The sequence below is a fragment of the Elgaria multicarinata genome, chromosome 8 (assembly GCF_023053635.1).
Source record: "Elgaria multicarinata webbii isolate HBS135686 ecotype San Diego chromosome 8, rElgMul1.1.pri, whole genome shotgun sequence".
In the NCBI taxonomy this organism is placed as follows: Eukaryota; Metazoa; Chordata; class Lepidosauria; order Squamata; family Anguidae; genus Elgaria; species Elgaria multicarinata.
Window position 1 is genome coordinate 89503277 of NC_086178.1, and position 121896 is coordinate 89625172.

At 40.6% G+C, this 121896-nt stretch overlaps 5 protein-coding genes across 6 annotated transcripts; 3 read left to right on the forward strand and 2 right to left on the reverse strand.

Annotated features, from left to right (window-relative positions):
• Positions 1–17925: 17925 nt before the first annotated feature.
• On the reverse strand, positions 17926–41856 carry IPMK (inositol polyphosphate multikinase). The gene is made up of 6 exons (XM_063132955.1): positions 41627–41856; positions 32968–33053; positions 28732–28828; positions 27775–27947; positions 25681–25762; positions 17926–24520 (listed from the first exon to the last, which is right to left on the reverse strand). The coding sequence occupies exons 1-6, from the start codon at positions 41844–41846 to the stop codon at positions 23901–23903; spliced, it is 1278 nt and encodes a 425-aa protein (XP_062989025.1). The 5' UTR covers positions 41847–41856; the 3' UTR covers positions 17926–23900.
• Positions 41857–49071: 7215 nt separating this feature from the next.
• On the reverse strand, positions 49072–70552 carry CISD1 (CDGSH iron sulfur domain 1). 2 transcript variants are annotated; one of them, XM_063132959.1, is made up of 4 exons: positions 70335–70552; positions 63519–63620; positions 50663–50868; positions 49072–49480 (listed from the first exon to the last, which is right to left on the reverse strand). In XM_063132959.1, exons 2-4 carry the CDS (start codon positions 63535–63537, stop codon positions 49391–49393), a joined length of 315 nt encoding a protein of 104 aa, XP_062989029.1. In that variant the 5' UTR covers positions 63538–63620; positions 70335–70552; the 3' UTR covers positions 49072–49390. The 2 variants fall into 2 exon arrangements, with proteins under 2 accessions (XP_062989029.1, XP_062989028.1); XM_063132958.1 differs by lacking the exons at positions 63519–63620; positions 70335–70552 and adding an exon at positions 56093–56192.
• UBE2D1 (ubiquitin conjugating enzyme E2 D1) lies at positions 64397–100595 on the forward strand. The gene is made up of 7 exons (XM_063132957.1): positions 64397–64581; positions 87189–87252; positions 87345–87376; positions 92117–92194; positions 93153–93258; positions 95352–95445; positions 97765–100595. Exons 1-7 carry the CDS (start codon positions 64558–64560, stop codon positions 97808–97810), a joined length of 444 nt encoding a protein of 147 aa, XP_062989027.1. The 5' UTR covers positions 64397–64557; the 3' UTR covers positions 97811–100595.
• A 2230-nt stretch (positions 100596–102825) lies between these two features.
• Positions 102826–110484, forward strand: TFAM (transcription factor A, mitochondrial). Its single transcript, XM_063131627.1, has 7 exons — positions 102826–103019; positions 104543–104673; positions 105212–105282; positions 106439–106588; positions 106773–106868; positions 108670–108726; positions 109759–110484. The coding sequence occupies exons 1-7, from the start codon at positions 102958–102960 to the stop codon at positions 110014–110016; spliced, it is 825 nt and encodes a 274-aa protein (XP_062987697.1). The 5' UTR covers positions 102826–102957; the 3' UTR covers positions 110017–110484.
• Positions 110485–115094: 4610 nt separating this feature from the next.
• DNAJC9 (DnaJ heat shock protein family (Hsp40) member C9) lies at positions 115095–121340 on the forward strand. Its single transcript, XM_063131628.1, has 5 exons — positions 115095–115341; positions 117946–118086; positions 118572–118826; positions 119533–119619; positions 120796–121340. The coding sequence occupies exons 1-5, from the start codon at positions 115162–115164 to the stop codon at positions 120913–120915; spliced, it is 783 nt and encodes a 260-aa protein (XP_062987698.1). The 5' UTR covers positions 115095–115161; the 3' UTR covers positions 120916–121340.
• The last annotated feature ends 556 nt before the right edge of the window (positions 121341–121896 follow it).

A 121896-nucleotide genomic window follows, 5' to 3' on the forward strand; every position in this document is an offset into this window, starting at 1 on the left:
TGGAGGAAAGTGTCTGCGTCATTACTACTTAAATGGCTTCATCATAAATTATAGATGGACAGCAATAACAATACAGTTTTATTTATTTATTTATCATAAAAGCAGTCTTGCACAAACTTCTTTCCAGAATTGATTCCATAGTCCCAAAGCATGCATAAAAAGCCCACATTATAAAATTTCCACCCAGGTTTTGTTATCAACAACAAAAGCAATGGTGTATGTAGGAACATTGCTCAAGAACTGAATTGCATTTTATCGAGAACAGCTCCTCTTTTAGATGTGTGTGTGTGGAGGGAGGGAGGGGGGAATCTAATAATCTTTTTCGTATTATTCTTTGTGCAAGGCATTACCTCTTTAAAAGCTTATTTCAGCTGTAGGCAAAAGAAAGCGGAGCTGTGTTAGGGTTGCCATGTCTTACTTAAAGACTTTAATAGGCTTCACTCTCAGCAGAATCTCTATTCCTGGGGCTAAATAGAAAACCTTAATACAGAACAATAACCCAAGCAGTAAATACCTCTGTCAAGGCTTTCCCCCCAGTGATGAATAGCTTATAGGGAGCTGTAGTGATCAGCATTTCTATAATGGCCTTCCTTTAGGACAGCCTTCCCCAGCCTGCTGCCCTCCAGATGTGTTAGAGTACAACTCCCATAATTCCCAGCCAAGGCATCTGGAAGGCCCCAAGCTGGAGGAGGCTGCTTTAGGGTGCCTCTTGTCTTAAATCCTGCTCTTCTGAAGGCTTCATCCCACCAGCCTTACATTGTGCTGCTGCAGTGAATTCTATGCAATGGACTCAAATGACGCAGACTTTATAGTCTGCTTTCCCTGCAAAGGACTCCAGTGACGTCGACTATGTCCTGCTGTGATTGTGGTTCTTCTGCCCCTCATAGCGAAATATTTTGGTGCGCGGAAAGTCTGGTTCTTCCGGTCATGCGAAAGCACATCGCTCAAACTTTAACATGTATTTTCAAACATCATTTCATTGCGCTGTTTTGTGGGCATGGTTTCAAAGGGGGGCGTATTGCTGACGAAAGAGAGGGATGTGCCAATTGAAAACCTTTCCTTTTCCTGCTTCCAAAATCCCCCATTCTCTCCTTGCGGGGGAAACAGGACCGGCTAATTCCCAGTTTAACAAGCAAAAAGAAGCAGCAACAACCCTAACCCACATATATACAGGACTGTGAGGGAGGAAAGGAAGGTGTGGGGGGAGAGAGACTATTTAGATCTGTGTGTTTTTTTAATGGAGCCTTTGCTTCGAAGCATGTGGGAAATGCAAACTCCTTGCCATCAACACCCTCATTTTTAAAGATAAAGAGATCCAAATTGGCACAGTGGAAGGTCTTAAGGAGGGCTTTCAGTACACCAAATTTTAATCAGATTGGTTCATCCATTGATTATATATGATTTTTTTAAAAAAATCCTCCCTTAAACACTTACAGTTTATAGTTTTCTACTGGTCCATAGGTCCCTAAGAGCAGTATAAGCAATATAAGGCTGGTCGGTTTCACCCAAATGTCTTGTCAGTTTCAAGCGAAGTCCTTTGGCTGCTTCTGAATCTGTGTGTGTGTGTGTGTGTGTCCTTTTCCATCCTACTCTGCCCCATTCCCCTACCCCCTCCTTGCTCTCCATGGGGGTGGGGCTCCTCCCAACATCACAGACACAGGCTGTGTGTCTCTTCACTTATTGATTCATCTCCCTAAAAACATGTGTTGCTCTTGTTCTTATTTGAATGGGAGTTGGTGGGGGAAGGACACAGATCATACTTCCATTCCTTTGAGCATGTGAAGCTGAGTGGGGGATGGCAGGAGACACAAACAGGGGGAAGCAGAGATGGAAACATTCTCCATGGGGGGGGGATCCTGCATCTCCCCATCTTTTTCTTTTCTTTTTTTAACAATGCTCCCAGTTTTTATTGGGAGCCCCCACATGGGAAAGGATGGCTTCATCCTCTCACTAACTGTGATTTTCAATTTCTCTGTCATTGGAGGTCCTGGCACTGCATTTGAAATCTCCTCCTCTGTACGCTGGGAGTTGAGATGGCCACTTCCTACCTCTCTTCGCTCCCCCACCCCAGCCACCCACCCACCCACCCCATTTTTTTCCTTTTTAAAGTTGCAAAAATTAAGACTGCAATCCAAGGGGCTCTAATTTGGAAATGCATTCTGTTGAACTCAGTAGGATTTATTTACTGAGTAAGCATGCGAAAGAGTTGACTGCAGTCTTACGTAACGTTCTACTTTGGTGTTCAGTAACAAGAGAAGCAAATCCCAATCCCTGTTGTCAGAGGGAGAGTTGTCCCCACTTCAAACAACCAATGAACAGTAGGAGGAAGTACAAAGAAGATCTGGGGTGGGTGGGGATAACAACTTGTGTGAGTGAACCTCAATGGATCTCCGCAATGCGCTACAGCAGAGGTGTAAGTTTACAAGTTTTCATATACTATATAAGCACTATATAACTGAAATGGGATAATTTGAGGGTAAACCAGAACAAAAGTGTATGTGGGATGAACCTCTGAATGTGTTAATCTGGAAGGAGAACAAGCACCAGGGCCGCCCTCAAGACATTTTGCTCATTGAGGCCAAGGACAAAATGACATCCCATCCCATCCCCTACCCATTCTATGTACAGAAGATGACTAGACTGGCAGTTACATCTTACTTCAACACATTCAATGGACAGTATCTTAAACTCAGGGTCTGATCCACTCAGAACCCACAGATCAAAGGTACTAATAGGACTCAAGTCCACTTGTATGAAAGAAATGCTACCCTTTTTCAAGAAAGTACTAGAGAAGCAAGTGGGAGATTTTAGAGCAAAGATAGAGGAAGCCTCCCGAAATAGACCACAGCTTCAGCAGCTCCTTATGTTTTCTTAAGAAAAAAAAATCAAAGCACTCCACAGAAAAGCTACTTTTACATAGGACATAAGAAGAGCCATGCTGGATCAGACCCAGGGTCTATCTAGTCCAGCAGTCTGTTCACACAGTGGCCAACCAGCTGTTGCCCAGGAAACCACAACCAGGACAGCACCCTCCTGCCCACATTCCCCAGCAACTGCTGCATATAGGCTTATTGCCTCTGATACCGGAGGAAGCACATAGCCATCAGGACTAGTAGCCATTGATAGCTTTTTCCTCCAAGAATTGATACACACATACACACCTTATAAAGCCATCCAAGTTGGTGGCCAACACCAATTCCATCATTTCTCTAGGCACTGTGTGAAGAAGTACTTCCTTTTTCCTCCATCCGTAATTGTGTACAATTCTATTCTGTCTCCCCTTACACACCCTTTTTCCAAGCTAAACAATCCTAGCTTCCCTCATAAGGGAGATGCTCCAACCCCTTGATCATTTCAGTTGCCCTTTTCTGCACCTTTCCCAATTCTACAATATCATTTTTTAAGTATGGTGACCAAAACTGTACACAAGTATTTCAAGTGTGGTCGCACCATAGATTTCTATAAGGGGAGTATAAAATTGGCAGTTTTATTCTCAATTCCCGTCCTAATTATGCTTAATTCTCAATTCTCTTCCTAATTATGCCTCTCTCTCTCTCTCTTTTTACAGCAGCTGCACTTTTGAGGGAAACAAGCCCACTGCCTGAACTACACAGTATTTCCACTCCCCTTCTGTGGAGTGATCTGACTTTTATATCTTAGGCCTGATAGGAATGCTATCCAAAAATGTGTGAGAAATTTGCACATAGCAAATCTGCCACTTTAATTTTTTTTCACAGAGAGCATTGCTTTCACATTGTAGAGCAGCCTTCCCTAACCTGGTGCCCTCCAGAAATGTTGGACTACATCTCCCATCATCCCCCAGACAGCTATGAATTTGGGGGTGACAAAAGATAACATCATCTTGAAGTGCTGGCTGCCTCTCTGTCTGGTGTGGAGTTTGGCTATTGAATCATTTAAGCTATCCCTTGATCTATGCTCAACCTGTATTTTTGGAAATAAATCCAGGCATTACAAAACATTGTACACCTCCAGTGACCTCCTTCCAAATGAAAGTAAGCCTAGGTAAGCACTATGCCCCTGGAAGTTCTCACCACTTGGAGAAATGGGGTGAGCATAACAACATTAATTTCCATTTTTTTAAAAAAAAAAGAGAGAGAGAGAGAGAGAGAGAGAGAGAGTATTTTTTATATAATGTATTAGAATTGGAAAGTCCATGATTCAGTACATGCACATTCAGTTTGGGGAGCAATTTAAAACAATTAAGCGCTAGTATGGTTGATTACTTATATTTTGTGGTTTGGCTGGAATGAATTAGGTTAACTTCTGGTTCTTTGTCAGTTTGATGTGAGATTTTGCTTAAGAGCTCCATCAGACAAGCGTTTTATTGCAGACTCGTTGCTGGGCACTCACAGATTTTCACAGGTCCCTCTCACGATGTTGTCTGCCTCCCGTGCACCTCCCGCCCCTTATGGCCTTCCTTGCACCACAAAAAAAAAAACCAAGAAAGTCCAATATATTTTTTAAAACGGAAGTTGCTGCTATCTCCTGCTGAGTGCAGGAGAAGCAGCGGGATCAAAACGGCCCACTGAATGGACCATGTGTAAGTTGTTTACTCCCTCTTTGGAAAGAGGAAGTAATGAGGGACAAATGTGTGGGTGGCGAAGCGACGGTGGGGATTTCCCCCATCTGATGGAGCAGTAAGTCGTACATAAGGTGGTCATCGTCATCATCATCATCATCATCTCCTTTTTAGCCTCTGGGATAAATAACCATTTTTCTCTTTTAAACTTTTCACTACACACCTGTTGTCTTCACAGAGCCAATAAGAAGTGGCCATTATTATTATTATTATTATTATTTTAAAAAATACAGTGCAAGTCATAAATGCTATTTATAAGGGAGTTAATCAACAGCAGGAGTAGAGCACCAGTATTTTAAATATGAAAATGAAATCTCATTTCAGACGGAAAGAAATGTCAATTTGGGGAGGAGGGATTCACAGCATTGAAAATCAAGGAGGGTTTTACCATTAATGTCAACAGAAAGCAAGTAGAACTCTGTATTTAAAAGTCCTTTTCCTGTTGGGTCAGAAAAACAGAGCAGAGGCTTGTGGTTTTGATTATCTTATTAAGAACAGACGGCAGTATCATTCACTTCCTCTGTAACTCAGGTCAAGCTGACCTCTACTGCAGCTTGGCTCTTAACTGAGCCCCGAGAAGCTATTTGCACTGAATTCACCTAAATGAGTCATGGGTTCTGTTTCTAACAGTCCTCTCTTCTATTCTCTATCTAACAAACAACCTGGGTGTTTCACTTCAGGCTGGAGTCTGATCTGGGAACTGCTGGGTTTATCATTTAAAAATCCACCTTAAAGCATCCCTGACAGATGGCCTGAGAGCCCAGAGAGCCCTGGCTATGGGAGTGGTATATAAGTGTAATAAATAAATAAATAAGGCCTCTAGTGTGGGAGAGCCCATGACTTCCCTAGGACAGGAAGTTTTCTAACAGTCAGGAAGTTTTTCCTGATGTCCAGCTGGAATCTGGCTTCCTGTCACTTGAGCCCATTATTCCGTGTCCTGCACTCTGGGATGATCGAGAAGAGATCCTGGCCCTCCTCTGTGTGACAACCTTTCAAGTATTTGTGTTACACTTTCTCCTCAATCTTCTTTCCTCCAGGCTAAACATGCCCAGTTCTTTCAGTCTCTCCTCATAGGGCTTTGTTTCCAGACCCCTGATCACCTTGATGCCCTCCTCTGAATACGCTCCAGCTTGTCTGCTATGCTCGTTATCACAATCCACTCTGATAAAGGAGCTAAATTATTAAACTCTTTTATGATCGGTCCAGATCATACTTGTAAGCTCAGAGACTGCCTACAGCAATAAACTTACCTTGGGCAGGTTGAAAATGACATCTTATGTTTCCGAAGGGTGAATAACTCTTAATATGAAGTAAGAACTCAACCATTACACCAGAAAAACATGCTGGAAATGACACTTGAGTAGGCATTTGTGATGTTGAGCTGTTCCTTGGCATCTATTTCTCCTTAGTTGTGGACATATCCTGCAGCTGCCTCCCATTGGGTTTCTGGAACGTCTTAGAGATATTTCATGTGGTAGTGCCAGACAGGGTCATTGCCCTTTAAACGGCATCCTTCCAGTCTTATCTAAGGAGGATAATTGATGTCAACTGCTTTGCACCAGTTGGAAGAGTTAATTGGGTAGTCACCATGCCAACCCTTTGCCAGGGGGAATAAATGGGGGACGCACAGCTTCTGCATATGGGACATTGGGAGTTTAAAGTTCCATCACACCAGGGGTTAACAAGCTCCCTACCTTCACTTCTCCACCTGTGTTTTCATTCCTCAGTTACTTCCTCTTTTCAAAAGAGGAAGTACAGAACAAGCATGAGGCCCATTGAGTCCACTGCTCTAATGGTGCTGCTTCTCCTGCACACAGCAGGAGAAAGCAGCAATTCCGAGTTTAAAAAAACATCTGACTTATCGAGGGGTTTTTTTTTTTTTTTTGTCACACGAGGAAGGCCAGAAGGGGCAGGAGGCAGACAGCGTCATGTGAGGGACCTGAACAAACTCCGAGAGTACCCAGTAACAAGCATGCAATAAAACGCTCATCGGATGGAGCTTTTAGACTAGTCACTGCCGGCTAGAGAGGTTTGTATTTTGTTTTTGTGCCTGCTTCGTTTTCCTTCTCTTCTACTATCATAAACCTAGCTCTCTTCGTGGGTTGGGAGGGGAGTGATTTCAGACCAAACGCAAAGGGTGGGAGGTTGTTTCTTTCAGTGATGTGGCTTAGTTCAGTTTAGGCTCTGGACTTAATATTCTTGGGGTGGAGCGTACGTAGCCATGCACGTGACTTCATTTGTGAAGCACCCCACCAACATTTCTCTTCCACCACCCCCAATGCTATTCCATGCTTTAAAACAACTTCTACCTTCCTGGTGTTAGAACAGCAACAGAACTGCTTGCCCACCCTGATTAAAAAAATAGTAATACTTTTGAGTATGTGCAGGTTTGCATTTTAAACTCATTTAAATAATAGCCTAACGATGCCTACAGGAATAAAATGGGAGTTTGGTTCTCCACCTGCCACTGCCTGGGTGGTCATTTCACTTTCCATGCACTCTAGCTTATTTGGGTTACATTCCAACAAAGGTAGGGTGACCATATGAAAAGGAGGACAGGGCTCCTGTATCTTTAACAGTTGCGTAGAAAAGGGAATTTCAGCAGGTGTCATTTGTATATATGGAGAACCTGGTGAAATTCCGTCTTCATCACAACTGTTAAAGCTGCAGGAGCTATAATAGAGTGATAATATAATACAGCAGGGCTCCTACAGCTTTAACTGTTGTGATGAAGAAGGAATTTCACCAGGTGCTGCATGCCTACAAATGACACCTGCTGAAATTTTCTATGCAACTGTTAAAGATACAGGAGCCCAGTCCTCATTTTCATATGGTCACCCTAAACAAAGGAGATGAGGAGGGAGGTGGCTTTGACTGGTTGCCCATCTCCTTCCAAGGGGCACCCTTAAAATATCACAGAAACACATTTATACCGTGCACCCAAACTTTCCAGAATTAATCCCATTGTTAATAACAGAGCATTTCATGGTCTCAGCCTCGAGCAACCCAAGCAGCAAACTTTTGAGCACATCGCCATCTGGTGGCTGTTTGCTGCACTTAACTCAGCATCCTCCCCTACTCCAGAGAAACGGTTCACGGAAAATCTAAAGGCACATCTTGATATCACCGCTATGAGTCACAGTAGCAGAAATAAAGACCGCAAACAAAAAGTATCTCATTAAAAGACATATGTCCTGCTGCAGGAGTTTTGAACTGACATAATAACTGTGTTGTGTGCATGTGACAATAGCATTGGCACAATGAGGAATTCTTTTGGCCAATGTGGATTGTGCCCCTTTACCCATCTGAATGGGGGCATTAGCAGTTAATTACTTCTGGTCGCTACAATCTCTCTGGAAGAAGCTGGCATCTCCTTCCACCTCGGGGGTTTCTCTTGAGCGATCTGTGTACATGTGCAAATGTTAACTGAGGACAGAATGCAGAAGAGATCAATTTTAAAAGACAATCTGCTTTGTATCAAGTGTTGATGATACATTTCATTGGCAGGTGTAGGAAACATGAACATCCAATTTAGCATCACTGGAAAACATCCCACGTAGCGACTCCAAAGTAGTGCTGTGCTGAAAATTTCAACCATTACATTTTCAACATTTCGTAGGGGGAGGGGGGACAAAAACTCTGACGAAAAGACTGGGAGGGGTGAGAATATCAGAGAATTTTTCTCCTTTGGGAGGGGACAGGGTGTCCACATACCTTTTTTTTTTTATGTAACTGGCTGTCTCCCTTTTTATTTATTTTAAAACACCCCTGGCATTTTCAGGAGCCCAGGAGTTCTTCCTGAATGCTTATTGGAGAGGTCACATGGTCTCCAATAGGCATTCACTAAGAACTGCTGGAGTCTGCAAAATGGCAGGGGAAGGGTGTTTTGTTTTTGTTTTTTTGTGGAAAAACTAAAAAAATAAATAGGGAGGCCCCTCAGCCACCAGTTACATTTAATAAGGTATGTGGAAACCCTGTCCACCTCCCTGCAAGAGGTAGAAAAAACAATGCCTCTTTCACAGGGAGAAAGTTCCCAAAAATAGGGGGCAGAATCAGCCCAACACTACTCCAAAGTACCTTACCATCTGTGTTTCTCAAATATGCAGTGCTCAGTCACACCACATATTGATGGCTATATGCCCCCCACCACTCTTAAGAAATACTTCTCCATCCCAGAAACCATGCCTGGGACATGCCCTTTCCAGGGTGCCCAATGACCACACACACACCCCAAGTACTCAGGTGCACTGGAAAACTACATTGCCCATGTATGCGGATGGAGGCTGCAGAGAGGGTCTTATGGTAGTTGCTGCCAGGTAAGATACTGGTGAAGGAAAAGAAGCAAGGGTTCATGGGTGGGAGGTTTAAAAGGATTCCAAGAAAGACATGTGACGGCATCACACCAGCAGTTTATCACACACTCGCCATTCCTGGTATGTGGTTTTGCAGCATGGTACTCACATGACGTTATCCCTGTCCTGCACTCATCTCGCCCCTTCCCCTCCCCCCTTGTTGCATTTTATTTTGGTGTGGGGAAAGTCTGGATATTTTCCCCTCTTTTTCCTTTGTTGAGGGTGTGTGGTAATGGAATCTTGCTGACAAAAGGGGAGGGCAGGGTGGTTCTCTTCCAGCATGTCATTGTGCTCCAAACCCACCTCTGCCTGCAGAAAGGGAGCCCAGAAGAAACCTTAAAAGTAATTGCTAGAAAACAAAACCAGAGTGAGGAGGGGAAAGAGCCCACGCTCATCAGAGTACCACAACCCAACCCATGAACTGGAGAAGGAAGGAGAAGGGGCAGGGTGAAGTGAAGAGCAAACAAGCGAAAACCCACGTGAAAGGGGCTGTGTGTGATTGAGTCCTTGACACGCTTATGAAACTGAGGTAAAAAACGCGGAGTCAAACCAGAAAGAAAAAAATAGGTGTGATGAAGCCTATAGACAGTCCTGTTCCTGATGACGACAATGGAAGTTCCCAAAATGGACTTAGGGCATGGGCGGGCTACCCACGGCCCAAATCCAAAAGAGGAGAAGTGACACACAAGGGAATCCCGTTGAGAACTGTGACCACAGGTAGTCATTAAGGGGATTAGGGGAGCAACAGCTGTGCACTTCCCTAAGCCATGGGCAGGGAGACAGGATAGGAATACAAGTTTTTCCTGATGGCTTTTGGAAGATAACCCTGTTTGTTTGCTGAACCCAATTCTGAATCAAACCAAGCAGTGTGTGTGTTCATCTCTAACCCCAAGCACATCCACACCTTTTCACAGGAATCCTGAACTATCTATTAGCCAGATCACACAAGGCAACATCTTCCAGACTATAAAAGTATAGCCCTTACAAATCAAGTCCTAGAGAACTTAAAAAAAGCCAAACAAGACAGAAAAAATGCAGAGATGCTATGCCACTATCGTGTTTAGCACAGCATCTGGGACAGTGATGGGACTTTAAGCCCTGGGCTGTTATTCCATTTGTGCTTGTTAGAGACAGAGTAAACACATCCCAAAGATATTATCAAATAGCTACCTAATATTTCTGTACAATGGATGCCCATCCTCAGTCACTGGCTTGAGACCAAGAGGTCAGCTACCTTACCGGACAGCCTGAGAGCCAACTGGGACCTGCAAATGCCTAGTTAGCCCCTTACTCAACTACGCCTAGAAAAGGAGGTTTTTAGTTATACCCAACTTACAACTAGCTTCAGGACATAAAAACTGAGAGATGCATGTGGGTTGTGCCACCCACTCACATTTCTTGCCATGCATAACTTCCTCCAAGGACAAGGAATGGGTTTAAACTTTCAGTATCGCACAGCTACAACTACTCTGGGAGGTGGTATTTAAGGTTAGGAGAACTTGGTCCTTTACCCATAGATTTAGTTACCAATCCACTTCCGGAGGTACAGCATCAAACGAGATGGCCCCAGCCTGAGAATTGGGCTCAGCTTTCTGGCAACGTCTGGGAAGTTGACCGATTGTTTACAACAAACCTATTGTGATAGGTTACACAGATTAGCTTCCCAGTGTTTTGTGGTAGAGTTCAGTGTTTATAATCCCCAATAAAACAAATAGCTGATGACATTCAAGTGCAAAGGGCCATAGCTCAGTGTGAGTCCATGAGTTGCATGCAGAAGGTCCCAGGTTCAATCCCCAGGTAGGGCAAGGAAAGGTTCCTTACTGAAACCCTGCCAGTCAGTGTCAACAATACTGAGCTAGCATGACTCAGTAGAAGGTTATACCTATACCAAAGCCCTTAGCACATTGCTTTGGCCAAGGGACAGACCCAAGGCTAGAAGTCATATGAAGACATGATCCCAGCAATATTTGCAAGTCAGAGGCTTAGTGTTATAAAAGTCATGGTAGACAAGAGGTCAAGATTCATGATAAATCCAGGCAAGGAAGTATTCCAAGCACTAAAGACACTGGTCTCATTAAAGGCTCTTCAGCCTGTACAACATTAAGTACATGGGAGTTGCTGCTGAGGTCCCTCTTCTAAGTATATATCTTGACAAGGAAATCTGACCCATAAGCAGGCACTCCATTGAATACTACATTGTTCTTCCTTCTTTATTTGATATCTTAACCTGGGTGACACCCTTGAAGCTCCCTCCCTTGCAGAGTCTTCCTCCTCCTCAGTTCCCACAGCAGGTATCTCAAGTTGTACATCAGAGGTCTGATTCAAGGCCATCTCTTGCAGCTGTGGCTGATAAAAGAGTAACATCCTCCTGCAGCCTGCCATCAGGTGAGAAGTCAGGCAGAACCATACTCTCAGGCCCTGAGCTTCCCCCGACTGTACAGGATTCTAAACCATTCTTGTCAGATTCCAAATCGGACTCTGTTTCCAAAGTTGTCAGACCCACAGTGGCACTTGGGCCAGTCCCAGCACTGAGGCAGGCAGTGTCAGAGGCTATTATAAATTGAGAGATCAAGGGGTAAGAGGTTATAAGTAGATAGATACATTCTCCTTCCCACCCACAACCCAATCCATAGTTCCTTGCACAAATGTATCACAGCTGCATCTTCAAAAGCAAGGATTCACCACATTTTGGCTTAGGACATTCTGCTTCCTGACTCCTAGCTGAGCAGAGCAGAGCAGAGGAGCTGCCCCAGCTAAACTAGAAGCTACAAAAGGAATACAGCTCCCAGAAAGAATGTGAACAGGGAGGGCAAACAGGAGTTTGTCAGGCGGAGTTCAGCAGGGGAGGTCAAGGGAGAGATCCCTAAAAATATTATTATTATTATTATTATTATTATTATTATTATTATTATTATTATTATTCGAGCACAAGAAGCCCGTGTGGAAAAAGCGTAGGATACAAGCGAGTTAAGCAACTGGACAAGAAAAGGTAAGTGAACTTACTTATCTATTTAATTTAGATTATAAATGAGGTAATCATTTATAATCTAAAATTCATAAACAGCTTCTGAAGCCAAAACAAGGCCAAAGCAAAGGGAGCTAAATCGCAGAGGAGTAATCATGTACAAACTTACAGTAGAGAGCTAAATATCAGGGAAGGAATCCAGCAAGAACATACAGTTCTTGCTGTAAGATTACAGAGTAGTTGAAAAGAAAACCCATCTACATATTTTAACTAATCCCAAGTTATAAGGGAGGGGGAAGCAATTCGTAGCTCTATATTGATAGGAGCCACTGTACAGGACCAAGTTTTGGAGGTGTCTGCTTAGAAATAGAAAAGAGTTTACACTAGCCTCAGTTTGGTGCCTTAAACAGCATTCTACATAAACCAAGCATAAGAATTCAGCTTATCACTTAGCTAAAACAACAACATATACACAGAAAAAAATAGAATAAAAAGACTCATTCCTTGCTTGTTTCAGTTTAGGCTCAGGTCTTAGACCCTAGAGAGCAACCCATTAAGTATAGCAAGTTAGGCTGACCATATGAAAAGGAGGACAGGGCTCCTGCATCTTTAACAGTTGCATAGAAAAGGACTATACAACTATACATAAGAAAAGGACCGCCTTGTGGGGCAAATTGAAGAGCTTGAGGGCCAGATGTCCACACTGGGGCTGACCCTCACACAGGTAGAAGGAGAGGTGCGGCAGCGGCAGCTGGGAGTGACGGAGCAGGAGCAGGCCCCTGCGTGAAGGGGCGCACGGTGGAGCTTACAACTGTTAAAGGTACAGGAGCCCTGTCCTCCTTTTCATATGGTCAGCCTACGCAAGTAGGCTTTAGAAATCAACTTATTTTTCATCTTTGGTTTAAAGAAAACCCCATACACATATGGAAATAAGACCCTCTCTTTGCTAGCTTCATTTTAGGCTCAGCAGGGTGAGGAAGCCAGAGTGGTAAACTCTTCCCTTCCCTACTCAGAGTAAGTAACTTTAAATTAAAACCAATGAACAAACACTAAGCTCTAAATTAACTCCCTACTTTCTCCCAGTAACAGAGTTCTAGCAAACAAACCCTGTAACAACAATAATAATTTAGAAAACCCCATTTATGACGGTAGAATGCCAGCAGGAGTGTGGGGGCTTCCCAGTGTATTGCACTGAGTGTCGTATGTATGATTAGTTGCCTGCTGGACAGAAATCATGGGGGTGTGCTCAGTGTAATGAGCTCCTGGCTCTCAGGGAACAAGTTCGTTCCCTTGAGGCCAAGGTTGCTGACCTGGAGAAGTTAAGAGAGGTTGATAGATGAAACCTTCAGGGACCTAACAGCGATGCCCCACTCCTTTGGTGACAACTTCTCTGCTGTCACGGAGAAGGAGGGACTCGGGGAAGGAGGGCGTCACTCTGAGGAAGAGGGAAAGGATCCCTTAGAAGGGACTCTTTCCTCAGGAGAGGTGCAAATACCGTCTTGCACCAAGGAGCCAGTGTGGTGTAGTGACTACTGGGAGTCGGGTGATTCAGGTTCTAGTCCCCACTCGGCCATGGAAACCCACTGGGTGACTTTGGGGTAGTCACAGAGTCTCAGCCCAACCCACCTCACAGGGTTGTTGTTGTGAGAATAAAGTGGAGAGGATTATTTTTCCTTGCAGGAAAAAAAGTGGGATATAAATGCAATAATAAATAAATAAATGAGGGTTTCCTTCAAAAAATGTAAGTCTTGCCCAAGTGAGGAAAATAAAAGGGAGCACAATGGCTACTAGCCCTGATGGTTGTGTGCTATCTCCAGTATTCGAGGCAGTAAGCCTGTGTGCACCAGTTGCAGGGAAACATGGGCAGGAGGGTGCCGTTGCACCATGTCCTGCCTTGTTGGTCCCTGGCCAATAGCTGGTTGGCCACTGTGTGAACAGAGTGCTGGGCTAGATGGACCCTTGGTCTGATCTAGCAGGGGACTTCTGTTCTTATGACATTATGATCCCATTTCGTTCATATTTCAGCCATTACTTACTTGGTTTCTTCTTTTTGACCCAGAAGGATGTCCAGGTATCTTTGCTTCTGTCTTCAATCAAGGTACAAGTAGAACAGCCCAGAGAGCTTCAGATATTGGGCGGTATAAAAATGCAATAAATAAATAAATACAGTCAGTTTAAACAGAAGCATTGACCAGAGGCTGACTTGAGTATGGGATACAACTGGTGTGAGGATGAGCTCAATGATTTCCTCCAGAAGGTCTGGGGAATGCATAGTTCAGCCTTCCAAACTGATGTCTTCTGGCAGGCCTACCCAGATTTTTTTTAACATGCTCAATTGTTGTTATAATATTGTATTATTTTTATATGTTTTAAACCAGTTTTATGCATTTTATTGTGATTTTGTATTTAATGTTGTTCCCCGCCTCGATCCAGAGGGAGAAGTGGGTAAGAAATATTCTATTCTGCCATCTTGGCCCTGTGGGGAAGAAGAAGGACCGAGGGGACAGGAGCAGGCAGAAGTAACATCGGGGCCTGCTCCTGCTGGACTCTTCCCCCCCCCCAGGGCAAACTGCCATCTTGGCCCTGTGGGGAAGAAGAAGGACCGAGGGGACAGGAGCAGGCAGAAGTAACATCGGGGCCTGCTCCTGCTGGACTCTTCCCCCCCCCCACAGGGCAAACTGCCATCTTGGCCCTGTGGGGAAGAAGAAGGACCGAGGGGACAGGAGCAGGCAGAAGTAACATCGGGGCCTGCTCCTCTTGGACTCTTCCCCCACCCCCACAGGGCAAACTGCCATCTTGGCCCTGTGGGGAAGAAGAAGGACCGAGGGGACAGGAGCAGGCAGAAGTAACATCGGGGCCTGCTCCTGCTGGAGACTCTCTCTCTCTCTCTCTCCTTTCTCTCTCCTCCCTCCCTCCCTCCTTGACTCCTTTTCCTTGTGTGTCATGTCTTTATTAGATTGTAAGCCTGAGGGCAGGGACTGTCTTTTTTGCTAAGTGTAAGCCGCTCCGAGAGCCTTTTTTGGCTGAGGAGCGGGGTATAAGTATGATAAATAAATAAATAAATAAATAAATAAATAAATAAATATTCTATTTTGTAACCCTGGTGTCCTGCACATGTGTTGGATTACAACTCCCAGGTTCCCTATCCAGCAAGATGAAGCTGTAGTCCAACACATCTGGAGGGTAGTAGTTTGAGCAAGGCTGGAGTAGGGACTGTGTCTATTGAGATATTGAATTTTAAAAAGACAACATATTGCAAAGAATGAGTGTTTCAGCCTCTTCTTCTGAGCTGATGAATTAAAATAAAAATTACATGATACACTCCAATACCAAAGCTCAGGGGGGAGTTGGCCAGAGTCCTTCTACATTTTTGACCTCCTGCAATTTTCCACACGTCATTCACCCCACAACAGAAAAGTTTCATGGGAGTGTGAAGTTTTCTGCATTTTGTTCAAGGCAAATAAGACACAACAGGGGCCACTACAAGCACAAGTAGAAAGTGACAACATGTAGGCCCTACTTAGTATACCGAGTGCATTAGACCCAAATCAGATGGAAACTCCCATGAATTATAGCACCCGTATAACAGCAGGCAGTATTTATTGTGCTATGACCATGACAGCAATTTCACAATGGACTACAAACACCACCAAAATAGAACAGACTGAAGGAGATCACCAATGTCATCTTGATGCCCCTACAAAAAGAATAAGCTGTTGTCCCCATCGCTAGAACACTGGATGTCTTTATTTTAGAAGCAAACAACAAATCAGTTAGGAAAACAATATTCATGTGGCAATAAGGGTAATGGGGGGTGCCTCTGTTGGGTTTTCCCAGGGTGTGATATCCACACGTTCCTTGCCTGCAGAAATAGAAAGGATTTAAATATTGCATGCACGTCAAAAGAAATTGTTTTAAAGAGGGGGGAAACGGAGTTTGTTCTATGTTTTTTTCCTTCATCTTTATTGTCAATTTCTTAGAGAAGCACCAACTTTCACCACTTTGCACTTCCTACTTCTGAGAAGTTATACAATTGAGTTTTAGAGTTGGGAGGGGCTTTGAATGTTTCTAGCCCAACTCAGCACAGGAATTATCTTGCAACTACAGCATTCCTGACACATGGCTGCCCAGCCACTTCTTAAATACCTCCCGAGGTAGCCTGTTCCACTGTCAAAACAGTTCTTGCTGTTAGGAAGTTCCCCTAATGTTTCCTTGAAATCTGCTTCCTTGCACTTTCCACCCATTAGTTTTAGCCCTGCCCTTTGGAGTATCAGAGAACAAGTCTGCTCTACTTTCTACATGACAGACATTTGAAAGTAACGAACACATCTTCTTACTCTTCTCTTGTCCAAGCTAAACATATTCAGTTCTTTCAAGCATTCCTCATAGGACTTTGTTTTCAGATCACCCTATCCCGTGGCTATTTGCTTCTTTCAAGATTTTTGTACAGCCTGAAAAAACCTTTTCATCAAGAACCAAAATTAATGAGATCGAGTAGCGGCACTCCATAGCCTGTAAATTCCCTTGCTGTGAGAAAAAGAAAAAGAGACGTTTAAGCAGAACTTTCCAGTTCATTCCATGTGAAATGGTGCATATACGAGGCTGGCTACTATGTCTGAAATGCAAAGAAAGCAATCTTGTACTAAAAATCAGAGATCTGTATAAAAAGCTTCAAGACATCAGAGGATTTTTTTTCAAACGTCCTTATGCAGCCTTTCCCAACATGGTGTCCTCCAGATGTATTGGTCTATAAGTCCCATCATTCTCAGGCAGCATAGTCATTGGCCTGTTCTCATGGTTCTCCTCTTGTTTCACTGGCTTATATGCGTTTGAGCTAGTACATAAAATTATTTATGATCCTTTCTTTGCACAAATGCGTGGATATCATACTTGTTCTCAGTGGTGGCATCAGAAAAAAAATAAGGTGGTGCGGAGGCAAAAGAAAGGACAAAGTCCATTTCAGGGGAGGGAGCAGTTTTTTCACAAGTTAGATTGTTGAAAGATAAATCACCATTAAGCATTTCAAAGTTTTCTAGGTGAGGTATAGAGTAAAAACAAGAGAGTTCCTGTCTGCAGGCTTACAATCCAATAGACGAAATGCAAAAAAGGTGAGTATATCTTTGAAAGTTAAGTAATTGTTCTTATAATGGCTAGTGAAAATGAGGCAGTGGAAGAGCTGCATAGAGGTTTGGAGAGGCAAATGGCAGCTAGTCTTTCTGCCAAGCTGATGGAGTGGGCCCTTCTATAATAAAAAGCTGTTCAAGTGCCATCTAAAAAAAGGTAAGGGTGTCCAACAAGCTCCCTCCCTAGGGAGAGAATTCCGTAACTGTAGTGCCACCACTGAGAAGGTCCTGGCCCTAGTATCACACCAATTAGATTGTCCCCAGGAACCCCATGTGCCTTTGCCTCTGTCTCCCCCACTACTTGTTGCCTCCCCCTTTCAACGTTTGTACTGTAAATTCCTCAGGACAAGGACCAGTCTCTTACTTACCTTACTGCATAAAATGCTGTGTACATTGACACTAAGTATTAATAACTTGAATATAAGTTTGAAGGACTTGGTAGTACTCACTCGTCAGTAACTTGGAGCTGAATAGTTTAGAGAGAATTCTCAGCTGCCAACGAATTACAAAGGTTGGGGGAATGTCTTGTTATATTCAAAGCAATACTGCTTAAAGATCAAAGACTTAATGCAATCAAGTTAACTTAAAGAAAATTTAATAGTCAGCCAGATATACAGCTATTAGAATTACCTAAATGTCACATAAATTACAAAAGAATTGGTATATAGCATAATAATTTTTAAACTATAAAATAATCAATACCTCTGTAGTCCAACAACAAGCTCCCCAGAAGTATCATTTACAGTCAAACACACAAAAACTAACAAAGGACATTGCGTAACACAATCCAGACTTCTTCAGTCAGAGAAAATGAGACCAGACTAATACATTCATTCAGATGCAATACATTTAAACTGCAAGATTTCTCCCTCCCACCCGCCCCATACCACCAGTTTACACAGCTCTAGGTGCAATTACACATGCTTCCATATATTTTCCAGTACAATTCCCAGAGTATTAAAGTGCTTATGTGCACTCTGGTTTCATTCATATTCAGGTGTGCAATATCATCATATTTGGACATTTTAGTTCAAAGTCAGTTCAGCCAGTTGAGATATTTTATATCCAGTGCCAATATTTATACATGTTTTAAAAGCATATGTAGACAGTGATTTAGACAATGTGTGTAAATGTACATTTGTTCCCAATACCACTGTTCCTTTCTCTTTCCTGTTGCTGGATTTTATATAAAGATTAATCTACAACGCAATGATAAACTCTAAATATACAGACTCATTTCTACAAAACTAAGGCAAAAGAAATTAACTTCCTATTTGTATGTTAAAACCTAATCAGAACTGCTGTTAAGCCAAGAGTAGTACAAATGTTCATAGTATGAAAGTTTTAAATGTGCATTAACTTTTCAGTTAACAAAACTGTTACTCACAATTACAAATGTGCAGTATTTAGTTCATGAATATGCAATGGAATATTTCACAGTTGAATGGTTCACCATTCTATGTTCCAATTCAATGGTTTATGAACATAAGTAATGGGTACAAAACAGGCAAAACAAAATTAAATGTAAGGCTTCTGAATGGACATGATCTGCAAGAATTACACTTCGAGGAAATAAGTGTTTGGTTCAGTCTGAATTATAAATTTACTGCTACCTCATCTAGCTAAACTCTTGAATCTTCAAATCACTTTCCATGCATTATGCTATAAAAGCTTATTTCAAAGAGACTCACATACAGCTAGTTTCATAAAACCTAAGGACCGATTCACAGTCAGATAGTTGGGGACCTCCTGCCTTTTCAGAAATGCAAATTCATTTATTCCTGTTCAGCACCAAGAAGACACATAACTGCATATGATTTGTGTATTAAGTTCCCAGTTTTTTGAATGACAGCAGCATGTCACTGGTCAGCAACTAATTCTGAAGGAGGGCCACTTGAGAAACAGTTCAGGAGGTCGGGTAAGGCCCTAATTCCCACACTTCCCGGTGCCCTGCTCCCAAGTTACTATTGCTACAGATGCCACATCTCCTCAACCTTTTTGGTTTCTTGGTTGATAAATGCAGAGCCAGACAACACCCCTTAATAAGGGGAAATTTCTAGCTGGGGTGGAGGAGGGTTGAGTTCAGAATATGCAATTCGCTCATGATTCATGGGCCTGTACAGACAATGCACTAAGTCATGGTTAGGCCGCTAACCCTTTTGCAGCAAACGGTTAGTGAGCATGTTTAAACCGTGGTTGTGTAGCCACCATGGTTAGGAATGGTTCACACAACACGCTAAGCCATAATGTTTAGCTCAAAATGTTTAACTACCATGGCTTAGCATGTCGTCTGAACAGGGTCACTATAATATTGAAATTGAGCACATAGTCTGACAATTTTCTATATGAACTATTTTTTAGGATAAACAGAATATAAAATATTAGAGCAATGCTCCCTAAATAGTGGGACATCAATATAATCAAACTCTCCCTTAAAGCATTCTATTACACCACATTAGATGCTATGTGAGGTCATTTAAAAGGTACCAAACCTGAAGCAGAAGGCACTCAGCAGGGACGGTTATTGCAAAGTGTAAAACATTTAAAAATAATTTAAAATAGTTAATATGGACAGATAGAAAGGAGTTAATTTGTACTAGCTGCAGTCCTTTAAAAGGTTCCATTTTAAAATGGTTTAGGTTCAAGACCTATAGTGGTTGTGCCCTTCTTTCTTCCTAAATTAGTATTTGATACTGAATACATGTCTCACAAAATTTGTGCAGCACTTTACACTTCAACAAACCACTCACATTCCTATTTAACCCTTATTCAGTTCTACTATGCAGATGAAAGCAACAATCTTACGCACACATTAGGGAGTAAGTCCCACTGAACTCAGGGAGATTTACTTCCAGGTAAGCATACATTGGATCATATTGTAATCTGCCAAATTGTTTGTTAGACCTATACACTGTGAAAATAGTCCCTTCCTAAAATGTAAGCATCTCATATGGAATGGTATGCAATGTATGAGATAAGCAAAAAAATACAGTTTTCCTGTACAACAAAAATAATTTCAGTTTGAAAATACAACCTTCATGTGAAATACGATTATACACAATTTTATAGTTTTGTAAAACTAGTTAGTTAAAATATTTTTAAACATCTCATAATACCATTATCTTAAATTTCATTTGAATCTATGCAACAGGAACCACTAATATCCAAAAATACCAAGAATGAAAATGTTTTGCTATAAAAGTTATATATTTTAAATTCTTATCAGGTAAGATTGTACATAATTTTCCATATAACACATTTAAAAGGAGCATTTTCATAAACACTTTAGAAGCAATACTTTAAGAACCTGCCTTTATGACAAGAGTCAACTTTTCAAACTCAGTGTCATTTACTCTGATTGTAGCTGTGGAGTCATTGTTAATTGGTTACTATTTTTCCTTCCAAAGAAATACCCATTAATTTTATCACAGTTTACATCAGACACTGATATATACTCTTTACTCCATGCAGGGTTCTAATTCCAAGCTTGGTAGGCGCTTTGATACATATACAAAGTCTCATAATATGCAGGCTTTCATATTCACTTCAGTTAGAGGTAGGCAGCTCTGTGCGTTCAAAATAAAGGAACCATCACGTTGCTTCCTCCATTATGCGAATAGGGAAGACTCTGCGTGTGCCGGATCTCTATACAAACCAGAGCTATAACATACACAAGAAGCTGTAGCATCAGGAAATATAAAGACGACTTTCACAATTATGTCTTGAAGTTTATGCTACTTGGGTATCACTCTAAACGGCTTCCTATGAACAGGAAATTACAGAACGGAAATGATGGAATTAGCTAATAAATCATGGGAATAGAGAGTGCACTACAGTAAAGGAAGCCATACTACAACATTTAGAGTTTTTATCCCCTTTTCTATTAACCAGTGAGATTTATAAAAGGTTAATTTCAGAACTGTTTAGACATCAGTGTGTAAAATCCATCTGAATTTGTGTTCCTCTAGCTGAAACTCAAGTGGGTTACTTCCATAATTACACCAAGCTTTTCTCAGTTTCCAGTTTAAAGTACTCTATTTTCCAAATGGAAAGACTTCTTTTTATTCAGTAAGTCTAATGATTCCAACTATAAAATCTGAAAACTAGGTGTGAGTCCTTTCTGTAATGTGATCCATCATGTTCTAGATAATTTAAATATTGTAAGCAAAACAGCAATGAACAATTATAGTACTAATACTATTGAGCACAAGATATGAAATTATATTCACACTGGCGTATGACAAGAAATACTTTCTGCCTACACTAGACATTTTCACTTTTTATATATATAAAAATATCTGTGTTAACAGAAAACTGTCAACGAGAACAGGAGTACTATAGAATAGGCTACCCACAAGAAAAAAAAACTGATTAGGACAAAATAGCATAATAAGTTTTTTCAGAATATGGCTTAAATTACTTCATAGAATTCCTCTAATCATCCATAAAGTTAGTATCACTTTTAAATATTTGTTATTGGCTTTTATTATTAAGGCTCTCTTTATAACCTATAATAAAATTGCTTATCAATATAGCATTTGTTTCTGTATCAACACACTTGAAATATAAAATATATATTTTTAAGTAAATCTATTTCTATTTACCATATTTTGCTTCCAATTTAAATTAATATTTTAGTGAACCGTAATCAGTGAAAACACAATTCTTTTGATAGTGACTTTTGTCCAATTAGCATATACTGTAAGACGCTAGAAGAAGGTTCTGTTTAAGCAGTCCAAAAAAACCAAATGCAGGAAACAGGAAGTGTCTATTGAAACATTCCCCTGCAATACCGCTGTGACCTGGCACTTTCATTAACTTCGCATGCTCAGTGATAGTTTCCTTGGTTACTTGAGATTTGAACATAAGCATATTGTTCTCTGACACAATTAGAAAATGGCCTTTTAAATACAATTCTATGCCACGTACATTCCGCAATATGCTCATAATGGTAGATGTGGGTCGTGCATTGCAAGTAGCCATTCTATTTGCCCAATCTCCTTACTGCCTTTTCGTCATGTGTGTGTGCGGAAAGAAAAACCTGCCATAAAATTAAATCAAGTCTTTTTATGCCAGCCCAATATTTGTCTATACTAATGCCAGGTTCAGATGCAACACTAAGACAAGCAGGCTCAAAGCTTGGGCTTACATGTTCTCCCCTCCCCTTTATGCACAAGGGGAAGTTTAAAGCTTCAAGTTGTGGTTTGTTCCAAATTTATTTATTTATTTATTTATTACATTTCTATACCGCCCAATAGCCAGAGCTCTCTGGGCGGTTCACAAAATTGTAGTTTCTCATTACCCCTGGAAATAGGGTTTTGTTCAAATCAGGATATTAAGCCAGTTTGATTGAACTAACCAGTTTCCCATATTTGAATGTAAAAGGAACTACAATTTGTTCAAAACTATGAGCCTTAAACTTCTCCCATGCAAAAGAGGGAAGGGAGAGCGCATAAACCTGAGGCTCATGCCTACTTGTCTGCATCATGGTTTAACGTTATATTTTAACTAGGCCCAGAGAACTCTTTAGATATCTTATCCAACAGCATCCTCTTGAAATCATCACAATCAGGGAGAAATCTTTGCCAAGTATTGCCCTCCAGATGTGTTGGACTGCAACTCCCATCATCCCCATCCAGCATGCCCAATGGCCATGCTGGCTGGGGATGGTGGAAATAGTCCAACACATTTGGAGGCACCAAGTTGAGAAACGCTGTCACAGTGTGTGTGACTCAACATAAATATAATTTCTACCTATTCCATATGGGTTGGATCAAGACTTGTGCCCAGTGCAGTTCTGTTGGAGAAAGGGAGTGGGACAGCAATTTTCATAGATTCTCCTTTCACTCTGCAGCCCCCAGTGCCACCTTCCACATTGTTCTGGAGGGGGTGAAGAGAAAAATCAGTGAAAGTCATTGCCTCACCTCTCTCCTTTAATGACAGCCTTAGCTGGATCCCAGTTCCCCCCTGCAAACAGAAAGAGACCTTTCATTCATGGAGGGGCAAGTCTGAAACTAACCCTATAAAATTAATTGCCCACACCAAAAAAAATGGCCAATTCATCATCTTATTTTAGTAAGTGATTTCAGATATGAACACGTATATTTAGTTTTGCTGCTTCACTGCAATATCCAAAGACACCTTGAGTACCTAAATATAAATCTTATAAACAAAATAGGGCCTCTGAAACACAAGACGTTCAAAACAGCATTTAGCATGTTTCTTTTCCTCTTTTACATGGCTGACACCTATTTTACAGTCTTTGAAAATACTTCAATAGCACCTACATAATACACAGTAAGAATATACTATAAGTTTAGCCATGAAGAGATGAACACTCCTAACCAGTTTTAAGAATGCAGCAGTATGATCACATCTCACTAAAAATGCTGGTTCAGTTAGAAAACAGATTTTAGGTATTTATCTCTCAGAAATAGGATTAACTCCAGTTTTAACGATGTGGTAAACACCCAAGGATAATATTCTAATATTCTTTTAATAACCCGTTAGAGATATGGCTCAGTGTTCTGGCTGCATGAACAGAGTTTAATTAAGCTAAAACAATTAAGGGTATGAGAAAACTCAATCATTTTATCCAATATTCCCCAAACTCAGGTAAACTTCATTTGTTAAATGAAAGTTCCTACAACCACCAGTTAAATTTCATTAGCTTCTCTCTTATTTTACTAAACAGAATAATTTTCCTGAGTAAGATTATAAAAGACTTGATCATTCTACCAAAAGTACAAAGACAAGTAAAATGTAGAACAATACAAACCAACATATAACAGGATCACAAGTGCAGAAATGTTGTTGCTTTTCATTGTAATTGGCCCCCAATAGAAATCATTGCAAAAAAATTAGGTATCTAAAATATTTTGAAGGACGGTAATTAAGTTCTTCAGACCATGAATGTAGCCCTCATCTCGTGCGTTGCTGGGGAACACATGCGCAAAATCTATCATCCTGATTTCAACCTCTGCACTTTCTGGCTGAGTAGTGGGCATGTGGCAGAAAACTTTTTCCAACTGAGGTATAACATTTCCATTCAAATGTTTTTGCGAAAAACAAGCACTGCTCTTCCATATGTTATCTTGTTCCACGTTTTCAACTTTTAGTGAAATTTGACTCTGGTGCCTTTTGTGAAGTGCATACATTTTAGAGAAGCCTTTACCTACAGAGGTCTCTACCTTGTTGTTTTCTGTAGAATTGATCACATGAATGTTGTTGTTATACTCCAGTGTGTTGCCACTTGGCACTTGCCCCTTGGACATTCTTCTCTTCTCACCCAGAGTAACATCATTTAACCACGTAGTTGTCATTGGAGACAAGCCATCATAGACAAATAGTAAGGAACTTGCATAAAAGTTAAGCTGCTTCTGGCTCTCAAACCACTGCAATATTTCTCTAATCTTTTGAATACTGGCAGCTACAGCATCTTTTCTCAGATTGTATCCATTATAGAAAAACCGAGCCACACCTGCAAGAAAGAAACCACTGCAATTACTGGCCACAGAAATAAACTGCTTCAGTACGTAAGGGTTATCATTTTAAAAGGCAAAATAAAGAGCAGTTTTAAGCTATTCTGATAACAGAATTCAGGCTCTAACCAGTGTTTACAGGCTTCAGTAATATACAGTCCTTAGATAAGATGCTTCATTATTCACATTTAAAATTCAGACAAATGTGCTAATTCAGATTTCCTGCCACCAAAATATTAACTGCAGTAACTAAAGGACTGCATGGGATAATTTTGAAATGATCGGATATACATCCAGTACCCATCTAGGTCAAGCTGTTCACATGCTGGTGGTTCGGTAACCTGAACTTACATCCCACAGGAACAGTAAAGGCCAGAACGTCTGCATAGTCCAAAACCCAAGCCTACGCGGCAGGGTTTTGCTATTTTATTGTTTTACTCTGTACAGCACCATGTACATTGATGGTGCTATATAAATAATAATAATAATAATAATAATAACGTATGCTGTCACAGGATTCTCCCACACTATATTGTATCTTTAGAAAGGAGTGAAAACATGCCTGCTTCAGACTGTCCCGCCTCCCCACTGTTTTGCTGGCATATTGTGATGTGGCTGTTGCCAGCTTCAAATCTTGCCTCTGACATAACATTAAGGAGGCCCCCATCTTTCAACCTCTTGCTCCCTCCCCCAATGCAATAGGGGGATAATACAATTGATGTACATTACAGAGTTATTCTAAGAATTACTGATACTGTAAGGGGAATCATTTTAGGAACACTCAAAACACAATATCAATGCTCAGTACATTTAGCTGTCACCAAATGTGCTGAACCTTACATAATGTAATAAACAGTAAAAAAAAAAACAGGAAACCCTATATAAAACATTCTTAATCCTATCCATATATATCTGGGAAATAAAGAGAAAACCCTCCCTTCTTCTACCCTCTCACAAAACAGTCCCTATTTCTCCCTCTTCCTCTTAATCACCGATTTAAATTGTGCCACCTAGTAATCCTGCATACTAAAGGCTGTTTTATTGTATGCTACTGGCCGCTTTCTAACATGTAGTTTACAACTTTTAGGCTCAGCATTCTTGTAATAAAGACCTACATTGCCTATGTATGAGGTACAGTTAACTAAATTACAAACATTACCATCTTTTATTGTCTCTTTTGTTAAGCCTCTTCCATAGTGCTGGTTCTGCGTCTCATAGCTGTCAGAATGGATGTGATAAACCTTAAAAACACAAGAAGTAGTAATGTGTTTCTCTGTCTGATTTCTTAAGTTTCTTTGTCCTACAATCAGTAAAATAAGTGAATTGCATACACACACAACCACCTTCCCAAAACATCTATGAACACAAGCCAAAAACTCCTGTTAACTTCAAATTCAAGGCGGGGGAGATCTGTATTAAAATTAAAATTATCCGATTAATAACTGGAGCCTCACTAAAATCACCATATCAGTCAAACAAGAAAAAACACACTTATTTTTATTTTTCTATCTGGCTAGGGAAATTATAATCATAACCTACTGCCTGAAAGCTAATTGTTTAGATTTTGAATGTTTAGAAGTTTAAAAGCACATTTTTTTTCATAAGATTAATGAACCAGAATAAGCCAATTAACACTTCACTAAAAGAATATTATGCAAGAACTTTACAGTAAATAAAATCTTTTAAGGCAAGCAAATTCAAACAAGATAAGACGGAAAAGATACTTTCAGCTTTACTGAGGTTCCTAGGTGCTCACATTAGGCTGATTCAAAATATGCATACTTGAGTTAGCATCCACCAAAGAATGTCAGATAAATTTCCAAGGAAAAAAATATTTTACTGCTAATAGCTGCTGCTTGGCTGACAGGATGGTTAGGGGCTTTGCTCACAGACCAAGTGGTCCCTGCTTGTCATAGCCAGTGATACAGCATCCAGTTTGAATGGATAAGGTCCCAGGTTGAATTTCATTGTTCTTCAGTTAAAAGGATTGCTAGAACCAATACTTGGAAAGACTTCTTTCCTGTGACTACTAGTCTACTACTGTACAGGATAGATAGTACCCAGCTGGGTCAATCAATTGTTTGATTCAGCATAAAGACAGTTTAGTTTGTTGTTATTTTATATCAGGTAGATAAAAATATATACCTCCCACATACAATTAATATACTTACCAGAATCAAATACTGTTTTTAGCAATATTTTGTGAATTTTACAAGGAAATCTGTATCTTGAGCATACCTGCATGTAGCTGGGTACATATAGGAATCAACTGAATAAATCCTGCTGAGAAATCAGCTATCATGACTTACTTTGGGATAGGACATAACGCTCTAAACCAAAGGTTATTTTAACATACATAAAAGTTAGAACAAAAATATTACACAAACAATGGCTGCTTTTGAACATTTGTGAAACCATTTATGAAACCATGGGCAAGCATTGTACCTGTGAGCTCTGTCCCCCTGACCCTATCCCTCAGCTCTTGTTGTTGCAGAGACCCTGGTTTGCATTAAGACAGGGTTCCCCTTTACATCCAGACTAGGGAACTCTGGTTCAGATCCTGGCTTATTATCCTGTTTCACTAACCAACATTAAACAAGAGTTCCCTGTTTGAGACATAAAGGAAACTCTGACTTAATGCAAGCCAGGATCTCCACAATGGAAAGAAGGCATGGATAAATAGGTAAGTGTGCAGCCTCAGTGTTCATCCACGTGTTCATAAACCATGGTCCATGAAGTCATGGATGAATGCAGCCATTGATAATCAAGTAATGCTAGCTCATTGCCAATGTTACTAAGTGGAACAATGCAATGCAGAGTACGGGGAGGGGAGAAAAGACAGGCAGGACTGTTAGAGGAGGAAGTAGTAAAGGAGGAAGGATAAAGCACTGTGTAGTAAAGGAGGAAGGATAAAGCACTGTGAAAAAGCTAAGAGGAGGAGAAAAATATATATTAAAGTGATTAGAGTTCTCTACATTAAAAAAAGGGAAAAGATGCTGTTCAGATGTTTTCATTCTGGGGTTGTACTTGTGGTGGGGTAAGAACAGGACTTAGGCTTGTGTACTCTGCCCCAATTCAGTCACCTACACTTTCCTACAATAAGGGAAGCAGGTAAGAATACATAAGAAAAGGTATATAAATCTATTCCCACCTCTCTTCATGGGGGAAAATATCTTCTGGACAGGGTTTCAACCGCCCACATCTGTTCAAGAGCATCAAATGATTTAAAAGCCAATGAAAAACAACATCTTACCCTCATGCCAAGCACCAAGAACCCAATCTCCTCCATTAGTGGGTACTTGCTGACCTGTTGCTTAATCTTCTCAGCAGAAGCATATGGATCATAGCTTTTCTGACCTATTTTTACATCCATTATGCATGGCTTTTTAAACCTGTGTGTCACATCTTCCAGTTTCAGGTACAAATCTATTAATTAATCAGAATGAACAAATCAATAGTATAATCTAACTAATAAGCCTACTCATTAGAGGTTGATGGAAATTAACGTAGTAAGTATACAAGTATAAAGATTAAGTAGTAGCTTACAAGCAACATTATTTTGAATTCTGCATTATAGGGCACCTATGAAGACAGGTATGAGTCAGCTGGTAAACATAGGATCTACCCACAATTGTTAGTATTCAAGATAAAGAAGCAGAAACAAGAAAAACCCGAACAAGCCAATGTGTTTCAAGTTTATTGAAACACATACATGACACCTTAATCTTTTCTATTCAAACAGAAGCTATCAAGGCTTATCCCCTGCCTGGGCCTACCATATTAATTTTGTCTGTATCCAAATGTATTCGTTCACACTTAAACCTAAAAGGGTATCATAGACTTATGATTAATACTACTTTACTTGTGAACTAAGCAGCTTAAACTTGATTTATACCAATTATATTCATTCAAAATTTATATAAAAATATCATAACATTATCCTTGTTAGTGTGAGCAGTTGAACACATTTTGATATACAAATGCTGCACTAGGTCTAAATATGGTCAACTCAATATTTCAAAAAGCAGCCCCTATTTACAAAACATTCTTCCATCAGCAAAGCATATGAGTATATTGTTTCATGATATTCTACATCATAAGCTTTATTATAAAGTTATGAGATACTCAGTTTCTGACATTTCCAGAAGAACCACCCCAGGAGTTATCATAAAATTGGAGCCTAGCACACTGTGAGTTTTAGCAGTCATACCATTGGGTGCAGTAGGTGGTGACCAGGTCCCATAATATTTTGGCAAATACTTTCGGAGTTCTAGAAACACAGAGTCTTCACAGCCAGCAGCATATACCTGAAGTAAGACATTATAAAGAAATACATTTCGACCTGTGAAAAACTATCCATTTCCCTCCTATGGCAAACAAATTTACATATTGAAAACTTCTGTATGTTTTAAAACTTTAAACACAAAGAAATACACAATTAGAAATGAAAACAAAGCTTTCCTCCAAAATTAAGGATATGAATGGATACTGTTGTTTTTATACTGTTTTTATGTGTGTGTGTGTGTGTGTGTGTGTGTGTGTGTGTGTTTTTAAATTGTATACTTTTAATGTTTACTATTTTTAAATGTTGTAAACCGCCCAGAGAGCTTCGGCTGTGGGGCGGTATATAAATGTAATTAAATAAATAAATAAATAAATAAATGAACAGGATTGACTACTGGTCAAGTCCTACAAACAATATAGGTTTGAGTATCTTGTTGAAAAAAAAGAACTGAAAACACTAAATTTTGTTTTATTCTGTTTTTATTTTCATTTTACCTTGTACACCGCTCCGAAATTTTTCAATGGGGAGCGGTATATAAATATTCTAAATAAATAATGATAATAAAGCACACAAGTTCTTATAGAATCTGTGGAGGACAAGGTAATCTAATCAAAGATTTTGGGGGAATACAAGTGGCCTGGCTCAGATGGAGGCAGGGAAGTCTGGGAAGTCTCTATCAACAGTCAAAAGTGTGTATGAGGGGAATAATCTTTTAGTGATGCATCAATCATTTGCTTAAAATGGCTTAAAAGTCTTGAGAAGAGTATTACACTGGAATGATAGAACAACCCTGGAAAGCTCTTTGATGGGTAGTATTGAGTAAATACAAAATCTCTTAACACAGCTTATGAACTAGAGATGAGCAATTTGTGACCCTCTAGATGTCTTGGCCTACAACTCATATCAGTCCTAGCTAGCATAGCCAATGGTGAGAGATGATGGGAGCTGGAACCAAAACATTTAGAGGTTCATCAGATGAGCCTTTTATCACACGTTTGCTACTACCCATTCACAGATGTGCGCACATCCTTTAGACGATGTCGTCAGCCTTCTGCGTGCCTTTTGCTCGTTTTTCCGTCACAAAATAGACCTCTTTTAATCCAACTCTTTTTAGAAAACAGAATGTGCTGCAATCTCCCACCGTGTGCAGAAAAAGCAACAAAATTAAAACAGCCCCTGAATGGACCATGTGGAGAGAAGCGATGGTAAGGGAATGCGATTTTCCCCTGTGTGACGATGCTCTTAGAGGGCTACATGTGCTCACCCCTGCTATAAGGTGGGTATATACTTGATACACAAGAGTAGTCACTGTTAGAAGATGCCTCTAAAACTCTGTAAAACTAGTAAAAGAACAAGTCAACTTGCTTTCTCATTGACTGCATTTGGTTAAAGCAACAGATGAACAAATTCTACTGCTCACCTACACGGTTGCACAAGAATGCATTTATTTATTTCGCGCAGTTCTTCGCTTGTCATTCAATACCGTATTTCTTCGATTGTAAGATGCCATCGATTGTAAGACGCACACTAATTTCAGTACCACCAACAGAAAAAAAAGCTTTGATTCTAAGAAATAATAAACGCACCCGTGATTCTAAGATGTACCCCCGTTTTTAGAGATGTTTATATGGGGGGAAAAGTGTGTCTTAGAATCGAAGAAATACGGTATTAGGCTTGAATAGCCATTTCTATTATAACAAATAGTTAGATCGTGTTTTTTTATAGCAAACACAAGCTTCCAGCAAAGCCATACAGCAAACCACACCACTAATCAAGAACAGAAGAAAATAAAATCCTCATATTTTCAGCTCAACACTAGGACTAACTCCTAAGTAACACCAAATGCTATCTATTTTATAACTTAGAATGCTGCCATTTCTATACAAAATTAAACTTTGACCACTAGCTGGCAACATCTGCAGAAGCAAAATGTTAAGCATATACTTTTCAGAGACAGAATGACAGTTCTGTTGTTCTTCTCTGATTTTCAGTGTCACTGGAACAAAACCATAAAATCGAGTTACTGCATTTACAAAGTACTGCTGCCCATTATATAAAACAAAACTGCTTTCAGGCCCTTGGTGACAGAAAATGCAGTAGATCAGACAAGGTGAGAAAAAGCAGTTGACAAAACACAGATTGCAATGACTGCCCCCTATCAAGACCAGTAAAAAGCTGAAGCTTGCTAACAGGTTAATTTTAGGACCCTACATTTTTTTTTAAAAAAAAAAATTAAACAAATTCTGATGATTACTCATTTTACAAGCTTTTCCCCACAAACACAATTATATATAGCTGTCAATCTGCAGAAGTGGCATGATACTCAAACGGCTTACACTGAAGAAATTATAGGGCCTGGTAAGCACTGCTAGAAAATATGCTTCATGGCATGAGACGATTCCTAAATGGGGCAATTGCACACTGCTTTTGGCTTTAATAGGGAATGGAATCATTTGTAGCCGAATGTTTCAGCACAAGCTGTTCAAGAGCTCTTATAGTAACGAACTGTTTACATTTCTCGCAATGTGCACACTAGTGTTACTCTAGGCAACTCCAGTGAGAGGTAGGTAATATGCATGCTCTAACTCAGCCAAAGGAAAGTATCCACTTTTTTTAAGTATTAGCTTTTGCTCTATTGACAATCTGCAAATAATTGCTAGGATATGTTAACCATGCCATAAGATCCAGTAACTGCTACCAGTTACACAACCACTAGCTTCCTGTACAATATGATTTCAGGGTAACAGCAGAAGAAAAATTCTGGCACACATTAACAATTATTCTGCCTGTTACCCCAGAACCAGCCCTGATTTTATGCAATGTTCCAGTCCTTTTCCCATCTCATCAGTCTTCTTTTCTTCACAAAACTCATGCGTAAATAGCCAACTCTCTAACGTTGCTAAGTCACATCTAGCATGAGGCTCATTCATGGAAACAGAAAAAAGAGAAGAACCCATGGTGAGTGCTGTGTGGACATGATTGACCCAATTTAGAGACCAACAACTAAAGGATCAACATCAACATTTCTGACTGTGTTTAATTTCTAAAATGTGAAGGGTCTGAGTTCAATGCTGCCTAGAAATTACATACTTTGATATACAGACTCTGTATCCAAGATGTGTGGGGCAGCTAATACCTACTGGGAAGAAACACTCAGTTGGCATTTACAGTAGACTCTGAGGCTGAATTTGAAGAACTCAGTATCAAATAACTTGTGAAGTTATCCCACCTATTTTATGCATCTCTATGTGACTTAAGTTTTTTTAATTCATAGAGACAAATTAAGATCAATTAAAAACAAAAACAAAACTAGTGTTCAACCTATACAATGTATATCTGAATAAGAATGTTTTATGATGCTCCATAAACATCAGAAGTGAAAGAATGTGTCAGATTTCCAGAGGAAGTTGATTCAAAGGAGAGAATCTAACTTAATTCGCTGTAGCAGCACATTCTAGAGTAAGAACTGCCATTAATACCTTGTTAACTCCAAAATTAAACTACAACCAACACAATATGTTGCACTACTCTTGCAAGACTGGTCAGATATTCAGCTGTGCAGAGAATGGTGCTGTGCCTCCTGATGGGGAAGGGGTCACCAGCAATATCTCGCACTCAGGAGCCTACAAATTTGCTTTCCATGGCAAATGTCCCTCTTAATTCTGGTAAGTGCAACAAAGTTCAACTCTCCTCCCAAGCTTGGAAGTTGTCATTGTTGCCTTTTGAAGGTGGTGGTCTAAGTGTATCAGAAACCCAGTCTGACACAGAAGTTCCAGTTCTTCTAAGCTTGGGAGGAGCAGGGAGAGATACACAAAAGGCATCACCTTATCTTGCATATCTATGACCTTGTGCTGGGTATCAGAAATAAGGGAAAGCAAAATTTGTGGATTCCTGGCTACACTAGCACTCCACCATTTGTGGAGACCACCAACAGTACTTTAAATGTTCAAATGCTTAGTGTCATCTTCCTCCTGTATAGGTTTGATCACATTCTCCAAGACGGAACAAGAATACCATCTTGAGACTTGGCAATTTTGATGCCAAGTTGGGATAGTAAGGTTTTGCAGTGATAGTCACACAGATAAATAGTGTAGTTCAACTCTACTTGAAGGTATATTTTTTTCAGATAGTTAAAAGGATGAATCACAAAAAGACATTTACCTGGTTATAGAATTCTAGTTCTCTGGGCCCTCGAGGTGGTGGCTGCAACTGTTTGAGGACTGTGCCATCAGGATGCTGCAATATTCCTGGGAGACAACAAAGACATTTGTTCATTCCTAAGCTTTGCTATAAGAGACGCTGATCTTCAGACTATGAAACAACTTCAACAGTTATTAATAATTCAAATATGTGCTGAGTTCTCCATAAAGATAAGAAACTGACAACTACACTAGCAATTGTAAAAACAAAAGTGGTCTAAGAAAATAATTAAGATATTAAAGGACCTATTCTTTTTAAATGAAGGGGAGATTCTGTATTTCCAGCATGATGCAAACCATACATACTGGTTTCCAGGACTGTCCAGATGGCTCAAGGGAAAGACTAAGGGAGAGAGATACTTCAACAATTTGAAAGACTGTATTCTCCCTTATGAGCCTGCCCATGCTTTAAGATCTTCTGGAGAAGCCCTTCTTTCAGTCCCACCATCTTCACAGGCACGCTTGGGGGGAACATGGGAGAGGGCCTTCTCGGTGGCTGCTCCAGTGCTTTGGAACTCTCTTCCCAGGGAAGCTAGGCTGGCTCCCTCCTTGATGGGTTTTCAGAAGCAGGCTAAAACTTGTTTGTTCCAGCAGGCCTTTGGAGAGTAATTTGGTCCTCCATCTATGTTAATGACTTTTAATTTTGTTGTGTATTTTAAACGTTTTTTGTTTGTTTTTTACACTTCTTTTCCTAGGTTTTACAGCCCCAGTATTGGGCAAAAGGCGGGATACAAATAAATATAATAATAATAATAATAATAATAATAATAATAATAATAATAATAATATATAAAAAAAAACCAACGTACTTCTAAAGATGGAATGTTTAGGAACCTTTCTGACATTCTCCCAATAGAAAAAAGAACCCTTTCACTCCAGGAGAAAGGGACTCTTATTTTACAATTAACCACCTTCCTATTTTATCACCAAACATCGCCTTTGTTCTGGATAGTTTCACCTCACTGACAATATTATTGTCAAGTAAGGCTGACCAAGAGACAAGCTTACTACATCAAAGTAAAACAAACTACAGCTTCAAATAATCTGCAAACTAATTACCACTTAACTTTACCACTTAACTAATTAACTTACAAAAGACCTGTCCTAGTTGCAAACAGCAATACTAAGTGCTTTGCTTTGATCCAGCAAACTGCATTCCTTGATCTTAATAGGTCTTGCAGAATCTGAACTGCAGATCAAAGGTGAACTCTTCAAAAGACTGCTGCTACTTTGCAAACTAACCCTTTGCTACACCTGAGATGCTAAGCAAACCTGATGCAAAATTTGATGCAAAGTGATGCATATTGGGGCAAAAAATCCTAACTTCACATATATGCTAATAAGGTCTGAGCTAGCAGTGACTGACCAGGAAAGAAATTTTGTGGTGAATAGCTTAATGGAAATGTCAACCCAATCTGTGGCTGCTACGAAAAAAGAAAATCCCATGTTTGGGATCATTCAAAAAGGAATCAAAAATAAAACTTCCAGTATCAAAATACCCTTAGAGAAATCTATGGTGTGCCCACACTTGGAATACTGTGTACAGTTCCGGTCACCGCAACCTTTTGAAGTGTGGTGACCAGAAATGAGCTGAAAAAAGTGAAGGAACGTGCAACTAGAACAATCAAGGGGTGCAGCAACTCACCTATGGGTTACAATGGGCAGTATCTAATGCTGCCCATGAATGAGTGAGGCCCACCTAACAAGGCCACCTAAACCTACTAGACAGGGAGGAACCTATTGCAGGTGGACTCAGAGACAGCTGCTCCTCCCAGCTCTGGCTGAGTTCCCCACCACCTGCACTCCACAGTTATCTCCTCTCTGTGATCAGAGATAACAGCAGGGATTACCGTGTGTACTGCTTCTGTTACTTCTGATTACAGAATGGAGATAACAGAAGTGTTTTCTCCAAGGAGAGGGTTGGAGGCTCCATGTGCCAGATGAGGAACCTCCATAGGCTGGCAGCTCCCCATCCATGAGCTACTGCATGTATGGCAGTATTTTGACCTTAGCATTTACCATAGTTTAGGAACAGAATCTAAATAAATGCAAATACACACATGCTTAATTTGCTTTCTGGATTCATTTACATTATGGCTTAAATGAGGAGGGCGGGGGGGGGGGGGAGAGCATAAATCCACAAGTTGTTAGCTGACTACATTTTAATGCATTCCTATGTCAGTGGTTTTGCAATCTAACCGGAAAACCTAAAAGCAACTTCTGTAATGGTTCCCTGCCAGGCAATTAGATAACAAGGCTGGCCTAAACCGCCCTCTTGATTCTCAAAAGCTTGCAGGAATATATTGTGTGACAGAGTGACCTGTGCTCATAACAAGTATTGTTGTTGTTTTGCGTTATATGTTTTGTAAACTTTCTTAGAACATGCTTGCAAATATTCACTTGCAAATATTCACCTACAACAAATCATTTATTTATTTATTTAATTTCTATACCGCCCAATAGCCGGAGCTCTCTGGGCGGTTCACAAATCATGGCATTGTCTCCACTTGACTAGGATGCATTCATATATTTGAACTCAATGGGTTCTATCAAATAGTATCCTTCTATAAGCAGAATAGATACCACTGGTAAATGAAGTTCTCTCTGTCCTCTGCAGCTCTCCTCACACACTCCAGGTCTATTGGCACACATTTGGGAGGCATGTACAGATAAGGAATATTCCTATCGTGTGAGCAGAAGCCCACCTGCATAACATTGGATTTAGTTCAAAATAACCACTACCATGAGTCCATACATTTTGGGACTCATATTTACACAAAGACCTGAATCCTACATTAGATGAACTGCAATTTAAATGGGTGTTGAACTGGAGCTACAGTTGCACGTATTGCAATGGAACTTTTACAGTCAGGCATTACCCTTTGGATTTAGGATTATTCCATATATAGCAGAAAATTATATTAAAAGCCTTCTGGATTCTGAACAGATTCTACAGGTAAAAATTGTAGGTCATAAGAGATGCTAGAGATGTGTTGCGGCTGAAGAAATGTAAATCCACCTACCATGGACCTGCCCAACAGTAGAGGTATTCTGACATACAGGACATCAACATCATGCTAGAATTCTTGCCCCTTTGTCTAATTCTGAGATATGTACTATCTGTCTAGGAGTTTGGTTTAGGACACAGACTTTAAATCTTCAGAACTGCAACTCAAGATACATGTTGTTCTTCAGTACAGGAAGGCATTGAAACATTGATAAAATAAATGTTGAACTTTTTGGCCTAGAAGAAAACAGCATTAATCAGCCTCATGCAGGCAAGAAGTATCTTTCTACTGATGCACTTTCCTTGATCTTAACTAATCTTAGATCCATAATACATTAACTTGCAGGTTCATTGTGATTTGTCTTCATTCTCTTTTAATTGTCTATCACATCTATTAAACTCAAAAGTATTCTGAGGTTATAGTAAATGAAAGTAGGTGGGCTTGTTTTTAACATACTAGATATGGCAGATGTGAACCTAAAATTGCAACCTAAAAACTATCTTTGCAACTACTGGGATAAACTTCTTTTGATCCAAATGAAGCTTCAAAATAATGTTTTTCTAATGAAATGACTCAAGCCATTTTTGCTTGTACTGTTTACATATTTCAAAAGCAATGTCACAAATTAAAATGATCAAGATTAAAATGATCAAGAGCCATACTGAGTAACAATATTACCCATTAGGTCAGCACTGGTTTTGTATAGAGGTATGACTCCAACAAGTTTTCAGCTTGAATTGCTATAACAGTTGCTACAACAATGTCAAAGTTAATAAAATAAATTATGATTAAACAACATCAATGTTGACATTTTGCTTCTACATTGAAAAAAGCTACCAGACCAGAATCATATTTCTTAAATATTAGACACATACATTTCACAACTTAAAATGAATCAAGTTGCACACTGTTGTTGGACAGACTCACAATTACTATCTGAAATAAGTATAATACTTTAGATCTATGTACGTTTTTGAAACACTTGAAGCATTAATAACCCCATTATTTCTCTTTTTAAGATTTTTTTTCATCATAATACAAAGTTTCATACAGTAGATGGCCAGACTGTCCAAAACGCCACATTTTTAAATAACAAAACTACACTGAATGTACACTCTATTAGTTAAAAATAACTGAAATTTATATTTTAATGTACCCATTACAATTATTAAAATCAGCCTTTGGACTTTATTACTATAGAAAGTACAATAAAACTTCAGTCTCCAGGTGCAATTGAACAAAATATCAATATGAGCAGTAATTCTTGGTGTTATCTTTGCATAAGTTGTCCCCGTTATTGATCGAAACCACAATCAACTCCTTGCACCACATAAACATAATACGTTTGCTCCTTTCTTCTCTTTATCATAAAATCCCTTAATTAAGAATTTCAAAGGTAACTAAGGAACAGCCTACATATAGCAAACTTGAGCGCCCCCCCCCCCCCCCCCGTTTTGGAAATCAATTCAGAAGCTTTTGCTGTGTTGTCAACTAGGGAAAGGAGATTAGTGGCAGGAAAGGAGGGAGATCTGGTCTTCTCAGTAGTGGCCTCAGTTCCTTGTAGTATACCCAACATAACCCACTTCAGGTGAAGTTTAATATACAGTGAAACATTCTTTCCACAAGTTTTTTTTATAGTGAAGTTTTAAACAATATTTTAATATATTCCATTGTCCCAAAAGTTTGACAGGCTGTTCAATATGTAGGATATTTAATGTTTGTTCATTTTTTATATTTGTGTTCCTTCAAGAAGCTGAATTCTGCATCCAATGCCATATTCTGTAGAATGCAGAAAACGCTGAACTTAGGTTTCTTAAGGTTTCTTTACTCCAGTCAACAAAAACAAAAACCATTACCCAAAGGACCTTTTTTCTGCCGCTCCCAAATTGTGGAATAGCCTTCCGGCAGAGATTCATCAACTCAAAAGTCTTCCAGAACTTAAGAAAGCCATAAAGACTGATTTCTTCCAGCAGGTGTAACCCAGTTGAATTTTAAGATGCCTTTTAATAATGTGCTGCTTTTAATAATGTATTAGTTTTATATGTTTTAATCAATTATATGTATTTTATGGTGTTTGGATTTGTGTTGTACCCCGCCTTGATCCAGAGGGAGAGGCAGGTAACAAATAAATAAAAACATTATTATTATTATTGCTTCACAGCTCCTGTTCCCTTACTTTAATCACTAAATCAACACAAAGGCAGTCTTGTTTTTCCTGGTGTTAACTGCAAAACCAGTTATTGACCAGTTCTGGGGTTGTTGTTGTTTTACCTATACAGGTAAATCCAATGTTTCACAAGCAGTCCTGCTCATGCAATGGGACTTCACATTCCTCCTCCCCACTATAGCTCGATGCACATGCCTCAAACCTTTTTGCTTTTTTGCTAAGTGTAAGCCGCTCCAAGAGCCTTTTTTGGCTGAGGAGTGTGGTACAAATATGATAATAAATAAACCTACTCTGGTGGGTCTTCCAATGCTCTAGAGCAGAACTGGGGGATGCAGTGGGAAAAAGAAATTTAATCCATCAGGTGTATCTGTTCTGCTGGCAGAAGGACACTACTGGATACAATCCACTCACTTTAATTTAAGGAGGACATTGGCCTAAAGATTCAAATGTAGGGCGTAGACATTTGACCGCTTCAAATTCCTGCTCTGCTAAGAATCTCACTATAGGTATAGTTTTGGTCAAATCACCATTTCTCAGTTTAATTTGTCTTTGAGCATTGTTGTTGGGCTAAAATTCAGTGCTATGACTTCCTTGGAGGGAATGTGATATATTGTGAATGCAAGAAACAGATTTTTAGAACCACTTTTTGAAGACAACTCCCAGCATCCCTGACCATTGGCTGGGGCTGATGAGAATTGTAGTCAAACAACAACTGCAGGGCCAGCAACAACTGCAGGGCCAAAGGTTCTTCACCTCAGGAGTAACATAAAATGGTTAACACGCCCAATTGCAATGACCTCTTGTGGCCCAAGAACAAACAACTAGTGTAGTCTCTGGAGAAAAAGGGAGATGTAGCATGAAAGCTGTAATGAGAAATACAATTCTTTTCTGTCTTTTTAGACCAATGAGCTCCTGTTTCTCCCCTACTCATGCACATCACACCTCACTTCTTTCTGTTTCAGAATTTACTATGGTAAGTGCACTAGTGTTTTCCGTAGTCACAGTTAGAAAACTCACAACGAACTGTGGCAAATTGTGACCAGGAGCCAACTATGGTTAGCAAAATCCTACATGCACACATAATATTAATCATAGTTAGCTCTGCATGTGCAAATGGTGGGGTTGTGAATGTCTGTTTGAGCTAGGGGTAGGGTAAAGGGAGAAGCTGCAGTATTGTCACAATCATAGAACCATGGTTAAGTAATCAGGCAGAGTTCCTTTTAGGCTTAGTGCAGATGTATTTGTCTCATACTGGCTGAAAGTCCAAGGGCTAGAAGAAAATAATTAGTCTAAGAAAAATGGATGCACCAGAAATTGCTCCTTTAGAAGGCAAATTCTATACACACATTCAAACTCTGCCTAATTGCTGTTTACTGTGACATTTCCAATAAAACCTTTCCAAATTCCTTGCTTAGGTATGTAAGAAATATCTAAGAATTATCTGACTGTCTTATAGAGGAAACTAATGCCAGTACAAAGGGGACTAAAAAAACCACATCAACAGATCTCTTCAAGTTCTTCCTTGCAGTTCATCACAGTTTTCCCCGTTCCTCATTCCCATCTATGTCCAACTTACAAAAGAAAGACTGAGATTACAAAGATAAACCCATTTACTGCATGGTGATGAAATATCTCCCTCTAATGAATACTAAATCTTCTGTTTACACAAAACAGGAGAACATCGACATATATATTCTTCCTTCTTTTTCTTGTAGAAACCTACAACAAGCGCTCTAATAACCAGTTGCAGAACTTTCACCACTGGCATAATTTTGATCACCATACATACTATTTGATTTTTACTTGAGGTGCTAAGGAGGGGGGGAAACTAATTTTCCCCAGCTTCCACACTTCCCTTTCATGAATGTTTAACTTTATACTGTACACACAAAAAAATTGTAAAAAAAAATACTGGGAGTTGTAGGACTTTGTCCTGCAACTCCTTACATCATCTAGCCATGGCAGGCTGGGAAATGCTGAGAGTTGTAGAGCTTCTTCTGCCTAAACATGCATAGGATTGCACCCTAAGAGTAAAAGTACCGTATTTCTTCGATTGTAAGACGCCATCGATTGTAAGACACACCCTAATTTCTGTACCACCAACAGAAAAAAAGCTTTGATTCTAAGAAATAATAAACGCACCTGCGATTCTAAGACGCACCCCATTTTTAGAGGTGTTTATATGGGGGGAAAGGTGCGTCTTAGAATCAAAGAAATACGGTACTCTTACCAAGACTATTGGCAAGGAAAGGAAGAACCTTGGACATAACCATGAAGATTTAAAAAGGAGCAAAACAACAAAGAAGCAGGGACAGCAGCAGACACAATAAAGGAAACCACCATAAGAAAGGACTTTAAACAGTTTGCTAGAAAGAAAAACGTTATGCTCTTCTAGTATCACTCCATTATTACATGCCCAGAAATGGGTATTTATTGTAAGCTACCAAGAACTTTACAAGTACAGATAGTAAATACCACAGGAGATAGTGGATAGAAACAAGCCCAAGTTTTACCAGAATTTCAGACACCACATTTCAGTTGTTTAATTGCAAATATTTTCAAATTTCACTTTTGAACATCTCTTTTGAAGAATACTATCTAAAAACTAAATGCTAAATTTCAAAACTAAATCTTAAATCTCATCATTTAGTTACATATTAAACTAATGTCAGAAGAAACTTATCAGTTGGAGCAGTAGCCTGAAATAGGGGAGCCCTGAGTGAAAATCCCCTTTCAACCATGAAAGTTACAGGATGTAACTAAAAAACAGTGTTTTTTCAGCTTTTTTCATCCTATTTCACAAGTTTATTATGGGGGGGGGGGGAATTATCAACTCCACATATAGAATCCAAACCTCCTTAGATATCACACCCTCACAGTGTAACCCATCCAACAGGATTGCTGGGAAGATAAAATGAAGTCAGTCACATATGTCACCCTGAGCTGCTTGGCGTAAGGGCAGGGCACAAATGTGATTAAATGAAACTTGCCAGACATAGTATTTTTTACTGGTTGGCAGGCTGTTCCTACCCACTTTCTTCTCTCCCCCCCCCCCCCATTAAGTGCACAACTGGAAACACTGAGAAGGAAAAAGAGAAAACGCAAGAAAAACATGACCTGAGGGGTTTGAGGGATGGGTAAGGTTGCAAGCAGATTCAGACTGATGAGAATTGCTTGGAACCTCCAAGCCACCCTTCAGATTAATTCTCAAGGGTAAGTCAAATAAAATAATAAAGAACAACCTTGCGGGAAAGGAGAGCAAGGGGGACGGGGACGACTCCACAGCCACGCCTCAGCCTCCACAGCTCGAGGTCAACCTTCCCTCTCCCCCTTCCTGCATGAAGCCAAAGCAGGAGAAGAGGTGGCCCAACTTCTGCCTCGCCTCCCGCCCTTCGGCTGGCTTCTTGGTCGGCGACCCCCCCTCCCCGCCCTCGCCTGTCACTTACCGCCCTTGTCCTTGCCGTACATGTGCCCGGCCACCTGATGAGAGAGCGGCACACAGCCGTTGAGGAGCCGGACCCTCCCTCCATCCTCTTCGCCGTCCACCGACGTCGACGTCGTCGTCGACGCCGCCGCCGAGCTCGGAGGAGGCACGTCCACCTTGACGCCCCGAGGAAGCCGCTCGGCCTCGCTGCTCTTCGCGCAGCGCGGGGGCTCGGTGGCCATTTCTCGGGGCGGCCTCCGCGGCTCCCGCAGCCTCCCCGCCTTCAAGGGCCGCCGCCGCCGCCGCCAGCGCCTCGGGCAGCGGTTCGCCGCCCTGGCCGGGCCCGCGGCTCCATCGCGCGCCCCCGTCCGTAGCTCTGCCTCAGGGAGCGCAGCAACTCCTTCCCTCGTCACCTCAGCCGCTCGGCTCGACTGACTAAGCGGCACTGGGCAGAGGCAGCACCTTACTACTGCTGGGCATGCGCGGTGCAAGTTGAGTTTGCGCAGTAGCCGCGACTGAAGCTTCCCCTCCTCAGCTTGCCCTGGGTTGCGGAAAGGTTTTCCCACATAGCCACCCAAAACGTGAGGAGAAGGAGGCAGTGCTTTAATTACTAAAAGAAAAAAGATGCCAGGGTTCAAGGTAAGCTGAAAGCCACTTCCTTTCCCGTGGTAGCCCTTCTGAGTAACCCCCAGATGTCTATGGAGATGGCTAGACAATGATGATGAGAAAGCACTCTGCATATGCTCAGAAGCAGAGCTACAGTATTATATTACAGGGCGGAGTTAATTCAGGAGACCGTGTTTTGATTACTAAAAGAAAAAGAAGTGCAGGGCTCAAGACTGCTGAAAGCCACACTCTTTCCCCTAGTAGCACCTACCCCTATCCCCAGATATTTGTAGAGATAGCTAGAGGGGAAAGCACTTTGTATGTGCTCAGAGACAGAGTTCCAATATTATATTAAAGGACTGATCCCTAGTCATTAATTCAGGTTCTGGGACTGAGCACCGATGAATTAAGCTCTAGCAGAAGGCCTGTTCAAAAAAACATAATTTGCAGAAAATGCAACCTACCCCAGTTATAATTTCAAATGGCAGGACTCAGCCAGAAAAACAAAAGGGTATAACAAAGGCAATGAATGAGGTCTGGCTATGTACAAAGCACTTCTCCCTCCACAATGCTACTTAAGCACAGGCAAGCCTGTGCCACATCTGCTTCACAGCACACTTACCAGGGGGATAAACTTCTTTCTCATTCAACAAGCTTAGGAACATACTGCATAAGACCAGGTCAAGCATTCCCGCTTCACACTTGAACCATCAAGCACCATAATATTGGGACTGGAAAGCAGGGATTGTGCACATAGAGTGGCAAAGAAGAGCTTAGGTTCATGCAAACAGCCTCAGAGGACTGGGCAGAACTGGATTCAAATCCTTCCCCAGCCATGAAGCTCACTTGATAACCATGGGCCCATCTCTTATCTCACCACTTCACCTACTTACCAGGGTTGTTGTGAGGACAGAATGGAGATGGGGGGGGGAGAAGAGAAATGTGTATTCTTCCATGAGCTCCTTTGGGATATACATGTAGTACCCTATTTCTTCAATTCTAAGACGCACTTTTTTCCCATATAAACATCTCTAAAAATGGGGTGCGTCTTAGAATCGTGGGTGTGTCTTAGGGTTTTTTTTTCTGTTGGTGGTACTGAAATTAGTGTGCGTCTTACAATCGAAGAATTACGGTATATAAAATCAACTGTAATACCATATGCAAAAACCTGCTCTGTGTTTCAGATATGGAAAAGAGTGGGCAATTTCTTCCACTATAATAATATATTATTATTAGAGCGGGGATGGGCAACTTATGGCCCATCAGTACCACTGAGCATGACCAACGGTCAGGGATGATGGGAATTGTAATTCAGCATCTGGAAGACCACAGCTTCCCCATCCCAGCACTTGAATTTATGCCCATACATAGCCTAAGCCAGAGAAGGGTTCTGACACTAAAATTCAGTTTGTACATAGGAAAAGGAACCGGACATCCCAAAACTCTAGAAAACAAAACAAAAATGTTCTCTCCTGGTATGAGTAGCTTTTCCCCTCAAAAGATTGGCAATAGAAGCAGGTTAAGGAAATTTGGCTAGCTAAGTATCAGGGATGGAGGGAACTTGGAGAATCTCCATGTATACTGATGTTGGATTCTGAGATGTACTCTTCCTTTCCAAACACAATATATAGGGCTAACTGCAATTTCTTTGTTGTTCCAGTGGCATCTATTAGTTTTATATCAAAGTGATGGTCATTACCTTTAAAATCACTAAGAGGCTGCTCCAGGGAAGGGAGAGACCAACCTGGCCAGAGAAGGAGCAGCTGACCGGAGATTGCTTCACCCCGCTCTTCCAGAGAGAACACTTAAAAGAACTTTGTACCGAAGAACCTGTGCCCGAATTTGCTTTTTTCCCTCCATCAATCCCTTTTTCTTGTCTGTCATGTCTTTTAAATTGCAACCCTGAAGGTAAGAACTGTCTAATTATTAATCTTGTAAATGATTCAGGGAGCTTGTTTGGCTGAAGAGCAGCGTTAAAATGCCTTAAAAATAGTTTGGGACTAGAACAACCCTAAGGACCTCCTCCTTCCATATGAACTAGTACTATCTCTGCAATATTTTTGGCAGGAATACAGACCTCCTCTGTAACTGCACCTAAGCTGTGGAATTCCTTGCCCCAAGAGATCTTTTGGTTTTTTTTTTTGCCTTACTACCTTTTCACCACCTTAAATCTTACTTTGTTTACAGAGGTGTTTAATCTGATGCACTGGTTTTCTTTGCTGGTTTTGGCTCATTTATCTGAGCACTGTAACTTCTTTTGGACCATTTATCTGGCAGAGAATGCAATTTTGTGTCCTTCAAATATTTTGGACTACAACTCCCATAAACCAAGCATTGGCCATGCTGGCTGGGAATGAAAGGCTTTGCAGTCCACAACATTTGGAAAGCACCAGGTTGCTTGCCCCAAGAAGTGTGTTTTCAATTAAGTTTTTTATAAGCCACCTGGGATATTGTATAGCAGAAAGACACACACAAATACTTCTACAAATAAAACATTTCTCATATCTTTATTTGTAGAAGTAAACAAATAAAAAAACTTCAGCCTCAAGAACAGGCAGCACAGACAATCAAGACCAGAAGTTCCTACATGTCTGAAACGTTGGCATGTGCCAAGTAGTAAATCTGAGTAACTGTGATCCTGGAATCATTTATTCAAAAGATTTGCAGCAGAATAATGTGATTTAATTATTCAGCTTGATAAATTTAAATCAAGGTTGACAAAGGAGTCAAACACTGGCAAGGAAAAAGTAAATGGAATCTTTGTCCGATAATAGTGAACAAGCTGTGCTGTACACTAGTAAGCTTCAAACTGAAGCACAGTATCTATGGTACTCAAAGTTCTCAGTAGTTAATGCCTTCTTCTTATGCTTTGCAGAGCTTTTGCTATTTTCTCCAGAGCAAGGAGGGCCACAGCTAAATAAAAGCTTAATTTAAGCCAGGACAAAACATGACTCAGTCCCAGAACATGGGGTGTGTCTTTTGGCTAAGGATCTGCTCTCAGACGTATGAAAGACTGCCTCCAAGTTTATTTGGAGTACAGCTCTCTTGTTATTGAGTAGCCACAAAGCCAGAGTTAAGAGTCCATGGGCTTTGTCTTGAGCCGCTGTCCAAATAATATCCACTCCCTTTCCCTACTGCTAGTCTTCTGCTGAAGGCAGTGCTATTTACTACTAAATACAGTTTAAATATTGAAGTCACCAGCTTATGCAAATCAAGTTCACCCTCACTCTGTTCACTTTTTCTAAGCCCCAACAGGAAATACCCAAACACAAGGTATGAAAAATCGCACAATACTTTCTCTTGCTAGCAAGACACACGTGTTCATGTATGAATCCAGCTTTCACAAGAAAGCCCTCTTTTATATGTTTAGGTTTTCCTAAGTGGCATTGGGGTTCCCTTCCTTCACTGCTTGCTTTTGTAATACGTGAGTGCATCATAATTCTTGTGTAATAGATGTGAATCTGCCTATCAGCTATTAGTTTGAGAGTGCTCAGAAACACTACCAAAAAACTCATGAACAGTTTGTGCTCCAGCTTTCCCAAGCTGGTGCCCTCCGGTATGTTGGACTCCCATAATTCCCAACTAAAATTCCTGAGAATTATAGGAGTTGCAGTCCACCAGTTTCAGAAAGGCTGCAGTAGGTAGTCAGATACACAGATCTCTAATGCTACTGTGCAGTTGGTTAAGGGGAAATGCTAGAGATATTTTATAACTTGGTGCTGAGAAAATATTACCTCTTAAGAAACCACGAGTTCTAACTCTCAGCAACACAGATAGAAGATACGTTCAGAGGCCACTACACATATTACCAGATAGTAAGGTATCTTCCAATACACACTTGAAATAACAGAGCCTAGCTAAAAGACAGAAGTCAACACTCACATGTTCTTTCCAAGATATGTTACTTGTGTAGCCAAAAAATTGAGATCTGGGACTATCTTTGTAAAACCCTAAATATGAATTGTAGTGTAGTCTTTATTTCTGAGCACATCTAAAGTGCAGAAGGAAATCTAGACAAAGAAACATTTGTTGATGCCCTGAAAAAGTATGTTGGACAGCCATCTGTCAGGTATGCTTTAAGGTGGATCTCTGCATTGAGCAGGGGGTTGGATTCAATGGCCTTCTAGGCCCCTTCCAACTCTACTGCTCCATGATTCTGTGTGTGTATAGGATTGTAGGCTAAATCTTGTAAATGTTTGATTTGTTTTGGAACAAAGCTTGAGAATAGTTTCTCCTGCCTTTGCCCAGTATGGAGTACCCTTCAGTAAAGTTGCCAAATGCTTTGCCATCTTTAATTTCTGAGTAAATGCAAAAGATGGCATTTTACATACACAAGTAGAATTTCAAAAGCTTAACTAAGGAACACCTTTAATGCAATGTTTTGATCATGACCTGCTTGTTAGATCTGGCAGTGAGAAACTCAAAAGTTGCCTATAACTGCCCTTCCAAGTACATGAATTAGTCAACAACCAAGGTAACAACTATGATATATGGGAAAGAAAACAAGACCCCATAAGTTCAAGGATTGTTTGCTCTCAAGCATGCATAGCATCCCGTACAGACTAAAGGTTCAAACTTGGTTGACATTCCCTACTGTATCTATATTCAGTTTCTGGAATAATTAGTTCTATTTGAGAGCCAAATATTTAGCTACTTAGAAAATGTACATAGGTAGATAAGATCACTGCACAATTACTTCTGGGCTGGCTGCTGGCTGCATACATGGACAGATGTTGCCATATTGTATGGAAATCTAAAAGACATGGTTATAGGTTGAATGATATAACACAAATATTCTCCAAGGTGTTAAAAGCCATGTTGTACTCCCTACCATAATGAAAGAAAAGCAAAACGGCTTTAGAATGTGCCTATCACAAGTTTCATTCCCCATTATAAATCTCCTTAAATACATTTAGCTCAGGGAAGGGTTATGAAGTATTATTTATCAATGCTCTAACATATCAGGAAGTACCCAAGTCTGTCTGTATGAAAGTAGGGCCCACCTCTAGCACAACAGGGAGCTAGCGGTTAAGAAAGCAACACAGAACAAGAGAAAAACACTAGTTTGCAGAACAGGGCAGCTCAGCGGAGCTTCCAGAAGGAACCATCACTGACATATCCCAATACAGAATCAAGTATTTCCACTTGTTTCAAAGATTACTTTTTGAACTGCTAGCTTTCAGCTGCACGAGTGGTGGATCCCACTGGTGCAACAGAATAAGTGTGATCATAGCAGCAGTATTGGATATTGACCATGCATTAAGATGAACCAGCAACATTGGATTAAGGACATTTTCACCATATCTAAGTCAAACTATGTGGGCCAATAGTCAAGAAAATAAGAGCAAACATTATGTTGAAGGTAGCTGGGGCCACACTGTACTGAATGTATTTTTCTCTTTTTTCTTTCCATCGTTGGCATTTTTGATGCCAATACTTTTCTCATCCCTTTGGAATGTACAATAATATGTATTCAAATCCCAACTAATTACATGAATTAATTTATGCCAACGTTGTCTACTATGGCTTCCCTTCTTGAACCAAACTTTGATTTATTTTTCTGCCCTCAAAAGGGCCTCTTCTTGACTTCAGTAATTCAATTGATTGGTCTTCGGGTAACCCCAAAACAGTGTGCTAGGTGAGAGATAAAAAACCACCTTCTTCAAAGTTTTATGTTATTTTGAATCGTGACAGTTGTGTCTTTCTAACAAGTAGCTGACAGTGACAAAGCAATGAAGGCAAGTCAACATATACCATGCGTACAACTATACATATGAATTCTATCAGTGAACTGCAATGGTGGGACTCAGTTTTAGGATTTACCAGAGATATGTAGTTGTCACTTAAAAAAAAAAGTAGCAGGTACTTCCCTAGATCCAAATAATCATGCAACTGGTTTTGCAAGCCGAAGTTTGGACTGGTGTTTCTCAGTCAGCAGCCTCCCCCGCCCCCAACACACACAGAGACAGCAAACCTTTGTTGAGATTGAGCAGAGTTTTGTCACTAAACTGTGTTAACAGCAGCCTTCCCATGCCTTCAAAGAAAAGAAGAACATTCACATGGCATGTCCAAGACCTTGGGTGCCCATGAAAGACCGTTTGGATCCTGCCCATTGTACCCAATAAGAATTTTCACAGTGTTCTGTAGTCTAAATGTAGTCTTATTCTAACAAAAAAAAAAGTCTACATGAAACATTAGAAAACTAGTGTAATGAACACAATTAGCCAAGTACCTCATTTCTAAACTTCTAGAAGTGTCACTCACTACTCCTAGCTGGGGTGGCAAATGATTTAAAGGAATCTTCACCAATTACTCATGTGTTTTAGTGGATTAAATCTGCATCCACGACAAAGCAAGCAAGCTGTTCTAATGATCAAAACTATTGGGCTAGATCCAGACTTAGTCAATAAGCCAGACTTACTGAAATCAGTGAGACAAGTTATTCATGACTTTTAAGTCCAACTGATTTCAGTGGGTCTACTCTAGCATGATTAAGTCTGGATACAACTCTGTTTTTAATAGCATATAAATTTGTGGCCACAGGCACCATCTCAGAAGAGGCATTCCCATTGTCTCTCACATGGAAGGAATACCACTTAAAGATGGCACGCACCATCCACAACATTATAAGTATTTAAAATTAAGCAAACGTTAAAAATCTTCTGACCTAATAATCAGGGGACAGCTTTTTAGTGTGTGTTTTCTCCCAACCCGAATTATATGTGTCATCCCAATTCCTAGCACAACATGTCTGAACTTGGTGGGAAACATATACTATGTTAAAGATTAACTAAAATAATAATTTTATTATCACAGTGCAAAACAATGGTTTTGATTGCAAGGACCGTTTACAAGAAGACAGTGTATTTGAAAATAATTTAATGTATCATCTCCAATACATCAGAGTACATTCTAAAGGGTTTTCTCTTTTTTACACTTATTAAGAATGTACACTTTACAGGACAAAAAATAAATCAGTAAGTCACAAGTATTCATTCCTAACATATACACTGTAGTGTTTTAAGCAAGGCAAACATGAATTACATGTGCTGCAGTGTACTGTAGATGACATCTAAAAATCTTCAGTGAAATGACTTAAGATTCCTATATTACACCAGTTACAGGTGAGCAGAAAGTACTGCAACAAGGTCATTCTCACGGTGTCCAAACCATCCGGTGCTTATGCATCTTTTCTCTTGATGATCAGAGGTCCCACGTTGTCTCCCGTTTCATCATTATGCTTTGTGTGAGATCCATCACATAATGGAAACTGAAAGGGGGAAATATAGTAAGCACTCTTAAATGCACATTTTCTTTAGCAAAACAAGGCAGAGAAAGTTCAAAGCCATCAAAATAAATCCAAGAATGTGAAAGAAAATTGTTCAGCTAAGACAGGGTGGGCAACCTTGATGTTGAGGGCCACGCTGCTTGGAGGCAAAATCCCCCAAAATGGGCAGGGCCACCTCTTTCCCCTTTTTCTGACTCCCCACAATCTCTGTCTCTCCCACTTCCTCCCCACCCAACAGGCTGCTTGGGATCACACCTTCCAGAGGTCTGAACTGCCTGACTGACTGCAGAGGGCTTTTGCAATTAGGTTGAGGGCTGCATGCATCACTAGGGCTTCAGGTTGCCAACCCCGGTCTAAGAATCTAGCAGGCCATCAAGTTATGACCCGTACTGGTATTTTAGTTGCTTTTGTTTTGTTTTTTAAATGAAAATTGGTTTTAGCAATTTTATGTTTTGTATGTTTTAATAATTTTGTTGTAAGTCAAACTGGGTCTTTTTTAACAGGAATAATAATAATAATAATAATAATTCTAGTGTTGTTGAAACAGGACCTGCCAATCCTAAACTTTATAAACAAAAATTGTTTAGTCTGGGGAACAGTATCAAAGTTTAGACTTGTGAATACTGAGCAGGCCAGAGTACCCTCTTTCCTGCCCTTTATTGATCTCTCACTTTGGAAGTTGAGCAGGTGGCAACCAGAGAAATGGCCTTTTCGGTGGTGGTGACCTGACTGTGGGACTCCCATCCCCAGGCACATTCAAATTAGTGAATTCCTACTTCATCTCAAACAGGTGTCTAGAAACCTTGGTTGGATACCACACAGATAAAGAGAATTAATATTTACTCTATCTTTTTGGATAGAGATTGGAGTTCAAGAGGTTGAACTAGAAGGGAGGAAGAACATATACGAAATGAGGCATTTACTCTTACGTTACATGAGCTCAAGAGGAAACAAGCACAACTTCCCTCTATGGAAAACTGCTGCATTAACTATTTCCATAATCAAATAAAGAGCCTTTCCCCAGCAGTCATCTCTTATCAAGCTATTTCTTCTGAATCTTCACCGTGTGCTAGCAGTAAGTATTTTGATTCTGCTGGATTCAGCAGACACATCCACAATAAAAATAAAAATAATTACAAGAGGTTGACCGTTTCCTTTGCTTACCTTCTTAGACTTCCAACACCGGCAGTACACAGCTTTTTCCCCCAAATCTTCCATATCAAATGCATGAACTACTTTTGGATTATCTTTCTGAATATGGAGGTTTACCATGCCATTACAGCATTTGTCCTTGCTGAGAAATTTTTTGTAAGCCAGATACCCAACAGCTGCTGCTCCTGCAGCAAATGTGACTGCTGCGACCCATTCGACTGGAAGAGAAAGATGGAAAAATGGTCAAGAGCATACATTGAGAACTTTTGTGCAAACAGCTGAGAAGCAAGAGCTACTGTTCAAGATGCTTCCCATTTGTAACAGTTTTTCATTTGCTCCTCATATACAGATCATGGACCTCCCCCCTTGCACAGTACAATGCATGTTGCGTACAGTGGGGTACCTCTGAATAAACAATACTACTTCTGAAGAGTGCATAAGATTTCAGCCTTAAAGTCAATCTTATGCATACTCAGAATTAAGTTCTATTGAGTTCAATGGGACTTAGTCCCAGGCACCTGGGTATAAGATTGCAACATTATACTTTGTTCTGACACCAGGACATCACTAATGACGTGGTTGATTAATTAAACAAGAGCATGTGTTAGGTTACCACCTAAGGGGAAGGATCAACTTCATTTGTTTTTGCAGAGAAACTAAAGGATTTTTTGAATATTAGAAAGTAAGTCTTTAAAACATTAAGAAAATAGTGACACTTTAATGTTTTGGGGTAGGGTAGAAGTGTTAGACCCCAACAGTTTCCAAGTCAGTTATGTTTTTGACCATATTCGTTAATATCATTAACAGTCTTCTTAGGGAGCACTATAACGAGAAACAATTACACTGGGGTTAAAATAGCTAGAGATACAGGATGAGATGCCATAGGTAGAGATGTAAACTTTCTGGGAGTTTTGAGGCCATGGGAGGAAAAAATGTTTTTCTGGGGGGTTTCAGGGGGGAAACAGAACTTTGGGGGGGAAATGAAAAATAAGCAATTCTTTTTTGGGGCTCTTTTAAAATATCTTTATTGCTTTAAAATAGCCTTCCCCAACCAGGTGCCTACCAGATATTTTGGACTTTGGCTCCCATTAGCCTCATGCAGGATAGCCAGTGGTCAGGACTACTGGGCAACGTAGTCCAAAGTATCTGGAGGGCACCAGGTTGGGGAGGGCTGCTTTAGAAAAATAAAACAGCCTTTCTGTTCCTAAAGTTATTTTATGTATAACTTAGTTTGCTCATAAAATTACAATATTCTAAAACTTTTAAAGTAAACTTAGTAAATTTGTAATTATTGTCTCAATAGAATAGAACTACATTAAGTGACTGCTACAGCTTCAGAAACACAGGACTCCATCGAACAAAACCCAAATGTCAAGAATGCATAATAGTGACTCTATTCACATGACAGGAAACCGAGCATAAATGCCTATCAGTGAAATATACTTTAGATCAATAATTTTAATAAGGAGTGAAAGAAGTAACTATGCTGGGAATCTTACAGAATGGTTTAAAATCATCTTCCCCATGGTTTCATTATTTCCAGACATTCTATAAAAGTGTTCCTATTACATAATTTTTAGAAATCATGGTGGGTGGGTGTGTAAAGGCTGCATAACAAGATATAAATACTTCATCTTAAATTCAAAAAGAAAATATTTCATAATCCCAGACTGTTCAATTTTTCAGAAAAAAACAAAAACAGTCCTGGGGGGAGTGGGGATACCACATTTTTTCCACCCCCACCCCCAGGCCTTCACATCTCTAGCTGTAAGAAGAAAAGACATTCTAGTATTATGTTCACCAGTCCAATAATATATTAGTGATCCATCACCAAGGATGGAGAATCCAAAAATATTCAAGTATCACACCCATTGATACAATACAGCAGGAATGTTGAACTTCTTTCAGCCCAAGGGCCAAATTAAATTTTGGAGAAGTGTTCAGGGGCTGCATTCCAGTGGTCCACAGGCCCAAAATGCCATCATAGCTTAAAGCTCTTACTGCCAATAACTAAGCCTTAAGAGAGGCACTTAAAACATTTAGAATGGGTGGGGGGGGGGGGACACAAACATCAAGAAACCACCAAATTTTCAGGAATCAGGAAAGGGGTGAAACCAGGAGAAAGGGACGTGGCCATCTGGGAAACCCTGACGGGCCAGATTGTGACTCCAACTGGGCCAGGTTTGGCCCACAGGCTTGTGGTTCTGCACCTCTGCAATACAGTTTACTAGCTTAGAAGCTGACCAAAGGTGACTAACCTTGCTAACAGGCAAAATGTTTACTGATTAACAATTCTAAGCATGGTTTTCTTGAAAGTTAAGTCCATAAGTTCAATGGGCCTATGTTTACGATGGCAATCCTACGGCTGAAAATCCTGCACACACTTACGTAGGAGTTACTTTGTCTATGCTGTCATTTAATCAGAAGGTATTCAATTAAGTCATGAGCTCTACTAAATTTCAGTGAGTAAAGCAAGGCCTAGCTGGCAGCCCACACAACTCAAATATCCATCCTAGAAGATGTTGCTCTGCAGCATGCAGGGCAAACAGAGGTTCCTTGAGACTGGTGGAAAGAAAGAAAAACGAGTTTCATGACAGATAAGCCTAGGAGGAAAGGAATTCCAGAATGAAGGAAGTTTGACCTAAATCTAATTCACTGCTTGGTGATTTTTAAGAGGTCCTCATAAATGCTATGCTCCCAAGGTTTTATTTCAAAGTACACACAGCTCTAAATGCACAGCCTCGTAGGGCAGACAGTTCACAAGTGCTAACAAAGCAACAACAAAAGATACATGAAATCTGACCACAGTATTCGGCTTCCAACCATTCAACACACATATAAAGCAAGAATACACAATAGAATGCAAACAACATTGGCGATAGGGAACAAAGGAGAATGGACATGGTGTAGCAAGTACTGCCAATCAAACAAGATATGGTGTGAGGGTGGGGAATTCTCAAGGAGCAAATGATCACGCTGAACATAGTGAGTAGGGCAGAGTAGGCAAAGCAAAGTGAGAGCAAGGGCAAAGAAACTGCCCAGAATCAGGCATTAGTTCCAAAGCAGTCCCAACTATTCAGAGTGACAGGGATTCCCTAATGTCTCATACAGAGGTGCTCTCGAGTGCTGCCAACCTTTTAGTTCCCAAGATCCAAGGGCCAAAACATATTTTTATTTATTTAATTATTAGTAACAGTTGTATACCGCTGAATATAATAAAAGCCCTCAGCTGTTCACAATTTCCATTATAGGCTCATGCAGTTCCATCATCACACAACAGAATTATTTATAGGTAAGCTCACCCAAAGTACAGAAACCAAGGCATTGCCTGAGTGTTTCATATAGCAGCACAGTAATACTTTGTCATGTCTTCATGAGCAATATTTAGTGAGTTTTGTTTCAAGGAGAGCTTCTATGCTTTGCCTGTTCAGTGGTCACCCTATTCAGCTATAAGCAACAGTAAAGAATTAGCTATGCCCTCAAATGGAAAGACCTAGTGGCTATGCAATGCCTTCAGCAACAGTTGGCTCCCAAATCCCATCTGTTTCACAATACTGTGGATCCAACAAAAGCCATCCCTGATATATGGGACTTCTCTTTAGAGACAAAACCATCTAGCTCAAAATTAAACATTACCTTAATTCTGTCTGTAGCAGCTATATATAAATATGTATTACCCTAGAGTTGGCGCAAGAGACCAATCTGGATTAGAAGCCTAAAATGCAGGGGGTAGGGGACATTTAAGATCTAGCACCTACTCGAGAGTAAAAATGAAAACATAGTTGCTGTATACAGATGTAATGTTTGTTTCAGCCCTCAGCTATGTCTCCTCCCATACAGAGCATTTCTGGAATTGAGCAGGATTCCAGAAATATCTCACTATTTAGAAGAGCCTAATTCATGTAGTGTTCTAGAACTGAACAAATGATCCAGCCTCAAGCAGCATGCTCACGCATGAAGATCCTAATTTTCATAACTGTTAACTGCACACAACAGATCTATTTAGCACTAAGTTCTGCGGCAAGTAAAATTGCTTTAACGTTGCATTAGTCTACAGCCCTTGGTAGCTTTATCTTGTTTCCCCTCAGGCAGGGCTTAATCATGTTCTACTTGATAGATGAGCAAGTAAGTCTGAAAGATAGTTCAGTTATCCAAGACCAAAGAAGAGCTAGGGCTCAGCAAAGCTTAGCCCTTAAGAATGGGTTTTCAAAATTGGGGAAACAGTCCTTGAACCTGGGAAGTAATAAATAAGCCTCCGAGCATGTGCAGAGTGCCTTTCCTTCACTACTGAGTAAAAGCCAGCCCTCAAGGCATCAGGTATTTTTTTTAAAAAAAACACTTCCAGGGCAGCAAGTGGGGCTTTTAGGTAAATTTAGAGTTTAGGACGGATCTAAAAATCGGTATACTTGAACTTCAAAGCGCCACACTAGCTAGTTACTGGGGCACATTTTGTCTCAACAAAAACTCAAAAAACACCCAAAAGTGTTAATAAAGGTGTAATTAAAAAGTTCACTTAAGTGTGAGCAGCGGGTGTCAAAGAATCAAGGAAATCACCTACAGATCATCACGATTAATTAGGAAGCTCTTCCCACCCCACCAAATGTTTTGTTTAGTAAAACGAAATAAATCCTGCATATTGAAGCTATCTCTTCGATGAAACGTGTTGTATAATTCCCACTCGGACGCTCAGCGCTTTCTTCTTACGGGCGCCGTAGCCAGGACAGTGATTCGCTCTCAAGACAAAAGCAAGCACCAAAAATGAAAGCGCGCCAGTTGGGATGCCCGGCAGCGTGGGAAACCGCGCCCGAAGACTCCTCGAAAGCAAACAGGTACGATAATAGGAAAGTGTTTGCTCAACAGCCTCGGGACATTGTTGCTGCTGCTACAAACCACAAGTCACGTTGCACGGCGGTGATCTGTGATACTGGAGCAGGGCACCCCTCCAGATTTTTGTACTACAACTCCCATAAGTCCCCAGCCAGCATGGCTGAGGGTAGGGGGTTGTAGTCCAAAACATCTGGATAACATCAGGTTGCCTACCCCAGGATTAGTGCAAGAATATGATAAACACTGGGGGGCGAGTGAATCCTGAAGGTCAGGAAAACCTTAGATGCCACAAAGGAAGCCAGATATTCAAAATCAAAACCCTGCTCCCTTCGATTACAGTCAGACTGCGCCTTGAAGCTGCACCCCGATTAACAATACACTATCTAGTATTTTTTTATATATATTTTAGATCTGCTGAGCTTTTCTTCCCTTCCTCCTCCCTCGACTATGATGTGCAGGTTTGGGAAAGGAAAAAACACCCAGCATATAGGCCCGCGTTAAGGCAACAAGTACCTACTTAGCAAATCCAGCCAGAAAAGAAAAGCTATTAAGAAGAGCTCTTACACACCACCCGATTGCAAAGATGCTGCAAACCCCCCACCTGCGCACTCTTACCCCTCACGGAACTATTAGACCCGAGCCCCATGATTCCAGCCTGATCCCGCTGCGCGGCTACTCTCTGTGACTCTAGCAAAGGACACACGAGGTGGGTGGGTCAAGGGAAGTAGCATTGAGCAGCCTGCGCCTGCGTACCAGGGCTTTCAACATGGCGGCTGGGGGCTGCCTTTGTTCTTAAAGGGGCAGCTCGAGGAAAGCCTGGAGCCCAGCTCTGTTGAACCGGGGATATGGATAATAGCAACGGTGGGATTTGATAGGAACACAGGGAGCTGCCTTATACTGAGGCAGACCATTGGTCCATCTAGCCCAGTGTTGTCAACACTGAGTGGCAGAAGCTCTTCAGGGTTTCAAACAGGTTTTTTTTTCCCAGCTCTGCCATTGCGCTGCCAGTCTGCCACACTTCATGGCTTAGTTAGGTAGAACTTCGCACAGCAAAGAGAACTGAACGTTCAACCAAGCGTGGTGTATTGGTTAGAGCAGCTTTTCTTCAACCTGGTTCCCTCCAGATGCCTTGGACTACAACTCCCAGCATTCCGCAACCCGCCATGGTAGTTGTGGTCCAGTATATATCTTGGGGGGATGCTGGGAACTGGAGTACAACCATATCTGGAGGGCACCAGATTAGGGAAGGCTGGGTTAGAGTGTAGGACTAGGTCTTGAGAGATCTGTACTCAATCTCTACTTACTCTGTCCCAAAGTAATCATTTTTAGGCTTCAGCCTGAACAATTGCATGATGGATGGATGGATGGATGGATGATGATGATGATGATGATGATAATAATAATAATAATAATAATCTGGTGATGCTTTTGCCATCAATGAAATTCTTTGACTACTACATCTACACCAGCTGAAGTTCTCATCATCCTTTCTGTACTTGTTAAAAGTCTTCTGTAAATGACAACTCTAAGCTTGCACAAACATGCACACAGCAAAAACCCTGTCAGATCAATCCATGCAGCCTTCTAATATCAGATGTGTAGGTATGTCGGATGGTGACAGCTAGTTACAATGTAGTGGCCAAAGAGAAATTTGCACATGCTCAGTGTCACTCTCTTATCTTGTTTTCACAGCATGTTCCAGGTAGGCTTGCCACCTTGTTCTGGGAAAACATTCTGCCTTGCAGAGATGTATGGCAGGCAGAAAATCAAATGATGCAGCTTTCCCCTCTATGACCGGGAGTGCCTGTGCTTGTTGATTTTCTGCCTGTCGTGCAGCTTCTAAAGGCACAAAACGTCTGGCTGGAAGGAAAAAAAGGAGATTCTGTGTATAAATCAAGAATCCACAGATCCATCTCAATTCACTGTGCATTGTCAGATTGCTTACACAGCATTGAAGTATGCTTTCTAAACTAATAATATTTATTATTTGAGATGGTACAGATTTTCCAAAGCTCTCTCTGAGTGGCCTGTTTTTCTGTGGGCCAGAGGAAGGTGTTACTCTTTCAAAAATTCCTCCGAAGAAGCACAACACAGACTGCATCTAGTGCAACCTTTCCCAAGCTGATGCTCTCCAGATGCATTGGGAGTACAACACTCATCATCCTCAGCCAGTATGGAGGCAAGTGACAGCTTCCAACCATAAGCCACCTTCTTTCTTTTCGCCAAAATGCCTCTGGACCCCAATGGCATTCTTAGAAAAGCAAAGGAATGTGAGGTAGCTGGAGCTGTGGTTTTGGGTGCTCCTAGCTAAATTGTGAAAGATAGTTAGATATGTTGTTGCTTAAGCTTGGGGAGACTAGGGTCTGTCCTGGGTTTCTTGGAAGAATACTGTTGTTTTAATTTCATGGGCTTGGAGGTTGCCTGGGAGTACCTGTGTGCTGCAGCGTTTCTCTGAGTATTAAGACTTATTCTTCTGGGGAACGGGTATTTTAATAATGTCAGGTATTTGGTTTGGCATTTGGGCTCAGATCCAGTCTCTACCTTGTACTCAATTTCTACAGCAAGTTACTTGTCTTTTGTGGTTAGCCAGGCTCCCATAATGGCCATTTTGTGGTGATAACAACAATAGTTTTTCAAATGGTGAAATGTGTCTGTGGGCCCAAAAACGTTTTGCATATAAGAGCCAAAGCTTATGGGTGAGTGTATGTTGTAGGGTGACCATATGGAAAGGAGGACAGGGCTCCTGTATCTTTAACAGTTGTACAGAAAAGGGAATTTCAGCAGGTGTCATTTGTATGCATGCGGCATCTGGTGAAATGCCCTCTTCATCAGAACAGTTAAAGCTGCGGGAGCCCTGCCTTCTTTTGTACCTCGTCTCTCTAGCTAAAGAGGGCAGGGCTCCTGCAGCTTTAACTGTTCTGATGAAAGGGCATTTCACCAGGTGCCGCATGCATACAAATGACACCTGCTGAAATTTCCTTTTCTAGACAACTGTTAAAGATACAGGAGCCCTGTCCTCCTTTCCATATGGTCACCCTATATGTTGTCTTTTTCAATACATTCCTATTTTTTAAATTTTAGTACTGCTGATTTTATTTTATTTTTTACATATTAGTTTTCATGTTCTTAGGCCAATGATGAAGATTTTTATATCAAAATGTATTTGATATAAATCTGTAGTTTGCTATAGATTTTAGGGAACCAGACGTTTATGATTTATTTGTTATACGTTGTAATTAAAGATCTTGTAATTAAAGATCCTGTGCAGTGTGTGTGTGTGTGTGTGTAGGGAGCAATCTTACGTCCCTAAGACAGCATCTGGGACACATTAAATATTTCAGTTTCCTGGATCCAAGGTTGGAGACAGAGCTTCAACCTGGGACCCAGGAGCACAAGCTCCCTAGCAGCTAGCATGGGGAAAACCAGCCCAGCTGCCTGTACAAGCTCACAAGTGTGGTCTTGTAGAGGGGTGAAGGTAGGCGGAGAGGGGAGGAGACTGGAAACACTGGGAACCAAGGTATCCCCAGCTGTTTCTGCCTCTGCTAGATGGTCAAAATGACCTGTTTAGCTAAAATGCATTGGCTACTCGTAAGCCTCCAAGTTCAGAGCTAAGTTATGCCCTTTACTTTTATTTTTGAAAGGGGCCCTGTATTAAATAACAGTAGCAGCTTTAGCCTTTAATACCTGTAATAATAGGAAACAGACTGTTGTGAGAGTTAGAGTACTGGAATACACCATCAGAAATAGGTCAGTCAGCCTTCCAGCAATCAGTTGTAGTAAGTTGTATAATGCTTGTTTATTCTACACTTCAGCCTTCTGCAATATTAAGTGCCACAGAGGGTTGCTTTAAATGTGGCATCACCATTGCATAAATTTCTGTCTAGCATGTGGAAAAGAGTGCAGAAAATGTGACAAATGTAATCATTTTGTTAAATGTGTAAAACAAGAGTGTTTCAAGATAAAGATATAGTTAAACAGGTAAATACAGATGGGAAAAATATGATCTCTTCTTTGGTAGTATGAATTTGGTATAATGAATTATTCCATTCTAGAAGTTGAGTGGTATGTGTTGGATCCTGGAATGGATCCTGGTTATGTTTCCATGGATTTACTAATTGCTGAGGAGCTGGAGGAATCAGAAGACTCAGCAGAAAACTTAAAGGTCAACGTTGCACCTGGACATTGATGTCATGATTGAATAATTGGTAACTTGATTGTTTCAATTAAGGGATTGCAAGCAGTTGCATCACTGTACAGTTAGCCTATAAAAAGGAATGTATTCCCATGTACATGTATCAGAAATGATCACTCTATCACTCAGAATGTATCAGAGCTGTATTGACTGACCGTATGTAAGTATTTGTATTTGTGATTGCCATAACTAAATTATATTTTTATATGCCAGTAAAGGTTTGTTTAAACCTACTGAAAGTCTCAGTCTTAATCTGTGTCTGTGCTGACTTTGCTGGAAACCGTTGCAAATACTCTGCTATAAGGTTATTGGTCAGAAGCCCAGTCTGGCAATAACTAAATCAGGTTGTAAATATAAAACCAACATATCCCAATAGTATGTTCATGTGAAATGATCACAAAATGGATTCCAAAATTGGCATAGGGGCATAAACAAATACAATGCCTTCGGTGGGTAGGGGGGAATTACAACGCATGTAAGCTGAACCACTTTCAACATTCAAATAAGACAAGAACATACTCTGGGGAAAAGACTGAAAGTGTTTGGTAAATGTAATCTGTATTGCAAGTATAAGGACAAGGCAATTCAGCCACAATTCGAGGAAATAGATTTTGATGCAGATGCTATACTGAGTCTATAGACTATGACTAATTTAAATTTGGTACAATGAGTTAATTTAACAGAAAGAGACTCAGAAGATCAATAGAATCTGATGTGGATTATACCAATTGCATACCAAAGCAATATTCCATAAAAATAAATCCACACATACCACCTGTTATTAAAGCTCCAGTAGCAGTAACAGATAATGTTCAAAAGGAATTGCTTGTATGGGAAAACTGAAGGTGTCATTAAAAGTAGAAGATCTTGCAAAGTAGGTCAATACAAGACCAGTTAAGAATATGTATGAGCGCAAGAAATATGAACAAGGCAATCTTAAGAAGGCTTACTATAGAAGAAATGACTAGTAATTTAGCGGGAACAGAACTATTTACAATACCTGATGCCATTAATGGAGTTTGGCAAATTCATTTGGATGAGAAAAGTCCCAGGCTATGTGCATTCAAGATGTGTTTTGGAAAGCACAGATTCTCAAGATTGTCATTTAGTACCTCTCCAGCTCCAGAGGTGTACCAAAGGCAAACTTAACATACATGAGGGTCTTGATGGTGTTCGATTCTAAAACAGCAGTGGGATATTCAACAGGAAGGGGGAGACATAGTGTCTATCCAACATGCATCCAGGGGCCTCATGTGGCCCATAGGCTATGGGTTTTGCACACTTGTGTTAGAGAGAGCTATCTGATCTCCAAAACCATGAAGGACCAGACAAGAACAAAGAGACTGAAGCAGGTTCTAGACAGGTGTTGAGAAAAACACCTGAAACAAAATAGAGAGAAATGCTGATTTGCCATGTCAGAAATTGAAGGATCTTCATTAATGATTGTGAGTACTGGACTAGAGAGTATTAATGTGTGGGTTATTAATGTATGGGTTATTTTATGCATGGGCTATTTTATTGGGAAAACTGCTTGAGAGAGATCAGTGCTTTCAGTTGGTAGGGCATATGATTGGCCAAATATTAGGAGTTTTAAAATGTCATCAGCTTGTGAGTTCCAAATAATTCTTTTTCAAGAAAAATGAATGTTTGGACCATTGACAAATCATATAATCTTCTATGTGCCCATTCTAGCTTTCAGGTTGGGTTGATCAGAAGTGGATTTTCTTTGCTGAATTTTATCTGACAGAAATGCAAGTAAACTGAAAATCCAAGTAAAACAATGGAATAAGCACTAATTATCTCCCACCTATAGGGTTCAAACTGTTAAAACTACAAAACAGTGAAACGTACTTCTGAGTAAACATGAATAGGAATTCACGACAAAAAACAAATTACTGTACTTAAACCATAACTAAATTTATGTAGGCAGTAATCCAAAGCCAACTCATTGACATCAGCAATTCATGATGATGAGCTCCCATGTTGTTGACATCACATCTTTTGTTATTTTAGGCAGAGGTGAGACCACATTTGCTATTTTAATTCTTCTCCTTGATGTTAAATACTCATTTGCATGGCCAAAGGCAAACCTTTTCACCCACAACCAAATACCACAGTGTTGGTTTGGTGGTCAATCCCACTGAAATGAAGCCTTGTAGATCCATCCTCCTTCTCATATACTAATACCAATTTGAGTTTTCCTGTGCTTATGCCTATGTACCCAAAACCATACTGCTCATACATAAGATAAACTCAGAGTAGCTCCAGGTTTTTAGAATAGAAGGGATTGGCTAGAACAGAAGGACAGGGACATATAGGTATGAAAAGTAGAAAAGACCATGGTTTTGATAATTTACTTCATGGTTCTAACTAAGCTTTTTTAGGAAGGGAAAGATAGTTGCCCATAGAAATCAATGGAGAAATCCAAGACTTTAATGTAGTTGGGATTGGGCAGATTTGCACCAGTGTGTCTACCGTTTTATCCCTAAAAGGGAACAGCAAAGAAGAGTTCCTGCTCTTTCTAACTCATCTACTGTGAAACACTTTTAGCAATAACTTGCTAATGCAAATTCCAAACCAGGCATTTCATTTTCCATATAGCAGGTTGGAAAGGACTGTGGCTGGGGAAATGTGGCTTATGACAGCCCTTCAGTTTAGCTCACACTAAACAGGCTCTGAGTAGTTTGCAACAATTTTACATGTTACACCCCTAGTGTACGTTGGGGATTGCGCTCTAGCTGAGAGATCTGCTTACAAGAACCCTGTAATGTTTTAGTTGTAAACTGCCCAGAGACCTTAGGCTGTTGGGCAGTATAAATATGTAATACATAAAAGTAAATAAATGTTATTCATTGCTTTTATCCTCACATTGCAGGTTGGACAGAGAACAATATACCACAAGTGTGCAGTGTAGTTCACTGTTGTACCCTTATTGCAATTTGGAGAGCTGTGTTGAGAAAGAGAGAAGCTGACAGCAGCTCTGCAAATGTAGTCCGCTGATTCAATGCAGGTCCAAAATGAAGATGAGGCCGGTTTGGAATCTTAAGCCTTAGCTAGACCTAAAGTTTATCCTGGGATCGTCCCGGGGTCGTCCCTGCCTGCTCTTACCCCTCAGGTTGGCAGCAATAGATCGATCTCCTTAAATTATCCCCCAGACCTTCTCCCAGGCCAAACCCAACAATCCATTTCCTGCAGGAGCCTCATGCTCCATTGCCATGTGTGCAGACTGGTTGCTCTTTTAAATGTTCAAAGGCTTAGGAAGAATGCACATGAAATAAGACCCACCTGTCTTGGACACTCACTTTTTTTTTTCAACAGCCTCTGCTACAGGCTCAAGTACATCTGCTCACCAGGGATAAACATCAACACTTTGTATATACTGTTTGCAGATACTACTAGGGCTCTCCGTTCTTGGAGTGCCATTGGAACAGCACCACCCACGTACAAGAGGGAGGTATCAGTTGGCTTGGGGTTTGTAGTAGTCAAAAAGTGTTGCAGAGGTTTAAAGTAGTACAAAAAAAAACTAGCGGGGTGGGCCCATCTAAAAGGTGTGGGGGTAAAAAATCCCAAAACAGCCCAATGAAAGCCAAGTGTGTACAGTGGCCACATAAATAAATGAAGTGGTCACTGTCAGATCAATCCCCCCAAAACACCCTGCTTACCCAGAGGTTAGGCTGTCTGCTCCTGCCTGAGGGGAGCCTTTGAAGGTGCAGATCTGGTTGACTGGCAACTAGCCCAATCAACTCTTCAAAGCCCGCTTGGGGGTTTTTTTTAATACTACAAACCTGAGATCCACCAACTGGAGCCTGGTGCAAAACACACACTCTTAGAATTCTACGTTCAGAGTACCTTCCACACACAAATCCATCCTGGGTACCCAAAGGTGCCTTCATTTCAGCAATTTCCAGAGGGGTAGTCCATTGCAGCAAGAACGACAGAGGCTCATAGCACCTGGAAGACGAACAAATTTAGGCTGCAATCCTACACCCTTACCTAGGGGTAAGTCCCATTGAACTCCACGGAGCTTCCTTCTGAGCAGACATGCGTAGGACTGCTTTATTATTCTGTCATAAGCTTTTGTGAAGAGGACTATAGTCCAGGAAAGTTTATTCCAGAATAAATTCATTAGTCTTTCCAGTGCTACGGGACAAGAACCCTCATTTTTTTCATTTCAGCGGTCTAATTTAGGGTCGGGGGAAGTAATTTTTCTGGCTGCAATAGTAAAGCAATATTATGGTAAATATTGTTTAGTCATAAATCCTTGCCGACCAACTGCAGATCAGTCAGTTCCACTAGTAGATCCGGATCTCCTTTCCGCCCATCTGTGGACTAGCCTTTGAAGGCGGGGAGCCGGTGGGTTGACTGTCAACACAGGCCTGATCCACACCTTTAAGCTTTGCCCTGGGCAGCCTCCTCGCCTGAGAAACGAGGTGGCTCGGGGGCGGGGGGGGGGGGGGCTTTGAAGGCTTCTCCCACCCATCAGCCACGTTTTCTTTTTGGGGTCTGACTTGTAATATATAAATCCCAAAATCCTGTGGTCACCAACTACTAGGAAAAGCCGACATTTTGCCTCTGCGCAGTCTCCGACAGGACTGTAGGGGGCGCTGCGTCGGCCACCCGGCCCCGCTGGGACTACATGTCCCAGAATGCGCCTGGGGCGGGAGGAGGCGGACGGCGAGGTGGGCGGGGTGTGGAGTCTATTAGCAGAAGCGGAAACAAAAGACCCATCGATTGGGAGCGGAGAGGCACCTCGGCTTCGGCCTTAACACGCCCCGCGAGAGCCCGGCCCCCTCCTGGAGCAACCAACGCCGTCGTCGTCTCCTCCTCCTCCTGTGTTTCCCCCCCTCGCAGCTTCCCCAGACCGGCCCGCCCGCATCCCCGGCTCCCCATGGCGCTGAAGCGGATACAGAAGGTGAGGGCACCCGAGTGGGCCGGTCCGGTCTGCCCACCGTCCGTTGGGAACTGGGTGAGCTTCGAGCTGCCCGGGCCTGGGCTTAGTACCAGAGACCCAGGAGCGCAGGATTGGGGCTGAGGGGAGAGTAGATCTCGCGATGGGGGCAGAGGGAAGAGAAGGAGCCATGGCTGGAGAGGAGGGGGAGGGGAGACGGGCCTAGGCGGAGGGGCTTCAGGGCGGAGGGGCCGTGGAGACACCCCCCCCCGCTCCCGTTTCTCCTTTTTGAGGCCAAGGTACATCGTTGCATTGGCAGCTTGCAGGAGCCTCTGATTTTCTGGGATGGTTTGGCAAATGCTTGAGATCATGCTGAGTTAACCTTTTCAGTGTGTTTTAAACAGACCCTCCTCTTATATTCTCAATCCTTAGCAGCACTCAGCGGTACAGCTTTTCCTGGACTATATACCGCTTCAGGTTGGGGTGATCCATGTATGTGTGTGTGTGCGTGCTTCCCCGTCAGACATGCAGAAAACTAGCATGTCCGTTTTCCTGGAATGCTATATTCTCTTCAGCTCCCCCACCTCTCCGAACATTTTGGAAACCCCGAATGGCTAACAACCTCCGGGCAGAAGTACTGAGGGTTTTCTGGACTATACTACTCCAGGCTGCTAAATGTAGAAACTAGCACAAAAGGCTGCTTGGAGAAAGCATATTTAGAGATAACTAAGGCTGTTCTAATTTTTTTCCTGCATTGCTCCAATGGTCCAGGAGCTGTTTCCCCCCATTGCTAGTGTAGTGTCAGAAGGCTCATACTGCAGCTGGTCCAAAACCAGGTCAACTCTTGGGAACTGGGTTAATGCTGGCATATGAGAGTTCTGCCTGCAACGTCTGGGCTTCTTGCATTGCCTTGGCCAGGCAGGAAGGAGTCTTCCTGCCTGGCTCCACCATTCACCTTGCAGCTTGGCTGAAGTAGCTGTTAGTAGTGATTGGGAGTGTGTATGGATGTGATGTTGGCAGCTCTTCCTGGTTGATGTACTGAAGGCAGGGAGAGAATTATTATGGTTTAGAAGGGGGGAAAAGACAGCGATTTTGCATATCAGTCCTCTAAACTTTCAGGGTCTAGGTCATTTTTGTGAACCGCCCAGAGAGCTTCGGCTATTGGGTGGTATAAAAATGTAATAAATAAATAAATAAATACTTCAGAGAGCACCTTCTCTCCTACCAACCTGCCCAATTACTGAGGTCATCAGAGGGCATGCTTCTGGTGGTTCCACATTGGGATCCACCAGAGAAGAGCCTTTAGTGTAGCGGCTCTTTCTCTATGGAACTGCCTGCCCCTGGAGGTCAGGCAGGTGTCAACACTAGGCTGCTTCCGGCACCTCCTGAAAACAACTCTGTTTTGAGTAGCCTTCCTCAACTGTCTAGCCACTGTTTTTCTGGTTCCTTTGTTTTTAAATTGAACAATTTTAATTTGCTTTTTAAATCTTTCTTTTACTGTTTATACCTATGTTCGCCGCTCTGGAATCTGTGTTAGATAATTGAGTGGTATATACCTTTTGTTAATAATAATAACAACAACACGACCCTAGAAAGAGCAGTCTGTGGGCAGTTTGCATCAATCTCATTCTGAGACATCCTGGTGTTTTTTCATCTCCCAAGGTTGTCATTGGTGTTGCTATTGCTAATTTGTAGGCCTGGGAGACTTCTCCTAAATTGATCTTCACCGGATATGATATGCTCAGTAGTCTCAACAAAAGTGAAGCTGATTCATATGTTTTAATTTACTGTTCTCCTCAAGTAAGTATTAAGAGTGAAAAGCTAGAAAAGATGATACTGAACAGTTGAAAGCTTGCCAAAAAGGAAATTCAGCTAGATGTTACTGACAACAGCTTTGAGTAATTGTTGTCATTTTAACACAGTTTCTTTGTAAATGTAGACAAGAGAAAATTACTTAACGCCATTTCAAAATTGTGTTTGACCTGGTATGACGCAGACTGGTTAGAATTGTGAGAAGAATTCGGACAGTTCTGGCTCAAATTGCCTTCCAAGGTGATGTCGCATTCAGACAGATGCACTATTGACCGTTGGAAGATTCAGGACAGAGAAACGGAGGTGTTACTTCACACTGTGAATAGCGCATTTATCGAATTTGCTGCTGTCACAAGATGTGGTGATGTCTACAAGAAGATTACATAGATCTAGAGAGGAGAGGGCTATCAATGGCTACTAGTTATGATGGCTTCATGCTAACCTCAGGGTCAGAGGTAGAATGCACCTGAATGCTAGTTGCTGGCAAACAAACAGTGCAAGACAGCTATTGCCCCTATTCCCTGCTTGTGGGCTTCCTAGAGGCATCTGATTGACCACTGCAGGAGACAGAATGATGGACTAGACAGGCCTTTGATCTGATCCTGCAGGGTTCTTATTGGTCTTCAGCTTTACTACACTGTAATGAGAACAATTTGCCGCTTGGGACATTTACAAGTTATGCTAAGACTGCAATCCTAAACACATCTACCTGGAAGCAAGCCCTATAGAAATAATAGGACTTGTTTCAAAGGTAAGATGGTCAAGAACGAGCTTTTACAATGCCTGAAGTGTTAAACCATAGAGAGCTGTTGTTAATGAATCGAGTGAAGTTTATCTTTAATTCAGTTGTACTTTCGAATTAGGAATGAGCAGAAAGAGTGAATTGTGGAAGTCTTACACAATTCCCTTCACTATGAGGGGTTGGTATGTTTACTGGCTGAGCTCCAAATTGTGAATTTTTCCATCAAAGTTGTGGAGCACACTTTGCCTCCCAGGAAGGTAGGTAAACAATCTAGCAGGTGAAAGGAAAAAACAACCTTCCCCCTCCCTAGGTCAAAGGGCATCAGTTGGGAGGGGGAGCACAGCCAGAGGAGCTGTACTCCCTTTTATCGCAATTTCTCTGATCAACAAGGGAGTGGTATTTTGCCTACCCCTTGCTGGATCAAAAATATTTAGAATAGGGGAGGCAAAACTTCCACCCTTCACTTCCCTATATTTTTGAGTAGGCCCAAAACTTCTCAAAAGCAATGGTTCTAGTCCCAACTTGGAAATGCTTCCCCTCCCGCTAGAAGTTGTAGATCTTGCTTAGATTTTGGTGGAAATGGAACTCTGTTCCATGCCTATTCCTGCCCTATGTAGCCTATTCCTTTACAAATGCAAGACACACAATAGATCGAAGTGCTGTTCACAAAAAAAGAAAAGAATAAAGAAAGCCTTAACCCTCTTTTCTTTTTTAACATCCACTGTATCTTTCTGGAAGTGTCGGTCTTATTGAAATTGAGGGTAAAAGCTCGATGCTATCTCATTGGTCCAGTCAACTTATAAACACTTTAAATCAGTGTTCTGAGATTCAGATTGTTCTAGGGTATTCTCTCATTGTATTCTCATCAATAATCTAGTTATTGGGGGTGACAAGCATGTGGAAGTCAGAACTGTTATTGAATCTATTGCATTTTCTATCACATGGAGGAGACTTTGGGGCTTTGTGAAGTTTCTGGGCAGAATTGAACTCTGGAATGTTGAGATAGCAGTTTTTGGAACTTGGACAGTTTCCAGTTCTTCTGGTAAATTGATACTTGACCAATATTTTGCAGTAGTTGTCTTTTTTTACTAGTCAAATGTCAGTCCTGTTTCCTGATCAGCAGACTGTAACTGCATCATGGCTTGTCTACTAATTCTGGCCATTTGAAACAATTTAATGTGCATCCCTTCAGCTGCAGTTTCCTAGTCAGATGTACTGTGTAGTGCTATGTTTGCTGCCCACCTAGCTTTCTTGTTCATTGGCCTTGAAGGGCCAGTAGTTGGGCAAAAAGAGTGAGTTACCTGTCCAGCCCCCATTAAAAGCCACAGCTCCGTTGAAAAGATCTTCACATTGCCTGTTCTGACCGTGTCCCTAGATTATCGTTGAGGAGAGGAGGAACATGTACAGCGGGCAAGACAGAAGAAATTTAGGCGGGTAGAGAAGATGACATTGCTAGTTGTTGGGTTATTTGAGGGGTGTTCCTTCCTTAAATCAGCCACGCTTCCTGGGTTCATATGATAAGGCAAGCTGTGCCCAGCACGTGACACCAATTTAAATAAGCCACCATGGCTTGTGTTGATCATGCAAACCAGATCGATCTGTGCCTGAATTATTTCCAAGGCTCTTTTGATAGGTCAGGCACAAGTAATATAAACAACTTATGTGTGGGTTTGCCAATACTGGGGCTGTTTAATACTTCACCTGGTTGAAAATATAGCTGCTGGGCTGTTAACTGGAGCTTGCCATAGTGATGCCATCTCTCTAATACTGACATATATGCATTGACTTCAAGTTTATTCCCTGCACCATTTAAAGTGCTGCTGCTGACCTATAAAGATCTGGGACAGACTTGGGTATAGGAACAACCAGAACCTGCTCTGAATTTAAGATAATCCTCTGAGGTCTTTATTCCAATACTTCAGTCTTCAGATGTGAGGCAGGTGCTTTTTCTAGGGTGCTTTGGACTCCTCTTGCCTAGAGCTCCCATTATTATCATTTTAGATGCCAAACTAACAACGTGATCCTATGCAGTCTACTTAGAAGTAAGTCTCATTGAAATCACTGGGACTTACTCACAGGCAAGTGTGTATAGGATTGAAGCGTGTCCTATTCACCCAAGCTTTTAATTAACATCAGTGTTTTGAGGTATTTTACTTATCCTATACTGCCGGATTTTATGAAACAATATTGCTGCTTTATTCTTGAATGATTGGGTATAACATATTTTTATTCTACCATTTCTTGTAACCTGCCTTAAAGACTTGTATAGTTAGAAAATTATTTTAAAATGAATTTGTATTAAAAGTGGCATCTTCTAGAAAAATGCCTGGCATAGTTCTCTAAAACAATCTTGCTACTGGCCTCATGCTTTTAAAGTTATTAATCTTGATTTACAGATTTTGGCTAATCTATTTGTTCCTAAATTGTGTTCTGGGAAGCACCAGTGGTACATTTTCAGGTGGGCCTGAGACTATAATAAAAATAATAAACAGGTTTTCTTTGAAATTTCCACTGTATGCGTAAGAAGCAGCTCTTTTGTTTAAAATATGCATTTGCCCACATTCTTTGGTAGGCATTTTTTTTACTCTTGTCTAACCCTCTCTTCTCTCTATTGTTTTCCACCTCTCAGTTTTGCCTCTTCTACTCTGTAAGCCATCATGTACATGTAAAAATAATGATGAATAAAGCTTCAATTTAAAATCAGCTTTCCTTTTGAGTAGTGCAGGCACTTGAAGGGGAAGCTTCAAAGAAACCAGTGCCGTGTACATGGTTTGCCCCCAAGTGCATACAGAGCATTTCTGATTGTGTGTCTAGAAATACAGCACTTAAGTTTCACTTCGGAAGACTTTCAATTACCCTCCCATGCTATTGCCTAAAGGTAAGAAAGTGTGTTGGTCTGAGAAGTACAAGTGTATATGAACAGTGCTCTTCAATACAGCAAAGGAAGCACTGGGCTAACTCATTTAATGCTAAAGAAAATGATTGATAGGACAAATCATCCAGAGTCTGCATCTTGAATGACAAACGGTGGGGCAAATCATTACCGTTCACTTGGTAGGTTGTAGCACAATGACGGCTATGGCAGTATTGGCAATGTTAAATAAATTGGTACCTTGCAAATAGAGTAGGGAGGGAAATGCTGGAATTTCTGCAGGATGGCATCAGGTCCAAAATCCTACTAGATTAAAAATCTAGTAGGATTTTTAATAAGGTTCCTACTCACCTTATCCGTGTGCACGTTGGAGGATTTCCTATGTCACATCTCCATGAAGCAGGGGCTTTCCAGTGTACCACTCATCCGTCCTCGTCGCCAAATTGTGGTGGGACCCGAAACCACGGGTCCCTGTGGTTCGCTGAGTGGTGGTCACAGACTCTCAAGACACAATTTCTCTTTCCTTAGAAGGTTTATTACAAGCAGCGCTGCAGGGTGGCAGTCCCAGAAGACCTAAGGAACTGCCCAAGAATTTTAGGAAAGGCTCACATATTTATAGAGTCAGTTCCCCTTAGATACAATGGCAGAACTTTCCCGCCAATCATAATACAGCTCTGAAACACAACAACCAATGAGAAGCCAAGCATTCAGGCATGTACAGAGTTTGAATGCTTCTCTGACTAGAAGATACTACATTGCCACAGTTACAGGAAAAACATCTCCATCTGTTACTTTCTCGGTTATCTTGCCTTGCAGACATCTTCCACCCTCTAACTGTTTTTGTGAACCGCCCAGAGAGCTTCGGCTATTGGGCGGTATAAAAATCTAATAAATAAATAAATAAATAAATAAATAACTGCTGGGGTGGACACCTCCTGTCTTGTCACACAGTTTCAGCATCAACTTAATTCTAAAAGCAATTGCAGCATTAAAAATATGTTTTAAAAGAACAGGAAGCCATGAACTTTATGGTTTATATAGCTAAGGATTATAGAGCCATTTTCCTATACCAAGGGGCATAGTAACAGAACCACCTAGCTTGATTTATTCGACACCCTCCTGTCATTAGTTAAACAACATCTTGTTCTTATGTTACCCTGATGATGTGGGAGCTGTTCATTCTTGATCAGTAATGTGAGAAGCCCCATGCTATGGATCCTCCTTGGTCCAGGGCTACCAAATTTTCTTGGGGGATTGATTGTGTCATGGGGAGGAGTTGCTGCATGGCCTCCTCCCCTGTGGTCCAGGATGTCTCACAAGCAGTGCAGGAAGGATCAGTGGGGCATTGGCTCAGGATCGAAAAGAACCTGCTACCAAAATATGGTGGCTAAGTTTCCTCTGGACTTCCTTTCTTTTCTCATCCCCAAAGCCCTCCTAAAACAACTGTGAGTAGTGACTACAAGCTAGACTCATAAGTGATAAAACACTGGTAGGAATGCAGTCGATCTGGCTGTAAAACAATGGTAATTTAGGGAAAGGTTACTAATCTAAGGAAAAGCTGTTTGGAGAGCTAGTGGCTATGCAGCTGTCCTTCAAAGTCATAGAATCTTACACAGCTACAGATGGATCTCTACTAATTGTAGATGACATCATGTTTTAACATTTACTGTAAAGCTGACATTCTGCTCTCATAAATGGCAAATGGGGCTTCCATTCAGCCTCTGATGCTTAACTATGATTATGTTATGGAGCTGGAAGTAATATAATAATTACTGCATTCCACCCCCCTCCCACCTGTCAGCTGGTGCTTGGGAAGCTTTACAAAACAAAATACACTCAGTACCCTGGGTGTCTCCATAAACTAATAACATATTAAAAGGCTCTTTTGAAAGGGGAGGAAAGGAAAGGTTAATTTAACAGGAGATCCCTAAAAGTCTGTGGAGAATGCGTAATATCTGAAGGAGGCACATTCTACATGAGGTGCTTGCCAACTTAAGGTGCAATGGTAGGATCTCTAAAAGTGTAGTGTCTGAGAACAGCCCCAAGGGTTAAGGTCCCAGGAGCTGCTTGAACATAGCCAGGGCTCCTTAAAAACCCAACAAAACAGGCTTGCCCTAAAGGCCGCCATCGTAAAGAACACGGAATAAGTTTAGTAGGAATACATGTACCTTAATCAGTGCTTTCCAGACTTTGTCCCATCCATGAACCCTTTTCCTGTCTGCTGAGGAATGACAGCATGTAAGCCATAGAACCCTGTGTATTGCAGAGGATTCTGGGACATATTTAGGATGCCCTGTCCATGAGGAGATTGGCCCTGCTGTCAATTTGTTCATACAGGAAGGCCTTTTAATAAGAGGCTTAAGTGCTATATCCAATGAGACCTCGGCCACCATTGCAAGGCCAGTGTAGGACAAGTGAAGGTGTAAATTTCACAGCCAAAATAAACTTTGAGTGGAAGTATGAGGGAGAGAGATGGAGCAGGGGGCTGTGGCCAATTGACAGTGTGGTGAAATGGACAGTGTTGGACGTGGACTTGGTAGAGCCAGTTTCAAATGATGAGCTGTAGGAGTTAGGTATTTTAAAAAATAACTGGGGGACATTGTATAGAGTTCAGATGCTTGCTGAGAACAATATTTGTATTAATATGCATGTCTAACTTGAAGTGTTTAAAGTTGAACTGGCAATCTTTCATATTGTATTTTGTGTAAGACTACTTCATTAAAGTAACAGGTTTTTTTATGTGTTAAACAGTTAAATTGTATTATAGGCTGTTTCTCCGATTCTCCTACAGGAGGTGGAGTCCCAGAAACTGTGAACCTCTATCTTAAAAGTGTAGTCTTTAATATTAATTTGACCTAGCTAGTGATCTGCGGTTGGATCTAGGATCTGCCTTCCATTGATGGAAAGGCTCCACTTATGGAAGGGGCATCTGTCTGATTTTCGGGGAATCTCCCTGCTTCTGCATCAAAGCTCACCCCATTTAGCAGGGTCCTCTTACACTGTAAAATTTTCAAGGGGTAGGAGGGGGTGGAGAAGTCTGTTTTCACCAGTCTAATTGCATATTGCTAAATCTGGATCCAACCCATGGTGTATTCAGTAAAGCCATTACCCTATTTCTTCGCTTCTAAGATGCACTCCCCCCCCCATATATACATCTCTAAAAATGGGATGCGTCTTAGAATCGTGGGTGTGTCTTAGGTTTTTTTTACTGTTGGTACTGAAATTAGTGTGCGTCTTACAATTGATGGCGTCTCAATCGAAGAAATACGGTAATTAGAAGAGTGAGTTAGAGGGCAATCCTTTTGTATCTGCACTTGATACTAGTAATCCTCTGAACTTGGAGGCTTATGAATATCCAAGGCAGACTATTTTGCCCGTCTAGCTGAGGTGTCAAGTAGGGTCTGGAAAGAGGCTAGTGATACAGCATGAGCCATCCCCTCCCCTCTCTACCAAGCAGCATGCCCCCAGTTCCAAATTCACATTTGCAAGCTTTTAGAGGGAGCCGGTATAGTGCACTATACAGCAAGGAGGTGGGGAGCTCAGACTCCTAGGTCGGAGCGCTATCTCCGGCCTTCGATCCAGGAATCTGAAAAAACCTACGGCCTCCCAGATGCTGTCTAGAGGCCCTAAGATTGCTATCTTGATGTGTGATAACATATACATTCCCTGTACAATTAAACCATTTGTGAACTGGTGAGACTTGTCAGCAGATAAATGCACTAAAGCACTAATCCATTGGGTTCTTGATGCTAGGCAGGGCTATGTTAATGACTGCCAACTCTACAGTAAACCCTAGGTGGGACTCCTTTTTATAACTCTCTGTATTAGAATACAGCAGCAAATCATGCTTTCTGCCAGATTGACTGATATATCCTGGACCGGTATCTATTTGCTCTATGACACAGGTAAAGATTTTCTGAAACTAGGAGCTTGGATTTTGATTGGTTAGGAAGTGAGTCTTTAGGGAAGCTTCCTCCTCGTCCAGTTATTATTATTATTATTATTATTATTATTATTATTATTTATTTATTTATTTATATAGCACCATCAATGTACATGGTGCTGTACAGAGTAAAACAGTAAATAGCAAGACCCTGCCGCATAGGCTTACAATCTAATAAAATCATAATAAAACAATAAGGAGGGGAAGAGAATGCAAACAGGTACAGGGAAGGGTAAGCAGGCACAGGGTAGGGAAAAACTAACAGTAGAAAGTAACAGTAGAAGTCTGCACAACATCAAGTTTTAAAAGCTTTAGGAAAAAGAAAAGTTTTTAGCTGAGCTTTAAAAGCTGCGGTTGAACTTGTAGTTCTCAAATGTTCTGGAAGAGCGTTCCAGGCGTAAGGGGCAGCAGACGAAAATGGACGAAGCCGAGCAAGGGAAGTAGAGGCCCTTGGGCAGGCGAGAAACATGGCATCAGAGGAGCGAAGAGCATGAGCGGGGCAATAGTGTGAGATGAGAGAGGAGAGATAAGTTGAATGCTTTAGTGCAATTGGGCTTGGGTCAGAGCCTGGCAGCCAAAACAAATGTGACATTAAATGCTCAACACATTAATATGTTGTGTTATAGGGGAAAAAAGCAATAGCAGACTTAGGGGCTCAGAGCAGGATTGGGACCATAGGGAATGTGGGTTTAACTCCCTCCCAGCTGCAGTTAGCTTTCCTCCAGGGGCTAATAACCAGGGGCTAATAGCAACTTTGGGGGAGTTCTTTGGGTCTTAGGCTTGGTCATGGGGAACTGACCACCCTCCTTGCATTCCATGGTGCTGATACTGCTCTCTGCAGCTGCTGTTAAAGGAAAAATTACCCAATAAATGCATTCATCACTTAACAGCACATTTGTTTTGGCCCTGAGAAACAGTGTGAGAAGAAACCCATGTCATCATGGGTTCTTTGCACCTTTCCTACCCATGGATGAATCACGCATGCTGACTTATAATAATACTTTGGTTTTATATAGTATCTATCCACTGTTGAAAGCACTTTGCTTTCCCATATCCCCCCATAGTTCTCTTTCTCTGTGGTTCAGCTGATGGGGAGAAAGGTGTGGAATGTCTGGACGTCCTGTGGCTTAGAATTAGATGTATTACATTTATATTGTACGCTGGAGTGTGCAAAGACAATAACATACTTGAAGCAGATTCCATTAACAATTTACAGCATTAAAGTACCATGTTAGTCCTTAGCAAATTCTGAATCTGCTCTATTCCCACCCTGAAAATGTATTTGTGGTGTGAAATTGGAAGTGCGCTGTTTGTGTTCCATCAGCTGATCTCTTAGTGCCACAATACTGAAGTGCCAAGTTGCTCAGCAAGCCTCTGAGAACCTTAGAAAGGCTGTCCTTTATTAGGGTGCTAATTTTAAACTCTGCAGGCTCTATTTGTGGTTTGGCAAGTCAGTGAATCATTCACACAGTTCATCTGCAGAACTTCTGTCTCGGACTTGGTGGGCAATGCCTCTTATGTACATTTCTAGTAAAACTTCCATTTTTATCTATTGTGAGTGCTACATCACATGCTTTGGCCTAAGTGCTCTTTCTTCACTACTGTAAAGGTGAAAGGAATTTGCAAGATTTGCTCATAGTCTGTCCCCCCACCTCCACCCCCGCGTAGAAACACTTCTAAAATGCCTTTCAGTTGTTCTTATCAGGACTGTGAGAAGACACTTGAAACCTTCATACTTGAAAGATTTCTGAAAAATAAGTTTGCAAAGAATTCTTCATAGCAGAAAATACTTGCTTTAAACCATTTGTAATACTTGCCATGAAATACATTTTGGTTCTTAGGTGTGCAAGAATGTCTTGGTTTTTTTCGTCTTGTTTCTTAGTTTGCTTAGTTGGTAAAATGTAATGTGCTGTTAAATCTAAGAAGAATGGGATTATGGGACAATTTATAGTTCCATTTTCTTGCATCAGCCCTTAGCGTCTGAAATGTCACATTAATTCTATACAACAAATGTGCTGAACTTAATATTTAGAACTAGAAATTAAAATAGTTCATTTGACAATGAAGTATTTCAATGTAGCCCTCCTCAACTCATTCTAAGAGATGCAAACCAGTAACAGCACTTGAAAATACAATATAAATATATAAAAATATATTGTGGTTTACACATCATGTATTATAGTGGCTTCCAGTTTGTTTCCAAGCCCAATTCAAGGTGCTGGTTCTTACCTAATAAAGTCCTAAATGGTTTTGGGACAGGATATCTGAAATACCACCTCCTCCCATATGAACTTGTAATCTGCAGTCATCATCTGAGGCCCTGTTTCATGTGAGGTTGGTGGGCATGTGAGAGTCTTTTGTGTAGCTGCATCCCAGTTGTAGCATGTTCACGATGAGATGCCCTAGGGGAGCTCATCCCCTTGCACCACATCTTTTCATTTGTTCCCCAAAGTTAGGGTGGGTAGCAGTGCTGTGTTTCTATCTCTTATTATTGGCTTAGTATATGTTTTCAGGTTGTGTTTGTGCATTTGGTGGGGCTACTGTGTTAAAAAACACTGGGAAAAGTCCGTTCAGATTAAGAAAGAGAAGTTTCCCAGAATCCCAAGTTACCCGTTTTGCCTATCCCCTCCTCCAACTTTGGGATCATCATGACCGGGAGCTGACTCTGCCCCTCAGCCCTTTGAAAAAGGTATTTTTTCCACTGATTTTTAAAAAAATTCTAGCGCGCGACCCACACCACGCAGAGAGGTGAGAGTAGTCTCAAAATTACCCCCATCCACTACTCTCTGTGCACAAGAATTTTCAGAACGATAGCTTAAAAAACAACCCAGTTATCCCCAATTCTTTTCCTCAATGCAATCCTATGGGCGAAAACCGCCGTTTGACCCGCGCTGTCCGTTTGTTTACCCGATTTTTAAAAAATTCTAGCACGCGACCCGCACGACGCAGAGAGCTGAGAGTAGTCTCAAAATGACCCCCATCCACGACTCTCTGAGCACAAGAATTTTCAGAACGATAGCTTCAAAAACAACCCAGTTATCCGCGATTATTTCCCGCAATGCAATCCTATGGGCGAAATGTTTTCAAGATGGCGATCGGAGCGCTCCGCCTGAAATAGGAGCTCCGAAAAATGGCCGCTTCTCTTCGCCTTGCTTCTAGGGGTCCACGGTCCACTTCTACTCCGCCTCTGGGTAAGGCGGAGCAGGCCAATTCGCTACTGCTTCTCCGCTCCTAATCGGAGCGGAGCACATGCCTAAAAAACAGGATTCAGAGCAGTAAGGGCAGCTAACCCAGGCACCATAGTGGCAAAAGTATCGACAAGGTGACAAAGCAAACATGAATCCTGCCATATATATTTTTTTATCAAGAGGAGGGAGAGTGAAACTGTGCCGAGATTGGTGACCAGGATTCACTTGAAAATGTTACTTTACCGTTTACTCTAAAAGAAAGGATACAATTTCGTGTCAAATCTGGGTTAAAAAGATAAGAAAATAACTGTATTACAGACAGGGGTGCCACAGAAGTAGCAAGAAAATGTGTTGGACCTAGAGAAACTCAAAAATAATGGTTTTCACAGTTCACGTGGTTAGAAATAAGAAACAGAAACAATCCTACTCATGATAACTCATCCAAATGAGCAACTGGTTACGGTATCCATTTTAAATTGGAGACTCTCCAGCATAATGAAAGTAGTCAAGCTGAAAGCACAAGAAGTTAAGGGAAGATATACTGATGTTCCTCTAGCAACATGTATGGTGAAATTGTCCAGTGATTTGTTGTTGTTGTTTTAAAAAAGCAGTATAGCTTATGTTGTTTTTCATTGTAAGCTACTAAATGTTTCTGAAAACAGAACTTTTACCAAAGTTCTGCAATCAAAGAAAAGTATACAAAGTGGCTCACACACTTTCCATAAAGAGCATTTTACACACTGCAAAAGGAAATAGTGTGTGAAATATGCAAGTCATGTTGTATCAGCATGATTTTAGATGGTTCTGCAGATTCTTCATATCAGTCATGTGCTGTGGTCTGTATTAGATATATAGAAAAATGAAGTAAAGAGATCCTTTATTTGTGTGGCACCACTATCCAGTGAAACAGCTGGTGGCTACTTTGCAACAGTAGCTATAGCCTTGGACAAACTAAAAATCCCATTTAGAAGGCCAGGTTAAGAATGTAAGAAGTGCCTTGCTGGATCAGACCAAGGGTCCATCTAGTCCAGCACTCTGTTCACACAGTGGCCAACCAGCCATTGGCCAAGGACCAACAAGGAAATAGATGGTGTTGCTATTATGGTAGGATGTAAAGGTGGTACTGTTGTGAAGTTCCAGGATATCATACCAGAACTGATTGCAGCATTGTGCACGAATAGTATTGTCCAGCCAGAAGCACTGCCTTTAGTTATCAGAATGCCTGTCCATTATTGCCTGTGAGTCTGTTTCTACTGTAAGCTGTGAACAGGGTTCAGTGCCATAAACCAGATAAAAACTGAGAAAAGATGTAGGATTAGCAGCAAAGTGCCAGTGTCATGAGTACAAACCCACTGTGTGCAATTCAGCATTGGTACCAAATTTCTTCAGGTCAACTATGTGCCCTGAATGACTAGGTAAGAGTAGACAAGGCTGCACTAACAGGTTGATTCTATGCATATATACTCAGAAGCAAGTCCCATGACATTCAGTGGGACTTACTTCCAGGGATGTGAATATAGGATTGCAACCTAAAAGTGGTATATAGGATAAGTATATGGTAGACAGAATATGTGCACCTGACTATGAGATACGTTGGTACCATGGTCCATAGTCTAGGGTATAAGTGTAATGGTCCTGTTTGCAATTCTGTTTTGTTCATATGCAGCCTTGTGGACATTTCTGCAGGCTTGTAACTCTTGTTCTAAGGCTTTTATGGAGGTTGGTATCTAGATTGCCAATTTTGGAGGTGAAGCAGGCATTGACAATGCAAGGGGATGGAAGTCAAGCTGGTAGGTGGGAATGTGGGGGCTCAATTTCTCAGATTAAGCTGCCTTTATAGGAATCTGGGGCACAGTGATGCCATCTCCCCAGCTATTTCTCCCAAGGTCACTTATCTTTGTTGAGATAAGATTCAACTGCCAATTAACTTCTGTACATGGAATAGGGAATGGGTGCCATCTTGTCCTTCGCCTCAGGCAGCAAAATGTATTAGCCTATCCCTGGCTTTAGAAGAAATACTCTTAAAAGAAAAGATGGATGTTGTATCTTCTGCTCAAAGAAATGTGTGATTCCACTTCTAAGGCATCAGGTTTAATTTGTGTTTGTCAGATTTCTTCTGCCATAGAACATTTATTCTCTTGGTTTTATTTATTGTAAAATACTGGATACTAAAACCATCCCGTACCAGTTTAAACTTGGTTATTGAAAGTTGGCACTAACAGGGGTCTTGGCTAAGCATCTTCTAGGGGCACCACTAGTCTCCAGTAGGACTATGTGCCCTGCTATCTGCCCTGGTATGTCCATATGGTATGCTATGGAATTATCAAAAGGGCAGTCAGTAGATCTTCAAGTACACAGTGGGACATTGGGAAAGAGGCAGTCTCAGGGGTGGAATCCAGCTTCCATTGGAGAATAGGGAAGAGAGTAGTTCCCCCTCCTCCCTATAGCCCCCATGTGCCCCAAAGTCTGTTCCAGTGGGCTGGGGAAGAGAATTTGGGGGGGGGGGCTGCAGGACAGAGGTGAAAGGCTCATCATGTGAACAGAAGTCCACTTGCATGACATTGGATTCTGCCCTGGATATATTTTGTCTGCCACTTAAAATGTTTAATGTTCTCAGAGTTGCTTGTTGATTGTATGAATGAACAATTTTTAATGGTTGGATCCTGTACATGTTCTTGCGGTGCAATTCTTGGACATCTTGGAGCTGGATTAAATTTTCCCACATGCTACTGCAGATATTATGTTACACCCACTGCAAAGATGAGTTTCTGATGATGTGCAAAATAGTTGATTTGGACATGTGACGACTGGAAGGTTCCACATGAGCAAACATAATACAGTGTCATCCTGTAATTTTTCTTGTATACAGTAGATTTTTGGTAGCATGTGCAGCAATGCTGTGCTTGAAACGGCATGTTCTCTCTTCAGGTGGAACAACATTTCAGGATTATTTGCATGACAATTTCATCCTACAGTAGTCAATCAAACAGAATACATGGGAGACTTCTGCCTTTATAGGTGGGAGTAGTAACACACTTTCGTGGAACTGTTTGTATTATCACTGCATTTAGAACTAAAATGAGATTCTGCTGAATAGTGACATAACATGGAACTACCTTGCAGAATTTGGAGGTATGAATGCTATAGAAATGGAAGCTTTTCTACAGCAGTTCTCACAGTAATATATTGAAGCAACATCACCTTCAAAACAACCTGTGTGTTTTGTATTTTCAGTTTATGGTAACAGATTTTTCATTTTGGACAATATTTTTTCAGAGAACTGTCACATAAGTAATATGAATAAATAATCAGAATAAATGAGTGCATTGAATAGTTGAATACGTCTTAAATTTTATTTTTTAAAGTCTCATCATGGCTGTTAAGTTCACATTTTTTAGGCTCCAGTGTCAAATGTTTAGCCATCCAGATCATAAGTTACTGGTCACTTTTCTAACACTATTCTTCTTTAGCGCGTACTACTGCTATTTCATACAAATTTAAGTTTGTGTATCTATAACATTGTGTGATGTAGTCAAGTTTAATTTATTTTCTTTAATTGGTATAGTAAAATATTTCACATCTAGTAAATAGATGATGATATATTGACTTTTGGCAAACTTTCCACTACTACTAACAAGGTTAGTAGTAGTGTAAGAGGTCCTTTTTAAACAACAACACCCTTTTAGACTGTTACTGGGTATCATTCCCAAGAAGGTATGCTACACAAGACTTTCCATGGATGAATGTGAGCTGCAGCAGAGCTCAGGTGTGCCTTCCTCCTTTCAGGTTAAGACTTCTTCGTAGACGTCTTAACCTGATTGTCCTTTTGGAGTTGATCGCTCCTTTTACAACAGTATTCAATTGTTGCTGGGTCAGGTAAATAAGATTGCTCTGTCATATATGAATGACTTGGTCCAGTAAAAAGTATCTTACAGCCTCTTAGGCCTCTGGTGCTGAAGTCATCATTTTAGGCTTTATACTATGTTCTACTATGATGTATTTTAGGGTTCTGAATTTTTGTAAACAGCCCAGAGAGCTTTGGCTACTGTGCGTTATAGAAATGAAATGAATGAACATGGCAAGAATATTTGGTTTTCTTTTCAAAAGTTGAAATCCTATAAGTCATCTGCCTTTCAGAGTGCTGTCAACCCTATATTTGAACAGAGCTGATCTTACCAACTTTTGACCCAGCAAGCCAAATGCAGGGCACTAAGGACTTGTTAAATCTTCTGACTTGCTGCCTGCTTGTGACTGGGAAAACAGGCAAGTTGCTGAGCACCTGGGAGATCAGAATATGTTGCTTGGCTGTATTTGTTCTGTTTGGTTGCAAGTTGGACAAGCCTAACGATTTAATGTAGGTGCACATTTTTCATTCAGAATGAATAGTGGTTCTCAGCATCCGGCTGAAATTCAGAGAGCTGCCCATGTATATACTGAAAGGGTAATAGCATCTCTTATGGGACTTGATATCCCATTTCATTTTACTAAGAGTCTAACTTACACTGATTCCAGCTATAACATCATCATATACTTAGTGTCAATAGTTGAGTTTATGCTGTTGCTTGTGCACATGTTGAGCACAAGCATATCTTGCTCCTCACAAATAATTAGGAGTTTTATCTGTGTTTCATCAAGTAGGCAGCTTTGGGTTTTTTAGACTAGCCGGCCTTTTAAGGATGCCCAACTTCATCTGAAGCTGGAAACTCTAATCATGACAACAGGTCTTCCAACACCCGCAGTTCTACAGCTTTGTTTAAGAGCTTGCTGGCTCCAACTTTCATGATGCTTTGAAATCTGACACTTGTGGATCCTCTTTTGAACTGGCAATATCTGGGCTTTGCATACATAAGTTGTTCTCCCCTCTCAGTGAAACCTGAGCACTTGGATTAAAAAGGGAACTTGTACTTCTAAAAGATTTTGCAGTTGGTTTCTTCAGACAAGTGTACACTGAAGTGACCTCCACGGACCGGCACGCAGCTTGTTCCTCAGATTAAAATTAGTTACAAGAAGTTGAGTAACACCTTAATGCTCCTTTTAGAAGGTCAAGGAAATTATTATGTGAGGAATATTAACATGGTCACTGCTATATTCAGATACCAGAGTGAATTTTCATCCCAATATAGTTTGGAGAAGGGCAAATTAATTTGGGGGCATGGTGTTTTCCTGTCTGGCATTTAGCTAAAAGGATTCCTCAAAATGATTAAAATGTGAGGGAAGTGCAAACCAAGGTGAGTCCTCAACTCAAACTCAAGGTCAGGCTTGTAAATAGCCACTCACCTGGGGCAGGGGAGTTTGAGCGGACCAGAAAAAGTTGGGAAACACTTTTTTCCTCAACAAAACTTTTCCAGCAGAAAAATCAGAAACTTTATTTATTTTTATTTATTCAATACATTTATATCCCACCTTTTTTCCTCCAAGGAATCCAGGGTGGCATACATAATCCTTCATTCTATCCTTGCAATAACAACCCTGCGAGGTAGGTGACTAGCCCAAAGTCATCCAGTGAGCTTCCACGGCCGAGTGGGGACTAGAATCTGGATCTCCTGAGTCCCAGTCCAACACGCTAGCCAATACACAACACTGGCTCTCAAACTCTGGGGATCACTGGGGGGGAAAGCTCTCTTTTTTGGAATGAGTGAATGCTTTTTAAGATGAAGTTTTACTTATTCAAAATTCGTAGAATGAAAATGCTTACATAAGACCATTTACAGCATTAGAAAAAAATATTCCTGCATGTACCATGGAGTTTGATATTTCTATGTTCTAAAGTTTAACTTTCTCTCTAAATTTCCTACAGTACTTGTGGTTTCTACTTTCAATGTTTATTTTTTTCCTGCTTTTCAGATGGCAATAATGTGCTCAGGTAGTATAGGATGCAGTTGTCTGCATCTCTCCTTAGCATAGGGTATATTTACAAATTCACTGATACAAAACTAACACACTTATACTTTTGGGTTACAATTCTGTGTGCTTACCTGGGAGTAAGTTCAACTAAACAGAATAGTCTATCTTATGAGTAAAGATGCATAGGATTCTTTTATGTAAATTGCCTTGGGAGAGTTTCTACCATAAAAGGCAGTCTAGAAAAATATCTAAATAGATAAATAATGGCACTGTAAATTTTGAAAATATGCCAAATAGAATAATTTGTGAGTTAGATAAGCTCTAAATGGTGCATTTTATGTTAAGGCAGTAAAATATGTTTAGATTTGATAAGAAAGTAAGTGTTGCATATATATTATAATTTAACAAAATTTCCAAATTTTTAATGGGTAGGAGAGAAGGAAAATACCCCCACCCACCCGTGGCTTCAAAATTCCAGAAATTTTACATTTCTGCTAGCATCTTCCTCGAGCAACCCCTCAAGTTCTCTGAAATATGCTCCAGCGCAGGGAGGGACTCTCCAGAGGAGATTTAGGGAGGTGCAAGGGGCTGCGGGGAAAGGGGTGCAAAGGAAAAGACCACCCACACAATGTTGACTATTACCTATTGATTCCAATGAGAAAGAGTCCAGTTTAAAACAATGACATCTGAAAATGTTGATCTTTGGCTTGATCAGCTCACCATATTTTCTGAATGCACCTTGTGATTTTGGACATTTTGTCCTTGAAATGAAGCCAACTAGTAAGTTGGGAAGGGGGGTTACAATTAAGGGCACGGGAAAGAAAGAAAGAAACCTGACAAAAACCATTCCAGCTTTAAATGACATTATTGTAGCATTGCTTGAAATGCAATCTTGATGCTGTTTGCTACTATCTGCAGGTAGTCTTCTAAAACCTATTACTTAACTATGGTTTCCAGTTTAGCATTGCCTTTTAGGCAAGGAGGACTTAACTACTTACTGGCAGTATAGCTCTTTTAAGATGAATGGTGAATTAAGAATTACCCATCTGCTACCACACAATCACTATGGGTTAGATCCGCATCTTAGGTGTGTGCAAGTGGACTGGCGGTTGTAGTCTTCCTGGCCCCCTCCTTCCCACTGCAGGCTTTCCAGAACCTGAAAATGCTATATGGAAAGTTGGAGGACCCTGCTGGATGGGGTGGGCTGTGTTGTGGGGGGAATGGGGAAATCCTCAAAAATGAGGCAGAAGCACCTGTAATCCGAGTAGCTGGATTAGAGGCGCCTGCAATTTACCGAAGCCTCTGCCAGCATGGCCAATGGTCAGGAATGCTGGGAGTTGAAGTCCAAAACATCCAGAGATTACTTTCTGCCCTATCCCTGGTCTAAACAACAGATTGCAGCACCTAACATAGAAAAATACTGTCAAATAACAAGAAAGTACATTTTCACGAATATTGTTCTTTGCTACTAGAAATGGTTCTGGTTTATACAAATTATAGAAAAGCCATGCTCATTCATGGTTGTACATGAACTTTAATATGAATAATCAACTCATTCCAATTGGAGTCTATATGATAAGATCATATATCTTCTGGAGTTGGGTTTAATAGTAAATATTATATTGAGAAGCACCTTTCAGCTAAGGACCAACTCATTTATTTATTTATTTTTGAGTGGCCGGGTCATGGGCATGAACATTGTATCATGAGAGGAGAGAACTTCCATGAATAGTGGGTATCTGAAATAGAAAAAACCCTATTCGAGGAAATTGCTACTGTGGCATTGCATAGGGTTGCGGATAAAAATTTCCTGGAAATTTTAAAGCCACCATAGGAAAATTTATTATTTATTTATTTATTTATTTATTACATTTTTATACCGCCCAATAGCCGAAGCTCTCTGGGCGGTTCACAAAAATTAAAACCACAGTAAAACACCCAACAGTTTAAAACACAATTACGAAATACAGTATAAAAAGCGCAACCAGGGTAAAACCACACAGCAAAGTTGATATAGGATTAAAATACAGAGTTAAAACAGTAAAATTTAAATTTAAGTTAAAATTAAGTGTTAAAATACTGAGTGAATAAAAAGGTCTTCAGCTGGCGACGAAAGCAGTACAGTGTAGGCGCCAAGCGGACCTCTCTGGGGAGCTCGTTCCACAACCGGGGTGCCACAGCGGAGAAAGCCCTCCTCCTAGTAGAATTGGTGGTAGAGGGAGTGGAAATGTATATACAGTTACTTTATCAAATGAAGTCCTATTTACTTATGCATGCTAATTAGCATCTGACGCCATGCTCCATGTTCCTTTGTTTTCAAAAGTGAGGCAGATGGACACTAGGAATGGGGCCTTTTCAGTCCCTGGGCTTATGGAATTCTCTCACAAAGGAGGCCCACCTGGCCAATCACTGCTCACCTTTTGGCAGACAATAAAAACCTGAGCTCTTCAGGAAAGCTTTTGGATGTTGACACAATTCTGCTTTTATTGAGCTTTTATTATGATGATGCTTTCCAGATGTATTCTGTTTTGCTGCTTTGATGAATTGTATCTGATTTGCATAAGCTGCCTTGTGAGTTCTTCCGAATAAAAAGTGGAGAATATTAAAAAAAAAAAAAAAGTATGTATAATGGTGCCAAACATACACATCTGATGATGGAGTTGGAACTGCAAGCTGCAGTTGGCAAATGTAAATAAAATATATATATTTTGGATAAGAAAGGAAGGTGGAAGTTTGGGTTTTGAAATGGAATATAAACCTTAGCACTATCACGCAGAAACCGAAGTAACTCTTATAATTAAGAAGCAGCAGAGAGCATCAGGGCCTACTCCAGTTGGAAACCCCCCCTCCCCCCCAGGGCTAATGGTCATCTTGATCTTGTGGGGAAGAAGAAGCGAGAGAGACAGGAGCAGACAGACCATCAGGGCCTGCACCAGTTGGACCCCCCACAGGGTTAACTTACATCATGACCCTGTGGGAAAGAAGAAGGAGCTGTTGGTCTGCCCTTCCATTGGGAGATCATAGTGGGGAGCAGGGCCTTCCCACCAGTCCTGCTGAATCAGTGTTCTTAATTTCCTTTTCTTTTCCCCCTCTTCCCTCCCTATCCCCCTTTCCTTGTGTGTCATGCCTTTTTTAGAATCTAATCCTGAGGGCAGGGACTGCCTTCTTTACTTATTGATTGTAAGCTGCTCCAAGAGTCTTTTTGGCTGAGGTGCAGGATAAAAATACAATGAATAAATAAATAATCCTTATAATGTCGTTAACATAATTTTATCAAATCACTTTGTGAAAACATTTCTTAAGAGGCATCAGGTTTTCCCAATTCTCTTTTTTTTTCTGTAACAGACTACAGAGAGTCCCCCAGGCTTTCATACTTACATGCAAATTCTTCCTTCTACATCACATTATTCATGCAAGTAGATAGTTTGCATGAGCTGTTAAATAAGGAGTTGATGATAATGTATTATTATCCTTTAATCTGAAATTCTAGCTTTTTATTGTGCACTTTATTATGTTCTAGTATTTGGCATTTGCCTGCTTTTACAATACAATATAGAGAACAGAATGTAAATGCATATTTGTATATTCTATTAGTAGTAAATTTTGCAGCAGCCAAACACTTGTCAGAATTGTCTGTTTCTTTTAAATTTCTGAAAAACCCAACTTCTCCAGCTCTTCTTGTTGCATAAAATTGTCTGGTAGGCAATAGCGTAAATTAAGGGATTGAGCCCATTCCTCTTTGCTTCTTCCCTTCCTGCGCAGAGTGTTGTGTAACGAATAATTTGCTGCATGCAAGTCAAAGACTAGATCATGAACCAATTTTGTTTCTAGTTTATTTAACTTGCGCTTTCAGTTCATTTATCAAGGTCTTATGATATCTGTATCAGGTCTTTCTCATGTGAGCACAACACATTCATACTCAAAATATTGTAGAATGCATTCTGCTAGCTTGGCAACTTGCCTTATTAGTGGAAACACAGTGTAAATTAAGATGCGGTGAAGGTATGGAGGTCAGCTGACTAATCATGTTGTCATGCTCCATGTTGAGCTGGTTGGTCATCCCATTGTATATTCTTAAAACTGTATCCTCTTGTGTTCATTAATATTTCCTTTTAATTTTTGGTTGTAAATTTTGGGAGAACTTGATCAAACCTAAAGAGGATCCAAATTTGGATAACTAATCTTGGGTTTGTTTAAGTAACATTGCAAATGTTTTCATGTTTCCTGTAGGAGCTAAGTGATCTGCAACGTGACCCACCTGCACACTGTTCAGCAGGACCTGTTGGAGATGACTGTAAGATCTTTATAGTTGATGGCAAGATAACTTTTGCCTATTTTGTTATGTTTTCGCCCTATTAAGGGTTTATAATATTTTGTGTTTTTCAGTGTTCCATTGGCAAGCGACTATTATGGGACCTGTAAGTATGCAATTTACATAACTGAATTGATCTTTAGATTACTTCTCTGTAGTAATAATAATAATAATAAAGTAAGCCGAATCTGCTGATGAAATGGCTTTCTTTCTGTGCTTCCTTTAAGCAATAAAGACATTGAGCTAAATTAAGACTAAAACCTGCTACTAAATATTTTTGTCTAGCTTCTCGTTGCAATTGTGTTGGCTTCAGAATAAATAGTCTTGGTGAAATCAATAGGCCATGTTTGTCGTGACTAATTTGAATCCCATTGGTTTCAGGGGGATTAAAGTATGAGCAATTCTTTCAAAAACAAACCCACTGTACCGTGCACATTCTTGGTCAGGGATGGTGCACCTCTGGCGTGTGGGCCAGGTACGGCCTGCTAGCGTTGCCTATCCAGCCCACCAATTTCTTCCCGAGGTCCTGCCTTCTCTCTTGGCAGGGAAAAGCTCTTATCTCTGATCAGCAGGTGGCCCGGGGAACAAGCTGCGGAGTGGTTCAGTTCTGCTTGTTTCTGATGCAGAAGCGTTGTCCCGCTGCACATTCTGACTAGGTTTAAAATAGGTCATTATCACATTTTGCCCCTCCCTCAGGGCATTTGGACACAGCCACAGTTAGCACTTGAGACCTTTCCCAGATTGGAAACCAGCCCTCAGGTTGAAAACTGTTTCTCCATTCCTGTTAAAGGTAGTTACAGTATAATCTGTAAACCCGTGAAAAGCCCACTTGCATTTATTAGGACTAAAGAGTTTAATTAGCAAATGACATGTGTTTTGTGGTAGACTTCTAAGATGAAAAGTGTTAGAGAGGAGTTCAGGCATGGGATTGAAGTCCTGTTTTGAACCCTAGATGTGAATAAGTTGACTGATTATTCAGGGGTCAGGGAAGGTAATTTGTACATAAAGAGAGGTGCATTTTATCATACTGCAGGCTTACTGGCAAACTTAGGGCATTAAAAATAAACTCCAAAGCTGGGCCATCGTTCAAGTAAAGCCCTGCAGGAACTTGAGCTGGGTTCCTTTACTGCGCCAACGTTTTCTTTAAGTCATCTTTTTCAGATAAGAAGGGTTATACAGTTTCATTCATATAAGAAAGGATTTATGTATGTCACAGTTCTACAGGAGTGCAGAAAAAGTACAGAAGTTGGCAGTGAGTGCAAAATTCAGCTTCCTGGGAATCTCTGCTTTTTTGTTTCAAGCAAGTTTTTTATCCCATGTGGCTGCAAAGACATCCTTGAAATCTAGGAGGCAGAATAAGACTTTCAGTGCAAGGGGGTGGGGCTTTCCCTTCCCGTGATATGCAAAATCGCAGAATACATTATGCAAAATAAGAGAAACTTCACAAGTTTGCTTAGCATATGCAGGCTGTAGATTTCAGTTTTCCCCAGCTTGGATTTCAAACGTCTGGGTGCAGAATTTTAATTGCTAGAACATAGGATTCAGACATGCCAGTGATAAAAATAAGGACATGCTTGTAGCATCCCTATTCTGATAACTGCTTGAGCTTCACTACTGCACTTTTGCTGAAGGGTCTGGCTTGACTGCTGAATGCTTTATTTATTCAGTCTATAATACCACTCTCCTCCACTGATTTACATTGTTCCAAGCAGGCTTTTAAGCACAGAAAAGGAATTCCCTTGATCTAAATCCTCCAAACTGATCAGGGACCCAAAGAGAAACTCTTTGTGTTCTGCCTTTTTTTCTACAGCTGTTTCCATTGCATTGAGCATAGCCTCCCTACAGAATGTTTGACGCTTTGTGTAATAAAATATCTAATACAATAGATTGTTGTCTATTTCCAATAACACATTGATAGCTCTGCTGCTATTTAGCTTATGAAGTTACAACACAACATCAAGGAGTCTCATTTTTTTCTTCTTTCAAAGATGAATGTCAAAAATAGGGCTGTTCAGTGCAGTGCATAATGCTGATCCTCTGTTAATGGCAGTTAAATTAGAGGCCAGCCTTAGAAATGTGCACACACCTTCCAATAGGGCTAACTTCCCTGGGAAAAAAACGTTTCCTCCCACAAACTACAATTAAGCAGTTAAGTTTAGTTAGGTTTCCCACTAACATTGGGTCTTTAAGCACGTGTGATATAGCAAACATAGACCTGCTTAGCTTTGTATATACAATCCTGAGATCTATGGATGGAAAGTTCTTATAAAGTGCTGGTTATTACCTTTAAGACCTTACATGGTGTAGGCCCTAGGTACTTCAGGGAGTGCCTCCTCCCTTATGTCCCAGTCCGCCACTTAAGATCCTCTGATAGTTATCTGCTGCGGCTGCTGTTTGTAAGACTGGTGGTCACACGCAAGAGGACCCTTTCCTTTGCCACTCCTCAGCTATGGAATGACCTGCTGATTGAAATGCGCCTCTGAACCTTTTTGAATGTTTATAAGCGAGAATAAAAGACTCCTCTATTCCGGCAGGCCTTCCCTTTTTCGAATTCTTATTTCTTTGTTGATTGTTATATAGTGCTTCTATGCTGTATTGTTTTTGTTTGTTTGTAAAACTGTTTTTTAACTCTATATGCTGCCTGGAGTACTTTGTATATAAGCGGGTTATTAATAATAATAATAATAAGCAAATGCAATAAATACATCTAGGAGCTGAACTTTGCAGATCACGGAAATACTGGTCAGAAATACTGGTCAGTCTTAATTGGAGGGAAACCTGTTACTTGTTTCATGGAAGAAGGCAGCACAGGTTCCTGAAAACTAGCTCCTAGTTAAACTGCAGTTAATAGAACCAGTATCGTATCTTCACTGACCCATTGTATTCTTCAGTATTAATGCCTTTTGCTACTTAGTTCCTATGCCCATGCTAGGCTGTGATGAGTTCAAACAAATATTAATATCGTGATTGACTTTCCAGATCTAGAAATTGGAGCATCTGCTGTATATGCTGGTTTACCCTGGAATTAATTTCAGAATCACTGCATTAGGTGATGCAGAATGATCTAAAAGTAACTTCTTGGGTTTTACTGAAGTTGTTCATACAAGGCTAAAATCCTAATAATAGAAATTCTGCACTGCTAATTAAAGTGTTGTATGGTATTGGTAAATATCCTAACCTCTCTAGAGTAAGAGTTTCTTGCTGTGAATTTTTGGTTCTATATTTTGTAACGATATAATATCAAAGGTCAAAAGGAAAAAGACTACATTCCAAGTGTCTTCTGCAACGTTATGGAAGCATAATGATAGATTCTTCGTGATACGCAAGGATTGCTTAGCAATACTATCTTTAATTTTTCTGTAGTTCAGCATTACTTTCATTAAAGACGCTCTTTAAACACATCTGAAGGCAGTAGCAAGTCTCTCTGGGTAAGGCTGAGCAGCAAGCAACATATGCCCCTTACGTTTTGACACCTGCATGCTAACATCTACCAAGCTGTCTAGCAGTTTGCAAATCTGTGTTCTACAGTTTCACCAAAGGAACTAAAAAGTCTTGGTGTCTTCTGAGACATAAAGAACATAATTAATGTATTTTGATTAACAGTCCTTTTCCATCTGAAGCAGGCCTGCACAGTATAAGGCACATAGGCCGAATGCAACCCCGCCTCTGATTCCATGTGCACTCCTAAGAGAATCACAAGCCCTCTCCCATTGCATTGTGGGAGCATTCCAGGCCTGCCCAAGATTATCAAAAAGTGAAGGTGGAGTAGTGCATCAACACTGTTTCTCTTCCTGCATTCATAAATATCACTGAATTTGCATTGCTTGTTGCAGGCAGACTTATAGCTGTGCTGATCCACATCTAAGCCTCCCTCGGGGATGCGGATGCCTGCCTACATACATATTAGATTATAAAACAAACAAAACATGGTGATCCAGATATGATCTCTGTAAGCATCTTCCTCAGGGTGATTCGCATTAGGAAAAATCCTCCTGTTGGTTCCAGCAAGAGTTTTTTCCCCCCCTGATGTGAATTATGAGTATTTTCACTGGGAATGCAGCTGGAAAGGGAAGACATAAACCTTACAACACATTTGTAAGTGTGGATCACAAATGGGATACCACCACTGTCATCACCACTCACACTTCCTGCTTAATTTTTAAAAGCCCGCATCTAGGTAATCATGTTGCTATAATATTATGATGTTGCCACAGAACTCAGTGAGGAGGTATGGAAGACAAAGAGAGGGAGGGCTGTAGATAAGAGTGCAGAGACCTTGTGGCAGCTGAGAGCTGTCTATGGAATAGTGAGAGTTAACAGAGACTTGTGTTTTAAATTTTTCTCTGCATTTCAGTTCTAGACACACTGTACTCAGACATGCAGACATTTTGTTTAACAATGTATGTGCACAATTTGCAGAATTTACAGATATGCTGCATGTTCTGATATTGCAATAAATAGTTTAAAATAATAGAAAATTCACCACCAGTGTTTCAAGTAGCTATTTGTGGACTTAAAGCTGGGAGGAGACGCTGGGTTGTAACCTAGTAGCTCTTGTTCATTTTTTTAATTCAAATGTGCAATGGAATCAGCCTCTCTGGACAGTCAGGAATGTTAATTTTTGCCTCCTGGTCTGCAGTGATTATGAGAGCTCTTTTAACACAGAATGACCACAGATTATGTCTGCTGAAGAACAGAAGAACAAAGGCTTTGAATTTGGGGCAATGTGCTACAAAGACATTGGACAAAAATTCGTTCTGTTGTACATTCTTGGAAAGATAGTTCAGATTCAGATAGGAATCTCATGCACAAAATGAAAGCGTTATATTGTTTGCTTTTTTTCCAGCCTGACAGTGCATATCAAGGGGGAGTCTTTTTTCTCACAGTACATTTTCCAACAGACTACCCATTCAAACCACCAAAGGTAAACATTTTATAATAAAATTAAGTGCACTTTGCTCTTCTTAGATCAGGACTCCACTATCTCTCTTGATTTATTAGTTCTTTGGGTTTAAATGCTAAAGGATCAGCATAAAGAGAATTTATTGAAGCAAGAGGATAGAAGGCCTAGCAGAGAACTTTGTTAAACACTTGCAGATGAATTCAACACAGAGATACTTGACTGCAGCCATATTTCCTCATTAACACCATTTTAAACATTTTATTGTGGGTTCAGCTATTTTTTTTCATGTGAACAGTACTTTGGTTTTATATGTAAATAATAGTCTAAATCAGTGGTTTTCAAGCTTATATGTAGGGAACCCTTTCTACATAAGCTTATTGGCCATGAAACCTCGGTGTGTTATAAAGAATTCTGAAAAGTGTACAAAGCACGCTGAGTTTATCCAGCCTTCTGGTCAGCCCTGTTGGGCTCTGTTGTAGAGTCACAAGAGAGAACTTCCAATGCCCCCCTGATAGCAGTGGTTGAGCTGTCTTTTAGGGAAGCTTGTCTGCCCGTACTATTGGTAAGTTTCCAATGAACCCCAAGTTTCTCAAACACATTTTGAAAACTACTGATCTTTATCATCTTATAATAGGCAATTGCAGTATCTTTGCTCTGTAATCCCATTGGTGGCAATCTTTATTTTTCAATACCTTCACTCTAACTAGAATGTATTATATATTACACAGAAAGATAAAAGCAGACCTAAAGCTTAAATTGTTTTGTGTGGCTATATATCATACCCAGGGAACAGAGCTTTTATCTCCTGCTTGTGCATTAGTAACAGACTATGTAGTAACAGAATGTTTCATTATTTGTTTATGAAGCCGAAGTCCTTTGCTTCTAGATATGTCAATAGAGAAATTAAATATAGGGTATGCAAGGGGCAATGCCTGTGGTTCAAACAGTGTAAAAATACGTGATAATTCTTCTGTTGCAGATTGCGTTCACAACAAAAATATACCATCCAAACATAAATAGTAATGGGAGTATTTGTCTTGATATCCTGAGGTCACAGTGGTCACCTGCTCTGACTGTATCTAAAGGTAACTCTCCTTGTAAAGGATACCATGGCTAATGTTAAGGCACCATCCTTATTTCCCATTGTTAAGTATGGCCCAAAATGTCTCGGTTAAAGGAAGCCGCCTTCTGCCTTTGGTGCTTTTGCAAACATTTCCACAAGATCTTACTCTGTTACACTGTTGCTGTCAAATTACCTCCATGCCTATACCCTCCAACTACAACAGGATGCAACTCAGATCTCTGGGATAATTCCACCTTTGCTTAAAATCAGAATTTCTCCACTTTGCAGTGTATTTCTCTCAACTGAAAGTCATATGTATAGTTTGTTCATGGAAGAAAGCTTGGGGTGAGGTGCGTTCACTGGAGGCACTGTGTCTCCGAAGTTAAATATTCCTCACCTATGAAACCCAAATTTGAGTTGCTACTGATAGTGTTTTTCAACCGCTGATATTTCTTAAATCCTAACTACGATGGACAATTTATCCAATTTAACAAGTGAATTACATGACATAAGCTAAAATATAGAATAAGATAGAAATGACATGAGTAACATTACAGTATCTTTAACATTATTTGTAATAGTTGCTCAGTGATTCTACAAAATGTCTGTGTTAGTTGGGGGCATCTCTAGATGTTTATAGTTATCTGTGTGAGAAATCAGTCAGGTTTTTGGATGGATTTCTCCCAATTCACACTGCCTGGAAATCGACGACTGAGTGTGCTTTGCTTCCAGAAAGCCATAAATTTCTGAACATGGGATGTGTTCCACAGAACAGGAAAATGCATCCAATAATATTTGGACATTTAAAAAGTATGCATAGAAAATGCACACAAATATGATTTAGTCAATGGGTGTACGCAAATAAAAATGTATACACTTTGAAAAATACACACATTTTAAAAAAATGTTTAAAACTGTTAAACACACATCATTATGGAATGGACTTGGAGGTGACAAAAGGAGAACTTGATAGATCCACCTATTTCTAGTCATCTTAAAAAAAAAAATCCGGGGTGGGTTAAAATGACTTACCGTATTTCTTCGATTGTAAGGCGCCATCAATTGTAAGACGCACACTAATTTCAGTACCACCAACAGAAAATTAACTCTAAGACACACTTGCGATTCTAAGACACACACCATTTTTAGAGATGTTTATATGGGGGGAAAGTGTGTCAGAATCAAAGAACTAGGACATGTTCCATGAAGTTGCAGTCCTTAGTTGTTTTTTTAAAAGAACATCTGGAATAGGAAATATTCCAGTCAAAATAATGGATATTGGTAACAGTCACTCAAAAATTAGTGTTTTGTGAGCTAATTAACTTTTTAAATTACTTGCTCTATCATCAAGATATTCACAGAAACTAAGGCCAGCATAGAGAGACTGCACAACTAGTTAGTCCACCTCTGCAAAAGAAGCTTGGGCTTTTGTTTCTGGAACTGCAACCCCCATGCGGCAAATTGTTTTTGAAACTGAGGGGATTGCCAAAAGCAGTTTGATGTGGTAGACTGCTGTTTTTTAAATTAAAAAAAGTAAAATACCCCCCTAGGACATGTCCAAGCCTTTGGATGTGCTTAAAGTAGCTTTTTCAATCTCTAATGCATGTTTAGCAAGCAGCTAGCCATATGGGACACTGATTTTGATTAGCACATCTTGAAACTGCTGCACTGTTTCTGAAGCATCAGAGTGGTGCACAGAGTGGGGGTAGAGTGTTGCATGCTTTATTAATCATAGACTTTTTAAAAAGGAAAAGCTCATATATACATTTGAAGTGTAAGTTGTGTCTGCTGGGACTGCTAAAAGGAAGTAAAGTTGCAACGCCTTGTCTTGGTTCAGCCCAATTTCTCACAGACTAACAAGGACTGCCATCAGGGCAGTGGTGGGGAGAGAGATGTATTAGCACTGGGGAAAGTACTGCTATTTCAGTATACCCAAAACATTTGGGGTACCTACTAAATTATGACATGCTTGAGTGGTTATATAATTTCATAAAGTTTTTGAGAAAGCTGAGCTACTGAATTATTATGAAAGATGAACATTTAATCTACCCCTTGGCCCTAATTAATATATTCATGTCATTAAAAGTCTAATTGTTTTTTCTCTTTTTAATCTAGTTCTTTTGTCCATATGCTCTTTACTTTGTGATCCTAATCCAGATGACCCTTTAGTACCAGATATTGCACAAATCTACAAGTCAGACAAGGAAAAGTAAGTATGAATATACACTTCAAAAATCTCAATCATTTCTTGCTTGCTCAGTCCCATGACTTCCCCCACATTGATCATTCTACTACTTTGATATAATTTTTCAGCTGTCTTAATCTCCAGCAAAATTAGGGGAGGCTTTTTAATTATATTATTTTAGAATCTCAACAATATTATGTTGTGACGTCTTCAAACTTTTTTTATCCTTATCCTCTTTTAAATTTGCATAATTGAAATTGAAGCAGCAGTTCAGTCCGTTTATTTTAACTTATGTACCATGTGTCAACTTTTGGCCTCTCTTTGTTCTGAATGCTTATCTAAGAGTTTATTGTCACAAATCTTCGTTTAATCTTGAATGGTGATTTGCCACCTTAGGTTAAATGTGTGAGTAGATGATGAACTCTTTTGCCAGTGTTTGGAAGCCCACCCTTTTAAGTGTTAAAGAAGTGTCCCTACAAATGTTTGGTGCAGAAACTCAGTCTGTTTTTGGTGTCAATGAGCTGAACTTATGTGGGTCTTTTTATCTTTGGTGTGTTCAATATAAATAAGTACTTTGAGTTGAAGCTTGAGTAAATTATGGCTAAAGATGCAAAATTTCCAGAAATTTTGAGAACATGAGGAGGAAATGTTTTTTTCCAGGTGGGTTTCGGGCAAAAATTAACATTTTGGAAAATTTGAAAAACAAACAATACTTATTTTTTTAGTGTTCTTTACAGATCTAAAGTCACGTTGTTGCTTTCAGACAGCCTTCCCCAACCTGGTGCCCTCCCTTAAGCCTCAGGCAGCACAGCCAATGCTCAGAAATGCTGGGCATTGTCATCCAAAACACCAGAGGGCACCAGGTTGGGGACGGCTGCTTTAGGATCATAGAACAGCCATTCTGTTCCTATATTTATTTATATATAACTTAGTTTGCTCATAAAATTATTGTTATATTTTAATATTTTTTGGAGTAAGCTCAGTTAGTAAATTTGTAATTCTTGTCTGAATAGATTAAAACTACATTAAATGACGGCTGCAGCATCAGTAACACAAGACTCTATAGAATACACACTTAGTTTCAGGAAAGCTCTATGGTGACTCTACTCACATGTTGGGAAACTCAGCTTAAATGTCTATCAGCAAAATATACTTTAGATCAATAATTTTAATAAGGAATGAAAGAAACAACTATGCTGTGAATCTTACAGAGAGAATTAAAAAATCGTTTTCCCCATGGCTTCATCATTTTACATCTCTAGTCTTTCTATAAAAGTGTACTTTTTACAGTTTTTATAAATCATTTGTGGGGAGTAAAAGCTGGATAACAATGTATAAATACTTTGTCTTAAATTCTAAAAGAAAATATTTCATAATCCAAAGTTGTTCAATTTTTCAGAAAAAAACAAAAACGGTCCTCGGGGAAAAAAACCCAGGGAAAAAGTTTTTTTCTGGGTTTTTCCAGACCTTCACATCTTTAACTACTAGTTTCACTGTCTTAACATTATTGGGCATCATAGTTGTGTGTAGATTGAGATGTGTAGGTGCAATTTTGGTTTACTGTGTCTGTTCACATTCTAATGAAGGTACGTAAGAAACTTAGAAGTATACTTCGTTGATTTACAAAGTTTTGATGTACCACATGTTGAACAGGCTCCTCCATTTTTGGTTATATTGCTGTAATTTGGTTTATAAACTTGTCATTATAATGAGGAAAGAGGGGAAGATGGAAGAACTGGAGGTGTAATTCGAGGGCATTGCATAAGTGACAGATCACTACCCCACAAGTCTGGATTTCAGGGTTAAGCCCCTTTATCCTTGTGTTGCTTAACATTTGTACCATTTCTGTTTGCAGCCCTGTCTGCTCCTTGTAGAGTACTTCTATCCCTGCATATTATCAGGTTGCTGCCCATCGATTGCACTCCAGTGCAATCCATATCTCCATGTGCGATCCATGACTATCTATACACAGCTTTGTAATTTCGGTAACAAATTCTCCATCTGGCCTATCATATACCTACAAATAATAACCAGGCAATAGATCTTCTGCAGGGAAAGCAATAGACGTGCATCCTGGCTTTCTGGCAGTGATGGGTCCTATCTTCTCCCCCAATGTACTGCTTGTCCAGGAAATCATTAGCATGAAACTCACCTTGCATCTCTGCTATTCCATACAGTGTTTTGCCTACTCAAACTCATGTTGCTCAAATATGTTTGGAATATTTCCTTATTTTCTAAGCAAATGTAAGTGTAACATACAACTTAAGAAGTACATTTCGTGTGTAGTGACATTGCTATGAATCATAAGCTTGTGTGTTTTCACTTTTTTATTTTCTTTGACAGATATAACAGACATGCAAGAGAATGGACACAGAAATATGCAATGTAAACTTTGAAGACTTTTTCATATATACCAGAGTACTGTAAATTCTAGGGTTTTTTCAAAATTAGAAGTAAATGGAGCACAGTTTACTGTTTTCAGTGTACCATGAAGCCCTTTTTGATTTTCACCCATATAAATGTGTTTCTGGAACAAGGAAATAACTACGAAAATTAACCTGAAGACTGTGATGAGAGTATTTATCCTTTTTGTATGCTTTGCAAAAGACATTTATTATGTTTTTTAAAGATACTTGGACATCTGCACCTCCAGCCTACAAGATCCATAATGCAGTTGTAGAGCAACCAAATTATTTTTGCTGAAAAACTACGTTACATGAAAAATATTCTGTGTGTCTTTGAGATGTCAGTCCTGTAAGTCCATGTTTGAATTTCATTCTTTGTTAGTTCATTGTATAATTTGTATTTTTTTACTGTATAGACTATATTTTATTTACCATGCAAGTCAACTTACTTTAGACTTTCTGCGCAGTATTGAAAAAATACAACTGCTATTAAATGAGTGAAGTATTCTTTCCCTGGAGAATACTCTATAAACTGATAGACTTCTTAAAACAAACTTTGCACTCTAATTCTCAGTATGCTGATAATGGGGAAACACATGGTTTTGATTCTGTTGCATACTTTTATTGCAATGTGAACTAATTGCACTGCTCTGTAGAAAGAAATGTAACTTAATTTTGTTCTATTCACAGCTGACTTTTTTTTTATCCCATATGGGCAATATAATCTCTGACCTTTTAACAAAATTGACTTGAAGCGTTTCCATATAAATAAAATGTGTTTTTTACTACTTGTCTTGGCTGTTCTTTAAGTCTTGCACATTCTTTACATGTGCTTGCTCTGAAAAGATCAAAATATTGTTAAATATGTGTATTACTATTAGGAGGAACTGGCCTATCTGTTTGAAATTGCTATGAATTCTTGAGTGTATTATGGTAGCTGTTTAAACAATTTTTGTGTTTATTTACTGTACTATATATGACGTTGTTTGATCTTGTACACAATTCAGAAATGGTGTCTCTTTGAGCTTGCAAAATAGTCCCTAAATCTTGCTTAAATTGGCAACTTCAAGTGTTGAAATGTTACTGAAGCTTCTTCCCTCACATGAATAACAATATTTTGATCTGATACTTTCACACACTATGTTAAAGCTTCTAAACAATTTTATATATACTTCACCATGCATGTGTGGAGAAAAAATAGCCTTAGACCCTTTACAAGAGCATTTTTATTATTAAGTTTGTTGCTTTGAGGTACTAAATCCTTGTTAAATGCATTTTAGTTTGTGGCTGCAGCAATTATAATAAACACAACTTGCTTGACTAGGAAGTTTTGCTGCCATAGGCACCATCTGACCCTTTCTGGAGAAGGGAATACACGTCCTAGAGCTTTGCTACACAGAAAACCATTTTTTAAAAACACATAACTGGAATGCATAGAAACATGGTAAACATCCCAGAGGATATTTTTCTATTACTGGGCTTAAAAAAATCTGTTTAGCATTTTAATCTTGAAATTCTTAGATATCTCTGATTGCCTAGGAAATAAGTTTGTACTGGGCACTTACACATAAAAGTCATCTAGGCTTCAGTTGTTTACCTCAATATATACAATCAAAAGATGGAAGCTTTACGAAATAAGCACTGAAAATTTCATTGCATAACTTCTGTGTTATTGCTTGCTGTGAAATAGACCAATCTCTGCAAACAGCCAATAAGTGTTTCCATACACTAAATGATTATTTCACTATACTTGAAAAAAGGGGATGCCATAGCTTGCAAAGCTATTCACATTTTGTCATAACTTAAAACCGATAAAAGATTTTACTCGAGTGATTTCCCAATGTTTTTTTTCACCCATGTCTGTCTTAGATGTTTACAATAGATTTGTCCCAAAAGAAAGAATTAGTTCTTTTATCCCTTACAATGGGTTCTGTGAAATTTGGTAGTTTGATTTGCATGCCTGTTAAGTGAAAGAGCATTTAATCTTCTGCTTTGCTAAAATTATATGGAGGCTGGTTTGAAACTGTTTAGATGTTACTATGCTTTGAAGTATGCATCATACAAAAAGGAATTTACTTACCATAATGCAAAGTCTTCAGGCTGAGCAAAGGGTGCAGATCAGCAAGCCTCTTACTTTTCCTTCTTAGGGCTCTTTGAAGGCAAGTATATTGAAACTGTACTTGTCTCTGTTCGGTGACATTTTAAAACGGAAGTTCAGAGACTGACTTTACTCACTGAACTTTCAGATTAATTTTATTAATAAAATTGCACCACCTTTAAGCAGACAAGAACCTCGTATTCTAGGCTTATTTTGAACCACAGCTTCAAATAACTTAAGGGTGTTAAGAATTTCCTCTTATATATTTTGCATTTTCTGGTAAAAGTTCTTTTGCTGTTTTTAAATGATCCATTATGAAGGTTCCTTTTCTTTTCTCATATCAAACATTTGCTCAGTCCTGGTGCTTCCATTATGGTGGCATAAATGTTGTCTGTGCTTCAGCCCCCTCCACCAAATACCAGTTCATACTGTACAATGCCTTAGCAAGGGCACTAACTGAGCCATCCCATTCTCTGTATATTCCTCACTTGGCACTATTGGCATGACTAAAGCAAAGGATCTCTGTATCACTGAAATTCTCCAAAGTGTAATCTTTAGTCATTCTAGTTAATGTTAAATAAGGCATACTTTCTAGCTACTTCTGATGTGGTATTTTTCTGCCTAAAAGATGTCAGCTGAGGCTTGAATGAAAATAAAGATTTGATTTGAAATCAGAGTGTGTCAAGTTTTATTCTTAACACAACTTTACCTTTTTTAGTTCAGAAGGTGGTGTGGTATTTTAAACTTACTAATAGTAGTTGTTTTGATATTTTAGTCTTCTAAGCACATCCTCTGTGATTTTGCTACCCAAACTGTTAGGTGAATCAATAGAGCCGTTATAAGAGTGGTGACAAATGCAATACTACTGCCCATGTTAGGGTCTAGCTATGCAATATGTCAGGAGTAGGCAACCTTGTGCTCTCCAGATGTTTTGGACTAACTCCCATAAGCACCAGTCAGCATGGCATTGTAGTCCAAAATATCTGAAGGGATTGTCTACCCCCTACAGTAAGGGGCTCAAAAACAAAGCTGAACTATCTGTTCCTACAGAAGCAAACTGGGAGTACCCTGCCTAAGGCAGGAACAACGAAATTGGGGTCAATATATAAAGTTACAGCAGTGGAGCTTGGTGTTGCATAATGTATGTAGTATTTGGATTTAAGGCCTTGTCACTATAAAAACGTGAAAATATAAAGAAGAAAGGTGGTAATTTAGTTTTATTGTAACAGAATTGCTAGTTCAACATTAATACAAAAACTTCTATTTGACCAGTTTTTCTGGAGCATTGCTCAGGCTTTGCCTCTGCTTCCCTCAGAGGGAAAAACAAGCCACCTGAGGTATCCACTGTCGTCTGGAAATGAGAGAATGGAGGCCATTGTTAAAGCCTCTATCATGCTTTAACACCCAGTCCCTTTAATCTAACACGCAGCAGCCTTCCACAAGCCAGGATATACAGCCCTTCTGTTTTGTTTCCTTGCCATAACTTTGCGCGGTTTTGCTCCTTTGTGATCCCCCTATGGGGGCACGCGCTGGTCTTCTTTCCTTACTCTACCCTCTTACCTCCACCACCACCTTACTAGATAAGGGCACATTAAAAAGGGGGGGGGAGGTAGCCATATTGATCCGGGGGAAGGGGGCGGCGGTTTGAATCCGAAACTAACAGTTCGGCAACACCTTTATTAGGACCAACCAAAATCCCACAAGATCGCGCAAGCTTTTGAGTTCCCGAGAACTCTTAATTGGGGGGGTGGGGGAGGGAGAGAGAGAAATACAGTCCCAAAACTTGGCCAGATGTTCTCGCAATGAAGTCTGCCGTTTAGATAGACCTTGGCTCATTCATTCAGATAGAATTCTGTTTTGACGAAGACCCAATCTAAACGGCAGACCTCATTGCGAGAACGCCTGGCCGTTTTCTTGGGCCTGCATTTTCTTCCTATCCCTTTTGCTTCCCCCCCCCCCATGCCCCCCGATGAAGAGTTCTGGGGGGCTGGAAAGCTATGGTAGTGAAAGGAGGGTCGCTCTTCCCTAACCTAACTCTCTGATCTTTCTTTCCCGCCATAGGAGGGAATAATTTCTTCCTGAGAGCCGAGCCTGCCCTCCCGACAAGTTACAAGAAATAAATGAGTACAGCAACTCCCTAACAACTGATATCAAACCAATAGTTATGTAAATACCTATGATACAGAAAAAAGGAAGAAAAAAAGTTGATTGATACAACTTCTAGGGGAAGAAAGCGTAATTGAAGTAGAAAAAAGAAAAATTGAAAAGGAAAAAGGAGACAAAGGGGGGGATCATGTATATGTGTGTGTGTGTGTGTGTGTGTGTGTGTGTGTGTGTGTGTGTGTGTGCGCGCGCGCGTGTGCGTGCTGTATTCCTTCATTTATTGTTACAATGTCCATATACTCAGAGCTAAAGCAGGCATACATTGCTGTTCATCCATCCGGTTGTAATGCATGTTGAACGAATCTCCCCCCTAGACAAAGCCAAGTGGTTGACCGAACAGGTGCAAAACTGCAAGCTGACCCCGCTCTCACCCGACTTAGTCTATCCCTTAGCGTTCCGTATCCTCCCATCCAACCGTTTCCCCGCCAAAAGTGGGGGGGTGGCGGGGAGGCGCGTGGGCTAAAAAGCCTGCAGCGCGCGCTGTTGACTCATCTCCAAGAGGATTTTGGGCGCTCGGTGTAACTACAGAAACACTTGCGGTTCCCAAATGATCGTTCAAGACATTTGGGTACCAGAGATTTGAGTGAGGTTCTCTCCAGCCACCCTTTCAATGCCCTTGACTCCACGCATGACGGTGTTTCGAGAGAAACCGGAAGTGACAGGACTCGTTCGTTTCACCCCCCCTTTTGTCCGCGGGCGCATGCGCGCACGGGTGGCCTCTCGACTTAGGAGAAAAGCGTGCCTGGCCGTAGGTAGTAGAGTTTGGGATTGTCTTCCGCGGCCCATAATGCCTTGCGCACGTGGCGCTTCTGAGGTTTGAGGCGGGGGCTCCGCCGGCTGGCTTTGGCCGTGAGGGGCGAAGACGGCGTGATGGCGGGCGCGCTGCTAGCCCGCCTGCTCTCGTCTGTATCCGGGCCGCGTAGCGTTCTCAGGTAACACTGGCCAGGGCGGAATCACGGCGCTGATGCCTCCTCTTCCCCACCCTCGTGCTTCTTCGGTTCTTAGGTTTTTCCTTCCCGCGCACTGCCCCTCGTCCCGTTCCTCGCCAGCCTCCGTCGCCTTGCCTCGTTTGTTTGACTGAACGGGCTGGCGTCGAGAGGGAAAGAAAGGGTCGTTGTTTGGGTTGAGTAAGCCGAAGGGGTAACTGGCTTTCTTCTAGACGTTTCACCTCTTTGGGGCAATCTGGGAGTTTTAGGAGGGTCCTCCCCCCGCCCCCCCGTCTAAACATGCATAGGATTGCCCCTTTAAAAGTCTTTCATGTTGTGATCTGCCACACTCTCGACAGTCCTCTACCCATTTACCTGAGAGTTATGCTCATTTAAATCAATGGCACTTGCTTCTGAATAGGTATGTATGCAATGGCGCTGCAAGCAGGACTGGCCCAGGACGTTTTGCTGCCTGAGGCAGATCAGGACATGATCCCTCTCCTTGTTTCCCTCATGCACACAGTCACTACCCCCATCTCTCTCACTCACACACACGTGCACCTGAGTTCTTCCTTTCTCTGTAATTGTCCCAGGCAGATAGGAACCCTGCATGCTGCCCAACTCTCTCCAACCAAAAACAGTAACCAAAGAAAAGCACCCCCAACCAGGATGTTTTGGTTCTCTGTGCCTTGCACTTAACCTACATTCTGCAGAAAAGGGAGCAAATTTTTGTAAAACAGGAGTGTTGAACCTCAGGCCTAGGGGCCAAATGCAGCTTTCCAAGCTTCCCCAGATTGCCATGTCCCCTTCCTCAAGTCTCTGGATGGCTCCTGTATTCTCCTCCCCATCCACCGATTGGTGGTTTCCCAAGGTCTTCACAGTTTTCCCCACATTCTAAAAAGTTGAAATGCCTCTCCTAAGGCTTGTTTAGTGGCAGTAAGAGCTTTAAGTTAAAACCCTATTTGCCCTTGGCGCCACTGGAGTGTGGCCCTCAAGAGCTTCTCTTATACTGAATTCAGCCCTCAAGCCGAAAGAAGTTCAACACCCCTGTTCATGTTGTAAAGCTTCTCTCTTCACCTAAGTCTTGGGTTTTGACGTGAAGTTTTAGAATTTTAGTCTCCATCTTAATGTCTCCAGGTGCAGGAATTAGAAGTCAGAAGCAAGCGGATATTGACAATCAGAGTAATACAGGAACCAGCAGCAAGTTGTGGCATTTTATACCATTTTATTTTATAAATTGCACAGTACAGCATTGATACAGCTCTTCTTGCTTTTGATTTAGTGCTGGAAGAAGTTAAAAGGCAAAATATGCCCTCTGTGGTTCCTTGCTCTAGGACTGGGTAGAAGATGCTTGAATCAGGCCTTTCTATATTTAGATATACAATTGGGTTGTAACTGCACTATTTGTTTGCATTCCATATTCTTTTTTTCTCTTGTAATAATGTCTCCGTTCCCCTTTATTTGTAAGCTGCTATCATTTGTAAGCTGTTATTGATGCATTAATAGCTAATACTTTTGCTTCTATTAAGGTGTAGTACTTGCACAGTGGAGAAATGGTTTTCGAAACAAACTAATTCAGATAACCGTCCAAAGCACCCCTTGACAGCATACTTCCGCTTTTATTTAGAAAAGCAATCCATGTTTAGGAAACAAAATCCAGGTAAGAAATTTTCTAAAACTGCGACATTTTGGACTAGAGATAAGTAGTGGCTTGAGATTTTAAAAGGCTGACTGCTTTCTCAAGGTTTTTTTTTTTTTACCAAGTTTCCACTAACTCATCTGAATCTTTGAGCTCAGTCTTAGCCTAAAACAAATGACTCCCTCAAACTTCTCATTCCATTGCATTTAGTGAACTCATTATACACTTTTGTTACTTCCACCCTCTTGCTGCTTGCACAATGACACTTTAAGCACTTCAGGGGCATTTCTAGAAGGAGGCAAGTCAGCAGCACTCACATAAGGGACCTTGGCCAACCTGCTTCCATTCCAAAATGAGTGTTTGGGTTCATTTCAGGCTTCTCCTAGGAAGCGCTAAATCTTCCTTGCATAAGCGGTGGGTCCCGCTTGTGTGTAATCCCCATTTTACATTAACGATGAAGTGATTTGTTTTTGAAAATATCTGAACACTGTTGCAAATGTAATGCTAAATTTGACAGCATTTTCATCTTTGTGGTTACTTTTTTTAAAACATTCTACAGACCTCAGTGTTTTGGATATAACAAAACAGATAGCACATGCTTGGAGGGAACTACCAGCATCTGACAAACAAGTAAGTATAACTTCGACTTTAGGATTATATTTTCAATATAAATACAATTTTATTTTCACTGGTTATCTTGCTTCCCTGCTTTGGAGAAAAGTTCTTATCTAAAATGTGATTAATATACAGCATTCTGTAACTTTATGGACAGAATCCAGCAGGGTGCTTAAGCCCCTGATGATTCTCTTGTGCTTTGATGATTCTGTTGCGCAAGCAGCCCCCCATCACATGTGCAATGTTGGTTTAGTACTTCTGGGGCAATCTGAAATGAGTGGAGAAGCTCATTTCTAGAAAGAGGCAGATCAGCAGAGCTCACATAAGGGAGCTCAGCCAACCTACCTCCTTCCAGAAGGTGGTGTTTGCACTTGTTTCAGAACTTCCTCTAGGAAACACTAAATCTCCCTTGCAGAAGTGGTGGTCCTGCTTGCACAGTGGAATCAGCAAGACCCACCACTACCAGAAGGGATTTGGCGGGGGCGGAAGCGCCCCACTAGATTCTGCCCTTGAATGTTGTTTGATCCTTTCAATATCCACAGTTACATGTTATTTAAAACAAACATACTCTTTCTCTCTAAAGCTCAGTAGAAGTGTGGATATTTTTATTTATAGCCTTATGAACCTGCTGCCCAAATTAACAGGCAAAACTATAAAGAACACATATCTGGAAGACCACACTTCCCCACTCTGCTGTAGTGCTGGGCTTTGTTTCCTCATTCAGGGAAGCATGGCACTATGTCTTTTTCTGTTTCCCTAGAAATCCAGTAGCTCTTTATCTTCTAATCTGAGAGTGAGAAAATATCACAGTGATGTGATGTCTTTTGCTTCTTTCAGAACTATAACTTGCTTATTGCAATGTATATGCATACGGTCCTGGTTTTTGCTCTAATCTTTCATTCTGATTCTGGTTGAAGTGCATAAATGAGGAACTCTGCCTCCTGTCCCATGAGGTGCTTGGCTGCTACTATTTTAAGGTGGTCCTGCTTGCATAAAATCAGCAGGATCTACCACTTGCAGAAGGGAATTGGCAAGGGCAGAAGCACCTCAATGAATTCTGCCCTTGAATATTGTTTGATCCTTTCAATATCCAAAGTTGCATGCTATTTAAAACAAACATATGCTTTTTTACTATAAAGTTCAGTAGAACTGTGGATATTTTTATTTCTAGCCTTACGAAGCTGCTGCCAAAATTGACAGGCAAGACTATAAAGAACAAATAGCCAAATACAAAGCCCAGCTAACTCCTGCCCAGGAGTTAGCTTTGAAAGAGGAAAAGAGGAGGAAAATGGAAAAAAGAAGAGCAACAAGAAAAAAGAGGGTTGGTATTTAAAAAGTGAAATTCTCATTAAAGTATGTGAGGGACAGATACGTGGTATACTATGGTTTCAATTAAATGTGAAAATCTCATGATGTGCACATAGAATTCTCCAAAGAAGTATTTTTGTGACTGGATTTTAATATCATATGAAAGAATTGTTCACTGATACCTCTTGTCATTGTAGCAATTGACAGTGCTTGGAAAACCTAAAAGACCTCGTATTGCCTTCAACATTTTTATGTCTGAACATTTCCAAGAAGCTAAAGGAATCTCAGTTCAGGTAAACAAAGGGGCAGGTGGGGGGGCGGGATTAGTTGTTTTAGCAGCATATAGACTGATATGATTTTCTGCATTGCGAGTGAAAATTAGTACTGAGAAAGTCTCTTACCATTTCTGACACTGCAGTCTGTTTCGGTTCCAGTAGAAGTTTAAGGTTTTCTAGACCCATTTCAAACAGACTTTAGGGCGGGATACAATTGATACAGCTATGGTCGCCTTAGTGGATTATCTCCGCATGAGTATTGACACGGGGAGTGTGTCCCTGCTGGTACTTTTGGACCTTTCACTGGCTTTTGATACCATCGACCATGGTATCCTTCTGGAACGCCTGAGGGGTTTGGGAATCAGGGGCGCTGTTCTGCAGTGGTTCTGGTCCTACCTCTCAGGTAGATTCCAGATGGTGATGCTTGGGGATAGTTGCTCCTCAAAAAAGGAGCTGTTGTATGGTGTACCACAAGGTGCCATCCTATCCCCAATGCTGTTTAACATCTACATGAAACCTCTGGGAGGCATGGGGCGGGGTGCTATCAGTATTTATTTATTTATTTATTTTATTTATTTATTTATTGCACTTACATATTGCTCCCATAGCCAGGGCTCTCTGGGCGGTTTACAGAAATTCAGAAATTAAGACCCTATTAACTGTTGCTAACAGATGTAAAAAAAACTGAGGCAATTGGAGATCCATGGCCAAATCTCAGTGTAGCCATGGACCATCCCCACGCCCAATTCAGATTGGTGCTTTGGCACTGATTGGGGGATAACTTTCTCTCCACTCCATTTTTCCAAACCAATGTGCCATCCTGAAGCTGCTGTTTATCCTGTGTGGAAAACCATAAGGGTACCTGGGACAGTGATCTTTAATAGGCATCTTGGTACTGAAAATTACACTAGCATTTCAGCCAACTCATTCAAATTCGTCTTTGTAATGAGGAAAGCTGAGAGGTTACGTTTTTAAAATTAAAGTACACTTAAAACTGCCTGTCCTTTATTTAGGTAAAGGCTTTGAAGTAGGCATGAGAATACTAGTAAATACCGTCTTTCTCAGCTGTTCTCAGCACCTCACTGGCAGCCCAGGCAGGTTCCCTAGTGCTTCCAAAATGTACTCAAGTTTGGACTTTGGGAAATCTCTAGAAGGAATTCCATTTCGGGAAGGACAGCAATGAATTACCTTCATGCCCTTGCTGTTTGAACCTACTTTACAGATAGTATGATTAAGTTGGAGGCCTCAGCTAATGTTAGTTAATCTTGTTAACTACTCCACTGCTGTATTTATCATCTTGTGGCTTTTTAATTTATTGGGCTAGCTTTCACTATCTAAGCAGCCCACCGTGGCTATTTTAAGCAGTGGCTGTGGCTTGTGTCATCCAAACCTGGCATGAGTGGCTTGAGCGAGGGTTAATCAATTCTTGCATAACCCATGGCCTTGTTTAGGGTTATGTGAGGATAGTTTAACCCTCACACAACTCACTCTCACTGAGTTCAGATGACACAACAAACTCCAGTTGTGGTTTGAATATTAAAAATGCCTGTCCACACATGCCACAGCCATGGTTGGCTTTGATGATTGTGCAAATTTGGTTATTGTGTTTTGTTTGTGTCTACTTTTTAAGGGTATTATAACAATACTTAAAAGTAAATATAAACGAATGTCAAAGATGGAATTTTGCATTGGAACTGGCAAATCTCTCTCTAGAATCATGTGTTGCATATACTGCATTTTCAATTCAGAGGAAATAGGAAGATTTCTCTACTTCAGAACTACAGCCAAATATTCTCATATGTTTTTCTATCTCTTGTAGGGAAAGATGAAAAATTTATTTGACGAATGGCAAAAATTGAACAGTTCTCAAAAGCAGGTATTGTCATAAAAATGACTTCAAGGTCCCATTTTAAATATCAATAAATTGACATTTGAATAGGAAATCTGTCATGCTCGTTTGCTGCCAAATTCTCTAGTAATATTGATAATACACATGGAATTCAGCCTTGTGAAAGGATTCAGTACATAGCATGAAGTAGGGAAAGTGGAAGGCAAAAGGAAGAGGGGCCGACCAAGGGCAAGATAGATGGATGATATTCTGCAGGTGACAGACTTGACCTTGGGGGAGCTAGGGGTGGCGACAGCCGACAGAAAGCTCTGGCGTGGGCTGGTCCATGAAGTCACGAAGAGTCGGAAACGACTGAACGAATAAACAACAACAACATGGTTTAGTGCGAACAGGTCAAGATCAGCAACCATGTCTTTTCATTTACTATGTTAGGGAACTGATTACTTTAAAATCCAAAGTGGAAGCTTTCACTCTCCTCATTTGGCATGCGAAAAAAGAGGAGAACATAAGCCTGAAGCTTGTGCATATTCATTTATGTAGTGGGAAATCATGGAACAAGATGTTCAAAAATCCAAACAATATCTTAATTCTTACTTATTTAAACTTGTATATTTTAAATACACATAAGCATTTTCAGTTCTGTTTGGGACTTTATAACTACCAAAAGTTAAATGCTTCAGTTGTTTTTCTGAAGGAATTATATGAGCAATCTTGCTTTTTAAGAAGTACTCTTGGCATCAATTTAAGCTACACATAAAACTTGGTCTTAAGATGCATGCATTTGTCAGGTAGAAAGAATTACACATTTGTTTCATAAGACAAACAGGGACTCCTAGCCTGCTTCTGGAGTCCTATTAAAGATATACCTACATGAAATAGAATATGTAGATGCTTCTACATGACATAGCACCCAGAGATGCTTCAAAGATGTCTGTATTTTTTAGAAATAAATACCTTCAGACTATAGTTAAAACTTTCTGTAGCTTTTTTGCCTTTAATTTATATTCACACAACTAAATTTTTCCATGTGTAAATGTCATTTCTTTGTGTATTTCTCAGACATATCTGCAGCTTGCGGAAGATGATAAGATTCGTTATGAAAATGAAATGAAGTCATGGGAGGAACATATGGCAGAAATTGGACGTGTAGATCTTATACGTTACAAAAACAAAAGCAAAATATTAAAAGGAAACAAAGCTAAAGAAAAAGCTTCTTCAAAAAAGCGGCTTACAACCTCAAATAAGTCTTCCGGAAGCAAGGTTGTCTCACCAGCAACAAATGAAAAAAAAGTAAAAGCAAAGCAATCTGAGGAATAAGTTATAAAATAATGTTATCCTTTCTGATTCTAAGTGGAAAGAAGCTGGTCATATATTTAAGGGGAAAGTGCCTGAATAAGAGGGGTTTTTCTTTTCTGGAAATTGTCAAAACAATGAGGATAAATCAAGCTTTTGAAAATTTAAGCAATAGTGATCATGAGAGAGGAAGTGTTTTTTCAATAAATGTGTAAATAAGCAACCCCTTATAACCCCTTTCTTATTGAAGATCATGATCTGTATAATATCATTATCCCTTGATGTTTGTTAGAAATTAAAATTGATTGTAGGCTGTAAGTCTATGAACTGTAAATAATGTGTGTAATTGCTGGAGAAAGCATGTATATTTGCTAATTTCAGCCTTTGAATTTAAAACTACTGATTTGCAATAGTGTTTTTATTTACATTTTGACATGCATCCACCAACAATACATGCTATTTATATTGCATAGAATAAAATAGCGAATTTTATATGAAGTCCTTCAATTTTTCTCTCATTTTATCCAAATCAGAATATAGAGTGAAATCTAATGTTGTATGTCTGCCAATGGAATGGCATCTGTCATGTGTCAGAAGAATGGATTTATTTTTATTATTGCATTTTTATCCTGCCTTTTTTCCTCCAAGGAACCCAAAGTGGCGTATATAATCCTCCTCTCCATGTTATCCTCACAACAAACCTTATTATTATTATTTATTTATTTATATAGCACCATCAATGTACATGGTGCTGTACAGAGTAAAACAGTAAATAGCAAGACCCTGCCGCATAGGCTTACAATCTAATAAAATCATAGTAAAACAATAAGGAGGGGAAGAGAATGCAAACAGGTACAGGGTAGGGTAAGCAGGCACAGGGTAGGGTAAAACTAACAGTAGAAAGTAACAGTAGAAGTCTGCACAACATCAAGTGTTAAAAGCTTTAGGAAAAAGAAAAGTTTTTAGTTGAGCTTTAAAAGCTGCGGTTGAACTTGTAGTTCTCAAATGTTCTGGAAGAGCATTCCAGGCGTAAGGGGCAGCAGACGAAAATGGACGAAGCCGAGGGGGGACCTTGGGCGAATCAGGGCATCCCATTGTGTTGAGGAGCTCTACACTCACACACATCGAAACACACCTAGTACCTTCATGTGCATGCTTAGTGTGCAGATGCTGGAAGTGTGGGTGCTGAGTGCAAGGGGTTTGGCTAGCAGTGTGGCCTTGAGAACTCCCTCACATGTTTTTTCAATATATAGGGGGTTGTCTGAACCACATCACCTCACTTTGCTGAATGTGTAGACTGGGTCACAAGAGAATTTAATTCCACAGAAATCGTGGCAAGATAAATTCATTAATGGCTGATAATATGAGGTGAGGTAGGTTGGGCTGAGAGTCTGTGACTGGCCCAAAGTCACCCAGTGGGTTTCCATGGCTGAGTAAGGACTAGAACCTGGATCTCCTGACTCCCAGTCCAACACCTTAGCCACTACACCACACTGGCTGTTGGAAAGTTTGTAATTTATCACGTTGGAAAGTTTGGTAATTTAAATCCAAGCTTATTTTGTAGCTATTTGTTGCATTGAATATGCCCTTGCTCCTCATAGCTGCCCCACCCCCACGCACACTTCTTTTGGCAGGGGCTTCTTTAACTCAGGCCAGATTCCCCAAACTTCCACCCCACCAAATATATTAACCAGGTTAACTTGGACAAGTTATTTGGTTTTTTACTGCCTGCTTTATAACCTGGAAAAATCCTGGAGCAGCTTTCTGGCATAACACAGCCACCTGCTTCCTATACCTGATCTTTACCTGCCATGTATGATTATCCCACAGAGAAGGAATAGCTTAATATCTAGGAATTAGTCACTCACTTTCTCTTCAGCTTTCTCCTAGTCCTTTTTAAAACATGCATTGAACAGCTGACCTCCCTCTGACTTCCACAAACCAAATCTGCCTGTCATTTCCCAACTGTTTCTTTACACCCAATTTTTCCAAATTGCCTTTCTAGTGCCTGGTTAGAAGTAAAAAACCTCCGCTCAAATTGAGATAAAACTATGAGAAAAGAGTGAGATAACTGAGATGCCCATCCAGGAATGAGGCCTACCGTTGTCAGCTAAAGCCTGCTAAAATCTACTGATTTTGTTTGACTACACAGGTCTCTTAGCAGCATTTTGAAACGCTGAAGTCCACATTTCTACTTGGTAACAAACTCACTTCAACATTACAGAACAACAGTTATAAGCATGGCATTTTTTCACAGGGGCCAAGTGAGGGTTGTTTTTAGGAATGGTGATACTATTTCCTCCTTTAAGGAGGTTCAGACCACTCCATCCCCTAACAAACGAACAAAAATAACACCTCCTGGACCCAGATGTCCCCGTCTTGCTAGATGTAATATGTGAAGAGGGGCAAGGGTTGATTGAACTGGTCCACATCCTTAGCTCTAAAAATGAAGTCATCCAACAAAATAAGACCAGACAGTGCCCTGGATGTCTCCACTGAGTGATCAGCATTAGATATTGAATTAAAATTGCAGGAGATACAAAATAAACATCTTACAGCATGCTACCGAGGGTTCCAGCACATTTCCCACTGGCCTAAATTGCAGGTCTCAAGCCTCAGAAAAGCCCCACAGGATGACATGCAGATGCAATGGTGGAAAAAGAAAAAATGTTTCTTTGCTACCATCACAGACTGGCTCAACAATGAGCTTTTGTGTTTGGTCAGAAGATTTCCTCTAGTGTTCGAGTAGTCTCCCAGCCTGATTCATTACCATTGGCATATTAAGCTGCTCCCCATCCTCTGCTCAGTAGAAAATGCTTGGAACCAATTGTGTCTACATTCCACAGTGACCAGGGAGTTGTCAGAGGCATTAGCCATACTAGCTGAAAAATCCTCAGCTCTTTGGAATCCATAGGTCCTCCCTGCTTTCAGAGGGGAACAGTTGCTACAAACCTTAACTGGAAGTAATTCAACCATGACAAGGGAATATATGTAAAATCTTCCACTTTCAGATCACCATCCTCCTGCCTGCTAGAGAAAACTAAATTGAATGTGTATCTTGCTCCATCTATTGGGCTAATAACATGTTGGTACAATCCCATGGTTATCCTGGTCACCATGAAGTTTGAGCCACCTGAGATAGAGCGGCCTCAGGATGGATGTTGAAGACCCTAGGACAATCACTCTGGGAATTCTCAACACCAAAAATAAGGCCACCTTAATCAGCTCAGACAAGGAGACTGACAAGCAGCAAGGTGGACAGTACACCAACAGAATTCCTCATCTGTCCCAAGCGCCCAACACAAGGTACAAACACTCCAGATTGGCACTCAGGTGAATAGGAAACAGGAAAAGGAGATTGAATTTCTATAAGCTATAGCAACTGTTAGCTGCCTTGGCTTTTTTTTTTAATAGAAAGGTGGGATATAATTGTGTGAAATAAAATAAAAGTAAAAGGACTCAGAAAGATCAATGGATGACAATGCCCCAGTATCAAGTGATAATATATGTACATGAACTATTGTACTTTAATGTTTTTCCCCCACAAAGAAAACTTCCATAAGAAGGTTCTAAACTCAGTTTTAAGAGATATGTTTGAATAAATGTCAGATTTCATTTTAAACAAGGTTATTTTAAAGAGAAAAATAAATAACTTAATTTAAAAACTAAAAAATCAATTCAAATCAAATTTCTCTCCCTTTTTTTTCCAAGGAGCAGGCTGACAAGGAAGAATCAGATTGCTCTTGTCAGAAGCTTGATTTGATCACACGTGGAAGGCTTTTGAAATTTGGCCGATAGTTTCAGGTTTCCCACTTTGTAGAATAGTCCATTTACAAGTGACATGCTGTACTTTATTTATTTATTGTGTTTCTATACTACCCAATAGCTGAAGCTCTCTGGACAGTTCACAAATCTCTGATTTTGAGAGTCAGAGCCAGGTGTGAGACAGGGTTGAGGAGGCAGCCCGCCATTAAAAGTGATTGGCAGTGCAATCCTATATATAACTACTCAGGAGCCCCATTGAGTTCAATGGGTTTTGCTCCATCCCAAGTAAGTAGTGGATAGTCAACCGTAGACTTTCAGTTCAACCTTATACATGTTCACTCAGAAGATCCTCTGCACAACCTGATTAGGTATGTATAAGAGCATAGCCTAAAATCTCACCTTATTAGTTGCTTCGTTCCTTTGCAACTATCTGGGAAGTGTGTACATATGTGAGGGAAGAGCTCAAGGAAGGAGAGAACTTTACCCAACAGCAGCATTTTTGTATATTTTGTGCATGCTGTTGCTGCTACAACTGCAAAGATAACCCAAGAGTTGTAACATTATACCTCAAGCAAAGGAATCTTTTGCTAAATTCTTCTTTGGAACTCCTACATGTTTACTCTGAAGTAAGATCCACTGTAGTGAATGAACCTTCCTTCCAAGTAAGTATACTTTGAACAGTAGACACAACCTTATAGCCAGTGGAGGCTGGTAGCTCCGATTTCAGCAGGGCTGTGAATTCATTCTGGGCTCCAATCAGAATTCTGAAGGAGCTATCCAAGGTGCTGAACCCTATCCCCAAAATAGGTTCAGCACCTTGGATAGCTGCGTTAGAGTTCTGGTTGAAATGCAGAATGGATTTACAGCCCCACCGAAAGCAGAGCCACCAGCCTCCACTGCCGAAAGCCCGCCGCCAGCGGTGACCACCCGCAGGAATTAGCCCGCCGTAATGCGAGCTGTCCCTCGAGAGCGCCTGTCTGTCAGAGCCAAGCGGGTTACTCCAAAAGAGATAGAAAAAGTATAGAGTCACACACCTTGGTCGTCCATACTGACACTTCCGGTCTGAAATAGGTTTACCTATGCCAGAGCGGAGCTATAGAGAACGCATAAGGTTAGAGACTCACGGCCAAGAGCGGTTTTCAATATGTATCCCGCAGTTTTAGCCTGCGTGTCACTTTTCTTTTCCCCATCTCTAGGGTTCATCCCTCCTGCCGCGTTGTTGTTGTTGCTCGTTCGAGTGCGACATCTCCCGGCAGGGCCGTAAAGCGGCGCGGGAGAAAGAAACGGGGCGTGGCTGGCGGCAAAGCGGAGCTCGCGCGGGGCTACAGCTGCTGAGGAGGAGGAGGAGCGACGGCGGCGCTTCCGTAGCGGGTCATTGTGATGAGCGCGCGCTTTGACTAGGCGATGGGGCTGCTCGAGCTGTGCCAGGGGGCCTTCGGCGCCAACGACCTGTACCAGGTGCTGGGCGTGAAGCGCGAGGCGCCTGCGAGCGAGATCCGCCGCGGCTACCGCAAGGCCTCCCTGCGGGTGCACCCGGACCGCGCTGACCCGGCCGAGAAGGAGAAGGCCACCCTGCATTTCCAGGTGAGAGGAAGGAGCTGCGCCGGCCGGGGCTCTCCGTTTTCCGTGTCAGTCAAGGCCACTGAGGCACTTCGCGCCTTTTAACAGCGTGCATGAAGGCAGAAATCCGGCAGGTAAAGCTTTCACTATCACTGCCTGTCGGGAGGAAGAAAGGTCCTACCGTTTTCCCACCGTCATTAAGCGGGGTGGGGGAGGTAGAAAGTCTTTGGTAGGCGATATGGAGAGGCTTGGCAGGCCACAGCCAGCTGGTGGGCAGGAGGTTCCCTACTTCTGGGCTCCACAATTCAAGAAGGGTGCAGACAAGCTGGAGCGTGTTCAGAGGAGGGCAACCGAGATGATCAGGGTCTGGAAACAAAGCCCTGTGAAGAGAGACTGGAACAACTGGGCATGTTTAGCCTGGAGAAGAGAAGATGGAGGGGAGACATGAGAGCACTCTTCAAATACTTAAAAGGTTGTCACACAGAGGAGGGCCAGGATCTCTTCTCGATCCTCCCAGAGTGCAGGACATGGAATAATGGGCTCAAGTTAAAGGAAGCCAGATTCTGGCTGGACATCAGGAAAAACTTCCTGACTGTTTAGAGCAGTACGTACCTAGGGAGGTCGTTGGCTCTTTCACACTAGAGGCATTCAAGAGGCAGCTGGACAACCATCTGTCAAGGATGCTTTAGGGTGGATTCCTGTAGGCCCCTTCCAACTCTACTATTCTATGATTTTGTCTTAGAGGAGGGCTAATATACTGCAACACTGTATGTATATATTTATTTATTTATAGAATTTATAAACCGCTCCATGTCTTTCATAAAAACGCCTGCGCATTTTTTTAAAGATAAAGGTAAAGCAGAAAAGAATCAAAATGCAGAAGAATAAAAAGTATTTAAATCAAATTATACCATGAAAACAGTGACTGGTATTGCAGGTTTCACTTGTTCCCATGATCAACAAATTTAGTTAGTCAAGTGCCTATCAGTTTGGAAGTGAAATGAAACCACCCCAAAAATAAAGGAACCATTTCTGCATGCTTGGAGTGTGGGGGGATGATGCCCTATGTATGCCGATGCAAATATTATATGTTTGTAAATCAAAAGAAAAAGTTTTTTTTTTAAAAAAAACTTGACCAACAAGAACCTGTTGGTATCACAGTGCCCACTCTTTGGAACTCTCTACTGATACATATTAGACAGGGACCAACCATTCTGGGATTTTGACACCTACTGAAAACATCCTTATTCCAATAAATTTTCGTAAAATTATGATCTTGTCCTTTTTCCATACTATCATGCTATTGTCGCTTATGCATTTTATACAGTCTTTATTTTGGTTTTATACTGTATTATTTGTATATCACTTAGAAATAGCTTTTAATGTAAATGATTCTTAAATATTGATAAATAAGTAAATTAACTATACACACACCATTAAACAGACTACCACAGGACTCAGAACGCCACAGATTTTTGTGACATGTTAAACTAGTCTGGATTATGGTAGAGTCACAGTGACCTTGCATCAATCATCTGTGAGGGGCCTAGTTTCTTGAGTTAGCATTAGGCCCTTGGTGATTCCTGACGGGAAATGCAATGAACCAAGGAAGCCTGCTTCAGGAACAGGAACTACCACCTCAAGCACCTTGAGGCCTGCAGCCCCCACAGAGCTACAGGAGCCATTGGTCAGCTGTTTCCTGACCAAGTGAGAGGCATAGGAAAGGAGGTGACATTTACGCCTCACCTTCCCTGCTCAGCCAAGAATATATGAATGGTTTATGTGTGTACTTCCTTGCTTTGGCCCTGCCCATCACTAGCTCCAGCCCCAGCAACTATTGGTATGCAGCCCCCAACTACTTACTCCAAGAGAAAAATAAAAAGGTTCTCTACCTTTATCCCAAGAGGAGTGTTTCTATTCAGGGCCTCTGCAGCCAGAAACGTGAGTGTTGTAGTTCTGTTTAGGCCTGATGGGGCTTGCTTATAGCGGAGCAGGGGCACCCATTTTCTCTCTTTTTCTGCCACAAACATTTCTCTCTTACTTCCCTCCTCCTGGGGAGGGACAGATTGCTCTTGCAAGAGATCTGAATTGATAATTTACAGAGAACTTTTGAAAGTGGATCAAGGCCCAAAGATTGCCCGTCCCTGCACTAGAAGGCTTCATGATCAGGGCTGACAAGCAACTCTGAACCTGAGCATTATATAGCTATGTGGAATTATCATCATCATCATATATTTATTTCTTATCCGCCTCTTCCTTTGGATCGAGAGTTGAATCATAGAGTTGGAAGGGGTTGTAGAGGTCATCTAGTAGTCCAACCGCCTATTGTGGGGAGGGGAGGAATGGTAATGTAGAGTGGAAAAAGAAAAAGTAACCATTTCCCTTCTCTGTTTCCAGAAACATTCCTGTACTGTAGGTAGAGTAGTTTTAAAATTTAATTGCATGCATGCTCCCAACCCAGTCTCACCTCCAGAATACATATGCAGTTAGGGTCTGGAGCAAACCAATTCCCTCCGCATATCATTTCCAAACTGAGAAGCAGTCAACTGCTCAGGTTCACTGTTAGAGGGAATGATAACATAATATCAGTACTGGATTGATGAGGTGTCTTGATTTGTTTCCTCTCAGATTCTGGGCAAGGTGTATGCAGTGTTGAGTGACCAGGAGCTGCGAACTCTATATGACCAGCAGGGGATTGTGGATGAAGAATCAACTGTGCTGACCGAGGACCGCAACTGGGAAGAATACTGGAGGTTGCTCTTCAAAAAAGTGGGTCATTTCCCTTGACCTAGTAAAGTGTTGTGGGGGAGGGGTAGTCCTTATCACAAGATAAAATTGCCGTTTTTTTTCTTGGCTTCAAGGATTGATTTTTGCAAATCTGAGTCTTGTGTACATTTTTGTATAATATGTAAACCTATGATGATCTTTTCTCACAGCTAGTCCAGTGCTTTTCGTTCATCCTTTTTTCAATACTTGCTCAAAACATGTTCAGTGCAATAGAAAAAGTGTGGTGTTCTATTCTTCCTTGTGGTTTTATGTAGTGGCAAATAGTGACAGTTCTTAAATACTTTTCTATTCTGTTCCTACTCTGCCTAACTTTGTATATAGATTATATTCTCCCATAAAGGTTCAGTATAGATGAATTCAAATTAACAAGGTAAATATTTTAAACAACAATTTAGAATGGAAAAAGGTGCATATAACTAATGAACTTTTTGTTTGTTCATGGAATTTAACTTTTTTTAATCAATTAGATAAGTGTAAAAGACATTGAAGATTTTGAAAAGAAGTACAAAGATTCTGCAGAAGAGCTGGTGGACATTAAATCATCGTATGAGGACTTTAAAGGCGATATGGACAGAATTATGGATTCTGTGCTGTGTGTTGATTATACAGATGAACCAAGAATAAGAAAGATTATCCAACATGCCATTGACGCTGGAGAACTTCCATCCTATAAAGCTTTTGTAAAAGAGTCTAAGCAAAAGACAAGTGCAAGAAAAAGGAGGGTATGTTTGTTGGAGATGGCAAAATTGATCATACTTGTATTTAATTACAGTTCTGAATGTTCATGGTTTAACACATCACCTTTATTTCATATTTCACTGCTTTGTCTTTTCAAATGTAGCATCTGTTGTGGGTTGAACGAGTATTCCAATTGCAGAGGGGACCCAGTCCCCTTAGCTTTTATGCTGGTCCCCTTAGCTACTCGTTTAAAAGTATAAGGTGGGGAATAATATGGCTCAAACGAGGGGAAGTCAAGGGTAGGCCTGATGGGTTTCATTAAGGATCCCCCATACCTTTCTTCCACCCTAAAGTTCTGCCCACAGATTGTAAAATAAAATACACATAGTACTACATTTATTTCTTGTAAGTCACTGAGTGAATCCACCAAATCCAAAATTGTCGTATTTGCTAGGTCCAAAATGAGAATCTTCTGGAATTTTATGTTATAGTCTCATCTATTTAATATTTATGGCATTGAGTGTGTGCTCATCATTTAATATATACATTAGAATCCACATGCAGTTCAGAAAAAATATATGTTGGGTTTTCTTCATCCTGGGACTTAAAGCAAGGTTCCCTAACAATATTCAAGCTGCTGTGGGAATTCTAATGTTTACATTAAATCTTAACAAATTGTTGGTTGCTGCAATCAATTATTTGATTGAGAAACAAACTTAAACTTTATTTCCACAACTGTTATTGTTTCAGGCTGAACAAGAAGCTAAAGAGGCAGAACAATCAAGAGAAGAACTGGGTCTTGGCGAAGGGGAAGATGACTTGAAAGCACTAATTCAAGTAAGACTGAAAAAAGATACAAATCTTAAGTTATGTATAGCACTGCCTTTTGTGTGTTGGGGTGTGTATTAATTGTAAATCATTCAAACCTCTCAACAATGCAGAACTAATTTTATTTAGAGAGCAATTCTGTGGCCCCTAGACAGCATCTGGGAGGCCATAAGGTAGTTTGGATTCCTGGATCCATGGTCGGAGGCAGCACTCCAGTCTTGGACTCAGGAGTCCGAGCTTGCCTCCCCTCCCAGCCAGCATGGAGAGACCTGCACTGCCTGCCTCTCTGAGTTCGCAAAAGCAATCTTCGGGAGGAAGGAAAGGGGGCAGGGAAGAGAGGGGACTGGGGAGACTGGCTTAGAAAGAATCCTCCAGTCTCTCCAGCATGCTTCTCTCCCTCTCTGCAGAGCCCCAGCTAGACAGGCAAAAACGCCCATCTAGCAAAAATGCCGAATGGGAAGAGCATGGAGGCGAAAATTGCTCTGCCTAGGATGCCCTTTAGCCTCCGAGTTCAGAGGCTGATGTGCATCCTTATAGGGTTGCACCCTCAATGTTCACTATCAGGATAGGCAAAAGCAACGGGTTCCCCCAAGGATCTGTATTGGGGTCAGTGCTGTATAATTTATTCATAAACAATCTGGAGTCAGGTAAGCAGTGAGTAAGACAGGTTTTCAGTTGACACCACAATTTTCGTGATTATAATGTACAAAGCAGAACATCTCTGCAGGGGCCTCTAAACTGGGTGAATTGTCAGCAAATTATATTTAGTATAAGTAGATGTAAAGTGATTCATATTAGGACAAAAAACCAACCTAATTTCACATATATGGTGATAGAATCTGAATTGGGCTGTGGCCAAGCAAATATTTTGTCTGCAGCGATTCATAGAAAGAGTTGCAATTTCTTTATAGTTTCACCTTGAACAGTATTTTTCATACTATCAGGAATCTGATTTCTTTAGTTTATTCTGCACGTATTCCTTGTTTAAAATATCAGTGTACATAATGTCGAAATCCAGATTTAGTCATGGTTTCAGTGGACCCATTGAAATCAATATCAGCATGACGAAGTTTGCATTCCAACCCATTTTCATATGATCTTGATCAAGTGTCAAGCCTTTTGTTGTAGAAGCTAGTGGAATATTTGTGAACTCACTCAACCAGTGTGTTTTTGGTCATTTAACAGAGCAGAAATGAGAATCGAAAAAAAGAAATGGATGGATTTCTGGCTCAAATGGAAGGAAAGTATGGAAACAAATCCAAAAAAGGAGGAAAGAAAACAGCACCCAAGAAAGGAATGAAATGACTTTTTATAAATGTTCCAACTTCTTTTCTTCCATTAACATTAATCTTACTTTGAAGCAGCTAAGGAACAACATGCTTTCATCGATTCCTTGCAAATGATATAGAGTAGATGACACATTCAGAAAAAGTGAGATCTATAAATAAAGCTGCTATGAAACTCTTCTAAGCGCTGCAGGACTCTAGGTGACGTTTAGCAGGACTACAGTTGTCTAGCAAGATTGCTGTAAACAATGAAATGGTTGACACAAAAAGCTTGGTCAGGCTAAAAATCTGCCATCCTATATTTATGGGGGGGGGGAGTTTGCTGCAGGAATATGTGTAATCACTTTTGAACATACTTAGAGTCAAATATGGCAAATATTGTCAATTTTGTATAAAAAAATTGAAGCTTTTGTTAAACTTAATAAAACACATTTTTGAAAAGTAGTTATGAAAAAAAATATTTACTGGAGGAACATAAAGCTGTTAGAAAACATTAAGTTGACTTATCACAGATACAGTAAGAGAAAGCCTATCCCAGGTCTGGATTTATGCTACTGGCCCACCAGTTTCACCAGGCATCAATCCCTTGTCACAAGCAGGAAAATCTCTGATCAACAGCTGATAGGAGGTAATAGGCTTTCCCTGCTCTATTTATGTTTTTAAGTGTCTAATTGCTGTAGGGGGTTGCTTCTGGGGAGCAGAGGGCTAACTCTGTGAACAATACAGTGGAGTGGGGAGGGGTCTGGATAATCCTGTTGGGCGGGCTACGTTCAAGCAGTGGGGTGGCCATGCCACAATTGGCATACCACTCTTAATATGCTTCCCCAAGCTTGTGTCCACCTCCCAGTGTTGCAACTAGGTTTTCTCCCTGCCCACCCTATTGTAAGCCAGCCAGAGCTCTGGGATCAAGCTATGCAGCACCCAATGAACCTGCCAAAAATGCTGCCGCAGAGAGATCTTTAGGCCATCTTTCATTGCCTTAGGTGTAGTGGAATCGGCC

What these genes read in the sequence shown, in the direction of transcription:
- UBE2D1 (XM_063132957.1), top strand. Translation starts at nt 64,558, where the DNA reads ATGGCGCTGAAGCGGATACAGAAG. An exon ending in AAGCGACTATTATGGGACCT is followed by an intron (nt 87,377 to 92,116) that starts GTAAGTATGCAA and finishes CTTTTTTTCCAG; the next exon opens with CCTGACAGTGCATATCAAGG. An exon ending in TACAAGTCAGACAAGGAAAA is followed by an intron (nt 95,446 to 97,764) that starts GTAAGTATGAAT and finishes TTTCTTTGACAG; the next exon opens with ATATAACAGACATGCAAGAG.
- TFAM (XM_063131627.1), top strand. Translation starts at nt 102,958, where the DNA reads ATGGCGGGCGCGCTGCTAGCCCGCCTGCTCTCGTCTGTATCCGGGCCG. An exon ending in GTTTAGGAAACAAAATCCAG is followed by an intron (nt 104,674 to 105,211) that starts GTAAGAAATTTT and finishes AACATTCTACAG; the next exon opens with ACCTCAGTGTTTTGGATATA. An exon ending in GAGCAACAAGAAAAAAGAGG is followed by an intron (nt 106,589 to 106,772) that starts GTTGGTATTTAA and finishes TTGTCATTGTAG; the next exon opens with CAATTGACAGTGCTTGGAAA.
- CISD1 (XM_063132958.1), bottom strand. Translation starts at nt 56,123, where the DNA reads ATGGGGCTCGGGTCTAATAGTTCCGTGAGGG. An exon ending in GTCTAATAGTTCCGTGAGGG is followed by an intron (nt 50,869 to 56,092) that starts GTAAGAGTGCGC and finishes TTTCTCTTCCAG; the next exon opens with TCGAATGGGTCGCAGCAGTC. An exon ending in GGTGTTGGAAGTCTAAGAAG is followed by an intron (nt 49,481 to 50,662) that starts GTAAGCAAAGGA and finishes TCCCCCTTTCAG; the next exon opens with TTTCCATTATGTGATGGATC.
- DNAJC9 (XM_063131628.1), top strand. Translation starts at nt 115,162, where the DNA reads ATGGGGCTGCTCGAGCTGTGCCAGGGGGCCTTCGGCGCCAACGACCTG. An exon ending in AGGCCACCCTGCATTTCCAG is followed by an intron (nt 115,342 to 117,945) that starts GTGAGAGGAAGG and finishes GTTTCCTCTCAG; the next exon opens with ATTCTGGGCAAGGTGTATGC. An exon ending in GGAGGTTGCTCTTCAAAAAA is followed by an intron (nt 118,087 to 118,571) that starts GTGGGTCATTTC and finishes TTAATCAATTAG; the next exon opens with ATAAGTGTAAAAGACATTGA.
- IPMK (XM_063132955.1), bottom strand. Translation starts at nt 41,846, where the DNA reads ATGGCCACCGAGCCCCCGCGCTGCGCGAAGAGCAGCGAGGCCGAGCGG. An exon ending in AACTAGAATTCTATAACCAG is followed by an intron (nt 28,829 to 32,967) that starts GTAAATGTCTTT and finishes GTCTTACTTCAG; the next exon opens with GTATATGCTGCTGGCTGTGA. An exon ending in AAAAGAGACAATAAAAGATG is followed by an intron (nt 24,521 to 25,680) that starts GTAATGTTTGTA and finishes TCTTTCTTGCAG; the next exon opens with GTGTGGCTCGGTTTTTCTAT.